At 40.4% G+C, this 121,375-nt stretch overlaps 5 protein-coding genes across 11 annotated transcripts; 1 reads left to right on the top strand and 4 right to left on the bottom strand.

Annotated features, from left to right (window-relative positions):
• The first annotated feature begins 14,838 nt into the window (after positions 1 to 14,838).
• On the top strand, positions 14,839 to 52,240 carry CDC20B (cell division cycle 20B). The gene is made up of 12 exons (XM_026498960.3): positions 14,839 to 14,901; positions 15,176 to 15,238; positions 30,455 to 30,683; positions 31,646 to 31,776; positions 36,582 to 36,675; positions 38,391 to 38,507; positions 40,701 to 40,897; positions 42,026 to 42,120; positions 44,594 to 44,819; positions 46,691 to 46,816; positions 47,274 to 47,391; positions 52,056 to 52,240. Exons 1-12 carry the CDS (start codon positions 14,839 to 14,841, stop codon positions 52,238 to 52,240), a joined length of 1,644 nt encoding a protein of 547 aa, XP_026354745.1.
• On the bottom strand, positions 16,795 to 25,899 carry GPX8 (glutathione peroxidase 8 (putative)). 5 transcript variants are annotated; one of them, XR_008957530.1, is made up of 6 exons: positions 25,656 to 25,886; positions 24,839 to 25,100; positions 21,469 to 21,640; positions 20,548 to 20,698; positions 17,764 to 18,002; positions 16,795 to 17,048 (listed from the first exon to the last, which is right to left on the bottom strand). XR_008957530.1 is itself a non-coding variant. In XM_057307223.1 (3 exons), the coding sequence occupies exons 1-3, from the start codon at positions 25,857 to 25,859 to the stop codon at positions 21,477 to 21,479; spliced, it is 630 nt and encodes a 209-aa protein (XP_057163206.1). In that variant the 5' UTR covers positions 25,860 to 25,886; the 3' UTR covers positions 21,010 to 21,476. The 5 variants fall into 5 exon arrangements, 2 of the variants coding, with proteins under 2 accessions (XP_057163206.1, XP_026354750.1); XR_008957529.1 differs by having other exon boundaries at positions 16,795 to 18,002; XR_008957531.1 differs by lacking the exon at positions 17,764 to 18,002.
• A 3,190-nt stretch (positions 52,241 to 55,430) lies between the features above and the next one.
• Positions 55,431 to 72,224, bottom strand: GZMA (granzyme A). 3 transcript variants are annotated; one of them, XM_057307187.1, is made up of 10 exons: positions 71,971 to 72,224; positions 70,056 to 70,192; positions 67,654 to 67,929; positions 65,414 to 65,567; positions 64,738 to 64,914; positions 62,375 to 62,525; positions 59,916 to 60,054; positions 58,233 to 58,374; positions 57,768 to 58,037; positions 55,431 to 55,774 (listed from the first exon to the last, which is right to left on the bottom strand). In XM_057307187.1, the coding sequence occupies exons 6-10, from the start codon at positions 62,523 to 62,525 to the stop codon at positions 55,613 to 55,615; spliced, it is 864 nt and encodes a 287-aa protein (XP_057163170.1). In that variant the 5' UTR covers positions 64,738 to 64,914; positions 65,414 to 65,567; positions 67,654 to 67,929; positions 70,056 to 70,192; positions 71,971 to 72,224; the 3' UTR covers positions 55,431 to 55,612. The 3 variants fall into 3 exon arrangements, with proteins under 3 accessions (XP_057163170.1, XP_048076972.1, XP_057163171.1); XM_048221015.2 differs by having other exon boundaries at positions 67,654 to 67,804; XM_057307188.1 differs by lacking the exon at positions 65,414 to 65,567.
• Positions 72,225 to 87,201: 14,977 nt separating this feature from the next.
• On the bottom strand, positions 87,202 to 91,933 carry LOC123001070 (caltrin-like protein 1). Its single transcript, XM_044384216.3, has 5 exons — positions 91,853 to 91,933; positions 91,342 to 91,418; positions 89,802 to 89,839; positions 88,756 to 88,874; positions 87,202 to 87,369 (listed from the first exon to the last, which is right to left on the bottom strand). The coding sequence occupies exons 2-5, from the start codon at positions 91,406 to 91,408 to the stop codon at positions 87,333 to 87,335; spliced, it is 261 nt and encodes an 86-aa protein (XP_044240151.2). The 5' UTR covers positions 91,409 to 91,418; positions 91,853 to 91,933; the 3' UTR covers positions 87,202 to 87,332.
• A 5,064-nt stretch (positions 91,934 to 96,997) lies between these two features.
• MARCOL (MARCO like) lies at positions 96,998 to 103,481 on the bottom strand. The gene is made up of 4 exons (XM_048220728.2): positions 103,382 to 103,481; positions 99,237 to 99,931; positions 98,171 to 98,292; positions 96,998 to 97,195 (listed from the first exon to the last, which is right to left on the bottom strand). The coding sequence occupies exons 1-4, from the start codon at positions 103,428 to 103,430 to the stop codon at positions 97,150 to 97,152; spliced, it is 912 nt and encodes a 303-aa protein (XP_048076685.1). The 5' UTR covers positions 103,431 to 103,481; the 3' UTR covers positions 96,998 to 97,149.
• Between the last annotated feature and the right edge of the window lie 17,894 nt (positions 103,482 to 121,375).

Genomic DNA, 121,375 nt, shown 5'->3' with positions numbered 1-121,375 from the left:
CCCTGCTCGTGCTCTTTCAAATAAATAAAATCTTAAAAAAAGAAAAGTCTTAAAAATGTAAGAGTTCTCTCATTTGTACAATTTCTACTCCTTTTCTTTAGATTTGTTAGGCTTCATGCTAATAAACCAAGATTCTAAAATTTCCCTTAATTTGAGAACTTTACTATAAAATGAAGCATCTTATTTTTTTCTTTTTACAAAAGCAATGACCATAAGCAAAAAGAGTAACAAAACATCCATGTTCCTCCAGCTTTGAAGGTGACTTCCATTTTGGTGTGAATACACACACACACACACACACACACACACACACACTTTAAAGAACAGGAATCATACCTCATTGTGTACTCATTTTTTCCCTACCTGACCATATGATTCTTTTATGATTTTTATTTCTGAAATATTTTTTAAAAAAGTAAACTCTACACCCAGTGTGGGGCTCAAACTCACAACCCGGATGTTAAGAATCACATGTTCTAAGAATCATATGATTCTCTCAATAGATGCAGAAAAAATCATTTGACAAAGTACAACATGTATTCATGATAAAAACTCTGAAGAAAATAGGGACAGAAGGAATATACCTCAACACCATAAAGGCCATATATGAAAAACCCACAGTTAACATCATCCTCAACAGGGAAAAACTGAGAGCTTTTCCTCTATGGTCAGGAACAAGACAAGGATGTCTGCTCTCACCGCTGTTGGAAGGTCTAGCCTCAGGAATCAGACAACAAGAAGAAATAAAAGCACCTAAATCAGCAAGGAAGAAGTCAAACTTTCACTATTTGCAGACGACATGGTACTCTATACATAGAAAATGCAAAAGACTCCACCAAAAAATTGCTGGAACTGATCCATGAATTCAGTAAAGTTGCAGGATATAAAATCAAAACACTGAAATCTGTTGCATTTCTATATACCAATAATGAGGCAGCAGAAAGAGAATCAAGGAATCAGTCCCATTTACAACTGTACCAAAAGCAATAAGATACCTAGGCATAAACCTAACCAAAGAGGAAAAAGATCCATGTTCTGAAAACTATAAAACACTTAAGAAAGGAATTGCAGAGGACACAAAGAAATGGACAAACATTCCACGCTCACGGATTGGAAGAATAAATGTTGTTAAAATGTCTATACTACCCAAAGCCATCTACACATTTCATGCAATCCCTATCAAAATACCAACAGTACTTTTCACAGAGCTAGAACAAACAATCCTAAAATTTGTACGGAACACAAAAGACCCCAAATAGCCAAAGCAATCTTGAAAAAGAAAAGCAAAACTGGAGACATCACAATTCCAGACTTCAAGTTATATTACAAAGCTGTAGTGATCAGGACAGTATGGTACGGGTACAAAAACAGATCCATAGGTCAGTGGAACAGAATAGAAAACCCAGAAATGAACACACAACTCTACGGCCAACTAATCTTCAACAAAGCAGGAAAGAATATCCACCGGAAAAAAGACAGTCTCTTCAACAAATGGTTTTGGGAAAACTGGACAGCAACATGCAAAAGAATGAAACTGGACCATTTTCTTACACCACACACGGAAGTAAATTCAAAATGGATGAAAAACCTAAATGAGAGACAAGAAACCATCAAAATCCTAGAGGATAATACATGTAGTAGACTCTTGGACATTGGTGATAGCAGCTTCTTACTAGATATGTCTTCCGAGGAAAGGAAAATAAAAGCAAACAGACTATTGGGACTTCCAGATAAAAAGCTTCTTCACAGCAAAGGAAACAACAAAACTAAAAGGCAGCTTTTGGAATGGGAGGAGATATTTGCAAATGACATAACTGATAAAGGGTTAGTATCCAAAATATATAAAGCACTTATAAAACTGAGCCACCAAAAACCAAATAATTCACTTAAAAAATGGACAGAAGACATTCTTTCAAAGAAGACATCCAGATGGCTAACAGACACATGGAAAGATGCCCAATATCACTCATCATCAAGGAAATGCAAATCAAAACCACAATTAAATATCACCTCATACCAGTCAGAATGGCTAAAATTAACAACACAGGGAACAACAGATGTTGGCCAAGATGCAGAGAAAGGGGAACCCTCCTAAGCTGTTGGTGGGAATGCAACTGGTGCAGCTATTCTGGAGAACAGTATGGAGGTTCCTCAGAAAGTTAAAAATAGTCCTACCCTATGATCCAAGAATTGTACTACCAGGTATTTACCCAAAGGATAAAACAAACAAACTGATTTTAAGGGATACATGCACCTGGATGTTTATAGCAGTATTATCAACAATAACCACACTATGGAAAGAGCCCAAATGTCCATTGACTGATGATGGATATATACATACAATGGAATATTACTCAGCCATCAAAAAGAATGAAATCTTGCCATCTGCAATGATGTGGATGGAGCTAGAGAGTATAATGATAAGTGAAATAAGGCAGTCAGAGAAAGACAAATACCATATTCTCTCACTCATGTGTGGAATTTAAGAAACAAAATAGATGAAAATGGGGGGAGAAAAAGAGAGGCAAACCAGGAAATAGACTCTTAACCACAGAGAACAAACTGAGGTGGCTGGAGGGGAAGTGGGTGTGGGGGATGGGCTAACGGGGTATTAAGAAGGGCACTTGTTGGGACGAGCACTGGGTATTGTATGTAAGTGATGAATCACTAAATTCTACACCTGACACTAATATTATACCATACGTTAAATAACTGGAATTTAAATAAAAACTTGAAAAAAAAATCATTATGGTGAAATACAACAACAAAAATCACATGTTCTACTGACTGAGCCAGCCAGGCCCCCTGTATTTCTGAAATAGTTTAAGACTCCATTTCATTATGTGGATGTGGAAGCATTTATGTAACCAATACCCTGTGGCTGGATATTTAACAAGTCTGCATGGAATCATGAACATTCTACAGTTATTTAAAAAATAAACAAAATGCTAGGAAATTAAGGGAAGTAGGTATTTTTTTCAATCTTCAGCCTCTGGGGCCTTTATAATGGTTCTATAATCAAAGATAAATATTGAAACCTGAGGATTCAGAGAAGGACAGTAAACAAAGCATTGAGAAATAAGAATTGAAACTATTTAACCCTAGGAAGAAAACGCTTACAGAGGACTATCTACTTATTTATATAGAAAGAATATGGCACCTTGCATTTTCATTATGTTACATTCACAGTCCATCAGTATTGGAATGATTGTTGCATATGTCTCCACTTCTAGCCTGAGAGTACCAGAGGCATGGTTTCATTTCACTCTCTATTTACCCTGTAGTGTGTGCTTTTTGAAGAGCAAATGTCTGTTGAACAGGAGTTGAACATAATTACGACATTTCAAAGGAAGAGAGAACATTGATACATTAGTCCTGCCTACAGTTACTTTGCTAATTTCCATAAACTTCTAAAGAAATTACCAGCCATAGGACTCTGTAAATATCACTAGTATGCTACTGTGTGCTTCTTATTCCCATGAAGAAGACTTTAAGAGCTTTGCCCCACTGCCTTAGTCTAGTAAATCAGGCCCTTGCATATAATATTACAGAAATGTAAATACAATTGGGTTGAAATTTGACCACTTGCTAATCTGAACTGCATGAAATGTTAACTATACGCTTCTGTATTTACACAGGTATGTTTGCCTACTGGATAAGCATCGGCTGGAAGTGTTTCATTTAAGTGTGATGATCTGACAGTCTTGTGGCGCGGCAGAAGGGCACATTTTCCAGAATAGTTACACAGGTCAGGTTTTGGGGGCACTATTTGACTAAATATCTGAGCATACGCCGGGGAATCTCTACAGAAGAATTCAGAGTGGTAGCAGCCCTGGCAGACAGCTAATCCATATACATATTCAAATCATGTGGGAGCCAAGCTATATACATATTCAAATCATGTGGGAGCCAATCCATATACATATTCAAATCTCAGACTGGGAGCTGTAAGATTTTGCTAGCCTCTGGAGCAGCAGGATAACTGTAAACTTTCAGGTTGTTTGAATCACAATTTATCACATTCGATGATAAAATAATTTAGGTGGCTCGTGCCATACTAAACTAGGTCTGATTCTTGTCAGGGTTGGTTAACAGGAAACCGAAAATGTTTTTTATTTTTTTAATTTTTTAAAAAATATTTTATTTATTTATTTGAGAGACCGAGACAGAGAGAGCGACAGAGAGCACGAGCAGGCAGGAGAGGGAGGAGAGGGAGGAGAGGGAAGAGAGGGAGAAGCAGTCTTCCTGCTGAGCAGGGAGCCTGAGGTGGGGCTCCATCCCAGGACCCTGGGATCATGACGTGAGCCAAAGGCAGACACTTAACCGTCTGAGTCACCAGGCGCCTCCCCCCCCCAAATGTTCCTAATGAGATCTTCCTTCTTTCTTCTTTTGGTAGCAGGTAACAAAACAAAGTCTCTTATTTAGTCAAGTCTCTAGTTAATAAAGACGAACATCGTATCTTATCTCCTTACATATTATCTTCCCCCCATAAGGAGAAAAGCAAGTTCATAAACTCTTAATTTCCCAGCAAAATCAAGTATGCCAGAATTGTGGGCATTAAACATTCTTTTAAAATAGCTTCTTTCTTTCTTCCCCTGCCGAAGTGTGTATAAAAGTGCTTATAATGAATTTAAAGTGCTTAGGAGAGTGGCTAAACACAGCTATCATTCAAGAAGTTCTAGCTCTTAGTTTTTTTGTAAAGAAACAGCATCTTAATATAAAAACTCACAAAGTTAACGGGCCCAGTTACAATAGACAATAATTTTGATCTCAGAAAGTGAGAATAATCAAAATGAAAGAAAAACAGCAATTAGGATTATGAAAGGCATCAGAGTAGCCAAGATGCATGTTATATTGTATTTTTTAATCTAATAACATAGTCCTGTAGTTCCTGAAAAAATTCTATAGGGAACCACGCTAAGTACTCTTCCTTGTTCACAGTGCCACCTGGAGGAGAAAGAAGTTTCCCTAATTTAGTGCAAATGCATTCTTACTGGACTGAGCTAGGTCAAGCACCCAAAGATCAGGCATACTCCAGAAAATGTATGCTTTAGTTTAATTGATTATCATAAGAATGTCTACTCTGATTCTTTGTACCTGGCTGTGTTCAACACAGAAGACCAATCTATGAGCTTTTAAATTTTGAGGTGGGAAATTTAAAAATGGATTAGAAATGAATGCATATGATTTCTAATGTATTTTCTTTTGGAACACCTGCTTGATCATAATATATAAGTCGTGCAATGGTTACATTATCTCCAAGAGATTTAACAGTTTCTCTTGATGTTTTATTCTTTTAACCAGTTTCAGGAGGAAATACTCCCTATTGCATAAAAACTAGAACTAAGCAATTACTTCTAATACTGAAAAGGGTACTCAGTCCATGAATACTTGGTTGAAGAGCTGAAGCGGGTCAGCTTAAGCACCTGAGAGAGGAAAAGGCGGAGAGCTACTAGACTATTGCAAGTGTCTAGGGCTACGCGAATGTGGTGGCCGCCAGCCACTGAGGACTTGAAATGCAGACAATATGAATTGAGACGTGCTGTAAGTGTAGAATCTACACAGCATTTTGAAGACAATATCAAAAAATCATAAAGTGTCTCATTTTTATATGGATTACATGTGGAAATGATGTTTTGTATATATTAGGTTAAATAAAATATATTATTTAATCTCACCTACTCATTTTTACTTTTTAAAATATGTCTAACAGAAAGTTTGAAACGATACATATGGCTTGCATTATATTTCCATTGGGCAGTGCTTTCTAGGGCATACAAATCAGTGGGCCAGCAACACCCACGACAGATTCACTGAGCACATACCTTGTGCCTGGCACATACTAAGGGTTGATAAACCTGTCAGGTAAAGTTCCATGATCACTCGTGTTTTTACCTGGAAATTAAAGCCAAGAGATCAAGTAATTGCCCCAGATATCAGAGCTAATAAATGGGAGAGGAGATATTCAAACCAGGTTTGTACAGACTCCATGCAAAAAAAGAGCCCATGTTCCTAATATGTATACTATACTACCTCCTGGAATAATCTTTACTTGAAATACTAGAAATCAGAGCAATGCAGAGAAAGTAGAGATCTTATTTTTTTTTTTTTAAAGATTTTATTTATTTATTTGACAGAGAGATAGAGAGAGACAGCAAGAGAGGGAATACAAGCAGGGGGAGCGGGAGAGGGAGAAGCAGGCTTCCCGCTGAGCAGGGAGCCTGATGTGGGCCCAATGCAGGGCTCGATCCCAGGATCCTGGGATCGTGACCTGAGCTGAAGGCAGACGCCCAACGACTGAGCCACCCAGGCGCCCCGAAAGTAGAGATTTTAATTCAAATTTTCAGTTCTGTAGCAGGAGGAAAATGAGGATAAGAGAAGTTAAGTCACTCTAAGATCTCGTGTAGTAGAATCCCATCTAGTTTACCACCTGATTTGGGGTGAGGTGAATCATGGTAAATCCTAATTGTTAAAAGAACAGGTTGCTAGGAGAGCAAATAATTAGGAGGTGGGATATGGCCTGAAAAGTTAAAAAAGGTAGTAATGTCTGAATTAAGGTCTGGAATAAGAACAGAAATTAACTAGATCAAGGAGGAGGAGCAATAGGAAGACGAAAATACAGTTGACCCCTGGACAACACGGGTTTAAACTACATGGATTCACTTACACACAGATTTTTTTCTATAAATACAGTATAGTACTGTAAGTATATTTTCCTTATGATTTTCTTAACATTTTCTCTTGAGCTTACTTTATTGTAAGAATATAGTGTATCATACATATAGCATACAAAATATGCATTAATCAACTGTTTGTTATTGGTAAGGCTTCTGGTCAACAGTAGTCTATTAGTAGTTGAGTTTTGGGGGCATCAAAGTTAATAAGCAGATTTTCGACCATGTTGGGGGCTGGTGCCCCTTAAGCCCTGCATTATTCAAGGGTCAACTATATACACAGATCTCAAGGTGAAGGCTATGGCTTCTTTAAAGAAAAGGCCTTATAAAAAGAACGCAAAGAGGTGGGAGGTTCAGGTAAGGCTGGAGAGAAAGGCCGAGGCCAGATCATTTGGGAAATTTTAGGCCTTATGAAGGTTCTGGTTAATGACGTGGCCAAGTTCATACAACTAGTAAATGGAAAAACTAAGATTCCAAAACCAAGTCTTCTGGCTCCAAAGCCTGTGATTTTTCACAACTCTATGCTACGAAGGAGTAAGAAGACAAGAGGAATACATTTTGGGTCATTCTGACTTTAAAGAAGATAATAAAATTCAATAAAAATAAAATTGCCTAGGAGCAGAAACCCTAACATTTGTCTTGGAAGACACTTCTCCATGGGTCTTTCATATTCCTGCATGTTTGCTAGATACACTAAAGATCCAAAGTCTGGAGGGCTCTTTTTTTTTTTTTTTTAAGATTATTTATTTATTTATTTATTTGACAGAGAGAGAGGCAGCGAGAGAGGGAACACAAGCAGGGGGAGTGGGAGAGGGAGAAGCAGGCTTCCCGCCGAGCAGGGAGCCCGATATGGGCCCAATGCGGGGCTCGATCCCAGAACACTGGGATCATGACCTGAGTCGAAGGCAGACGCTTAACTGAGCCACCCAGGCGCCCCGCAACAAGCAAATTTGAGGGATGAGCTAACCTCTCCATCTGGGGAAAAAAAGGCAGGCTTGCTTCTGCTTACTATGAAAGCAGTGGATTCCCCAAGCTAAGCATTCATCTCATCTCATGCAACCCCTGGTGGGGGCAGCCATCTATACGGCCCTCTGCATTGCCCCCCTGGGATTTGGAAGCATGGTGAATTGATGTAAATATGTTGCTCATGCTGTTTGTCGTGTTGTGAGTAATAAAGTCCTTTGTCTCGGACCCAGCAGTCTTGTGTCTTCTACCAGCATCTATGAACCAGCAAGAGGCTAACTAACTTCCTAGACTGTAAATAGGATAAAATAAAACTCCAGACCTAAAAGGTTGTATCTAAACTACCAGTGGCCCCTGGAAAACCTGGAAAAAAGAAGGTATAAGAACAAGCAATCTTAAGATAGGTAAGAAGGGACAAATACTGATTTTAAAAAAATATTTTTAAAAATTTATTTGAGAGTATGTGAGAGAAAGAGAGAGAGAGAGAGCAGGAGCAGGGGAAAGAGAGAGGGAGAAACAGGCTCCTCACTGAGCAAAGAGCCCCATGAGGGGCTTGATCCCAGGACCCTGGGATCATGACCTGAGCTGAAGGCAGACCCTTAACGGACTGAGCCACCCAGGCGCCCCCAGATTTTTAAATTAGTCAGCTTTTTGCATGGGTTTATCTAAATTGCCCCTCCAACTCTTCACCCTCTGGCTTTATAAAAAGAAGCTCTGGTTTTAGGGCTTAAGGCTCCAAACTGCCCTTTGGTAGTATTCTGCTTCTTTTTATGTTAAGCTCTAGAAAGCTAACTTCTATACTGGTGGGAATTGTCCCACGGGCTTCAGGATGGCTGTGATCAGACATGGTGAAAGGATGAATGGTTCTGATTTCAAGCAGTTTCCCAGTTGGGGGGTACCAAATGGAGGTCATTTTGGTGGGTAATTTGTGAACTGTAAGATGCAGAGTTGAGAAATATGTTAGCATTCCCTCAGGCTCTCTCTCCTCCTTTTTGTGGGAAAGAGTAACTTGGCCAAAGTCGCAGGGCAAGTGAATGGCAGAGTGGAATTCCACCGCTCTTTTCACCACTCCAGTTCTATTCCACTTCTCCAGAACTATCCTCAAGTCATAGCAATTATGTGGTACTGACTTACCAAGCTTACATGTGGGGGATAAACAAGAATTCAATTCATTTACAATTGTAGATATATAACTGTCTAGAGTAGGATCACTTCCATTTCAGGGGTAAGACTTTCCGGACTTAAGTCATAAATCAAGAAGTTGCTTGGTGAGCACAGAATTGGAACACATTTAAATGTATATTCTCTAGTGACATAACCATCAAACTAGAGCGGTCATATGGTTTCCCCTTGATTTAGTGTATTATTATTTAGAGGACTGGATTGGAGTTCAGAATTTGTTCCCTTATATAATATTTCTTGACCACCTACTATGTGTCAGACACCTACTGTGTGTAGGCTCTGGACCCAAGGATACTAGCCTCTGGACAAGAGCTTTATAGAGACATATTTATTATTCAAATACTCGTTAAATTAGCCATCTAAATGCTATTACTTCATCTCAAAGGAAAGAATTTATACTTTTAGGGGTTTTATATTATCTCTCTTGATCCTCATCATAAATCGGTATAGAAGATACTAATTATCATATTTTATAAATGAGGAGACTGAGACTTAAAGGGATGAAATGACACGTTTCAAGTTATACAATTAGCAAGTGGCAGGCCTAGGAAGACCTGGATCTACTTGACTCCAAGCACCTTCAGTTTCCACTCCACCCTTTAACTCATAATTTTCTTACAATTCGGTGTATCACCTCCTAAGCACAGCCATATTAAGGTCTTTCTTTTGTGACTCTATAATCCTAGTTCCACGATTTGGGAAAGGTCCTAATCTCACCTACAAATCAATTCAGCAAACCGAGAGTGAATATGAGCTATGTATATGTGCAAAACACTGAGCCATTCTCTGGAGGACATAGAGATGAAAAAGACAAGATCCTTGTGTTCTTGGAGCTTCCAATATACTTAACACGAATATAAAAGCTGGAATTAAGCTGACTATACATACAAACAAAATGCTATGGGAACATAAGGAAGAGAAACAATTAGAATTCGGGAGATTTGAGAAGGGTTTTGGAACAGGGAACTGGAATTTCAAAGGTAAGATTGCTAGAAGACAGGAAAAAAAATCCTGAAAAGTGAGGTAGCCTGGGGGGATGGGGGAGGATGCCTTGAGGGCTGGGTGGTTTAAGCCTGAACCCCACACTGCCTGTAGAGATTCCTTAAAAACTAACAAACAACAATAAGTGAGGTAGCCTGAAGGCAGGAGAGTGCTGGGTATCATCTCCATTGTGGGGAACAGAAGATACTGGTGGTATTGTGGCTGATGATGCAAGAAAGGTAGAAGTTAAATTGTAGAGGGCTTGTATGTGAGCTAGAAAGTTTGGAACTTAATTCTGTGTAAGGAAGGTCCTTGCAGGGATTTGAGCAGGGCAGAAATACAGTCAACTAAAGATAATGCATACAGCCTTTTACAGCTTTGTCACTGGATCTTCACTGCTTTACACGGTGCATGGAACTTGCTCTGTGCAAATAAACATGTTAAATGAATGGACTCAAGGGGAAGAGACTACATATTGGATTATCAATTAGGTTACTGTAATAGTTCAAGAAGAGGGCAGATGCATTCAACTCTGCAGAGGTGAAAATGACTGTCCTTGATATCTGGGTTTGGGCTTATGGGAAGAGAAAGTATTAAAGAAGGCTGACCTTGACTCTGTTCCACCAGGAAGATGGGATATTGGGAATAGGGTGCATGCAGGGGAAAAACATGGTTTGGGGAGAATAGGAAAAAGGAAACATTCTCAATTCTGTTTTGGATTATGTTGTGTTTGAAGTGCTGGTAAGATATCTAGTAAAAGGATTTCCAAGCATTCATGAGCCTTTATCTCTTTGAGGGGGCACCATGTTCGTAGGACTGACTTCATCCAGGTTTTATACAGATTTGTAATGATTTCAGTTTGATATTTTCCTTACATTCTTTAAAATCATAGGGAAGTATCTTAGCATCCTATGCAAGACCTACCCTCTTACCTTGCAAGAGCAGGAAAAAGAAGGGGAAAATGCATTAAAGCAGTTAAATAGCTTAAAGCTGGGCAAAATTTACCCTTCACCTTGGGTAAAATGGATGGAGAAATATATTTTAAAGAAATATATTTTAAAAGACAGACCCTGTATTTAGAAAGCAGGTAGTAATGGGAAAATATGCATGTACATAAATTACTTATAACTGAAAGAGTAACAAGGTAACCATAGGCGAAGTAGTATTTGACTACTCTTCTGATTGAAGCTTTTACTTGCTAGAACCTTTTCAAGTTGTCTTCCGAGTCCTGCTGATAGTCTGAACTTTAAGGGATTCATTCCTTCCTTCCCATGCACTATTTTGAGCTACATATTCTGGGGGGCAGACAAGCTCAGACAGTTTATCAGTCCAGAACACCATGGTCTCCTTCCCTTTCTTTCCCCAAACTTCACGGCTAACCTCCCAACACAGTGCCGATATCCCGAGCTCTCCCCTGCACCCAGTCTTCCCCTTCCCACGTGGGCTGGAGCTGTATAGATCCCGCCTGGAGTGGCGCTTTGCCCCAACTCCTGCCTGGCAGGCACGTGCCCCAGGGGCTGCTGCAGCGCACAGCAACCGTCCCTTTTGTCCAGTAGGCGGGCGCCGGAGCGGGTCGGCTGGCGCGGGAGGTGGGGCGCGAGCCGGGGGCGGGCTGGTGCGCGCCAGGTGGGGGCGCAAGCCCAGTGCGAGACGCTACGGTCCGAGTCGTGTGACAACCGACAGTTGGAGTTGGGGATGGGGAAGCTCTCCGGTTTGCAACTGAATACGGTGAAGTAGAAAAAGCAAGTTGCAAAACGATAAGTACAGTGAGATCCCATTTACGTAGGAGGATTCACAGCGCCCAACTCTGAGTACACACTTATGTATGTAAATGCACTGGATGTGGTCTGACAAAGTTCTGGGGAAAGGAGTAAGCCGGGAGGGCGGATGAAGGGAGCTGACTTTGGGCATTGTGTAGTTTTGAGATACGTAACGTTACTATTTAGAACATATGATCATGTAATTGAAAAAAAAAAACTGCATTTGGGACGCTTGGACATCCTCTTGCTTCTCATCGGTAGGGAGCTGCTCAGACTCTCAGCGCACCGGCAAGATAGGAGTCAAGAAAACGGTTTTCACGTTCAGCTGTTCTCCCTTCTCCGTGCTTCACCTCTCACCCCCCTCACCTTCTTATTACAAATCCTTCGAATTGGCCTTGGCCTTTGCGGAGGACTCTTCCTTGCAGCCCTTGTCTTTATCACAGATCTGCCTGCAAAACCCACTCACAAAGAGGAAACATTTTGAAGATAGTCAATAACTCACAGGCACATAAACCTGAGAATTAAACATTATTCCTAAACCTTATTTGATAAAAAGTAAGATAAAATGTTTACAGGATATTTCTATTTTCTCCTAAACACTTGTGCCATAATGTTTCTAGTCATATGACCACATATTAAATTAATATGTTTTTCATTCTTAAGTTTTGTTTTGACATAATTTGACTTAGAAAAATGGTACAAATAATTTCATTATGTCCTTCACACAGCTTCCCGAGACATTAACATTTAACACAACTATAGCACAATGATTATAAGTACGAAATAAGCATTACTATTACTCTGTTAACTAATCTACAGATATTATTCAAATTTCTACAATTATCCAACAAATGTCCTTTTTCCCTCTCTGGTTCAGGATTCAATTCAGGATCTCACAATGCATTTATCATGTTTAGATAGGTACTTCTGATCTGTGATAATTTCTCTTTCTTTTTCATGATGACACTTTTGAAGAGTACTGCTGGCCATTTATTTTGTGAATGTTCTTTAATTTGGTTTGTTTAGTATTTTCTCATTATTCAGGTTATGCTTTTTTTGGTTGTTGTTTTCGGGTTTTTTTTTTTTTTTTTTTGGCAAAGATGTCACAGAAGTTATGTTGTGCCCTCCACAGTGCATCCTTTCAGGAGGCACAGGATGTCAGTGTGTCCTTAATGGTGAGGTTAATTTATTACTTGGCTGCCAGCTTTATCCAATGAAAAGTTGTGATTTTCCTTTTTGCCTTGGATCATAGGAGGCAAACACCCTCATCATATGTACACCAGTTTTACTATTCATGATCCTTGACTGCAACAGTTAGTCCTGTGGTGTTTGCCAATGGTAATTTTTCTATTCCCATCATTCCTGTTAAATTTCAATATGAATATTTAAATGCACAATAACTTTTTAAAGGAAAATACTTGGCATTTACTTTTTTTGTTTTAACCTAGGGGAAAAAAGGCATTTGGAGGCTGTGTGATATGTTGTGGAACTAGCAGCTAAAATGGAATTTATGAGTGTATTCCAGATAATTGAAATTCTAAAAGAGTATTTCGCTATTCTTAGTATTTCTAAGGAGATGGATTCTAAAATCACAGCTTATATGGGTTTACAAGTTCATTAACTGAATTGGTTTTTATTACTCCTGTGTTTGTGCCTATTCTAATAAATGGTACATGTAAAATGATACTTAGAAGTAGAACAAAAAGTCTTCCATATTATTTCCAATATGCTGCTAATTTTAGCTTGCATTTGCAAAACTGATCTTTAAATTAACAATACATTTGACTCTCAGCCAATATTTCACTTTATTTAGCCTCAATGTTTGCTGAAAGGATTTACTGGAAGTTGAATGCACTACAAGGAAGGTAAAATTCTTGTGGGTGAAACTTAGAGATCTTTCAATCCATGGGTTATTTGGCTATCAAGCATTTTGATAAATCTCATTTGATTGTTACCCTGTGCAGCATTTTCCCTAACCTTTATCATTGGAGATGGAAAACTGGTTCAAGATTGGGTCTCAGCCTTGATGCTTTCAGTAAGAAGGAAATGGGAAAGTGGTTTAGGTTTTTGTTGTTGTTGTTTTTGTTTTTAAGTCATCAGCCCTTTTGAGTATCTGATGTCTATGAATCCTTCCACCAGGAAAATGCACAAACCCACACGTTACATTAAAGCAAAAGCAATCCAGTGGCAAATGGGGGAAGGTCGGGAGGAGGTTACTGGGAGGGCAAAGCTGGTTGCCAGTCTGTCAGAGGTTCCTCAGACAGTTTCCCCTCCTGCCATATGGCACAGCCAGCCTCCCTTGGCAGCTCAGGTGGGGCTGCGAAGGCTGCACAGCCCATCTGGCTCCTCGTCATGTCCCTCTAAACCCCTCCCTTAACCCGCAACATCGTTCTCTCCTTTATTACTTAGCCCCCAGTCCGCTCAGCTTTCCTCATGAGGCGCTTCCTCTCACCAGCGTTCACCAGCTCTTTGATCTCGCTCACCAGCCTCTTGTTTGGGAAGTTAGCTCAAAAGCTCAAGTGAGAGAACCTGACCACTTCCAAATGGCTACCGCAGAGAAGAACTTACTGAATTAAATGTGACCGCTCCCCCTTCTCATTAGCAGAGAAATCTTGCCACGTTTTCCTGCCTATCTGAAAAATGGAGCAAGAGCTGATAAACACGTTGGGAGAACACGTCTAAGACCAGTGTTTACACAAACGGTGAATATTACCAATGGAGAGAAGGCCCCGTGATAACGAAACTCCCCCCCCCCCCCTTGAAAATGGAAAGAACGTGAACTCACAGAACCCGCTTCTTCGCCCGCCAACCCTCTCATCTGCTGGTGTGACAGCCCCCGGCGCCTGGCCCAGTTCAGGCCCGCCACGGCTCGCGGCAAAGCTTGGCGCTTCAGCGCGCGCCTCCGCGGACAAAGAGCAGGCGCCGGCGGGGCGGGGCGGGGCGGGGCGGCCAGCGGGCAGGTGGAGGCGCGCGGCGAAGCGCGCTGGGGGAATCCCTCCCGCACTCTGACGTCACCATAGCGCTGGCCAATGAGAGACGGGGTAGGGGGATTCCCGCTCCTGCTGCCGCCCCGCCGGCTTTTTAAACAGTACCCTGGGGAATGCTGTCTAGGAGCAGTGGGAGGAATGGGGGAAATGAAAGTTATGGGTGAAAAATGATGGTCCTGGGGGTGAGACCTCTAGAAGTTTGACGATTAGGCGCCAAGACCTAGGCTTGAGGGGAAAACCAGAGCGGATCGAGGGGAGGCCAAACTCCAGGTAGGGGGAAGTCCTCCCGAGATGGAGTGGAAACTGGAGCGCACCGCCCCTCGGAGGGTCCGGACAGAAGAAGAGATGCTATGGGTGAGTAACGTCCTTTGTTTCCCAGGAGCTTCTCGTCGAAGGCACTGTTCTTAGTACCTGTTCAGGACCAAGAGGTAGCACAAAACTCTAAATCCTGCTCCTGCATTTTGAGATGTGTAATTTAGTTGTGTTTTGGAATTCTGGAGGTGCCTGCTTGCTAAAGAAAAAGAGGAAATGCCGTTGGACAAGCTGAGGATCTAGAAACATTCCACGCCTAACATTATGATTTTTTAAAAATAGTTTTTCTCTCCATATGTTTTCTATATTTTCGAAGGAGAACGTCATGAGGGTGCTCGCCAAAGACCTGAAGCAGAAGAGAAGTCCAGGTTCTCCCAAGGTGAGTGTCTAGTGCTTGCTCTAGTTCTCTTAATTCTGATCTTGAACAAAATAATTCTTCCTAAAGAAGGTATTTGTTGGAAGTATGGCTTGGTCTGAGGATATGAAAATTAAAAAAAAAATCTAAGAGAACACTAACTACAGAGTCTAATTAATACACTGCCCGCCCCCCATTTCTGTAAGAAATTGAGGATCCCTGACAATGGTAATCATTTGTACATCACTGGTGCTTTCTAGTTTTTGCCTCAACAGAAAAGGATGAAGAGTGGATGTGTCAGGTAGGCAGCGCATTGCTAGCAGGCTGTTAGATTTTAACAGCAAGTTGCACTTGCCACTGTGGATTTGAAAGCTTGCCCCCCGAAGAAATGGAAATGGTGCCATCTTGTGGACAATCGGGGAAGTGGCATAATCCATGGTGTGTCCTTTGGGTGGCAATTTAAAATTGACCCTATGTAGTATTTTTTCCCTTGAAAGTCCGAAGCCAAAGGGCTGTAGCTTCTCTTGTAATCAGCGTAAAAATAAAACAAATCTAGATGAGTTTTTTTCCTTTTTCCCCACATAAACAGCCCTCATATGCTTTAAATCTCTCATAATCATCATTCACCTTGTCTTCTCTCTACACAAAACTGTTCTTATTCCTTTAAACTTTACTCATAGATTCTAGTTTCAAACCCATCAACATTTTTTACAGATTTTTCTTAATCTCCTTTAAGTTTTCAATATTTCAGTGGTGACACAAGAAATCAAACATAACGGCCCTTTCAGAATGCAATAACTAATGTTACTTATAGTGGGAGACAATGAATGACAGTTTTAAGTCCTTAAATTCCCTAAATACTTCAATATTGATTTTTCCCCTCCAGAATAGCTGCGGTTTTGTTTGTTGCTCAGCTTGTGTATTGCCATGACTCCTACTAAATGTTTTGCTGCCTAGTACAGACAACTGGTCTTTTTGTCAGTAAATAGAAATAATTGGAAAAGCTCCAGTTAAGTATAACTTTGTTAATTTGCTTGTACTGCAATACCATATTTTGATGTCCAAGCATTTACTTTAGAATAGCTAAGGGCAAGTATTCTGAAAGTTTACCTTTTTAAGCTTTCGAGATTTAAAAATAATGTTTTCATATTTTCTGACAGTTTTGGAGGAACAAGTTTTGTTTGTAAGTTTTCTTTTATGTGACTATTAAGATGACAGATCTGCCACGGTCTCACATTGTGAACGTAGCTTCGGTGACTTCATGGGCCATGACAAGCAGCAGTGACCTGAGTCAGGTAGGCAGTGTATTGTTAGCTGGCTGCTTTGGGTCAATCTGGCAGCCACAACTACCCTGCCACTTGCTTCTGGATAAATTCTTCTTGTTAACAAGCTGCACTAGTGACCCGTGTGTGATGGGTTGGCAGTGTATTGTTAGCTGGTTGAATATATGAGTTGTATCAGCTAACGTGCAACTGCTATCTTATTGCATATACAATGAACATCAGCGTAGAATTCATTCTGTAATTAGTGAGTGTGTATGTGTGCTTGTGTATACTTTTTGTTATAAACCAGGGCACTAGTTACCATAGTACTTGTAATTGCTATTTCGTTACTCAATAACAATACAATAGACAGCTTTATAAGTGGTGAAGAAACCAATACAATTAATCCTTAAAAAATTTCCCAGGTAGGGGCGCCTGGGTGGCTCAGTTGGTTAAGTATCTGCCTTTGGCTCAGGTCATGATCCCAGGGTCCTGGGGTCGAACCCCTCATCGGGCTCCCTGCTCAGCAGGCTCCCTCTCCATCTCCTGCTTCCCCCGCTTGTTCTCTCTCTCTGTAAAATAAATAAATAAAATCTTAAAAAAAAATTTCCCAGGTAATATTTTTGGAGGCCTGGGTACATAGGTATTTGTGAAATGATGTATTTATTTTTAATATAAAATTTAGAATACAATGACAATTTGAAATGGAAAGTTTAAAATGTTTCTCCAAGTTTTCAACTAAATCTTTAGTATTCTCTCTAGATAATCAGTTTCTTAATATGACATTAGAACAGGTCTCTATAACCATGTGTATGTACCAGCTGAAGGGAGAATCGAGGTAACTTTCAAGATGAGTCAGTCAACTCAAACATTTTCACTTGAAATAGCAAGAAAATTGGAAATTTTGGGGTTTGAATGGGGTTGAATCTTTTGCAGGATTTGCCTTGATTATTCACTTCATTTTCTGTGAAGTCACAGACTCATAAAATATCTGGAGTAGAGCATGAGTTTTAGCTTGTGAAGTGGGAAGAATTGACTGTACAATATGCTTTTAAATATTTTCTGATTTCTTTGAAGGCCATTTTGGCCCATGCAACAGTGTCAAGTACGTGCTGGGTCCCAGACATACAGTGACCTACATGTCCTCATGTGGACATTTGCAGCAAGTTCATGGAACTGACTTTGGCAGTCTGACCAATTAGTTATATTCTAAGTGAGATGTGAGAAACATATTACAGTCTACTGTACTGAATTATAAATTACAGATACAACAATTTTTATTCTTACCTTATTTAAGTTTAAACATTTAAACCATGGAAGAATGATGCCTATAATTAGGTTCTTTATGCATTTTGCTACCTTCATGTCTCATTGTCTTTTCACTGTTGCCCGTTATCATTCTATTTTCAGCATTTTGTTTTTGTTGTTGTTGTTGTTTAAGGATCCCTTCCACATAAATATTTTCATCTTGTTTTTTCTTAAAAGGTTAAATTTCAACATGTTATTTTTTATGGAAAGCCTCTGACCTGTTGATAAAAATAAAACCTACTAAATTTAGAAGGCTTGGCCTTTGTGTTTTAATTTTTTTTAAACTAAAGGACAAGACATAAAATGCCAACATTTATACTCAATAAACAAGATATATTTAAAGCTGTTCTTCTGTTCCATATTACTGAGATGATGAGAAAGGAGGGAAAGGATGGAATGCAATAAAGAGAATTTAAGGAGATCAGGGTTTCCATAGGAGTAGGAGGGAAAGAGAGGGATCCACACTTAGGACATCAAAGCTACTCTTCATTCATCCCCCCCAAGTGTAAACGGTTCAGCAGGAGGAAGGAAGAGAAGAGTGGAGAACAGTGTAGTGTTAGTTTCTAGGCATGACAGTTATTAGAATTTTATTATTCCACGGGAAAGATGAAATCCAGGTAAGGAATAAACATGGACAATGTGTCCCTATATTGTCTCCACCCAAACGTACCATTTTTCTCTCAAAGAAACACCATGAATGAATATAATATTTTGTACAGGGACCACTAAAGACTTTTTAGTTTGTTCAAGGTAGTCTTCTGAAACAGTTAATGTTTTGGGACACACAAAAAACAGTTTTTATTTTTTTTCTGAGGCTCTGCCTACATTATTATTATTATTTTTTACTGTAGTGTTTTCCTACTTGAGGTTACCTACAGACAATCCAGTTAAGTCATTAGATTTTACTGTGATTAATAGCATATTGTTAGCAGCTTTTCGTATTTCAGTAACTGTAATTCCACATTTTCATAGAGCCTAGCTAAATAGTAAATTTATAATAAAAATAGATAATATATAATAAGTTTTCACTCTAGATTTATCTCTTGGGAGATCCTTATGATAACCTAAGCAAGTCTGATTTTTAAGAATTTTGGTGTTCCAGAGCCCACTTATAGTGGTTTGTGAGAACCGATTGTTAAACTTTCAAAAACTTGGCATGCCAGTTATTAAACCATTGGTAGATGGAAGTTGGTCATGTGGGAGCATTTACACCGTGGACACTGGCAAGTGCTGCCACCTGGGACCCTTCCTCCGAGAGGGGATGGTTATTTATCAGCCACCTCTGGGCATATGCTATATATACCATAATTACCAGGAATTATATATGGGTACCTACCTACATAACTATGGATACACTATAATTATTAAGCATTTTAGGAAATGAAGTATGACTTTCAGGGTATATTTCAGACAAATTCACATTTATTCCAATTTCCAACACTATGGCTATAATGTGCCATGAGATGAAGATTAGGAGTTAGAATGAAGTACTCCTTGGGGCGCCTGGGTGGCACAGCGGTTAATCGTCTGCCTTTGGCTCAGGGCGTGATCCCGGCATTACGGGATTGAGTCCCACATCAGGCTCTTCCGCTATGAGCCTGCTTCTTCCTCTCCCACTCCCCCTGCTTGTGTTCCCTCTCTCGCTGGCTGTCTCTCTCTGTCGAATAAATAAATAAAATCTTAAAAAAAAAAAAAAGAATGAAGTACTCCTTCCTACCTTCTGAATAAACCAAACTTCAAGCCAATGAATTACCATAATTAAATGCATTTGATTTTGTCCCTTTGTCATAGAGGCAACTAAATACCCTTTTATGTGATGACAGCTGTTTTCTGATATATTCCTCAATTTAGACAGCACTCTATGTCTCAGGCTTTTTGACGCTGAGACAGGGAAGATATGCTCAATTCAAGAAAGCTACAATTTTTTCTCTGTATGTGCGTACCTGGTGGAATTCACATAAGACATTGGAGTTATGGGTAGCAGGACATCAGCAAATGGCTCCACACCCTCTTTTAGCACAGAGAGCCTAATTGTTACAGAACCCGAATGGACACCTACTTGGCACACTTTCAAATCCCCACCTGCCTTCCCTGCATCCCCAAAGGCCAAGGGGAGAGAATCAAACACTGACTATAGTAGAGGCTGTAGGTTGAATAAAGCAACCAGGATTGGAGATCTATAACTGAAAACCCCCTTTATATGGCTTTGGAGAACTCGTGACTTTGGGCAGGATGGACATCTCAACTGCATTCACCAGGGCAGTCCTGGTCAGTCCCCAGTGTAGCTCCATCACCGACTGTCTGACAGTGGGGAGTCTACATAGGCTGTGCAGGGCTGGCATGTACACTTCTGCTCATACCCCTAATGTGGGCACATGAAACACTGCAGCAGTCCCGTGGCACTTGTCCTAAGTGGTGGTATATGGCAAGAATGCTCTGGGAACAACACCTGGGAGAGTTTGCCCTGAACAAAATTTTGCTTAGAGGCTCAGAATTCAAACTGCTTCTATGCTCTTGGGACAAAATTGCAAAGAACAGATAGGCTTGTCCGGGGCCTTCTATTTCTTCAGAAACAATTCAGATTAGTACTGATTCCATTCCTGATCACTTAAGACCCCTTGTTAAGCATGGTCATTGACTCGTAGAGCTAGAAGGGGCTCTTTGTTTAGTCTGACCTCAGTTTATGGGTGAGCAAACCTAAAAGCAGTCAAGTGACTTGCCCGAAGTCATACAGGGTACAAGCAGGTTTGCTGACACACTAACCTGGCATTCTTGAAGCTATCCTTGGAAATCTTCTCGACCTCTAACAGAAACTGTATCCCCAGCTGTGGGTGGTTGGACATACACTTTGAAGCAGAAGGTCCTCCAGGAAATATGATGTGGCATGGAATTCTTTCCAAGTAACTGATCCAGTCTGAATATATGAGCAACCAACATTAACATATAAAGACGAGCTAAATCATCAAACACTCCTAGCCTTTTTCTTACACTTAGGATTTTCATTCAGAAATAAAGACTGTGATTCAATTATGAATATTCTATTTATAAAATTTGAGTTGCTTCTGGAAAATAGTTGAGAAATACTGAAAGTGATGAAGGCTGTTTCAAATGTTAGGAGACTGCCATTTATCAGTGACTGGGCAGAGATAATAAAATATACTATGAACCTGTACTCAAACAACTAAAGAAACAAAATCCTGTATATGAAACAGAAGTATACAAGGATTTGAATCTATTTCACATTTTTCAATGTTTATTTTGTATTTTATTACATAAAAATAGCCATTTACAATTAGTTACTCCTGAAATTTCAGTCACATACAGTGTCTTGAATTCAAACAGTGGTCTAGTGTGTTGGCATTTCCATCAAGTGCTATCCTGGAAAATGTCAAGGCAAACAACAGGATATTGAAGCACACTGGTGACTCTGTATTCTGAAGTGTTTAGTATGGTCAGATGAAATATTTAATATATTGCATTTTGATTCTTTAGCTATTCTTTATTTTGCTTTAGGTAACATCTCTGACCTGGGGACATTCGTTACCACTCACTGGCAAGGTATCCTAAAAACAAACAAAACACCCCATTCTTCAGGGCCACATTTAATTGTCAGAGTCTTTAAGATGACACCCCACCCCCCAAGGGACATGTCTATATTCCGACTACTGCAGCTGAATGACTCACTGCCATGTTCACAGGTCCTCTTTCTTTCTTATGATCATTTGTCTAATCAGAGCTGCTATCTCAGGCCTGATGACTTCAATGGGTTCCTCTGGCCTCCAGGACTTCACAACTTGGCCCTCAGGGTTGACCAGATACTTCCAAAAATTCCACCTTGGTTCCTTCTTTGAAGAATCTAAAATACCAGAATATATTTTCATGAGCATAATTTTATTCTTTTGCTAAGATTGTCATTTCTATTAGTAACCTATAAGTGACAACTTTAGAATCAAGTTCTAGGAATATCAAAAACAAAACAAAAAGCAAAACACCCAAACAAGGCAAAACTCAAGCTCTGAGTAACCATATTTCTATATATTTGCTGACTTCACTGATGATTCTACTGATCTATTTTTTTTTTTAAAGATTTTATTTATTTACTTGACAGAGATAGAGACAGCCAGCGAGAGAGGGAACACAAGCAGGGGGAGTGGGAGAGGAAGAAGCAGGCTCATAGCGGAGGAGCCTGATGTGGGGCTGGATCCCATAACGCCGGGATCACGCCCTGAGCCGAAGGCAGACGCTTAACCGCTGTGCCACCCAGGCGCCCCTCTACTGATCTAGAATCATGAAACAAAGTGGTTTATTTTGGATCTGTTGATCTAAACAACAAAAAATTTACCTCGTCATTCAAAACTTCCAGTTTTCTAACATTTTTAAAGATAAAATGATGTTCTAATGGTCCTTGGTAATGGCATGTATGGAATTCTTTTCATCTTAAATGTTATCTATGGTTTTAATATCGTTACATGTTATATAGACAAAAATGGAAAGGAATTCTTTATATTTAAGTGTTTATTTAATTCCAGTTAACATACAGTGTTAAATCATTTTGAGAAATTATGCTGTCCTTTTGATACATCTTAATTTATGTAAGAAATGCAGATTTTTTTCCACTTACTCTATCCAGAATTGATGTGCATTATTGACTAACATGAGGAAAAAATATAAATAACTTGTCTACTATGTACCTAGTAATGTGTGCTCATTGCTCTAAATGGATCCTTTCATTTAATCTTTACGGCAACCCTGTGAGGTGGGTATTTTGCAGATGAGAAAAATGGAGTCCTAGACTCAAGGTCTCAAGACTACTGAGCGGTAGAACCAGGACTGATACACAGGCCTTCCTACTCCTATAGAAAAGCAAGCAGATTTTAGGAGGAGGATGACAAATTCGTTTTTGTACAGGAGGGGATTCAGGTGTACATGGGACATCCACTCAGAGGAGGGAGCTGAATATAGGGCATTGGAGCTTAGGAGAGAGAGAGCATGCAGGGAACGGGGACAGAATAAGGGCCCCAGGGGATTGTGGCAGAATCCTGAGGTCAGCAGAGTTAAGGGCTGGTGGAAAGGAGGAACCTGAAAAGGAGAGAGAAGGGGCCAGAGTGGCAGTCACCGTGAGGTTCAGGAGCTCCTGACAAGAAGCCCGACACAGTGATCTCAGAAGGGAACTGAGACAGGCAAGCAGAGATAACCAGCGTTAACTCTTCCTTCAGGAACCGTGATGAAGTAGGTAGAAGGAACACACTGCCTCGAGGTTTAAGGGGTGCAACACTTTGCTTTGTGCTGGGAAAAAGAACCCATGAGGGAGCACAAGTTAAACATAAGAAATAAAAAGCATCCTGATTACTTAAGTGTGTTTTACTTTGGGTACTGTGCCAAGCAGTTAGTTATTTCATTACTAGAGATAAATATTTCTGATTAGAGCAAGCATCAGTGACGCGGTGTGAGCATCATATTATTACATTAAAGCCATCTTAAAATCATTTTGAAAAATTGCCCTTTTCTATAACGGAAAATGCATCTCTAAAGATAATGCCTATCAGGGCAGAGCTCTCTCTAGCTGACCTGACATCCCGGTGTATTTAGGAAAAGATACCCTTCCAGGCGGGTACGGCCCCCTCAGCACATGCCTGGCTGGGGCTGCGCTTCAGTCCCCAGGTGCCTCCGTGTCCAGATGCCCTGTGTAGTGACACCTGCCCACACGTGCAGAGTGGCCCTGTTTGTGACCGTGTGATCCGTTACTGGCCATTTTGGCTAGTTTTAAAAGGTGTCATTTTCATGTGGCTATGATCTCAGAGTCTCTGTCTCTGGAGCTTCATCTAACTCCAGTGAAACCTGAAATCACTTCTTTTTTTTGGTTACAGGGGGTAGGTGGAGTTTCAGAAGCTTTTTTTAGTGATGAAGGGGAAGCAATTATGCCCACGTATTTGGCTGCTGTAATTGCAAAGGATTACAAGGATATGTGCTCTGGTTTTTCTTTCCTCAGTGTATCCTGCAAATAAAAGGAATGAAAGGAAATAAAAGATATCACTCTGGTTGCTATGCAGGGTATTAAGCATTATATTAATTTTTCCTAGAAATTAAATATAATGTTTTTAAAAGATTCTGATTTCACACTTAAATTTCATAGAACATCATTAGCCAACTTACTGGACTAGATGCTTGATTGTCTGACTGAGGTCACAGTTTTATCAAAGCTCTGTGAAAACAGGACTGAGGATATCATTTGAATAAGTCAGATGAGAGGATGTTAGCTGAATATCCTTTAGAATAGTGTTTGGCACGATATAAGCAGCGTATAAATATTTTACTTTTACTATTAATACACTTAATCCTCCAAACAATCTTAGGAAGTAGGTACTGTTGATAGTCTCATTTTACAAATGAGGAAGAAGGCACAGAGGAGTTAAGTCACGTACTTGAAGCCACACAGCAAAAGCAACAGAGCAGGGGTTTGAAGCCAGAGAATGGAGCTAAAACCTATGCCCTTAGTCACTATAGCTCACTACCTTTATGCTAACTGACCCTGGAAAAATCTTTGAACAGATTTCTGCAGCTAGACTACTTTTAGAAATAGCCTAATACATCCTCCTCCAAAAAAAATTCCTTATATTCTGTTACGAATTTTAGCAAAAACCTGGAAAACTGATATATTATTCATCCTTGAAGATAATATCTCAGACAAGATAGGCAATATAAAATTAACTACAAAGATATGTCTAGCTAATAACGCCCATTTCCCCACAAGCTATTTTGTGAAGGTATTTGCCATGCCCACACTTCAAGTAAATTCTTCAGGAAAATGATCATGAGGAATAAAATATATCGGAGTAGACTTATTTTGCCATTTGAGAAGTTAAAAACATTGATTTCAGGGAAGCATAACTTGTAGAAATTTCCAAAAGATGAGATTCTGGCTCTTTGATATTTTTATCAAAATGTCCCACTACTATTTCAAATGAAATAGAAAACTATGGCCCCAGTCTCTCTTTGTTTTAAAAATGAAAAGCAATGAAAAACATTAAATTGGCAAGGCAAGATAGGTATTTACCAACAAGAAATCTAAATGCAGGGTCTGCTTCAGATCCTAGAATCTTAATCTTGTGGAAGATGGGGAACGTCACTCCGTAGTTATTTCTTGCAAAAGATACTACTTCCTTGCTTGGGCGGGGCTCCGATTCTCCGAACTGATTGCATGGAAAGGCCAAGACGCTGAAGTGGAATGGTCCAAACTCTTTGTGCAGTTCCTGCAGTGCTAAGTAATTTCTGTCTGTGAGTTGGCAGTCACTAGCCACGTTTACAACTAGTGCAACCTCCCGGAAAAAGAAAAAAATCCAACCGGAAAGTGAAGCAAATAAAAGATTAAAAAAAATTCTGCAAGTAGTTAAAATCCTAAACCATTTTGCAGCAGACAGTTATTTCAATATTTTCAGACATACCCAATTTTACTGAAAATCGTAACCTGGATGCATGAATTAAGACTCTGAAAGATCACCATCATTAAAAAAGCATCAGATACAAGTTTATTTTTAAATAAAAGATAATAAGAACATCAAAAAGAGTGCTTTTTAATGTTTCTAGATTATGGAATTGGTATTTTTTAATGCCTCCATATTCTCATTACTAACTATAAGAATTTCCTAAACAACTTCAAGTATTAATTCAGCACACCTCCAAAGACAGGATTGTCAGAGTTTATCAATTAGAAGTAAGATACACTAGGAGAACTGTGATGGCTAAAGTGATACACTGATAACATTACTTTGAAGACTACATTTTAACTTAGGACCCTTTAATAATGAAAAATTGATTCCATTAAAACAGAGAACATGAACAAACAGAAAAAAAAATCAGAAGATGCAACTTACTTTGCCTTTAAACTTTTCCAGAGAAACCGTTCTTCCTTTCGCATCTTTCACTTCGAAGGTATAAAAGCTGTTGATTTTAGGTTTTAGGAATTTTAGTTGTAGAAGAAATAGCATTACTGTGCATAGAACCATAGATAGTAAAACTGCAAATACCTTTGCTTTTGACCCTGAACATCTTAAAGGGTACGCTGTAAGAGGCTCCATTTTGGATGATTCTAGAGGGAAGTCTCAGCAGCCTGGAATTCGAGGAGGAGCTGAAACTTGACACCAGCTCACTTGAACGGAAAACCAAGAAGGACAGACTAGCTCCTTTCACTGCTGAGGAGTAGAAGGACCTTTCTCAGATGGGGAAAGGAATGGAACTCCTGGATAAAATTAAGAGTGCTAAAGAATTCCAACGTATTTATGATGCCCATTACAATCTTTGCTAGAAAAATCAGGACTTTTTTGATAGCTCTTTCACATTCTCCTGACAAAATATTTCACCAGAAGATGGTGCCCTTGTGGGGCTCAAGCTGTGGATTGAACACTCCCAGGAACTGGTTAAATGTAGGGGCGTGGGTAAATGCCACCCAGGACTAGTTCAGAGGGTAGATTAAATGTGGTCTATTAATATGATGTATAGCCTGAAGAAATTTAATATTATACGTACTCATTACACTTGCTACATGAGTTCTAGAAAAGTGGAAAGGGCAGAGAAATAGGTGAAGGGGCTGCTGAGTCTTAGCTCATCTAATTAAGGCAATGCCCGGTGAATATAGTAAAAATAAACAGATCAAACACAATGAAGTCTTTAAAAAAACCCTCCTCTATCATAAAGCAAATTATAGTCCAGTGTTTTTCAAATTTTTGATCATGACCCCCAGTAAGAAATGCACTTTACAATTTAACTCAGGACGCAGACCTATATAACTGAGAAGTTTCATTAAACAACACTTCCCCTTTGAATGTTGATACACCTTTGGCAGTTTTAAAACAGCCTGGTTCTGACCCATGACAATGATTTCATGGCTCACCAGTGGGCTGCAACCTGGAGATGGAAAAAATAGTGAACTGTATAATAAATCAGGAATTTAACAATGAAGTTAGACAATTCTACCAAGAAGGCAAAAACAAACAAGGAAACCCCCCAAACACACCTCTCCTCGGGTGCATCATCTAGTTGCTTCTTCTTTTTTTTTTTTTTAAATCTTTATTTTCCCATGGCCATTGCCTCTTACAGGAGGCCTAACTTTACTGTTGAAAATTTCAGGGGTAGGAATGGAGGGAAAATTGAGGACTGCAGTCCTTGGGTCACCTTAGCCTCTTCCCTAAGACGCACAGCAAGTTTCCAATTAAGGGCCTGACTCTTGGGGTCATGTTGTGTTTACAGAAAAGGCTAGGAAAAAGCGCTCGGAAAGGTCTGAAAAACTGTGGGAGTGCCCTTTCCCATCACGAGATCTTTGGGCTCTAGAGGGTGTGCTCAGGCTGATGCCAGCTCTGCCTCTGCGCCCTGCGTCTGTGGTGTGTGCTCTTGGGGTAGTCGAGGCGAAACCATTGCTTCAAATATCTAAAGGAAGGCAATGTACGAAACAAAGAAACATTTACTTTGTATTGCTATGACAAGACCGGGACCAATGAAAGAGAGGAGGCAAATTTTTACTCAGCACAAAGAACTTCCTTTAAATATTTGAAGATAGGTCCTTATGGGTCTTCTTTCCTCTAGATTAAATACCCCCGGTGCCTTCACTCCATTCACGTGTTGCTCCACTGCTGTGTTCCCTGACCTCGAGTCACTGCAGTCCCTTTCCTCTAAATGAGCTCAGGTTTAGAATCCTGGCTTGTTCATCTTACAGAACAGGTCCAAGGCTGGACACAGTTCTCCAGATGGGTCCTGACCAGCACAGAGAAAATTGGGGTTCCCTCGCTCTTGTTTTGGACACTGTTTTTCCGTTAATGAGACCTAAATTTGTAATGCTTAAAAAAAAAAGGTCATCTCATTATGTTATTGATTCATATTCTGGTGGTGGGTGTCTAATACTGTCAGTCCTTTTCACTGCTATCAGCTCTCCCTCACGTGCAATGAAAAATAATCATTATTGCATTAGGATTCTCTAGAGGAACACCACCAAAGGAATATACGTAAATACATACGTGTGAGGCTCACGAGGTTATGGAGGCTGAAAAGTCCCACACTCTGCCACTGATAAGCTGGAGAACCAGGGAAGCTGGTGGTGTAATTCATTCTGGGTCCAAAGCCCAGAGACCTGGGGAGCAGCTGGTGTAAATCAAGGAATACGAAGGTCTGAGAATCCAGGCGCTCCTATGTCTGAGGGCAGGAAAAAATGGACGTCCTAGATCAAGATGAGAGAAAATTTGCCCTTCCTTTGCCTTTTTGTGCCATTGGGGCCCCCAGTGGATTGGATGACGCCCACCCACAATGGTGAGGGTGGATCTCTTTACTCAGCCTCCTGACTCCAATGCTAATCTCCACTAGAAAAACCCTCTCAGCCACATACAGAAAAAATGTCTCACCAGCTTTCTGGGCAGCCCTTAGCCAAGTTGACGCACAGAATTAACCATTGCAATTATTCGGCTATCACAGACTGCCTAACCCAGTCTGGAATGGGGAGGAAGGGAAGGTCAGAGACACCTTCCTCACGCAATGGCTGATCCTAGCTGTGAAGGCGGCCTAGAAGTTACCCTGGTAGAGATTTGTGGAAAAGCACCCAGGTGAGGAGATGGCATGGGGGATGTGACAGGAGATGAGCCAGAGAAACACGCACCTGCCAATACCGTGTAAGATTGTCGGTGTGAAAGTTCTTGATCATTTTTCTTAGCTGATATATCATTTATGAATAAATAATTATATATATGTATACATACATAAACATATATCATCTTCAATTGGCTTGTCCATTTCTTTGCTGATGAACATTTGGGTTATTTCTACTTTCTGGCTGTTGGGAATAGTGCTACCACGAACATGCACGTACCTGCGTTTGAGTTTGAGTACCTGCGTTCATTTCCCTTGGGTCTATACCTAGCAGTGACATTGTTCAATCATACAGTAATTCTAGGTTTAATTTGCTGAGGAATTGCTGTTTTCCACCGTAGTACCACTTTACATCCCCATAAGCAATGTACATTCTAGCTAATGTTTGTTTGCTATCTGTCTGTCTATCTGTCTGATTAAAGACGGCCCAGTGGGTGTAAAGTGGTACTTCATTGTGGTTTAGATTTGCATTTCCCTAATGTATGTCCTAATTTCTAATGGCTGCAGAGTATTCCTTTTTAAGGATGCCTATCTGGTCAGTTCTCCATTGGTAAACATTGAGTCCTTCCCATCGTTTTGCCCCTATGAGCGTATATACTGCAGTAATAACCCCATGTTCTCTGCCGGAAGTGTGGACTGTGGAGTCAGACAGATGAGATTAGGGTATAACATCTCCACTGACTCACCGTGTGGTCTGAAGCAATTCACTTAACCTCTAAACCTCAGTTTCTTCACTGGTAAAGTGGGAATAAATAACAGACCTGCTTCACAGGTGTTTCTGAAGATTAAATATGAACGTGTGTAAACCTGTAACATATGGGTTCATATCGTGTAAGCACTCAATAGATTTTGGTGGTGTTCATCTTTGCTCATATTTTTTATTTCTTCCTTACATTCTTAGAGGTGATGTCGTTGGGTCAGTAGAGGTTATACACATATTTGAAGGCTTTTGACACATGTTGCCAAATTGTCCTTTCCAAATACTCATTTGTGCTCCACCAACAATGAATGCCAGTGTTTGTTTCTACAGCCTTCAAACTTGGGGCTTGTCATTAAAAAAAAAAAATCATTGCTAGCATCTTGTTATTATTTTAAATTAGCCTTTCTTTGATTACTAGTGAGGTTGAATATTTTGGGGGCATTTATATATCTCTTTTGTGAATTGTCTTTTTAGGCCGTATGCCCTATTTTTTTTCTATTTGGCTTGTAAATTTGTCTCAATTTCTCAAGAGTCCTTTACATAAATATATTAATCTAATATGCCTGACATTTTATTAAAATTATAATATATTTCTAGGATGCCTGGGTGGCTCAGTTGGTTAAGCGTCTGCCTTCAGCTCAGGTCATGATCCCAGGGTCCTGGGATAGAGTCCTGCATTGTGCTCCTTGCTCAGCTGGGAGCCTGCTTCTCCCTCTGCTTGTGCTCTTGATCTCTCTTTCTGTCAAATAAATAAATTATTTTGAAAGATAAATAAAAAATGAAAATATAATATATTTCCAATTTGTCATTTGCATTTTAATTTCACGTAGATTCATGGCCTGGTTCACCATTTTAGGATCTGTAAATACCAAACTCCTGGGGTTTCTCAGAGGGAATGAGATGAATGTTGAGCAACTTAGGCCTCAGTTATCTCATCTGTGAAATGAAAAGTTTGGACTAAAAACTTGCTGTTTATTTCCGGATTTGCAATTTTGTGATTTTATATAAACCTTTTGTCTGTTTAATATATAGGGTTATTTCAACCTATTTTATATTGATATATAATAGTAATGACTGTAAACACAATTATGCCCTAAGCTGCTTTTATATGTCTTGAGACCCTTGAACAGAGGCTCTAAGTATACACACACACACACACACACACACACACACACATTTATATGTATAAAATTACGTTCTCTCGGGTCACAAAAGCTAAAAACCTGATATATAATTTGTTTTGTACTAGATGAGTTGTTTATAATTCTCCTTTAAGGAATACCTACTTTTGCATCATTGAGGCTACCATAAATTACAGCTTTTTCCCCTTAATATCTTAAATAGGTATTTCATGAAGTTAAGACTACATATTCCAGCTTCAAGAGCAACTTTGTGAAGAGGCTGTCGGAGGGGGCTCCCATTGCCAGTAGCCCAATTACCACAAGATGGCGCCAAAGCCAAACCAGGGATCTGGAAACCTGCTCCTTTGGGGAAGAGCTTTCCACCACCTACCTCCCAGAAGCTTCTGCATCCGTGCTGAAGATAACGCCTGAGAAAGAGACTTTGATTCTAGGTGAGATAATAGGCATTGCAGAGGCTATTTAAAAAACGTTAATGAAATAGATATTCCTGAGAGAATCTTTGTCTCCTAGAAACTATCTAGTATCACATTAATCAAGTGCTGCTTCTTCCTTTGAATAAGAAATTTCCAAGGTGGTGCTGTGGGGGCGGGAGGGGGCGTGGGATTTGTATTTTAGATGCATTTCTGAGATTTGCATTGGTACATGATTCCTTTTGTAAAGATTACAATTCTCTGTATAAGATTTTTCAGTGGTCCCTTGGCCCCTCTGATGAACAAGAGATATGAACATAGAAGATACCCAGTTTTAGCGGATGACATGACAGGGTTTTCTGTGCAGTTAAAAAGTCTGGTATGGGGCTTTCTCAATCTTGAGAAGAGAACATATATGAATAATAATGATGCAAATGACATTGACTCTGTTATTACTTTAACTTAGAAAGTATTTCACTGTTGTTATCTCAAACTACCCTTACAGCATCTTTCTATAAAAAAGAGAGGGAGGGGCAAAGTGATTTGCTCATGATACCAATGATTAGGAAACAAGCATCCCACAGTGATTTCCTGGCAGGATGATCATACATAGCCTGGGCAAACCAGATACCTTTGCTCCATCATCTTAAACTATGGAACACTTTGTATCCTTTCTTCAGATGTGCAAATACATTCTTTCCCTGCAGAGAGAGAGCATTTCTGCCACTGCTGCAGTGGGAGTCAGGTCTTTAATCTTGGCATTTCCTACAGAGGCCACTGACGCAGTGCTCACTTATGACCCTGGCATTCTGGATAAGGCGCTTGCTGGCCCTTCCTCTTTTACCCACCTCTGCCAGGATTTTTGGAGAGAGGAGGGCCTGTGTCTTCACATTCTATTGTGACAGACACAATGGATTGACCACCAACCAAAGTGATCATCTTGTTTTGAAAAACAAATTAAAAGCTAAATGTCTTTCTTGCAGGATCCTACCAAGAACCACTGAAGACCCCCATCAAAGGGAGTTTAGAAACAAATAACTCTGCTCTCCATTTTTGCAAGGCAGCTCACGCCCTGGACAGAGGCTGGGATGAAAATGTTGCCTCGAAAGGCCAGGTAGGTAAAGAGAAAACTGATGATCTCATGTCCTGAGAAGCTCAGACAATCGAGTCCCAAATATGAGGAAGGAACTGGCTTAGCTGCTCTTATAAACCAGTAAGAAAATGATGGGTTCCTGACAGAAAAAATGAGTGAGTGAAGGACATGAATAGGGGCACTTTGTAAAAGAAATATAATACCCAACAAATATACAAGTTTAGTTAGTATCAATCAAAAGAATGAAAATGAAACATAAGAAAGGTAAAGATTAAGATGACATGATACTATATAGAGAAAACCCTAAAGACTCCATCAAAAGACTATCAGAACTGATAATAAATGAATTAAGTAAATTAGCAGGTTACAAATTAAGTATACAGAAATCTGTTGCGTTTCTATATACTAATAATGAAGCATCAGAAAGAGAAATTAAAAACACAATTCCATTTACAATTGCACCAAAAACAATAAGATATCTAGGAATAAACTTAACCCAGGAGTTAAAGGGGCTGTGCTTTGAAAACTGTGAAACACTGATGAAAGAAATTAAAGATGACACAAACAAATAAAAAGATATTCTCTGCTCATGGATTGGAAGAACAAATCTTGTCAAAATGTCTATACTACCAAAGGCAATTTCCAGATTTAACGCAACCCCTATCAAAAGATCAATAGCATTTTTCACAGAACTAGAACAATCTTAAAATTTGTATGGAACTTACAAAGCGTTAGGAATATGCAGTGGGAAAAAGACAGCATTTTCAACAAATGCTGTTGGGAAAACTGGACAGCTAACATGCAAAAGAATGAAACTGGACCACTTTCTTACACCATACACAAAATAACCACAAAATGGGTTAAAGACCTAATGTGATTTTTGAAACCATAAAATTCCTAGAAGAAAACAGGCAGTAATCTCTTTGACATCAGCTGTTGAAACATTTTTTAAGATATGTCTCCTTCGGTAAGGGAAACAAAAGCAAAATCAAATTATTGGGACTATCCCAAAATAAAAAGCTTTTGCACGGTGAAGGAAACCATCAACGAAATCAAAAGACAACCTATCAAAGGGAAAAGATATTTGCAAAAGATGTATTTGATAAGGGATTGGTATCCAAAATACATAAAGAACTTATATGACTCAACACCAAAAAACCAAATAATCCAATTAAATGGGCAGAAGACATGAACAGATATTTTTCCAAAGAAGCCCTATGGCTGGCCAATAGACACATGAAAACATGCTCAACACCACTCATCATCAGGAAATGCAAATTAAAACCACAATGAAATACCACTTTACACCTGTCAGAATGGCTAAAATCAAGACAAGAAATAACAAGTCTTGGCAAGGATGTGAAGAAAAAGGAGCCCTCACGCCCTGTTGGTGGGAATGCAAGCTGGTGCAGCCATTGTGGAAAAAGTAAATGGACATTCTTCAGAAAATTAAACATAGAATTAACATATGATCTGGTCATTCTACTACTGGATATTTACCCAAAGAAAACAAAGACACTAATTCAAAAAGATATATGCACCTGTATGTTTACAGCAGCATTATTTATAATAACCAAGATATGGAAACAACCCAAGCATCCACTGATAGATGAATGGATAAAGAAGACGTGCTACGCATATACACATATAAATAAATACATATGTATACAAATATATATCTACATAGACATACAGTGGAATATTACTCATCCATAAAAAGAATGACGTCTTGCCATTTGCAACAGCACAAATGCAGCTACAGAGTATAATGCCAAGTGAAGTAAGTTCGAGAAAGGCAAATACCGTATGATTTCACTCATGTGGAATTTAAGAAACAAAACAAATGAACAAAGAAAAAAAGACATGAACCAAAAAACAGACTCTTAAGTATAGACAGCCAACTGATGGTTCCCAGGGGGGAGGTGGGTAAGGGGGAACAGGTGAAATAGGTGAGGGGGATGAAGAGTACATTTATGTTGAGCATTGTGGAATGTATAGAATTGTTGAATTATTATAGTGTACATCTGAAACTCTTATAAAACTATGTGAACTATACTTGAATTAAAAAATAAAGATTTTTTTAAAGAGGTAAAGATTAAAAATATAGTGAAATTATACATATTATGGTATGCTTTCCCTCAGCCAAAAAATTTCTTGTATAATCCTTTCCAACTATTTGATGACTTGGTCTACCCTCTGGGGTCTCTCAGGATAAGTTAAATTCTTCCTCTATAAAATGGTCTTTTTTTTTTTAAAGATGATTTTAGAGAGGCAGAGTGCGAGTGGGGGGAGGGGCAGAGGGAGGAGGAGAGAGAATCCCAAACAGATCCCCGCTGAGCGCAGAGCCCTGTAGAGCTCGAGGCGGGGCTCTAGGCGGGGCTCCATCCCCAGGACCCTGAGATCATGATCTGAGCCGAAACCAAGCCTCGGACGCTCAACCAACTGAGCCACCCAGGCGCCCCTATAAAATGGTCTTTTAAACATTTCCCTTAAGTTTTTGTTATTGTTGTTTTTTTTTTTTTCCTGACTAAGTTAATTTAGTTCTTTTAAGTATCATACTTATTATGGTTTTAAGATCTTAGAGGAATCTGATCTAAATCCTTGGGCACAATAATATCACTAGCATGTTTTTGGGTTTATCAAATCCAGTGAAGAGCTTCTGAAGGAATCAGGGTTTCATTTAGAAAGCTTTAAACTAGGAAAGTCATACATCCTCAGTTTAGGCAAAGTTACTCATTTAGTTTGTGCTTCCAGTGTTTGGCATATATACCTTCCTAGAGGAACAATCATGTGAATGTAAAATTTAATTATTTGAAATCATATGCAAATTGAAAACAAACATCTTAGATTAGGTCTTTTGCCAAGTGCTATACTGCTGGTTAAGGGTTTGGAGGTGCAGATGGCCAGGGAGTTCTATGTCGTTAGGGGCACGGTGACCCTACGTCCAGGCCAGGTTATTAGCACCACTGCCTTTCCACACTCTACGTCTTGCAGACTGGAGTTTTTACTGCCTCGACCTCATGACTTCCCTTGTCCCTAGGCGCTATGGAACTGGTGGCATCAAAGTAGGTGGCTCTGACCGTGTGGTCACCATGGTGTCAGCAAGTTACCATTGTCACAGCAATGCTATCCGGCCAGAGCTTTGTCCCAGCATCACTGAAGAACTTGGGAAGGGGATAATGGAAACTATTTCACTACTTTATATCAGGCATTTGTTGTCCTGACCAGTTAGAAGTCAAAGAGCATCAGGAGTGGTGCAGATACGCTGTGAGATGTTTCACAATGACAGGAACTGTGTGTCTTCGAGCGGTCCTCAGAGGTCACGCGGAGGGTGTTTCTACGACGAGGGCCTGCAAAGCTGCGGAGATGTTCAAAATTATTATGTATAGTCAGCTCTGAGCCAAGCTGTTCATTAGAGTAATAAGTAAATCTAACTGAGGGAAGAGCACCCTTGGGTACATGGAACAGAAGTGCCTCGTGCTGGGCAATGCTTGGGTCAGCTTTGCGCAAATTACGGGGTTCTGAAGAAGTGACTCTCTGAAGAGTTACACTGATTTTAGGACTGTTATTTTATATCAGTAGTTCTCCAATGGGTGTGATTTTTCTCCCTAGGGGACATCTGACAATGTCTGAAGACATTTCTGATCATTAAACCTAGGGGGAAGGCAGCTGGTAGACAGTCTGAGAAGCTGCTAAGCCTCCTGTAATGCACAGCAATGAATCATCTCCTGTCAAACGCCAGGGATGCTAAAAATGGGAAACCCTGCTTATCATTGATTGTTCTAATTTGAATACCTAAAAATCCATGATTCACCAGACGGCAAAGACAAAATATCTGGGAAGAAAACCAAAATCTCACAGTGATGCCTGCGAGAGACACATCTGGATGACTTAATGGTGATCGCATGATTGTTTTACATGTAACAATTAGATATATTATCATGAAGGGGAAAAAAGGGAATTGTCTCTGCTTTAACTATTCACTAAAATGTTTTTACAAAATTCCAGTAAGTTCTTTTCTTTACACTTACTACTAACTTTCTTATCTGTTTTTGATTGAAGTTGGGTGTAAGAAGGTCAGAAATGCTTTTTATATACTGGCCCAAAGAGACAGCAATCAGGCTTTTGTGTTCATGGAAACTGAGGCAGGTTACTTAAAGTCTCTGTGATTTGATGTTTCCATTTTTTAAAAAAAATTTAATTAATTATTTTTATTTATTTTTTGATGTTCCCATTGTTAACAGGTAAAGGTGTTAATGGAAAAGGACATTTAAGGTGATTAATTCAGTCCTGACATATTACAGATGAAGAAAATTAAGTCCCAGAGAAAATCTCAGTAACAGACTGAAAGAATACTTCGAGGTTGAATGCTGAGAGGACCCCTCCCCTTGAAAGAAATCTTCCTTAAAAAAGTAGCCTTACCGACATTCGACTTTGTTATCTTGGGAAGGTCTTTCAATTTCACAATATACTAGAACTATCATGACATTTTAGTTCTTGCAGGCTTTGATGATATCACTGGGCTTTGGTTGGTTTGTGGGCTAAAAGGATTTTTAGGCTAGAAGAATAAAAGAAGATTTTATTCTACTTGAGGAATAGCTGGCTTATGGAGTTGTTGGGGAGATTAGAAATAATACATGTCAAATGCTCAGCATCGTGTTCACTACACATTGGTTAGGAAGTAAATAATAGCAATTGTAGCTTGGGTTTGATAATGTGGAAACTTGGAACTTCCTAGTGAGTTATCAGTTTTAACACTATATCTTGCACAACATCTGAGATGTACATGTATGTTTCTAGAGAAGTATTTATTTGCTTGTTTTCAGAAATGCCTAAACCAGCTATTTTCGACCCAAAAGATGGCTCAGTGGGTTAGTGGGCAAATGCAGCTCTGTGAGCAATCCCAATGTGTCTGGAAAGGTATGGGCCAAAGATTTTCTGTTTGTCCTTCTTTCCTACCCTTCTCTCTCCTTGCCTCCTTAATTTCTTCCTTATCTTAGAATATATTATTGGGATATATTATTTTTATATTTGTTAGACTAATAAAAATAATTACAAAATTTCAATCATTCTCCTAATTCTCCGCCTTACCTGTCCCATCCCCAAGTCTCATTTCCTACAGGCAACCACCTTTACACTTCCAGCTCTTCCCCCTCGTATTTACATCTATTTTCTAAGTAATATTTGTAAACTGCTCTTGAGATTTTAGACGTTATCATAACTTTCTAGCATAGTAGGTAAGAACTTAGTTCTCCTGCTTCATTCACCTCCTTCAGTCTACTTAGATCACACTTCTAAAAAGTAACTTCTCATATGGGGGAAAATCTGTGTCTAACTTTGACTCCCGCAAAACTTAACTGCTCATAGCCTACTGTTGACTGGAGGTCTTAACAATAATATAAGCAGTTGATAACACATATATTGTATATCTTGTGTATTATGTACTATATTCTTTCAATAAAGTAAGCTAGAAAAAAAGGAAATATTATTAGGAAAATTATAAGGAAGAGAAAATACATTTACAGTACTGTGTGGTATTTATAAAAAAAAATCCACATGTAAGTGAACCCATGTAGTTCAAACCCATATTGTTCAAGGGTCATCTTTATTAGCTTCAGGTGTAAAACGATGATTCAGTATTTGTATATATTGCAAAATGATCACCACAGTAAGTCCAGTTAACATTCATCACCATTCATAGTTATAGAATTTCTTTTCCTGTGATGTGAACTTTTAAGATCTACTCTCTTGGTAGTTTTCAAATATGCAATCTGGTATTATTAACTGTAATTGCCGTGCTGTACGTTACATCCCCATGACTTATTTTGTAACTGGAAGTTTGTACTAGTTTTTTCAAAAAACCTTTATTGGAGATGCTTGAGTGTTTCTAGTAACCTTTAAGTTTTGCCCACAACTGCAGGTCTTTGTGGCTAACACCGAGGCAGTGAGTAACGATCTACTTCTTGTGAAGCTCTTAGGCTTTTTATCAGAAGGCATGTGGTCGTAGAGACCACAGATTCACCTGGGTGGGCTCAGTGCCTATTAATTTATGTCATTCTCTGTGTGATCACAAATGAAACGATGGTGGCTTGTGGTTTAGACATAGGTGAGTCTTTTGATGAGAATTAAAACTGAACCCAAGATAGGATCCTGACCTCAGATAGTCATGGGTAAAGCTAGCCAGAAGTAACTCTGTGTGCTCTGCTACAGAAACAGTGAGACAAGAGCCAAAGTAAATGAATCAACAGATATTTATTGCTGAAGACTCAGAGTAGGGCTTACTTGTGTCAGGTAATGGTCAATGTGCTAGACAAATATGTGAAAATTACTGTGATTTAAAAATCTCAAGTGACAGAATAGATATTCAAAGTATGATATAGTGTTTCTGTGTGCTTCCCACAAGATCTGTTACATTTAGGTCTGGTGCTCACGTGCTTTTTATTAAAAATTGCCATGAAATATTTGTTACATTTTTGTTTAAATTAATACCGAAGTCCTTTTTTCCTTTCCTTCTCCTGCAACTTGTAATTCAGTTTTATCACTACTTTCTTTTTCACTTTGCTATGTCTTAATACCTGCATAAATGTTATGCTTCTGGGATCATAAAGATACGTGGAACTGTTTGTTCTTTATAGGCTGTGGAGATGGAGTCAGAGATGAATCCTTCCATCTTAAAAGAGTCCGTGATATAGACTATTCCATACTCCAACCAGAAGTGAAGATTCATCATACTGGTCTTCGAAATGACTATTGTAAGTTACTGTTTAGATCATGAATTGAAAAGTTGGAGTGACAAAATGTATCCTGTGCTGTGGCATAAACTTGAGATTTGCTTCTGGAAGAACCCAATGGTCCTTGTGCCTTATGTCCCAAAGCTGTACTATCCAAATATGGTTAATGTAGTTTGGCTTTTCCCTGGGCAAATTTCATGTTTGGAATGGGTATTGTTGGTGTTGGTGGGGTATAAGAAATGTACATTTTTTAAAATGGTGTTAGAATGAACTGTGAGAATGAGGGCCTATTCTTAGGCATATATTTTAAACATAGATATATCTAATCAGTCCAACAGCCACATGGGTCTTCTTGTTGTGTGCCTAGTTTATAATCTAGTTGGGAAGACAGGACTAACTCACATGGAACTTCTACCAACATGCTAGTGTAGAACAGAAATAATGAATTAAGGGGTAAAAGGGGCTATAATGAGTATAAGTAGTTCAGTGATCTTTGGATCTTTGTCTAAAAAGACTTTGTGGAGATGTTCAGACTTGAGCTGGGTTTTGAAAAATGGGTAGGATTTGGAGGAGTGGGGGAGAGAAGATAGAGCATTTTCAGCAATGTTAACAATGTCAGCAAAGGCAGGATGTCGGTAATTAATGATAATGGCAATGAAGAGGACACACTGGGGACTGGTGAATAGGAGGTAGATGCAAATTTTGCAATCACATAGGGTCCCCTCAATCCCCCAACTTTTTTTAGGTTACTGCAGTTGTCATATATTTTGCATCTACATACATTGAAAACTCTACCATTGTTATAAATTTTACTCTAAAAAGCTGGTGTGCTTCATAGTTTTGTATTGATGTCTATCAGTGAGGATAAGAGTTTTTGTCTTATAAGAAATAAGATAGGGTTATATGTCAACTGTATCTCAATTTAAAAAAAAAGAAGATAGGATACATTTTAATATGTGATCATACAAATACAGTTTCTTTTGGCAGTCAGAGAGTTCTAATAGAAGATAGAGAATACTGCTAGGAACTTCCAGGTATCACTTATAAGCCAGTGACCACTTCTTCCAGATATACTGTAGTTGGGTGGTATTTTTGGTTTAAAATGATGGTGGCATTTTTCATATGGATATTGTAGGTTCAGGGGTGTTTCTGTAAGGGTTACATGCTTTCCCCCTATGTTTATTGCAGTATTATTTATAATAACCAAATTATGAAAGCAGCCCAAGTGTCCATTGATAGATGAATGGATAAAAAAGATGTGGTATGGAAGTGTCTGGGAGGCTTAGTCATTAAGCCCATCCATGTCACAACAACATGGGTAGACCTAAGTGAAATACATCAGTCAGAGAAAGGCAAACACCGTATGATGAAGAGACAAACCAAAGAACAGACTCTTAACTGTGGAGAACTAACTGATCCTTGCCTACGGGGAGGTCGGGGGGGCGGGGATGGGTAAAACAGGTGAAGGGGATTAAGAGTACATTTATCATTATTAGCACTGAGTAATATGTATAAAATTATTGAATCAATATATTGTACACCTGAAACTAATAGAACACTGTATGTTACCTATACTGGAATTAAAAGAAAAAAAAGAAAAAAAGAAAAAGAAAGGCCAGATAATTTCAATGAAAAATATAGATGCTAAATTTTAATTTTTAGTGATCTGTTAGATAAAATCCATGGTTCTAATAATGGTAGATAAAACTTCCAAATTCTCTAAATGACCCTAAATAAATATATTTGAGTATAATGCTTACTATTTTTTTGAGTATAAATAGTAAGCATTATTGCTCATTAGACTGTGAATCTCTCTCTTTTTTTTTTAAAGATTTTATTTATTTATTTGACACAGAGAGAGGCAGCGAGAGAGGGAACACAAGCACGGGGAGTGGGAGAGGGAGAAGCAGGCTTCCCGCCGAGCAGGGAACCCAATGAGGGGCTTGATCCCAGAACGCTGGGATCATGACCTGAGCTGAAGCCAGACACCTAATGAGTGAGCCACCCAGGTGCCCCTAGACTGTGAATCTTGACAGAGAATTCTAGTGTTTATTTTTGAACTTCGAACAATCTACTTGCGTATGTGATTCTATTTTCCAACTGACCATGAGAAAGGTATTACTTTTGTTCATCTACCTGCAAAAAATTTGGTTACTTGAAAATATTTTTTATTTGGCTAAATCATTACGCTATTATGAACTGCTTTTCTTATAGATCTGAATATTCTGGATTGGAATTTTCAAAATCTTGTTGCTATAGCCCTTGGATCCTCTGTATTCGTCTGGAATGGGGAAAACTACAATGTGATTGAAAATATAGACCTAAGTCACAATTGTAACTATATATCTTCTGTGTCCTGGATAAAAGACGGAACCTGCCTGGCAGTTGGCACCAGCGACGGAGAAGTACAAGTAACAATTTCCACCCCCCGCTTAAAATGTGCTCTGTATAATTGCCACATAACTAAAATTGACTTCTAATAATGAGTTAATATACAGTAGAGAATCTGTATTAGTTGTGGCACTTGAAACTATGGGGAGTGAGAAGATATAGCATTCTGGTTCTTTTCTGAATGACATTTAATGAGGACTTAAGGATACTCTACCTAGTTTTTTTTCCCACACAATCTTTCTGTCATATTTACCTTTTTAATGTCTATTTAAAAAAATTTTTTTAAAGTAATCTTTCCACCCAATGTGGGGCTTGAACTCACAACTCTGAGATCAAGAGTCACCTGCTCCTCTGATTGAACCTGCCAGGTGCCCCTAAAAGTCTTTTCTCTTGTATTAAAGTTGGGCTTGTAGAATCCCCAGGGTTAAGACTTTGGAGAGAGGAAGATAACCTTCAGCTCTTTCTCTGCACAATCATGATCAGGAGTAGAATTACTTAAAATGAGTAGATTTTTTTTTCTTTCTGATAAGCTCTCTGAAATGAGAATGTACCCAGTTTCCTTCAATCTGTTTAAATTTCTCATGTATTACTGTTACTAGCCATACTGTGAACAATATTGCTCATGTGTTCAATGACTTTGGAGGGCCACAGATGGCTCTCATGGCTTTCTCATCTCTACAATGATACTGGATGCTATGAAGGTTATGTCATGATTTCTTCTTACACCAAAGTTCTCATTTCTCATATAGGTCAGAGTATCATTTATAGGTGGCAGACAAGGAGTCTCTTAGCCTGTCAGTGGATTTCCAGAATGAAATTCCACAATTTAGAGGAAACTAGAAGTGTGAGAGCCATTTTCAACCTGTGGCTGCCCATTGAATTCACCTGGAGACCTTTAAAATAAATGTCATAAAATAAATGCCGTATCTACCTCCATTATGAAATCAGAATGGCTAGCATCCATAGCAAGCTCCGTAGGTGATGTCATATCAGACAGGGTTGAGAAATGCTGCCCAGGGTTAAAGGAGCTGAGCTTCCCCTTAGTACAAAGACTGGTGGTAGCACCATTAATTGCTATGAGGCCTTTAAGAAGACGGTGGACTGTGAAAAAGACAATGCTATGTAACTCTGCTTGTTCATTCTTTCAGTTATGGGATGTGGTAACTAAAAAGCGGCTGAGAAATATGCTTGGTCATTTGTCAGTGGTTGGGGCTCTGAGCTGGAATCACTGTATTCTCAGCAGGTAAGAAGCATCTTGGTGGAACAAATTATATTTGTTTCACAGAGTGCTTATGGGGGCTGAGTGAACAGAACTATAATAATATTTAAAACCAAATGCAAAACCAAAACCGACCCAAACCAGACAAGATATTAGTGAGCAGCAGTTATGATCCTACCCTCTCGGATATCCTGGTCTGCAGGCGATGTAAGTGGTCCAGTGGCCACAGGTACCATGGTGGCTAGGGGCCCGCACCATATGCTGGTTCTGGAAAGTGAGGTTCAGGATCCACTAAACTGTTCAGATAAAAGGTAAAACTCTGTTTAAGCAAAAAGTTTCTCTGTACCAAGTAATACCTACCAGAGGGACAGTTTGTTGAAATCAAGTATGTATTGCTATCAGGATCAATAATTTGGAATATGATAAGCTTTCTGGGGCACATGTCCAATTCATAGATCCATAGACGTTAGAACTGGAAGGAACGTCCTAGATCAGCTAGGTTCCATGGTTCTCAAACTTGAGAGCCCAACATCACCTGAAGGGCTCCTTACAACACAGATTGCTAGTCTGTCTCCGGGAATTCCTGATTCAGTAGGTCTGAAGGGGCGCTGATAATTTGTATTTTTAATTTCCAAAGTGATGCTGACACTTCATCACTTTTGAGAACTACTGTTTTAGTCTAACTACTTCAGTCACTTAACCAGATAAGTTAAGTGACTTGTTCCTACAATCCTACATAATTGATCTAAATATATACTGCTTTTAATAATTACCATTTACTTTTTTAAAAGCTTTTACTTATTTATTAGAGAGAGAGAGCACAAGCAGGAGGAGCAGCAGAGGGAGAGGGAGAAGCAGACTCCCCGCTGAGCAGGGAGCCTGCCGTGGGGCTCCATCCCAGGACCCTGGGATCATGACCTGAGCCGGAGGCAGACGTTTAACTGACTGAGCCACCCAGGTGCCCCATTGCCATTCATTTTTATACCGTAGTTCTTAAGGTAGGTTTAAATTAAATAAATTCCAGGGTCTTTTACAATTTCTTTAAGTAGCTAAGATATAAATTTGAGATTTCAATACTTTGTGAATACAGGTCAAACTTAAAGCCACTTAAACAAAATACCACATGGGCTAATTATTTACCGTGAAAAGTTGTGGTAGTGAGGTCAGCTCTCTATTTGAATTCCTTTTACAGTCTGCATTGTTTAAATTTAGTTTTATTACTCATGAGGAAAATGAGCAGATCCTTTCCTCTACAGCAGCTAATATTTCTGGAGTAATGTGTGCTGGGCATTGTGATGTACTCTCCATGCACAGAGCTGTGTTTTCACCCCTGCAGTAGTGCGACTGAGCAGTTTCTAATCTCCCCCCAACCTGTTCTTAATGAATAAACTGAGACACTAGCCTGAGGTCACAGGCTTAGTAAAAGGGACAGAGTCGGGCTTTGGACCCAGGTGGTCTGGCTGCAGACTTCTGTTCATCAGAAGGCTGCTCAGTGTGGTGCCTGAATAGGTTTTAAAAATACGAGACCAGATTTTGAGAAATTTCATAAATAATTGTAGGTAGTTGTTTACTTGCTCCTTGGAGAAAATTAAATTAGTCCAGAAAGAGGTCATTGTCTTTGGTGAAGTGATAGGATCTTTATCATTATTTGCATCCAAATCACTACTAGAGATAGACATTATCCACTGAATCAGAATCACACAGAAGTTTGCTGTGACATTCGGATAGCTTTATACTCTTTGTAGATATTAGTAACATTAACAATAACAGTGGGTTTGTAGCTTAATAGAAAAGGGAAATAATCGGACATTTCTATCTCTGACATTTCACTATAAATAGATAGATACTAAAACCATTGCATTGAGATAATATGAAATATTCTGAATTCCAGAAAAGTACTATTTCTTATGTTCAGTACATAAACTACTCCCTGGGGAAATATGGCAAGCTTCAAAATTTATCTTTCCCATGGGGGTCTGCATCGTATTAAAGTCATTAGAAATATCTATCAAAATGAGGCGCTTGGGTGGCTCAGTCGGTTAAACATCTGCCTTCGGCTCAGGTCACGACCCCAGTGTCCTGGAATCCAGCCGGCATGGTGCTCCTTGCATAGCGGGGGGCCTGCTTCTCCCTCTGCCTCTGCCCCTGCCCCCTCCCCCTCCACCCGTGCTCTCACTCACTTGCATTCTCTCTCAAATAAATAAATAAATAAATAAATAAATAAAATCTTAAAAAAAAGAAATATCTGTCAAAGGATATCATGTCAATATCCACATTTAAAACTTAGCCACAAACATCTTTTTCACTTGTGAAAACAATCACCCAGGCAGAATACTCTATCCTTCTTAACCCAACGAATGTTCAAAACCTGTGTCTTGAATCTGTCCTGAGGGGTCTTTTGATAGTGTGAACTATGCTTTCCTTCATGTTTTCAAATGCTTATTAGCAATAGGGCTGGAGCTTTCTGTCAGAAACCTGCCCCTTTACCTCTGTGCAGCGGGTCGAGGCTGGGCCGTGTTTATCATCACGACGTTCGGGTCGCCCAGCATCACGTTGGAACACTTCACCACAAGCAAGCTGTCTGTGCTCTCAAGTGGTCCCCTGACGGCAGGCTGCTTTCCAGTGGCTGTAGTGACGGACTGCTGACAATATGGCCGCATGACCCGGGGGCGAAAGCCCAGGTTCAGCCACTGAAAGTTATACCCCAATCTACAGCAGTCAAGGTAAGACGTCCAATAGCTTTCCAAGTTGCTCTTCACTCAGAGATCACTGAGGATCCTTCACATGTGAGAACAAAGCCATTAAGCCAATGCTTTGAGATTTTCTTCCCCCAGAATTTGTTTTGGATTTTGCCATCATTCTCTTGAAAGACAACCCTATGTATAGCCCCCATGTGTCAGATTTTGTGGTTGTAAGTAACTGAAAGCAGAGGTAAGCTTGAACTTCTGCAAAAAAGTAAATGTATTTTCTCTTATGACTGAGGAGTCCTGGGTACATACAGCTGTTTCCAATACCATCCAGATCTAGGGCTTTAAATAATGTCATTAGAACCTGCTCTCTTTGGCTCCTGGCTCTGCCTGTCCCTGTTGAGTTCCATTCTTTATTCAGACAACATTTTGTGGGCAAAATGGCTCTTAGCAGCTTTAAATTCACATTCTCCCAGATGAGAACGGATTAAGAAACTACCGTTCCTTGTAACTCCGGTAGAAAAGTCCCGGGCAGGACTCTGGTGTGACTTTGGGCACCTTCTCATTTCTCAGCAGACAACTGTGGCCAAAGAGATGGGTACACTGGCTATCCAGGCCTAGGTCATGAACTCACACCCATGAAAGAAAACCCACTGTCAGAAGGAGGAGGAAGGGTGCTGCACAGTTAAACCAATACTCTACTATGCTCTGCGGAGTGTTTTTTTATTTCTATTTTAAATTCTATTTCTAGTAAAAAAAAATCCATACTTTCATTCCTTTGGTGCCATAGATCTATGTCTTGGCCTCAACATAGTCCCAGAATATTTATCACTCACAGAACAAAGAAACGGTTCTACTTTATTAACTATGAGCAAATGTGTTAGAACGAGAATTTACAAAGTTACCACGGAGTTTCCTGGTAGAGGGTGTAACATGTCGCACCTGCTGTTAAGGAGTGATGGCTCAGTACTCTGGCTTGTGGTTTTTTAATGTCCACAGGACATGAAGAGTGATTTTAGATCCAAATTCCCATTATTAATGATCTGAAAAAAATCTAGGGAAAATGTATGTAAAATATTCTGTCTGCAAACAAAATACAAAAACAAAATAAAGCAAAACAAAAACCCAACTCATGAAAAACCCAAGCCAGGCAAAGCAAGTTACTTTCTTATGTGCCTTGCTGTCAGAAATACAGTGAATTGAACCAAGAGTTTCTGGAGCCTGAGCAAACCAAGCCTCGTGGCAGTTAATGGCAGGATGGACGGCAGATAAGGATACATGGATAAATATAACTGAAATATTTGTTAGAGTGTCCTTTAAACTTATTGTTACTCAACATTTAAATTACCAATATAAATATGCAATACTAAATCTTACTTTTCAGAATTACCTTTAATTATTTACAAGTAAGTAAATCAAAGGCAATTTTCCTTTTTGAAATGTATTAGGAGTTGAATGCACGAGAGTTTTGGGGTGCGAGCAGTCATGCGTGGCTCTGTTTTGTGTTTTCTTCTCTGACCTAGAACCTAAAGACACAGGTAGACAAATGAGAGAAAGGCTTCATTTCATAATCAGAGTCTAGAGGCACCTTTTACCTACTCCAGCAGGAGAATTTTGCCCCATAGGACATGTTGAGAGTAGTTTTTAAAATACATTATTGGGTAATTTTTCTTTGATTAAAATATTGGTAATTATTCTAGAAATTTGAGGAAGGCACCTAACAGGTGATTTCTAGTCCCTTAGACGTAATCTCTAGAGAGTGCCATTAGCTCCTGCCTTTAGATCAGAGCTCCAGGAGAGCTGCGGTGCGAGCAGACCTCTGGACTCCTGCTCACCTGAGTGTGTCACCTTCACAAGTTCACTTGCTCCAAGGCTGACCTGCCTGTGTGGTTATTTGAACTTTCAAGGCCATGGATTGGTGTCCCTGGCAGCCTGCAGTCCTTGCTGTTGGAGGCGGAATGGAAGACGGACACTTACGTGTCTTAGACGTAAATACTGGGCAAAACATGCAGACCCCAACCACAGACTCACAGGTAAACACCTCTGCTGGAGTTTGCCTTCACTTTGGTCTTCTAGAACCTCGTGAAAACGATAGCTGATAGAGCACAGGACCGAAACACGCCTCTCTGTACTCGCGGAGTCTATAAGGATTTCAGTTCTTGACTGTTTTTGTAAAACCTTTCTCTGGGAGTCGCAAGCTGATCTGTGTATCCTTTCCTTCCCCCTTCATTTCCCACATTTCCCTTCTTGCTCAGCACTGCTTTGTGTTCAGATTTGCAGGGTCATCGCGCCTAAACCTATTTGTATACTTAGTCTTCTGTTGCCTTGGGATCAACTTGCCTAGAGCTAACGTAGTTCCTCGCACACCCTAACCCCAGCTGTGGACTGGAGGACAGATGTGGACAGAGCATACTGCCTAGAATCTGTTTGAAATACATTCATAATGAATCAGACATTGCCATAACTGTATTTTTTTGGCCATTATTACAGATTTGTTCCCTAATCTGGCTACCTAAGACAAAGGAGATTGCAAGTGGCCAAGGTAGTCCCAAGAACGATGTGACTCTGTGGGCCTGTCCTGGTCTGGCCAGGTCACGTGGATTTTTGGGTAAGTACGTAGGTGAATAAAATGCTGTGTACCCATAGCTAAGTGAGCTGTCATTGGCAGGAAAAGCCCCAAATCTTCTCCTCTGGCTCTTTGAAGTATTTATTTGATCAGAGGAAAAAGGCTTACACCCACAACCTCAGGGCGAGTATAGATGAGTGTTTCTGAATTTGACTGAAACTGTTCATCACTTACAACGGTCCTGCCCTCTCCTTCTTGCACACGTGCACGGATGAAGCAGTGATGATCAGAGATAGTTTGTAAACTCTTCTTCAACTCTGGTTAGTATCATAATTCATCTTTCCTTATTTTGCAGGAGAACCAGCAGGGCTGCAACCTGTGGGTAAATTTAATATGCGTCTACTGTGTGTGGGGCACTTTCGGGGGTGTTGGGGGTATACATGTAAACAAGACAGACATTATCTTTGCCCTCACAGAGCCTTTACTTCAGGGGGAAGAAACAGACCGAAAACCCCAAATATATACAGCGTTAGATGGTGATAATACCGTGACTCTCTTTGTAGACTGTAAGAATGTTATTTGGCAACAACAAAACACCCTTAACAGAAAGACTTCCTGCTCCTGCTGGTCAGTCTGACCTCAGAATGACTTTGATATCCTTAAGCTGTTTTACTGTGTGATTTGGTAAATAAAAATGTAGGCAGCTCGTGACAGAGCTACCTGGGTGGCCAAGCATGAGTGTAGGAGGGACATGAGTTGATCCTTTGCATATTTTAAATCATAAGATATGCAATTCATGGGATATTTTTTCTGATTAGAGAAATATTTTTTTATATTTTATTTATTTTTAAAATATTTTATTTATTTATTTGAGAGAGAGAGAGAGTGACCATGAGTGGTGGGGATGGGCAGAGGGAGAGGGAGAAACAGACTCCCCACTGGGCAAGGAGGCTGATGTAGGGCTCCATCCCAGGACCCCGAGATCATGACCTGAGCTGAAGGCAGGTGCTCAATGGACTGAGCCACCCAGGTGCCCTAGAGAACTATTTTTAATCAAGCCTTAAACCTGGTTCTTCACAAAACTATGATTCCAGGAGCTAATTAGGTCTTTCAGCGAGATGGGATCCTCTGATAGATTCTGGAGTCAGTTCATTGATACTGGCAATAAAGAATGAACTTAACCGGTACATTTTCTTTTTTTCTCTAACCTTGACAAGCTATAAGTTCTTTAGTTGTAATGCCTTGTGCTTTTCTTCACTGATATTAGAATTCCAAAGAGTACATTTAACCTTTTCTCCTCGTAACATGTTTATGATTGGAGAAGATGTAGCTACTTTTTTTTTTTTTAAAGATTTTACTAATTTATTTATCAGAGAGAGAGAGGCAGCACAAGCGGGGGAGCGGCAGAGAGAGAGGGAGAAGCAGGCCTCCCGCTGAGCAGGGAAGCTCGATATGGGGCTCGATCCCCGGACCCTGAGATCATGACCCAAGCCGAAGGCAGACGCTTCACCGACCCAGCCACCCCGGCGCCCTGATGCAGTTACTTTTGAGCTCTCGGACACCAATGCTCATCTCTGACCCAGTAGTCTCTTCCACATGCAGTATTTCCCCAAAATGTGTGGCAGGGTGGTTAGCATTTAAAAAATGAAATGGAATAGTAGAGAATGGAAACAATGTAAAAGTAGGCATTATTTTGTGAAACTTTTGTTGCAGTTGTGCGGTACCTTATACGTGTCTATATATGGGGTCTCTACATAAAGTGTAGTTTTGAACCGTGGATTGTGGTCATAAAGCTTGGAAAAAGGCTGTTCTAGATTATGGCCACGCCTTTCCTTCGTCTCACCCTGTTAACCACACTCATGATTCTCTGGGGGGAAAATTCAGTTGAAGAGGCCTCCCGCATCCAACTGCAGAAGAAAGATAACTCCCCATCATCCTTCCCCTCACCCTATAAAAGTTGAAATTTATAAGCATTGAAACAAGGAGTAGGTAACTTTCTAGCCTATAGGTGAGATCTGGCCTTTGATTTGGTTTCATCAGTCCTTCGCACATGCATCGATGGGTGGTCTCCTTTATAATGACTGCTGCATAGAGAAAAAAAAAAAAACCTTTCAATCCTTTCAGTGATAATACTCTTGGAATTTAGGGATGTAAATCCTAAAGAATGACCTTTGTCTGAGGTAAAGATGGCATTTCCCACTTAATCTAGTAAATTAAGATTTTCACTAATGTGAGAGTAGTGTTTCAGGAATGCCTTTGCTTCTAATCCAAACTCCATTTTCCTAACAAATTCTGGAAGTAGTTGTCCATTTTTTAAGTCAAGACATTTTTCAAAGCCTGCTTTGGAGAAGATTTGGAATTTTTTTCTCTGTTACTCCTTTTCTACTTTTATTCCTTCCCTTCTCTTCATCTCAACACATCATAATAAAGAATGAAAGCTTATTTATCACCTACTGTGTTTATTGAATTGACTTTAAGGTTTAATTTAAAAGCATTCATGTAATGTTTTATATTTATCCTGACTAAATTAAGTGGTTTTCATTTATATTGCTTTAATTTACAAATGTTCAATTTAAAAAAAAAGGGACAGGGGTCTTCCATAGGAAAAGAGATTCTTCTTTGCTCTGGGTTTGGAGAATGGGCTAAACGGTTAGAGCATGGAATTTGATTCAGTTCTGGCTCTGCCATTAATTAGCTCTGTGACCTGGAACAAGGCAGTTGATATTCCTGAATTTTTTTTCATCTGTAAAATAAGGGAGCTACTTTGTATCTATGAATCTAAATTTTTTAATGTACTGACACCCAGGGCCAATCCCATGTCTCTTTGGGGGCGTGTGCATGTATATATACGTGAACATGCAGGAGAGCATTAGGAGTGAAGTGTGTGGATGGAAAAATTCTCAAGTATCTAAGATATTTGTCTCCTTCAGGAGTGGAATACGTGTATGCACTCCTTGCTGCTGAGAATCTGCTGTCAGAGCACGAGATTACTTCTGAAGTTGCAGATCTCACTTGAGTTATAAACTGTACTGGTTCTATGAGATGACCACCCACCTAGCTAGATTTTACCTGTGTCCCCAAATACCTCCTCAAACAAAAACTTACCCAACCTCTTTCCTTCCCTCCATCCTCCAGGCCCCAGCCTCCTTTCACGGAGTCAGTTTTTTCTGCTTTGGTCTGAAGGTTTGACTATTAACAGTCACTATTGGGTTAGGATAGATTTTGCCAAGTATTTTTCAAGGAACATGAGCCACCTGAGATGTTCACGTTAAAAGGACTCTGGTCAAATAAGTTTCAGAAATTCTGATTATAGTCTCTTCTCCCAAATAAAGCAGTCTTGAAATAAGGAATCCTGTTTAATTTTTTTTTTAACCTGGAGATCCCAAACTATTGTGAACATTAAACAGTTTTTTCATTTTTAATACCTATTAATCTCATATAGAATTATTGTTCCACATAAGAACTAGGATGATTGGTAGGGGAAGAAAGGGATAAAGAAAGGGGGGGTAATCAGAAGGGGGAATGAAACATGAGAGACTATGGACTATGAGAAACAAACTGAGGGCCTCAGAGGGGAGGGGGGTCAGGGAATGGGATAGGCTGGTGATGGGTAGTAAGGAGGGCACGTATTGCATGGTGCACTGGGTGTTAGACGCAACTAATGAATCATCGAGCCTTACATCGGAAACCGGGGAGGTACTGTATGGTGACTAACATAATATAATAAAAAATCATTAAAAAAAAAGAATTATTGTTCCACAAAATATTCTTTGGGAGATGATCAGTTAGATAACAGAAGAAGGGGGATTGTCTCCACATACATTACTAAGACTCACGTGTGCTTTGAGGGAGAGCTTTTTGGGTCCTTTCCTATTAAACTGTCTCAATTTATTTGATTAGCTCCTTGAAACCTAGGTCCCAAAGGGATGACGTTTTGGAGAGGGTAAGAAGAAGGATGGGATGGGTGGCAAGAGCATAGCAGGAGCAATTCCTGGGTGTTGGTGGATTAGAGAAGATAGAACTGATAATGGTTTGGGGCATGAGGGGTGTGGTGGGCTAGAAATACCCCACCACAGTATCCTCGTCAAATCTCTGGAAGCGGTGATTGTGACCTTATTTGGCAAAAGGGTCTTTGCTGGTGTAATTTAGTCGAGGACTGTGAGATGAGATCATCCTGGATTATCCAGATAGGCCCTAAATCCAATGACAAGTGTCCTTCGAAGAGACACACAGAAGAGAACAGGCACACCGAAGAAAGGGCCATGTGACCACAGAGGCAGAGAATAGGGTGATGTGGCCACAAATCAAAGGTAGGAGGCAAGGGTTGGAATCTTCCCCAGAACCTCCAGAGGGAGCCAGCCCTGCCGACTCCTGATTCTGGACTTCCGGTCACTGGAGCTATGAGAAAACAAATTTCTCTTGTCTCAAGCAGTGTGTGGTAATTTGTTATGGCAGCCCTAGGAAACTAATAAAGGGGGGAAGAGCTGTGAAACGGAAACCCAGTGAAGCCAAACCTCAGCCACTTTAGGTTGCTGCCCACAGCCAGCTCTGACGGGTGTTTACCACAGCAAAGGCACAGTGGCAGCGCCAGCTCCAAACGCGGCAGGTTTCAGAGAAGCCTTCATCCTGGGACGGGATACGTGGCCCCCACCTCAGCAACAGCCCTTGTAATGTCGGACCTGAACTGTCTTCCCCTCTTCCCGCAGGCCACAGAGGCAGAGTGCTGCACCTGGCTTTGAGTCCAGACCAGACCCGAGTGTTTTCTGCTGCAGCTGATGGCACAGCCTGTGTATGGAACTGCTGTCACTCAGCCCCTCTACGAGCTCCGGTTTCCTCACTTCGAAGTGAGAATAATGACAGGGGCCTTGTCTTCTCCATGGGGTTGTTGTGATGGTCCAACAGGATGAAGTGCTTTTCCTGAGGTGAATGTTCTCGTGACCTCCTTTCTCAGGTTACTTATTTTGCTCTGCTTCCTCCTGTTGCGTTTCCCACATGTTGTCTTTGCCTCTTCTCTATTTTCCCCTCTCTCCCTCCTCCTCTTCTTCTTCCTCCTTTTTCTTCTTGTCTGTCTCTTCCTTGTTAGGGATGCATTTCCACTGCGATAGAATACCTATAGCAGAGATTTCCAGACATATTTTTCCCTCTTGACTTTTCTCCCAATCTCTGGCTTCATATTTCTTTCTGCCTCTGGCTATTTCCTTTCTGAGATCCTTTCCTGACTTTAGCTTAAACCAAATGCATTAAAACATCATTTATTCACTTGAAAAATATTGGTCAAAATCCTACTATATGCTAGGCACTATGTTAAGCATGCTCATTATTTCCTCTCAAAACGAGATCTCCTGTAGGACTCCCTTGTCCCTCTTCGTGGTCTCATCCCTATCTTGGTCATCCCATCATTCAGGGAACCTCCTGATTATTCCACTCCATGCTTCATCCGTTCATGCCTTGTTCTCTTCTGTTTCATCTTAGTCATGCCCTGAATGCCTGATGACCACCTGGTTTAATTCCTTCTACCTTGTTTTCCTGTCTTTATTCTTCATGGGTCTCCACCACAGTTAGGTTACATTTCTAAAAGCATGGTGGTAATCTTCTCAGCCCCCTGCTCAAAAACTCTCAATGACTCCCTCTTACATAAACCCCTCACCTCAATCTTAGGGTCCTGAAACCAGAATTTGAAGTTAGGGAACGTGGGCTTACCTTGGCTCTGCCATAGCCCGCCTGAGTGACCTTGTGTGTGGTCATAACATTTACAAGAACCAGAATCTGGATTTGATAATTGCTAAGCTTTTTTTAGGCTCTATCAGGTCACTGTTCTCTCTCTCTTTTTTTAAAATAGGCTCCATGCCCAGTGTAGAGCCCAGTGTGGGGCTTGAACTCACAACTCTGAGATCAAGACCAGAGCTGAGATCAAGAGTCAGACTCTTAACTGACTGGGCCACCCAGATGCCCCTCTTCTATCTTTTAAATGTTAATTCTTGCCCATCTCCTGTGTTCACCCTGAGCTAAGTCTTGTGATTTCCTTCCTTGATGCCTTTGTCGGAGCTTTTGTTCTAGTCTGGAATTCCTACACCCTCTTCCATTTTCTTTGCTCATCTAAGTCTTAACCTCTCCAGGAAGTGTTTTGAGATGATGTTACTTGGGTTTGAACTCTTGGCATCAGTCTATACCACCCACTTGATATTAACATACTATTCGGATCAAGATATGAACATTTCTTGTACCCTAAAGACTTCCTTGTACCCACTCAACACCTTTCCATTATTCTGACCTCTATCAGTATAGTTTTGTCTTATACCAACCTGCAGATAAATGGAATCACACCCTGTATATTCTTTTGTCTGACTTCTTTCCCTATTAAGTTTGTAATATTAATTCATGTTGTTATGTGTAACTGTAGGTTTTTCTTTTTCATTGCTATGTAATATTCCATTGTGTAAATGAATGACAATTGTTGATCCATCTTATTGTGAATGAATATTTGAGCTATTTTTAGTTTTGACTTTTAAGAATAAAGTTGTGGGGCACCTGGGTGGCTCAGTTGGTTAAGCATCCAACTCTTGATTTTGGCTCAGGTCATGATCTCAAGGTCATGAAATCAAACCCCATGTCAGGTCTGTGCTCAGTAGGGAGTCTGCTTGGGATTCTCCCTCTGCCCCTCCCCCTGCTCACATGCTCTCTAAAAATAAATAAGTCTTAAAAAAAAAAAAAGAATAAAGTTGCTATGCACATTCTTAAACATTCTTTGGTGGACAAAAGCACTCATTTCTGTTGGATATATGCCCAGGTATGGAATTGCTAGGTCATAGAAAATTTCTGTTGAGTTTTAAGTAGTCACTGCCAACTTTCCTAAGAAGTATCAGTTTACACTTCCATCAGCAATGAATGAGGGTTCCATGCAATTACTTTTTAAGTGGATTTCAAAATCTGTAATGTTGCCAGTAGGGAATAGTCTATCCTCTTATTGCTGTTAAAATCCTAACTATGAATTAGGGATTATCACAGGTATCTACAATATCATCCTGGTGACTCTCTTAGAGCCCTGTTTTAGATGTTGGCACCAGACCTTACGTTTTAGTATAGGGACTCCCATACCCAGCTGTATATTGGAATCACTGGGGAGATTATATAAAGAATATTATGTCCTGGGTCTCATTGAATACAATTAAATGAAAATTTTTAGAGGTGGGGCCTGAGCATTTGTAATTGAGCTATGCTCCCTTCTTTGTTTTAAGAGGCTGTTGGTGTTGATATATGTTCTTGGTTTGGGTATACATTGTGTGTGTGCGTGCACGTGCGTGTGTATACTCATAAAGGAACTGATGGAAATTGAAGGAATCCATTCACATAATCACGTTTTGAAGCGGCTGCTGGACTGAAGACTACCCAATGAGTTCAATGTGCTGAACAACAACATAAGGGTTTTTCAAGGAAAACTTTGAGCACTTACTTCCTAGTATGTCAAGGCAGCCCTTGTAACCATTGTGTTGGCTGGACCCACCCAGGCTCAGGGATGAGGAGAACCAAGAAATCACCTTGATAATCAATGGCTGATATGCAAACTAATGAGAGAGGAGGCTGACTTTCCGCTGTATACTTTTCTTGTCTGGCCAAGTGCATCATTTCTGTCCCCTAGGATTTTAATTTCTATTTCTCACCTGCCTTTGGAAAACACTGTAAGACATTTCCTCTTCTATTTCTTCCTTAGACGCAGGTTCTTGCAGATAGATGGATAGATAGATAGCACGTGTTGATGTAGAGCAATGGTCTTCGAAGGGCAAATGCATTTCCTTTCAACCCAAATGCTCCAGACTGGCTGTTCCTGTTTCCTGCAGAATTGCTGAGCCCGTCACTGTATTTATTACTAGATAGACCTGATCTTATCGTCACTCCTGCTGGGCCCCATTGGGACAGCGAATAATTCAAGGAAAGTATGTATGCCACTCGACACATGGATGACACTGGTGACACTGGTTCCCTCATCTCTGCCTTGCAATATCCGTGAGGTTGTCATAGAACTCTGCTGCCCTTTGCCAGTGCAGATCTGCCCACTGAAGGTATAGGAGAAATGGGTACAGTTACACAAATTGCTTTTATTTATGGTAAGATTAAGAAGTCACAGCAAGTGCCCAGCCCGTAAATGACGAGTCACAAAATTCTACTCCTGAAACCAATACTACACTATATGTTAACTATCTGGAATTTAAATAAGAATTTGAAACACAATGAAAAAAAGAAGTGACAGCAAATGAAATGAAATTATCTAAACTAACCCCTTCATAGTCTTAATTATCCAGCTGAGATACTTCCATGAGAGAAGAGTATAGATGCCAGGTCCTCGAGGGTCTCCGCATTTCCCTGGAAGGCCAAAGGCAGTAATGCCTCTAACAATACCCTCACATATCAAAGGGCTTCCAGAATCCCCCTGGAGGAAAACAAGAGAGGTAGTGGGGATGAGCGTGGAACATGATCACTAGGGGAATGGAAAAAATTCCATTGAATGTGGAACATTCAATGTGGAGTTAAACCCAACCTTGACTTAAATGAAAATTAGTGCTTAAAAGCCCAAAATGTTTGGAAATGTTTTAATATTTTAAAATTGGCTTACTCTCTTAATAGACCGTGAACATGAAATAAAACTTGTGTTTACTTGCTCATGTTATCCACTAATTTTGGGACTGATTCTGCTTTAGAAGGGAAACCCTCCTGTTTGTCATTTTCTTAAAATGCTTAATAACTCCAGAGTTAAAACAGTCAAATGCAGATGGGATGTTGAGGCAAAGAGTAAGCATCATGCTTTCTAGTTTCTCTAGCACGTAACTGTTTTCCTAAAGGAACAAAACCAAAGCAACTTTCCCCTTCGTCCTGTCAAATCGACAGAAATTGCTCCCCCGGGTCTCTTTGGAGCATGTGACACTAGATGGGAGCTCCCAAAACCAGTGATTACGCTTCAGAGCAAACAGACTCTGCCAACAGAGAGGCTTCAGTTCGCTGAAAGTCACTCCTTATGCCTCCTGACTGTGCCACCCACTGCGTGACCCTGTATTCTCTCATGGAACTCTAGAATCCGCATATTTAAATGTATTTGAGGTCTCGAGTCTGAAGTGGTCATTTCACTGCTCTGGCTTCAGGAAGGATAGGTGGTGCTAGACAGAGGGCTGCTGAGGCACGTACATAGAGCTCTGCCAACACCTGGCTCTGAGTGCCCAACTCCTTCCCAGCCATGTGAAAGCATCGACAACCCCTCCTTTTCAGGCAAAAATGGGCCTTATGAGTGTATGAACTTAGGAGGTATGTGAGAGCCTGGGACCCCTCCTGGACAGGTGCATTTCACACAGGGCCTGAAATTTTCATAATGAGGCCTTCAGGTTTAATTCATCCATGGCCAATTCTAAGAGGGGTCTTGGGCCCTGAGAGAATGGCAGGAGGACTGCTAAGCTTTGACCCTAGAGGGTGGTTGTGGAGAGGGGGACAGGCACATTGGGACACTGCTGTGGCCTCAGGATGTTGCGTGTGGTTCCAAGGGCGTGAAGGTTCTGGGTTCCTGGATTGCCAGTGTGGTAGACCAGGGGAGAGGAGGAGGAGGAGGGAGGGCAAAGGAGAGAAAGCGGAAAGGTGCAGAGGACTAATGTCGTCTCTTCCTGGGATTTGCCTAGCCTTGGTCCTGAAATCTAGCCATTCAGATTCTGCAGAGGGTAAGACAAGCTTCTGGGTAGAACAGAGACCCCTGGATCTCTCAGTCTCTGATTCAAATGCCCAGACCCCCTACCCTGCAACCCCTTCTCTTCAGGGGAGGCAGTAGAGGGTCTTTGGGAAAGGTGAGAAATGACACACTCAGAGCTGCAAACTTCGTAAGGTGTCTCTGCTACTCATATCTTTGAGCAGGGCCCTGTCGCACTGCCTCTCAGGGGACTCTGGGATGGAGGCTTGCACAGTCTCTGTATGCGTCACATTTGGAAGTTGCTTCCTGGGGATTGAGCTTGGCTCTAGGAAGCTATGGAGTCTGGCCAGAGAGCCTTAGTCAGGCTTGGAAAGGACAGGCATTTCAGACTTGTTTGTTAAATGGCAGTGAATTTGGGGGGGAGTACTGAGGTGCAGCAAATTCTGGGGGGAGTATTGAGGTGGGGAAAAGGGCATCGAAGGCCCTAGAAGAGTGCTGACTTCAGCTCTCCTGGATATCACATATTTTCAAGTTGAGATCTGTATATGTTTGTATGAAAGATGAGAACAGGTTTCTGATGAACGTCTTACGTGAGCTGAGAACATTAATTTATTTGGGATTCTATCAAACTTCTGTAAGAAAAAGCACTAGGGCCCTGCAGAAGCCAGCGCCAGGATAAGACAAAGCCTGATGTTACATGTTCTCTATCTGTGTGACTTACTCCAACAGCTAAAACGTGGGATCTTATTTTACTTACATTGCACGAGTCTTTTCCACCTTTGGGGCTGCCGGCACAGATCATATTCAGTCCAATCACAGGATTATAATTATAGTGCTTTTCATCATTGCAGATTCTTCGGTTTATAACGGTGATATTGACTTCTCTCAGGGTATCAGACTGAGGCGAGTTATTGTGAATTCTGCCCCAGCCTGCAACTCGACACACGGTTCCCGGTTTGACATCAACCCCCGTCTTAGGGAGAGGGAGGATACTCACATTTTTATTAATTTTTGCTTTTTTGTTCAGCTGTTAGAAGACAAGCATGAAGACTTCAATAAGATCATTTAAATGGTCCTATTTTTACTTAATTCTAGCCCAACCTTCAAGGACACCCATGATGTAGCTATTGTCTGTAGCCACGAGCGCCAAGGAGGAAGTTCCCATGCAGGCGGCCAGATTGTAGGAGGTTCTGTGACTCCGAAGTGAATCAAAGGTACATACCTGTAAAAGCTTCAGGTCCCCCTCATGTGTGTACTGATCAAAGCACGGATAAGGAAACTCTTTCTTTACATACATTATCTGTTTCTCAGACTCTGTTTTGGATATTGAGTGAGCTCCAAGAATGACCTGGGACTTCCTGGTCCTGAAAACAGACACAACACTATTAACTGGGTTTACTCTTTACATCAGGAGCTAAGCATATTCTAGAATCAGCTTGACTGTCTCATTTGTAAATCTACTTTCTGTGGCAATACTTGTTTGTGGCTCAGAAAGAAAAAGAGGGTATTTTAAAGAATAAAAAATTGTGTATGAATCTATCATCATCACCACCAGCTTCTCTGTAACACGCTAAACTAGGTTCCCTGAAAAACATGTAACAAGAGAATTCCATGGCAGCTAAGCCAAGTCTTGGGATCTTAGGGGTTGGGGCTTTAGTGCCCCCTCACCTTCCCTGAGCTGTGATAGAGAATCAGGTTGTAGAATACAAAGGCCTCAGGGGTCTAGAGATGGAAGCAAAAGGCACTCAGTAGTTGTAGCGGAATGCACTGAAGGGATCTTTGTAAGACAACAACAAACTTACAACAGAAAACTCTCAGAAATAAGAATGCCCAATGAAAGACCCTATTTGCATAGCACTGAGTGTGTGTATATTGGAGGGATGGTGATCTGAAGCAGGGATCTAGATGCTTTCTTTTTTTTACTCCCTGCTAAAGGTTCATTTTGGTTAATAAAATCAAAATACTCAGGAGGTGCTGGCTGGTTCAGTTAGGTAGCGCCTGTGCCTCTTGATATCTGGGGTGTAAATGAAAGCCCCACGTGGGGCATGGAGCCTACTTAAAAAGATACTCTCTGGCGTATTAATAATTAAAATTACTCGTTCACAACCTAGTATAAATGAAACCAATCAGATCGTCACACTGTCATTTTTCCATTACAACAGCTGATGTGAGTTTCACTTAAGAAACTAGAACAGTGGTCCAGTAGAGTACCTTGATGAAGAAATGTTCTGTCCGAAATGGCAGCCACTAGCCATATGTGGCTACTGAGGACCTGAAATGTGGCTAGTGCTACCAAGGAACTAAATTTGTAATTTTATTTAATTTTAATTTAAAATCAGAGAGCCACAAATAAACTCATATAACCAATATGACAGGGGCTACCATATTGGAGAGCCCAGGTTGAGAGGCTTGATTATGGGAATGGAGGAAAGACCAGGTCTGGAAGAGCTCTGAAGGTCGTAGTCAGCAGGGGTTAAGAGATGGCTGAGGTGTGAGAGACATTCAGAAAAGGAAACAGGAAGGTATCAGAAACAAGCTTTCTCTACTTGACTGTTGTGCTCCGGCTCCCGAGGGGACACTTGAATTTGATCCTTCCATACTGTGGTTCGTTCTCTCTAGTCACGAAGTCAAGACCAGAAGCAAAGCCTTGCAGCACCCAGACCCGGTGGCTCTAGGGGAGTCCGACACAAAGTGGTACTCACTGTGGATCCCCCGATGGTCTGATACTTGGGGGCTGAGTCTGGGCTTAAGGCCCTGCTGGGGGAAAGCAATTTCCCAGAGACTTAAGTGATGTGAAGATACACACGTGAGCTTCCTGTGGTTTTAGTGAAGATTTATTCTCTTTACTGATATTCCCCCAAATAAGAATATCTGCAGAAACGATTTTTAGAACGCAAGCACTTACAGGACACAGTGAGCTGCAGTCAATACCCAGTCTTTTGCGATCAGAGCCCCAGCACAGATTTTTTCTCCTTTAAGTAGCACCATGTAGGGTCTTGAATGAGGACTCACTTGATTTCCTCCAATAATTTCTACACAGAAATCTGTTGAAGGGAAAAAGACAAATCCTATCAGTGCTCACCCCAAAGAGCTCTCCCTAAAGCCACGGTCCTAAGACCAGACATGCTTTTCTTGCTTGGAGAGGAAACAAAGGTGACAGCATCCGCACCCCCTGTCCCCCACCCCTCCATGCAGATGTTCAGATATCGGAATGTAAATCCCATTCCTGTTGGATGTCCTGCTCTTTCACCCATGGAGGCTGGGCCATTGGCAGTTCCAAGGATTATGAGGCTGGAAATCTGCCACAACCACTGACATCAGGCCTCAGGGCTTGCAGAGGGCAGACAGCTGTGCATTGGTGGGTCGCAGTTGCTGCAGGAGATACTAGTGAGGATGACAACCTTGAGTGCTCTCCCCTCTCCTCCCTTCTGGCTGAGTATTGATCTGGGGAAGCAGAGCAGCTTTCAGAAGCCTGAGAACTGCCCTTTACCCAAACTCACGGCTTATAAACTGATATAGTACCTTCGAGCTGTGCCCCCACCTATGAGTTCTTTGGTCATTGTGAGACTTCTGTTTAATTAAAATTTGTACTCTCCTCATTCCTAAGTTGACAGAACAATATCTATTGCATCCGAGGCTCCCCTTCAACCTGCAGACTGAAACACACGGTTGAACTGAAGGCCTTTTCCAAAAAGGTAGGAGAAGGGAGGAGAGAAGATGCCATAAGGAGAGAACTGTGCCTTAGTCGAATGTCCTTGTTGACAGAGCAGGAGTAGAGCTTCGTTATGACAGAATACTAGACCTACACCCAAGAGACACCATCCATGCTGGTTTAGCCATCTTGTGCCTTTGTGATATCCTTTCAGTCCTCCACCTCCTGCACCAGATGTTCTTGGATTCTCCTAAAATACTTCTCCTGACCACAGGCTGAGACTCGGTGGTTTCTCAAATAGGGCACAGTGCCTGTTACTCCGTGAATAACTCACCGCCAAACTCACAATAAGATGCAAATGATGAGAGTGAAGGAAGGGGAAGAGTGTGGTCCTAAGGGCTCTCTTTCCAGAAGTGTGTTGGGAAGGGGAAATACTAGGCTCTAGAAGTCAAAGGATAAGGAATTTAGAGAAACCCAGGGACCCTCATCCACATCTCAAATTTTCCTTGGGTGAGTCATATATGGAAAGATCAAAGGTGCCTCTCTGGACCTTCTGAGCTGCAGAAATCATAAACTCAACAGAATAACTTCATTTTGCAGAATCACCTGTTTGGTGAGCACATATACCAGCTGCAAAAAAAAGCCAACATCTGCAACCAACCACTCCTAAAAGGGTCAGGGGTAGAATTTAGAGCAGGTGAGAAGCTTTTGGAACCTAGCAATTCTTGATCCCTACCCAGAATCAAAATAAATGAGAATCTCAGGAGCTGGGGCTGGAGGCAAGCCTTGTTTAAAAAGCCCTCCAGAGTATTCTGATGTGTAGGAGAGTTGAGACCGCTGGTCCAGAGCATCAAGCCTTGCTTTGCTATATCTGTTCCCTTTATGGGCCCACATTCCTCTCTCTGCACACAGGAAACAAAGAAGAGTGGAGCAAGCTGCTTCTGTTGCTTCCTTTGAAGGAAAGATATAATTGGATTTTTTAATCTGCCGTTTTCAATGTTGTGGAGGATTTAACATGTCTGAACACAGTCATTCTACACCAGGCTGATGCTCTGCCCACGCTTTTGACCCAAATGGGTAGTAACCTTGTTAATTTAAAAATTTCTGCTCATTTTTAGGTGCAAGATAAACCATGGAACTTTCCAGTGACACACTAGTCTAGAGAATTCATATAAATTCAGATCATTCCTGATTTGTTTTGGGTGATGAAATCAGGTTTCTTTCTTTCTCTTTCTTTCTTCTTTCTTTCTTTCTTTCTTTCTTTCTTTCTTTCTTTTTCTCTCTCTCTCCGTTTCTTTTCCTTCCTTCCTTCTTTTTCTTTTCTTTTTCTTTTCACTTTTGTTTAAAACCATCCATTTATTTTCTGCAGCAAGAAAGGCCGAACACCACTATTTCTTTCCTTAAAGGTACTATTTATTTTCTCAACTCAAGCATTTTTGTTTATTTTCTTGTGTTAACATTGTCTTTCTGCCAATTTTCAAGTTATAAACTGGCAGCGAAAAGCACTGGCGGTTCCATTGTTTTTTGTGAGGAAATTTTAAAGAGGAAAGGATGTTTTTCCTTCTAAAATAAAGACATAGAATCCAAAGGAGAGTATTAAAGCATGGGGAACAAATATCTCCTCTATACTCAGCTAATCCTGCCAAAAGTTTGCTGAAAGTCTGCTACATTTGCTTAATGGTTATACTAGAAATGATGAGAAGCAGTCTTACCTCCAGGAATCAGCAGGAGAAAAATGGCAATTGAGAGAGAAGGCGCCAGAAACGTACAGAAGTTCCTCATTGTGGCTGCTGTCCCCACATCAATCGGCATGAAAATCTGTGTTAGTTCTTGGCTGACTCCGTCTATATATTGAGACTCCATCTATATATTGAGAGTACAAAGGATGTGGTTTTCTCTCTTTCCAATTTCAAACTCGAGCATTCAGAAATGAAACACAAGTGAGAACAGTGAAGTATTGCTCATTATGAGTGGGCATGCTTTCCTTGGCTATGACTGCGGAGGGAGGGGAGGGCAGCTCTGTAGCGTGGTGGGGGCGAGAGGACCCTGTTGCCCTCAGAACGTAGTACACGAGGAGAGACTCTAAAACGTTTTGGCAGAAATTGGGAGGATTCTAGTTTTCGTCAGCAGCGATATTACCTTCTGCATCCACTAACGGAATCTATTAAGACTTAAATTAGAGCTTTGAAAAATAATTGGTCAGCAACTAAATTTTTTTCTAGTTATCTCCTTGGGTTATGCAAGGACGAATAGGCCAAGGGCAAGTGGAAATGCAGGGGGGAAGTCTTATTTATTCATAAGCTCCTGCCTAGATTTTCCTTCCCCATTTTGTGGAAGATAATTTATTGTGCTCTTACCTGAAGTCTGTGGCTGCTGTGAAGACAGAGTGAGGTGGGGATAGGGAGTGTTGGCTCTTTCCAGCCCTTTGTGTTTCCCTTGATTGTTTGATTATACATCTTGAGACACAAGAAAGATACTGAGCTTCCCCTTTCCCCTTCTTCCTCCCCCTTTCCTTTCCGCCTCCCCCCTTTCTTCTTTCTTTCTGGTTATAGCTAAAGAAGGAAAATGGTAGTCAGAAGTGGCTATTTTGTTCTAATATTGAGGAACATCTTTCTTTAAGACAGATGAACCTCAGTCCTTCAAGGAACAATATTTGGTACGCTTTCTATTAGAAATGTTTTATGATCTTTTCTGAGCTGAGGATGTGGTCTTTATTTTAATTCATACGGTCATATGTTCTTTCAGGATGTTTGGTGTTACACAAACCATCCCCAGAGTTAACATGTTGATGACTTCAGACCTAGTGGTTTGTTTCTCAGAAATCACATGATCTTATAAGGGAGCCCTACTGAGACCCCTATGTTTCCTTTTCCCCAGATATTACTAGTGCATCAAAGGGTAATCATTTTCAGTAATAGCAGTGGGACACCCAGCCTCCAGTTCTGGCAAGTAATTTTAGTGCAGTCAATCTTGACTGACTATAGCTACTAAAAATTTCCTAATGGAAACAGTGATAAATATGTTTTTTTTTTTTTAAATGTGAATATGGTTGCTATTTCCTCATTCGTGTTGGCTTTTAAGAGCTTTATGAAATATATTTTACATACCATTAATCTGACCCATTTGAAGTTTATAATTCAATGGTTTTTAGTATATTGACTGAGTTGTGCAACCATCACCGTAACTCATTTTAGATCGTGTTCATCATTCCCCAAAGAAGCTTTGTACATATTAGCAGTCACCATATAACCCATTAGAATTACCATTTAACCCAGATTACTGGGTTATGTTTAACATTTTGAGGAACTTCTAAACTGTTTTCCAAAGTGGCCACACCATTTTACATTCCCATCAACATTATAGGAAGGTTCCAATCTTCAACATTGTAGAAGGTTCCTGCATCACTGCCAATACTTGTTGTTGTTGTTGTCGTTGTCCTTTGGTAATTGCTATTCTAGTGGGTGTGAAGTACTATCCCATTGTGGTTTGGATTAGCATTTCCTGAATGAATAACTATGAGCTTCTTTTCATGCGCTTACTGGCCATTTATCTCTTTTTGTTGGAGAAATGTCTATTCAAATATTTTGCCTTCTAAAAAATGGGGTTATTTATCTTTTTATTATTGAGTTGTAAGTGCTCTTTATATATCCTGGATAGGATTCCCTTATAAGATACATGATTTGCAAATTTTGTCTCCTAGTCTAGGTGTTGTCTTTCATTTTTCTTGATGGTGTTTTTTAAAGCACATAAGTTTTAAATTTTGATGAAGACCAACTTACCAACCTCTTCTGCCTTGTGTCTTTGTTGTCCTATCTAAGAAATCACATCTCCTTTCATCTCAAACACATCAATTTATAGGTAGAAGATTACTGAATAGATAGGAATCTATAACTCCCTTTACTCTCACCCTGAATGTGAAGTCACAGTTCCTTATAGTGAGATTTTCCCTTTCTAATCTATGGGTGTCTCTATCAAAGGAACTGGGTCAGTCCCCAGAATCAGCAATCCTGGCAATAATGAACACTCAGAAATGAGTCAACATTATTCCTTTTCCAGAATCTGCTGTGTCACTTACGTATTTTTCAGTCTATCACAGTGACATTGACTTCTTTCAAGGTATTTGAAATTGTTCACGAGTCTTTTCTGGTGCTTTCCCATCCTGCTGAATGATACCTGGTGCGGGGTGTGACATTTCCTCCTATTTTTCGTAGCTTAAGTATTTCTACAGTTTTATAGCAGCTTTACCTTCCAGCTAGAAAACAGGAAATGCAGTTTCAGTCAAGGACAACAGTAACCCGACCCAGACAATAGCTCCGATTAAAATATATGTCTTGCTTATTTAGTATGTTCTAATGAAGGACATGGCTGAAGACATGATCTGATAACTGACAATCAGGAATTGCTTTTTTTTAATGTTTCGAATTTTTACTTGAACTTTAGTTAACATATAGTATAATATTAGTTTCAGGAGAATTCAGTGATTCATCACTTAGCTATAACACCCAGGGCTCATCTTAACAAGTGCCCTCCTTAATACCCATCACCCATTTATCCCATCCCCTGCCCACTTCCCTCCAGCAACCCTCAGTTTGTTCTCTACAGTTAAGAGTCTCTTATGGTATGCCTCCCTCTCATTTTTCCCCCTTTCCCCTATGTTCATCTATTTCCAGCAACTGATTTCTAAAAAGTCACAGCATACGTTTACAGGCGTATTTTGCTAGTCTAGTCTAGGTTAACTTCAGTTCCATTACCTGTAAGTGATAAAATCATATTGGTGGTGGATAACAGTTCTGTGTTTGAAAAGCTGCAGTGGAGAACTCAGTCATTATTCAGATGGTCTTAGGTTTGTGGACAGACAGGTATTGAGACCAAATGGAAGAAAACCAGGCTCCAGGTGCGGTGGGGCTAGGTGGAAAAGGGGCCAGAGTCTTCATTTGCCATCTCAGTGGAAATGTGGTTTCCCTACTTCTGAACATGCATAAACCAGCCTGAGGGTCTCACATATGTGCCTTTGAGGGCTTGCTCATGTTCTGCTCTTCTCTTCCATTCGCTAAGCCTCTTCTTGGCTCACCACTTTGCTCTCTTTTCAAAAAGTCAAGGCAAGGAAAGTAGTGAGTGTGCTCAAGGTTGAATACACAGTAGAGGGAGACAATTCTAGTTCTTTCTTTTCATCTTGCCTTAAGCTCAGCTTGAAACTGCAGAGGGTCTTGGTCTTATGGACCTTCTAAAAACAAAGGACACAACAGTAGTGGCCACTGTCACATGCCTAGCCCAGCATTGTTTTCAGCCCTCACTTCCTCACCTTTGACTGTCCCCACTTCCTCAGAGGCCCCTCTGAGTAGCTGGTGCTCCCAGCCCTCACCTTGCTGACATATAGAAGTTGAGACGGTCACAAGGGCAAGCCTTTCCATAGAACATGGAGTCACATGCCCATGCGAACCTTCCTTCCTTCTCTCCCACTCACGCTTCCTCACAGCCTTCATGCTTGTTATCTGGTTGGATGGACAAGGAGGAAGGAGAACCCTTAACGGGACTTTTGACCTTAACGAATGGATTACAACTGGAGTCTGGGGAGCCTGTATGTGTAAGGCACAGTCCTCTCAAGCTCTCAAGTGCACAAGCACACAGAACAGCACTGAGCACTCCATTAACCTTGAACCCTGACAGGATGGCCATGTTGAAGTCCTCACACCCTCTTTATGGTTTCTTGAGCAACACCACCCTGCTGGCCACAAAAGTGGCAGAGGTGAGAGGGAGTTTCCTGACTCTATTGTAAGAACACAAACCCACACCTCCCCTACTCCATTCCACTTCCTTATAAAGAGAAGAATTGAAGGTCCTGAAGGGGACCCGATGCCACTTCTACTATTTGCTTGAAACCTGAGTCCAAAAATCTCTAGATTCCTCTTGATTATCTTTACCACTCTCTGGATTACTTCCATCCCTTACACAAAACAATTAAGGAAATACTTATTGAGGGCCTATTATATACCAAGTATTACTCTAGGTGTTGGAGGATATAGAACTAAAAAGACAAAAATACTCATTCTGTGGAGTTTGCATTGCAGTGAGGGAAGCAGACAAAGACACGCCATCTAAAGCGTATCAGAGGTAACTGATCGGGAGAAAAATGCAGCAGGGGCGTAAGCCAGGGGAGGGAGCTGCCTTTTGCTGCTCAGGATGCTGGACAAGGATGAGAGTATGGGGAGTAGGGGTGACCTTGAGAGAAAGATCGCCCCTGATGTCCTAAGGAAGAAAGTATGGGGAGTCATGATGTGAGTATCAGTGGGCAGTGAGCGTTGGGGGAAAGCTCTGGGACTTTCTTTCCTCTTGATATTGGGTGTGTATGGATCCCCTGAACTTTCTCTTAGCTCCTGCTGGACAAGTTCCTTATCAGCCCCCTTTGGACTAGTGTGAACCTTCTATTCGCATTTTTTTTTTAAAGATTTTATTTATTTATTCGACAGAGATATTGACAGCCAGCGAGCGAGGGAACACAAGCATGGGGAGTGGGAGAGGAAGAAGCAGGCTCATAGCGGAGGAGCCTGATGTGGGGCTCGATCCCATAAGGCCGGGATCATGCCCTGAGCCGGAGGCAGACGCTTAACCGCTGTGCCACCCAGGCGCCCCTTCTATTCGCATTCTGCCTTCCCACCGTGCCTTCTCTATTCCACTCTGTGCACGGCAGCCAGATAATCATTCTAAAACTAAGTCTGATCACGTCACTGTCCACCTCAGAACACTTTCCCATTTCCTTCCCCATCAAGGCGAAACACCCCCTAACTGGCTAAAGTGAGTCACTGCTGCTTCTTAAACATGGTCTCTCTACTCTTTCTGCCTTCGAGGTAAGTGAGATCCAAAGATGCCCCGTCAGAGAATTAGCCCACCTCGTGATGACACTCAGTTCAGGGCAAACTCCTGCTTCTTCGAACCCTCCCCCAAACTGCTTGGCACAAGCTAAATCCCATGATAAGACCCACCCAACACGCACCTACGGAGCCGCTCCGTGGGTCCTCGGCGTACAGTCTCCCTTGCTGAGCAAGCTTCAGTTAGCCAAGTGCGGTCTGACTGCGGGGGGTTCGCCACTTGGGGGTGCCAGGTCCCATCACAGGAGGACTTTTCTCAGTATTTGCCGAGAACACCTGCAGCAACAGTGCTGGGTCACAGCTGAGCAACAGTGCTGGGTCACAGCTGAGCAACAGTGCTGGGTCACGGCTGTGCTGCTTACCGCCACGCTCCCATTGGCCAACCTTGGCTGTGAGGACCTCTGTGAAAAACTGGTTTCAGGTTAAACTGACCAAAGTCAAAATCGTTATCGAAAAACACATATTTACCTGAAGGAGTTGAAGCTCCCCTTTAAATGACTGTGGATCACAGTAAGGACAGGGAATTGCCATTCGTTCATTGACTCACTCTCTTATTTATTTATTTATTTATTTATTTAATTTATTTATTTTTTTATTTGAAATTGCCCTTTTAATGGAATATATTTGGTCACATTTCTCTTTATGGGACATGGGATGGGCCCCAAGAAAAACTCAATGTTTGCCCTTCTTGGAAGAAAAAAGACAACATATCATTTATGTCAGAGAATGGAGGAAATTAAGCCACGAACCTCATTTATTCAAATTTGATCAGTTCTTTCAGAGGGCTTCCTCTTTATAAACAAGCACAGAGAGACAGGAGAATTTATGGGGTTTTCTTTTGGTGTTTCTTTTACCTAAAACTCCCATAATGTGTGTTACCACAAATCAATTCCATTTCACATAGTTTCAACAAAGAAGCACCAGGAAGGGAATCCCAGGCCTCTGGCAGACGCAAGAGCACTGGGTGGCAAAGGCCAGGAGAGGTATGCTTGGGCACTGACCAGACAGGATCAGACAGAGAAGCGGAGGGTACCGCTTTGGATTTGTGGAATCAACGCCTACAGGAAGAAACTAAAGCCCCAAACCAAGAGTCTACACCCAAGAACTGGAGTGGAAGAAGCAGCTTTGCTTTTCTGTGCTTCAGGGAACTAGCATACCTCGCTTTAACATTCCAACATGGCAAAGGTTGAGAAGAGTCAAGCTTTCCACAGATAAGGAAATGCGTCTTTGCTTTTACAGTGAAATTTTAGTTTTTAAAATTTATTTTATTTTATTTTTTAAAGGTTTTATTTATTTGACAGAGAGAGGAAGCACAAGCCAGCAGAGCGGCAGGCAGAGGGAGAGAGCCCGCTAAGCAGAAAGCCTGCTGTGGGGCTGGGTCCCAGGACCCTGGGATCATGACCTGAGCCGAAGGCAGACGCTTAACTGACGGAGCCACCAAGGCGCCCCTACAGTGAAAATGTAAAGCTGAATCTAAACAAACACATGCACGCACCGACATCCGTGCGTGCTCACACAGACACAGACACAGCAGAAGTCAACAAGCAGAGAGGGCTGGCTGGAGTCAGTCTGTGAACCTAACACTAGCCTGGGAAAGGTGGGCACACACATTGCTTGGTTTGCTGGGCACGCTTTGCTGCAGGTGGGCCTCTTCATTCAGCACGCCAGTGGCTAGCTTCATTTACAGTGTACATTGTTCCTATTTGAGTAATTCTCATTCAGCACAACAGTATAATGCAAATCTGTTTGGCTCTTCCTTGTGAGAGCTGGTTTTTACGTCTCCTCTTTCATGCATGCAGTTTATGCTAAGGTGAACAGGGAACTAGCAGGTACTCGTGAGCAACAGCAGGTACCAGGGAAGAACAGAGCAGCATACCCGTATGATAATCATCCTGACTTTCAAATCACAATTCAAACGCTAGTACGAACCACAGGAAATGGCTATATTTTTAATGTCAAATAGTCAAACATCAGTAATTTCCTATGGTTCAACAGAACATATAGCAACATGGGGTAACTAATTATATGGAAAGCAAATCACTTGCAGTCAGAGGACACATCATTTGCTTGACTATGTTAAATGTGCTTACAAAAAAAAAGCTACTTGCAACAAAGGATAATAAAATATTAACAGTGCTTGTGTGGGAGTAGACAACATTACGAGTGCTCTTTTTACCTTCCCTGTTTTTCGAAAATTTAATAATGTTGCTATTTACCATAAAAAAATATTTTAAAATAATATGCGAAAATGGTCAGGCATTTCAATCTTATTCTGTAGGATCTGGTCTTTGCTTATAGAGATAAATATTATAATACTATAGAGATCATACATATTAAAAGATATATATTAGAGATATTAAAAGATATAGATATGGAAAAGATAAATATAATAGAACATAACACTGAATGTGCTCACCCACTTTTTCCTCTATCCCTATTTTTGGTTTTGGACTTCAGAGTCCTTTTCACAGACTCCCCCCTCCTTCCCCAATGTTCCTCGAGAATGAGAGGAGCTCAGAATACTTACAAGTCACAGTGAGCAGTGGCCAACAGCCAGGTTCCTTTGACTAAAGCTCCTACCCAGATTTCCAGCCCTTTGATTAGAGCCGTGTAGCGTCTTGTGTGAGAGGACATTCATCTCCTTGTATAATCCCTCATGGGATTCTGGAAAAACTGAAAGCAATCCAGAGTGAAGTCCCATCTTCCCCCACCACATGTGGCACTGAGCAAGCTGGCTGTCATGAACTGGTTTACCGTGTCCATAGACCGGCACTCGGCGTCAGGAAGAGAAGGTCAAAGCAGTGTGGATGTGTGAGGTTCCCACCTGTTTCTGCGGCGTTCTCAGCTGTTAATGACCATCCCCTGTGACGCTCACACACTTGTTAGTGTTTTCTCATGATGAATTTAGTACTCAGTGTCCAGGGGAGTTTTATTATAAGCAAATTTCCTATTATGTTAGGCTTTTAAATTATTTTTTTCTGCCACATGTCTCAATTGATTTATCTCTATTTTGAAATGGTTAGGGCAAAAATGAAAAAATATCTAGAAATACTCCCTTTTTTTCTTTTTTAGTAGTTTTTTAAAAAGATTTTATTTATTTGTCAGAAAGAGACCACAAGCAGGGGGAGCAGCAGGCTCTCCGCCAAGCAAGGCGCCTGATGTGGGACTCAACCTCAGGACCCTGGGATCATGACCAGAGCCAAAGGCAGACGCTTAACCAACTGCGCCACCCAGGAGTCCCTCTTATTTTTTAAAGGATGGTTCTCTAATGTCTTAGTAACCACTCAGAGAGCCTACTTAAAGGGCAGATTTCCTAGGCCCACTGCAGGGACTCAGGGTCAGGGTCCTGGAGGGCGAACCTGGCAACCTGCCTTTTAAATAAACACCTCAGGTGCTTCTGACGCAGCTGGTCCCCAGAGCAGGGCTGTGACCCAGTCTTGGAAAGCAGTGAGTTATCCTACTGTCACCTCTGTGCAGGCATTCTCAGCAGAGGGCATTTTACCAGCTCGCCGTGTGATCACAGCATGCATAGACAGCCAGGAGGACAGGGTGATCAGAGCTAAAGGGCTGGAGTGGGGAGGCCGAGGGCTGCGACGCTTTTGGCAGGACACCCACAACTTGGCTCTAGTCCCCAAACAAAGCTCCTGCTCCTCAGCTGGCATGAGGACGATTCTCCATCCTCGGATTCAGCAGCTAGGACAGTGAGAGCCTGCTTCCATTGTTACAGTTGAAAAAAATGCTTTCTTAGTTACACAGGTACCTGCGTAAGTAAAGCTGCCTTTGCATCTTAACCCCTGGAAGAAGAGAAAGTGGTCTTTGGGGCGACTGGTTACATCCTGGGCGTTCTGGTTGGGAGCAGAGGGCTTGTGAGAGGACTCAGTTTCCCTCCTTCTTCTTCCTCCCTCCACCTCCCTCCTGCCAGGTGGTTCCTGGGCATGGTTGCCAACATGGCTGCAGAGTTCACATTTTTCCCCAGGAGAGCCTGAGTGATCTGTAAAGAAATAAAACCCACTGCCTTGGTTTCCTGAGCGTCATGGGAGCCCAGCTCACTGAACCATCCGGCTCTGCATGAATAGGATGGTACATCTTGCATAGAATAAAGCTATAGGTTTTTAATGGCTTTTATTTATTTTTCTCTTTCCCCCTTATTTGTTATTATGTATATGGAAAATAAGGCAAGGCAGAGGAGCTAAAATAGGGGTGCGGCTATGAAATATATGTTGTAACCCAACAACGCACTTTGACTCATGTCCCCAGCAGGGAAGGACAAATAGCAAATGTGTTAAGTACACTTTTGCTTGTACTTCTAATTCCAGAGGCTGAAATCACGGCAGGGCCTTTTTCCTGAGCAATTCACACATTAATTCATTTTTTATCTGGGCCATTATTCCACAACTGTTTTTGGATGACTTCTGCAAAGATGAATAAAACATAGTTCTTACCTTTAAAGAGCTGAGTAGTAGGAAGATACAAAAGACAATGCTGTGGACAAATACACAGATGATCACAGTGTGGTGTGCAGAGTGGCTGGGGAATATAAACGAGGAATGGAAAGAATTCAGAGACACAGCAAATACCATCGGTAGGGAGCCTGGAAGGTCTTCACGAAAAATGCAGATTTATTTACTCATTTACTTCTGAAAGAGATAGAAAGAAGGATGAGACGTTAGCAGGCAGGGCCGGAGAAGACTTCAGGTTCAGGCAGATGTAAGTAAAAGGCAGACGGTTGGGGATTATGAGACTGACACAGGTGGCTCATAGAGAAATGGTAAACAGAGCTTAATGATTCACCATGTTTCAATGCCTTTGGAATCCAGACTTGACCCTTATCTAGTCCTTAACATGAAAATTGTTAGCAAAGTGATATTTTTAAAGCTCCAACTTGACTTGCTATTATTCTTTTAATTGTCCAGGTTCGCTTTTTTCTGGCTTTTACAATTTTCCATGATATCTCTGCATAACAGAATCTTGAATTTGAGCAACACTTCTCTGCTTCTCTTCTCCAAGAAGTCAAAACATCTTTAATGTAGGATCTATCTCCTTCCTACATGGGAGGTAGGAAGTGTCAAGCAATAGAATCTCTTTTTTTTTAAAGCTCAAAAAACAAGACGATTAAAAACTACATCACATAGAGCAGATTGGGAAGAAATCCCATTCTCCTGCTGCTGCCATTCCTAGCCTGTTCTTTTCCTACTATAGGACTGCATTGCCTCAGTCTCAGATTGGACACTACATTATTGATGTTAAAAATCTCACAGTATTTCATGGCGAGATTATAATTTGGATCAATAATTTAATAAGTTATAATTAAAGAAAAAATCAATTACAGTAACAATAGTAATAACACTGTCTATGATCTTCCAGACACTGATTAGTTCTAGACATTGGTTTTGATGTTAACTCTAATGCAAAGTAGGTGTTATTATTCCTGTTAGAGATAAGGACCATGGAATTTAGATAGGGCAATTAAAGTGCCCAAGTTCATACAACTAATAAATGGCAATGCAAGGTTCTAACCCATTTCCACATCATGTAAAAACCATCAATTTTCATTGTGAAGCACTGTTTTCCTAAAGTAGTGGCTCTTTACCATTTTTTGTTTGTTTTTGAAGTGTAGAGCCATCTGAGACTCTGATAAAGTATAGATACACATTTGTACCCAAATACTTGCATGCTGTTTTCGGCAAATTCACAGACTTCTTGATGTTCATCCATGGCCTCGAAGGAGCTCATGGATCCCACGTTGAGAATCCTAGCTCTGAAGATATCAAGGCCGCATCGATGGGCAAGCAACGAAGCACCCAGGAAGCCAGGGTCATGCTGGTGGCACGCATCACCACAGGATCGACTTTGACAAATATCACCTGGGTTACTTTGGAAAAGTGGGTCTGAGAAATGACCACTGAAAAAGGAACCAGAGCTTCTGCCCAACTGTCAACCTGGTTAAACTGTAGTCCTTGGTCAGCGAGCAGACACGGGGACATGCTGCCAAAAACAGGACAGGAGCTGCTCCTATCATTGATGTGGTGTCAAGGGAACCCTCCCCAAACAGCCTGGCATCATGAAGGCCAAATTCTTCTGTAGAAGAGCTGATGAGAAGATTAAGGGCATGTGGGGGGCCTGTGCCCTGGTAGCTTGAAGCCATGTGGAGGGAGGTTCATTGAATGCTAACAAGCAAAAGAAACCCAAAAAATAAAAAACAAAACCCCAAACTATTGGAAATGATTTTTTTCTTTTTACACAATGTTAAACATAAATGAAAACAATACAGAATTTTATTTTCTCATGAGTAAAACTAAAAAGCATATGAAAGTATGCCTTACTTCCAGGAATTAGGAAATCTATGGAGGTGGAAAGTGAAAGGAACAGAATTTTCATGACTCTGTTACCCACATACGGAGACCATGTTGTTTCTAGAATTGATATTAGTGATGCGTAATGAAACACAAAGGCTGTGGGTTTTTTTCTTTCTTTTTCTTTCTCTGTTATGCTGCTGAAGATCTTGGTGTCTTATTACTGGGAAACATAACCTAATTTTAGCGGTGGTGTGGTTACTTATTTGTCTCACAGATAAGGTCATTTCCTTTGGGTTTAGACCTCTCCTACCTTAAAGGGTAAATGTGAAGCCATGGAGACTGTGATAAATGAAGAGCGTCTGACAGAAAACTGCTCTTCTTTTGACAACGTTTTCACTTTCAAATACGAGTTTACGTTAAAAAGCCAAGCATTCAAGTATCTATCAGAAATTGTTTTGAAATATCATCTTTAAACCTAGTCTGGTGGAGAAAGGATAGATATGTGATACTTTCATTGTTGAGGCTGTTGGGTAATCATCAAGGAAAAACTGAAGGGAGATTCTAACTCCCACCATTCAACTATAAAAGCACTAAATAAAGATACAGATGAGTATTTATTCATGCTTTGAAATGGGGGACTTTGAAATAAGACATCAAAGAATTTAGAAATCATAAAAGATTGATAGATTCAATCATAAAAAGTTAAAGCTTCTTTACCTTAAAACATAAAACAAAATCGAATTGCAAACACTTTCCTTTCTTTTCCTTATCTTTTCTTTTCTTTTTTTTTTTTTAAAGATTTAATTTATCTATTTGAGAGAAAGAGAGAGAGAATGAGCAGCAGAAGGGGCACAGGGAGAGAGAACCTGAAGCAGACCTCCGTGTTGAGCACAGAGCCTGATACAGGGCTCAATCTCACAACTGTGAGATCATGACCTGAACGAAGACCAAAGAGTTGGGTGCTCAACTGACTGAACCACCCAGGCACCCCAAATTGCAAACATTATCAATAGATGTGACACAGATGGATATTTTTACAAAGTAGTAAGAAAAAAATGAATACCAGAAAGAAAAATGATTAGAGAATTTGAACAGGTAATTTCCAAAGAAGATAGAAGGATGGCTGCTATATTCCTAGATAATGGAGGAATGCATAAGCACTCAGCACAAGTTATTGCTAATAAAAGTGCAATTTAAAACATTTAGGTACTATTCCGATAAAAATTAAAAAAACTATATTCCCTGTTGTTGGAAATTCTCATCTGTTGACAGTTATTTCAAATTGTTACTATCTTTCTGGAAGGCAATACATGTAAGGGTATTAAATTATGCATGATCTTTGCCCCAACAAATCATTTCTATGAATTAAAAAAAATTGTGGAGATGAGGAAAAATGTTGCTATAAGGAGTTCCAACACCTTATCATTCTATAATGAGAACACATTGAAAGTAATCTAAATGCCCCCAAATAATTAAGTCAGCCTATGAGTTTCCCATTGCTACTATAACAAGTTACCAAAAATTAGTGGCTTAAAACAACACAAATTTATTATTTTGCAGTTCTGTAGGTCAGAAGTCTGATGTGGGGTCTCACTGGGCTAAACTTAAGGCACCGCAAGGCTCCATTCCTTTCTGGAAACTGTAGAGAAGAATCTATTTTCTTGTCATTTCTGGCTTCTAGAGGTCACCTGGGTTTCTTGGCTTGTGGCTCCCTTCGTGCTTCAAAGCCAGCAATGGCTGGTGGTCTTTCTCACAGTGCATCACTCTGACACTGACTCTTCAGCCAGCTGCTTCCACTTTTAAAGATGCCTGTGATTACATTGGCCCACCCATAATCCCCCTATTTTAGGGTGAGCTGCTTAGCAACCTTAATTTCATCTGCAACCTCCACCCCCCTTTTTGCCATAGGCATATTCACAGGCTCCAGGGATTGGGATGTGGGCATCTTTGGGTGGGTGGGGAGCATTATTCTGGATGCCGTAATTTGTAAGTTATAATTCATCTATATAACCGTTCTAGGCAACTATTAAATAACATGGAAAGTGATCACCAAATGTTGCTCTATCAAGCAACACGTTGGTGTCACCACAGGTCCTCTTGGCCTCCTGTAAGTCCATGGATGTTGGCCACTTGTTGTTCTTCAGTATTCTGTGCAGCCCCATTCTGTATGGTGTGCGATTGTCTTCACCGGGCACCACCTGACAGCACCGTGCCTCATGCCTGCGCGACACAGCTTTGGTTTCCCATCCCTGGACTCTGCGTCTGCTGCTGAGACCTAGGATGTGCATGATCCAGAAATCCAGGGAGATCAAACTTTTTTTGGAAATCTATTGATTAGTAGGTGTTCTCCTCTGCCTTCGTCACACAGGGTATTCTTTGAAGCAGTAATTCTTGGAGCCCTTGGAAGACTGTCTGAGCAATCAGTTGCTCTTGTTGCCAAGAGGTTTTCCTGCCCAGCTATGCACCCTTGGATGGGTACTTCTCCTCGACACTCCTCTTCTCCCTCCACACCAGCCTCACCCCCTTCCCAAGTATTACGATGCTGAAGAAAGTGGTAGCACATAATCTCTCCTCTCAGCGAGCTCAGGCCAAAACAATTGGGAGTGGTACGTGGAGTGGGGACTGGCCTTGTAAATTAGACCAACGCAAAAACAGGATTGGGTTTTCACGTATTTATCCCAACTGTGTAAGCCAAGGTTTACAATGGAAATACTGTTTGTATAATACTATTTATATAATTTACATAATTCATGTAATTGCACATTCATTAATTCTTCATGTATTTGTTGAAAACTTTCCATTTCTGCCTTACAAGTGCGGGAGTAGGATTTCCCCGAAGTGGGGCAGCTGGGAGAGGGGTAATTGTAACTTTTTTGATTTTCTGAATTTGGGGCTTAGAGTGAACTTTGTCATGAACTTTGTCATGAGAACTTTGTTATGAGGTATTTATCACATCTTTCTGGTCATAATTCAGTCAGTTAGATATGGTGTAGGGCCAGAGGTTTCTATGTGGTGGGTTTTCTAGGCAATGAAGCTACCAGACCATTGTCATTCCCCACTTCCCTAGCCCCTGGCTCTGTGTCACCCTGCTAGATCCCTAACCACCCCACTGCCATTACATCTACTGCTACCACTGGGACAGTCCTGCTTGTTTTCTTTCTGTCTTCTTTACAACCATTTTATTGAGGTATATAATTTACACAACATGCAATTCACCCGTTTAAAACGTACAATTCATGTTGTCACAAATGGCAAGATTGCATTCTTTTTGATGGCTGAGTAATATTCCACTGTGTATGTGTGTGTGTGTGTGTGTGTGTGTGTGTGTGCACGTGTGTGTGTATGGTATATCTCACACATCTTCTTTATCCCAAACAAACAAAAAACAAAAAAAGAATCATAAACAGAGAACAAACTGATGGTTGTCAGAGGGGAGGGAACTGGGAGGATGGGTGAAATAGGTGGAGGTGATTAGGAGGTACAAACAAGATTGGGTTTTATACATCCAGTTACAAAATAAGTAATTCACGGGGATGAAAAGTACAGCACGGAGAATACAGTCACTAATATTGTAAGGATGTTGTGTGGTGACAGGTGACTACATTTAACCTGGTGAGCACAGCTTAATGCATATTATTGTCAGACCATCGTGTTGTACACCCGAAACAATATAACATTGTATGTCAACTATACTTCAATAAAAAATGTACAATTCGATGGTTTTTGATATATAACTATTAATTTTTAGAATTGTGGTAAAATATATGTCACATAAAATTTGCCTTTTTAACCGTTTGAGGCAGCATCAGTCACATTCACAATGTTGTGCCAGTATCTATTTCCAAAATTTTTTAGTTGCTTTAAACAGAAACTCCGTAATTATTAAGCAATAATTACGCAATCCCCTCTCCTTTCAGCCCCCCCCCTCCCCATTCATCTTTAATTTATGTTCTCTCCCTACGAATTTGTCTATTCTAGATGTTCCCTAGAAGTGGGATCCTACCATATTTGCCTTTGGTTTGGCTTATGCCACTTAGCATGGTGTCTCCAAGGTTCATTCAGTTGTAGCATGTATCAGAGCATCACTCCTTCTTGTGGATGAATAGTATTTCCTTGTATGCGTATGCCGCATGTTGTTTATCCGCTCAGCTGTGGACCTTTGGGTTGTCTCCACCTTTGGGCTATTGTGAATAATGCTGCAGTGAATACTGGGGTACAAGTATCTGAGTCCCTGTTTTTTGGCTATATACCTAGGAGTGAGATGGCGGGTCATATTACCATATGTAATATGGTACCAATTTTGTATTTAGCTTTTTGAGAAAACCCTCTCATTTGACAATTTTCGATCCTAGCTTCTCGTGACCATCTTTACACCTACTTCTGTCTTCATTCTCAGAAGTTTCAATATACGTGGAGTTGATCCTTGTAGCACTCTGGCTGCAGACTTCCGGCTTCTGCGTAGGATGCAGAACGTGGGAAAGAGGGCTCATTTCACCCTTGCAACAAAGAAACATCTGGATAATCTACAAAATCATAGTTTTTCTTGAATTTCTCAGACTTGAGCCTGCAAGGTCAACCAGGTAGGCTGAAATCTAAGGGAAGATAGGTACTTCCAGGGAGAGTTGGGGCTTGCTTGCCTGGAGCAAAGCACAATAGGAAGAGATGCTGGACATTATAGGAGGTGATCAGAAGAATTCAGTTAAATTTTAAAATCAGTTGCTAAGGGCTGTGTGTGGGTTAGCAGGTGGTATTGGGCCCTTGGGAGCTATAGAGACAGGAGAGTTGATACTGGCTAGCAGGCTTTTCTCCATGGGCCGCACCATGAGAGAGCTAAGAGGTAAGGCAGGAGACTGGGGAGAGGCCTCCTTTGGTGCCGGGGAGCACAGCAGCCACCCCTGCAGGAAGGGCATGAGGCATTGCCAGGATGCTTTGCTCCTATCTTCCTCACAGAGCAAAAACCCTAAGCTGTTGAGGAAAAGGTAGCAAACACTCACCCTCAGGACATAGATGAAGACATATTGTAGCTGTGAGAAGGGAAGAGAAAAAAACCAACAGTATTTCTTGGGAAGAGACAGGAAAAGGTCTTCTGCCACTAGGGCAAAGACAGGATCACTGCCATAGCCCCACACCTGAGACCAAAGGCTATAACGCCTGCGTAAGATGGGGGCTGACTATGGACAATAGAAAGTGTCTCCCCACTTCCCACCCCCAGGATAGCAGGAACGGAGTAATAAATAACAGCCGTCTACTGCTGGAGGGGAGGACACAGAAGTGAGGATAGAGAATCTCACTGAGGTTCAGGCTCACAGGCAAAGCCAAAGGCTGAAGTGCAACAGAACAACGAGAAACCCTTTGTGCTAACCCAAGCCCAGCCCTAAGTACAAGGTAATGCCACGGGACTTTAAAGCCTCAGGTACATTGATAGTAACTAGCAACAATAAATAAAACCCAGGTTAACTCCTGACTAGATTGACTCAATTCCTTCCAGTAGAAGCTTACATAAGGAAGAGTTATTCACGCAGCCAGACACGAAACTTTTTACCTCAGTGTCTACTCGCCTAAAAATTCCAACACTCACAAAGAAGCAAAGAAACACATCACACAGTCAAGAGACAAAGCACTCAATATACCTGAACTCAGATATGCCTCATGTTAGAATCCTCAGAAAAACAACTTAAATAATTATGACAGCTATGTTAAAATCGCTAGCAGACAAGACAGACAACAGGCATGACCATAGGAAGGATATCAGCAGACACATAGAAAGTACTAGAAGGGACCAAATAGAAATGCTAGAGATGAAAACCATGGTGAAAGACTAATAACTTGAATGGCTCATTAGGAGACTTACTCAACAGGAAACTTAGAGAATGGTCAGTAGTAATTGTCCAGACGGAAGCACAAAGACAAAGAAGAAAAGATGGAAGGAAGGAAGGAAGGAAGGAAGGAAGGAAGGAAGGAAGGAAGGAAGGGGAAGCCAGAATAGATCATCCAAGAGCTGTGGGACAATACCGAACTAACCATCATGTAATGGAATCCCAATAAGAAGAGAGGGACAAGGTGGCCGAAGAAACATTTGAAAAGATAATAGGGTGAGCCTTTTATCCCTCCTGAAAGAATGTAAGATTGCACTTTTCTTCATTAGACTGAATGACATTTGCAGTCGGATGATTTCATTAATCTGAGCTACTTGGATATATTTACCTCTCTAATTCAAATTTTTTTTTAAGATTTTATTTATTCATTTGACAGAGAGAGAGACAGCCAGTGAGAGGGAACACAGCAGGAGGAGTGGGAGAGAAAGTAGCAGGCTCCCAGCGGAAGAGCCTGGGGCTTGATCCCAGAACTCCAGGATCATGCCCTGAGCCGAAGGCAGACACTTGATGACTGAGCCACCCAGGCGCCCCTCTAATTCAATTTCTAGAAGCTGCTATATTCCTTCATTCTTTCAACTTAAGATACTTAGAAATTACCCACTATGGGCTCGATCTGGGAGGCAGGGCCAGAAGGGAACTAGCGGCCTAAATCGAGCCAGGAGACACTAGCGTCTGAGGCTGTGGCCAGTGGGAAGCGAGACAGCCCTGCCTCTAAATCCCGTGCGTGCCACTGACCGCGCACATCATATCCGAGCACAGCGGTGCCTGGCGTAGGGGGCTGTCGAAAGGACCGCTATAAAGGGATGCTTCTATGAACTGTTTGGTCTGGGGTGATCACAGGCATTTCTCCCCAGGCTTCCAGGGTGGTTATAAAACCCTAGTGAGGACAGAGAAGCGCAGCCGTAAAGTGGGACACCCCCCCTACCCCCCATAGCGGGCACTCAGCAAATGTTAGTGCACCCCCTGTACCTACCTGGAATCGTCACCAGATCACAGTCTTGGCTGATGCAGCCCTGACGGGAAAGCTGATTTCCTCTTTATCAGGGCGGGGAGGGGGAGAGGAGAGTGGGGGGCGATGGGAGAAAAAAGATCCCCTGCGAGTGAGTCGGAGGTAGCTAGCATGGGCTGCAGCTGCCCCAGGCTGGTTTCCCAGGAGTGTAGTGGGGGGAGGGTACAACTTGAGAAGACATTCTCCCCAGCTGCGCTCAGCACCTGGACACTAGTGACTTCAGCTCAAGGCAACACACTTTGCAGTTTACACCTGGCCAGAACAGAGAGTGCGGTCCTCCCAGACCTCTGAGACTCAATCCGGTCCTTCCTCTGCCTCATGACTGCCTAGTGCCATGTTGTCGTTGCCGTTGTTGTGAAAACACACACTGCAGGTGATGGTGTAAGACATAAATCTATTTTGCAAAAGTCCTTGAATTGGCAAAATTTGATAACTAACTGGTGAAGGGGGCTGGGTGATGGGCACATTCCCACAGTATGCGTTCACCTGTTATTCTCCACACTTTTAGACATTCAAAACTAGAGTCCTCGATGGCTCCCCTGTGCTGTGTTGCTTGTACCTTGGCAGAAGAGTGACCTGGTGGTATATTCTTAGCATTTGCAGGGAGACCTATCGTTGAACCTGGTCAGTGAACAACTAGCACATATGAGCACTGCAAAAGGGTTTGGCTAATCACAATGAGTTATAATGTAAAAAACAAATCTTTAAGCTTCATTTGAGTATATTTTAAATGCTTATTGTTTTTATTTGGGCTTTCTTGAGTTATTTTATTGATAGTCTGTGAGATAGCTGATTTTTTTTTTTGGTCTCAGTGAATTTGAAGAAATATGTATGTATAGTCGACTTTTTATAGCGTTCATAGGGAGCAAGACAGACAGTTTTGTGGTTGTGCGCTGGACCATTTGAAAGCACAGCTGCTGGTTTTGAGTTAGACACATCTCACCTTACTAGAGCAGATGTTCAGAGGCTGAAAACCACATCTTATGTTGTGGGAGAACAGAGCTAATTCCTGGGGGTGGGGCTCCTTCCTGTGGGCATAAACAGTTTGGGTTATAGTTTTTGTTTGTCTACCAGACCACTTTATTAGATTAAATTTAATTACCCCTCCCAAGGTATTGGAGGGTAAATGGAGGATGAGACTTCTTTCTCTCCTTAATTGACATCTGGAAAGGATGCCCTGGGCATTAGGGTGGAGGGGCATTGGTAGGAGGAAAAGAGTGTGAGCATGTGCATGTGTGTGCACTAATCTGACCAAGTATGAAGGCAAAGGCTTCATTAAGATGTCCTTAGTTGAAATGAAAAATGTCAGCTAGGCTGAGAAAATAATGAACGAGGTAGTTTTACTAAGATGTGAAATAGACACATCTCCAGTGTTACGCAATTTGTTAAGAGTAAGGTGGAACAGCAGTTATCAGATAGCTGAGTTGTAGGAAAGAACTTACCTTCTTTAACAAGAGCTACTATATGGAGGCGCCTGGATGGCTCAGTCCGTTAAGCGTCAGACTCTTGGTTTCTGCTCAGGTCGTGATCTCAGGGTCATGAGCTCAGGGTCATGATCTCAGGGTTGTGAGATCGAGCCTCACGTTGGGCTTAGGGAGGAGTCTGGTTGAGATTCTCTTTCCCTCTCCCTGCCCCTCTTGCTGGTGCTCTCTCTCTTTCTCAAATCAATCTTAAAAAAAAAATTAAGCTACTATATGTATAGAAGCCTGCCACTGTGATGATCTCTTGCACTTTTCTCAACTACCCACTTTACACATGGGCAAACTGATGATTAGGGAGGTTAAGGAAATTGACAAAGCTAGTTAATTAAGCACCTGGAATGCAAATCCGGACGACTCCAGAGCCCATTCTCTTACCCACTGTGCAGCAGTGATGTCGGTGCCGTAGAGAGGTATGTGCAAAGCTGAAGTACACATGACAGTGGAGTCCGTGCCAGGGTGATGTCTGTGCAAGGGTGCCTGTCCATGCAACAGTGATGTCTGAAACTCCCTGAAATGAGAGAGCTGGTTAATCCACTGAGTTTGGTGGGAGGAGAGCTGCAGAGTCTGGATTCCGGCCCTGACTTTCCCTGTCCCTGGGGATTGCAGCTACTATTTCTGTCTCTTAGGTAGGGGGATAGTTAGACTTGAAGTACTTGTACTGCCTCAGAGGCTAGGAGAATGCCTTGCAAGACTAACTTGCAAAATGTACTTTTGGGCAAATAGACACGGACTACCATTTTCTTGGTGACTTTGCCCTAGTCAAAGTGAGGGAATCTCTGAGGAAGTGTGGAGGGGATCTTGGGGTCAGGACAGGGAGGAATCGCTCGAGTTGGCTGGCTGAGCAGCTGCCTGGGGTTGGAGAGCTGTTGAGTAGCCTGACTTTCTGCATTTTGGGGAAACTGGCCAGTAGCCTGGCCTGTAGAGGAGTTTCCTGCAGAGCGATGGGGCTCCTGGGCTAATTAGGCTGAGGGCCAGCAGCCCGACAGAGCTTTGGAAGCAGGGGCAACGCTGATGGCTCCAGGTGATGGAAACATCTAGTGTTTGTTCTGAGGAAGACACAGAACTTTAGTCCTTTGATTTCAAGCGGCTCTGTCAAGTGTGTGTGTGTGTGTGGGGGGGGGGTGCATTCCAAGGCCTTGCCATCCCAGTTTCCTCTTCATATTCCCTTCAGCTTCTGGAACCATAGGGCTCCAGGAAACACCTGGAAAAGTTGTGATCCATATTCAGGCTCCTTCACTGGTGGAATCTGGACTTTCCTGTTTGAAGTGATTGAAAGGCACGGGGATGGATGTGTTCAGAGAGGGGCCATGGGCCTTCTTATTGCTTCAGAGGCTCAAGAGGGTCAGGGGTTTGAAGATGATGGCATATCCTCCCAGGGATGGCAGGGGCGGGGCCAGAAGCAGGAGCATTTGAAAGCGAATGGTTGCTGGCACAGCTTTTTTCCAGGCTTGCTGGGCTTCTCTTGTAGGATTTCGCACATTCATTCATTGTTTCTTTCATGTATATTCATTCATTTGTGAGTTATTTATTGACTTCCCATGATGAGAAAGACCTGAACTAACATTCTGTGGGGCTGGAGTGGGTGCCAAAGGAAATCAGACAGAGACCTTGTTTGGAAGGAGTTTATAACGGGAGGTAAGATGGAAATGTCAGTACCTAATATACAAGGTAGAAAATGCTAAATGCAAAAAACTGGGCATTGCTATGGGGTTCTGGAAGAGGAAGACATTACCTGCAACTGTGAGTGTTAGGTAAAGAATCATGGAGGAAAGGGCTGAATTTGGACTTGTGGGGATTGGAGAGAGAGTGCAAAAGGGCGCTCCTGCTGAAGGAAGGCTCCTGCACAAATGCGGGAGGTGGGAAAGTGCTTGGGGAATAGCACACTGCTCAGTTTGGCTGGAGCACGAGGTTACTGGGTGCAAATAGAAGAGTTTCCTCTCACCCCCAGGTCCACACCTTCAAGAATAAGGCATATGAAAGACAGCATCAGGCCTAAATCTTGCCTCACTTAGTACTACTGAAAAAAAGAGTTAGGGATCCAAGCCACCTTTGGTTCTGGAGTCTTTGGGACCCTGCTGAGGAGAGAAGTCCGTCAAAAGACCAACTTGAAGACTGTCTTCCTTGATGGTCCTCCCCCCCCCCCCCTCAAAAAAAAAAGGATTCCGACAACCATTCTGAAAAGGGCTGGCGAACCAACTGTCAGCACAGACACCCCTGGCAAACCGAAGCTGCCGACTCTTTCCGGACATTGGAAGGCCTGGGTTCTTAGTGGACTCCTTTCACAAACACAAGAAACACGTTACAGTAAGTGAACTGTATCTTAGAGGAAGGACGGAAGCAAAAGCATTCCATTCTTTGGATCTAACACTGCCTTTCTTCTGGCATGAGGAAGACCTCGGGTGTGTAGCAGCTTAGAGTAAGGATGGGGAGCACATTAGGGTCCCCAGGATGGCTATCGCTAAAACCTTCTCACAGGCTCTAGGTGCTAATTTCCAGAAACTAAGTATGCACAGCAGGGCAGGTGTTGAGCAACGTAATGGACATTTTTCAGAAAAAATTCATCCCATGTTGTTGCATGTGACAGTATTTCTTTCCTTTGTTTTTAAAAATCGAAAAAATGTTGCAGGATATTTCATGCAGTAAAGAAAAATACATACAACATAAAGTTAGCTGTTACAACCATTTTTAAGCGTACAGTTCAGTGGTGACAAATACATTCACATTGTTGTGCAACCCTAGAACTTTTTCTGTCTTTCCAAACTGAAACTCCATACTCATGAAACAATAAGTCCCCGTTCCTCCCTCTCCCAGCCTCTGGAAACCGGCATTCTACCTTCTGTCTTTATGAATCTGACTACTCTAGGTACTTCATATAAGTGGAATAGCACAGTATTTGTTCTGTCATGACTGGCTTATTTCACTTAGAATACTGTTTCCAGTGATTATCCATTTTGTAGCTGCTGACAGACTTTCCGTCCTCAAGAATATCTCTTGATACGTTTATACATTTTCCTTCCCATTTCACTCATTTATGGTCCCTTGAGTTGCTTCTACCTTTCGGCTACTGTGAATGATGCTGCTGTGAACATGGGTAAGCAAGTATCTGTTTGAGTCCTTTCTTTCCATTCTTCTTTCTTTTTTTTTTTTAAAGATTTTATTTATTTGACAGAGAGAGAGAGAGCCAGGGAGAGAGGGAACACAAGCAGGGGCAGTGGAAGAGGAAGAAGCAGGCTCCCAGCAGAGCAGGGAGCCTGATGCGGGGCTCGATCCCAGGACTCTGGGATCACGCCCTGAGCCGAAGGCAGATGCTTAACGACTGAGCCACCCAGGCGCCCCCTTCTTTCCATTCTTTTATGTGTATACCTAGAAGTGGAATTGCTGGATCATATGATAATTCTATTCTTAACTTTTTGAGGAATCGCTAAAGTGTTTTCTACACTGGCTGTACCATTTTAAAGTCCACCAACAGAGCACAACTTTGCCAAGACTTGTTACCTTCTGCTTCTTTGATAGTAGCCGTCTGAATGGGTGTGAGGTGATATCTTATTTTGATTTTTATCTGCTTTTTGAAAACATTTTTTTCATATAAAATTTCTGTAAGGAAAAAGGTCATGACACTGGCTGAATGTTTTTTTACAGCATGACTCAAAAAAATGTATACTCCAATGGATATTTTCATTAAGAATTAGTACTGGAGATTTTACACAAAGAAATAGCCCCTACGTAGATCCCACAATTTCATAAAGATGGGAAAAAATTTTTTTTAACCCAAAATGAGCATGCTTGATGTACTATATGTGGCAGGTTGATACTTACCTTCCAGTAGTCAATCTACATTCCTGTCGTTAAAATTGAGCTTTAAATGAGCATTTGGCCACTCAGCTAAAAGCTGCTTCTTGTTAGTTGGGAGACGGAAAGAAATGGAAAAGCATCAGACTTTCACCACCCTAGTGTCACCCGGCATTACATCATTTACCTCTTGACTTATTTGTAAGAAAGTAAATAATATAATAAATATTTCCCAAGCCTTTGAAATCTTACAGTATCTTTGAATACATTCTTTAGTTCATTCCATTATAAAATTTAAGCTTTTACTAATAAACTACTTCATTAAGTTCTTACTGCCTAGCTTTCATGATCATCACATTAGCCTTGGGTGCTTCTAGAATTCAATTTTCCACACCCCCTTTCTTGGAAAATTTGTTTAGGATGGAACAGACCCAACTGTACTTTTGTTAAACACCCCAGTAACATATTACTTGTTCACCTCTGACTATAACACTTTGAATTTAGTTTGTCTTTCTTTTTTTTAAATCTTTTTTTTTTAAAGATTTTATTTATTTATTTGAGAGAGAGACAGAGAGAACGAGAGAGAGAACACAAGCAGGGTAAGGGGCAGAGGGAGAAGCAGACTCCCTGCTGAGCAGGGAGCCCGATGTGGGGCTCAATCCTGGGACTCCAGGATCATGACCTGAGCCAAAGGCAGACGCTTAACCAACTGAGCCACCCAGGTGCCCCTGAATATATCGCTTTGATTATACTTGCCCAAAGTATGCATATCTCGTTACTCACTACCCAGTTAAAGAAAGGGCATTTTAGAGGCACCTGGGTGGCTCAGTTGTTAAGTGTCTGCCTTTGGCTCAGGGCGTGATCCCAGAGTCCTGGGATCAAGCCCCACATCAGGCTCCTCCACTGGGAGCCTGCTTCTTCCTCTCCCACTCCCCCTGCTTGTGTTCCCTCTCTCGCTGGCTGTCTCTTGCTCTGTCAAATAAATAAATAAATAAAATCTTTAAAAAAAAAAGAATAAAGGGTATTTTAATAAAGATGACAACAATTTAACATTTTAATGAATGAAATATTTATTATTTTAAATCACATTACTTTTCATGTTATCAAACATGTAATCGAGACATTAGTGTTTCAAATTATCATTGAATAATTGAACATAAAGAATTAAAAGTCCTGAAATCATAGAATCTCAGAGTTGGAAAAAATTTTAAATGCTCTGTATTTTATCTTCTGTTCATAGGATGCACCTGGTCATCTATAAATTTCAGGCTCTGATTGAGAATATTCTAATCATCTGTGGACTGTACCACAAAATGTGATGACACATTCATTGAAGGGCAGTTTAATCAATATTCAACAAGTACCAAAACGTGAAAAATATACGTTATTCCTGTAGAGAAAGCAGGAGAAAGAGAGAGAAAAAAAAGGAAATTAAAGAGTTGTCGGGAAGCAATAAAGTGTTCTATACTAAAAAAAAGTTAAGGAAGATGTTAATGGAAAAACTGGTGAAATCAAATGAATTCTATAGGTTAGTTAATAGTGATATACCAATGTTAATTTCTTAGATTTGAGACATGTGCCAGGGTTCTATAAGGTGGTAACCTTAGCAGAAGCTGGATAAAAGACATGGAAAATCAGTACTATGTCTTTACTTTTTCTGGAAGTCAAAATTTATTCTAAAATAAAAATTTTATTTAAAAAAGTGATCTTTTAAACTCCCTGCGTCATCTCACTGTAGACAGTAAATTCACTGCTATAAATTTGACTATTGGCGCAACAAATTGGATCCATTTCTATGGTGCAGTAATATACATAATCAGCATGGAGAATGTAGTTTGGATGTGAAACATGACGATATCAAAGTACTTCTCAACAGGGAGGATCTGAACGTGGCACATCGTGGGGAGGCTGTCCTCCACTTTGGAAGCATTTGGGCTCAGCTTGCTCTTAGGGTGTGGCTCATGTCCTCGTGCCCGTACTTGTCCCCTATCAGGCTACTTGACTCTTCCTACATGCTGAGTTCTGACTCAGTCTTGGGATGCACCCCAATCTGAGAGAAGAGATACTGGAGATGGTCTTAATGGTTCTCTGGAAACAGACGCCAATTGGGGGGATTGAATGTGCAAAGATTTGTGAAAGGAAACACCTGTGAGAGAAAATGAGGAGGGAGGTGGGAAGGCTGGCCAGAGTGCTAGACGGCAAACTCCTCAGAATGAAGGGGACAGGAGGAGAGATTTGGTCAGAATGCTTGAGAATGCCCTGCTGTCCATGGAGGCTATCTGGAGACTGTCACGGAGGCTATGAGACAAGGACCATTAGAGGAATTCCTTTCTAGCACGAATGGGCCCATTATGATGGATTTCAAATTGCAAACATCAGTTCAGGTTCATGCATGAGTATGCCCTCTGTAAGGAGAGGTCTGCAGGGGTCAGGATCATGGCCACCACAGAGATCTATCATTCTGCACCAGGGCTCAGGCATTACATCATACTGGTTGCTAGTCTGCCCTTAGTAATTCACAATACAGTTCAATGAATTGATTTCTGCCTTTGCTCAGTATCAAGCAAAATTATAGTGAGAGCTCAAATACAAAATGACTTTCAGAAACAGGAACTTTGGGAAAAGGTACAAGTGTGGCCCCTAATTTTTTACAGACATCTTACAGTTACCGTCTATAGATGTTGTGCCCAGGTTATCAGCAACACGGATTTTGCCATCACTTTGTGATGGTTTCTTCATACTTTTGAAGAGCAAAAATTGACTATTGTGTGCTTACCCCTTTTCCCTGCAGAAAATACATGTGTTGCCATACGTTACACCATCACTTGCACAGACTGGATCCCATTCTCTGGTGCAATCACCTCGCCCAGGTGAAAATCGTGCACAGTTCGGCATCTCAACAGAGAGATACAACAAAATTCATCAGGAAATGAAACTCTAGAATTTTCTCTAATCTTCATATGAAATGCTATGCGTCAAAACTGGAAAAATATAGTCTATATGTAGTTTTAAACGGTAACATCTGTAACACTCACATCTAGAAAACAGAACACATATGCCCCTTAGAAAATAAGATATTATTAAAATGTCTTTACAAACCTGCTATTACTTTCTCAGAAGATCACAGAACTGGCTGACTGTGTTCTTCTAATTTAGTGACCACCATCCTCACTTACCTTCACATCTTTCTCTTCCAAACTCTGGAAGCTGAAGTTTTTCTATTTATCATTCCCTTACCTTTCTTGATAATTTCACTATGTATGTGTGTGTGTCTGTGTAAAACATACAGATAAAAATGCAATTTGTTTAGTGTTGACAGTGTTGGTAATTTCCATAAACAATATGTGTGCATGCTTTTATCATCTGCTTCTGAAATTCCTCTGTGACTCTGTTTATTCAGATACTTAAATATGTACTTTAATTTTCACCTCTCTGTGTATATATGGAAATTATCATATTTGATCCACCCTTAAAGTGTATATTTTGGTTGGTTCATTTTTCCTTTTGTTTTGCTAAAATGAACACTTCTACTGTAAACACCATTTGACCTCTCTCAGATGCTCGAATGACATATTTGTGCCCTTTAACTGCATTTTTGTGTAATGGGATATGTATATTTTTATATTATCTAGATAATAGCAAACGGTTTTATGTGGCTGCTATGTTTCTATTTCTTGACTTTAGTGTAAAAATAACACTGTTTTGTTTTAATTTTTGAAAGATATCTCTGTTGGACATTTGTTTGACGGATTTTGTTGCTAAAATTTACAATAAAATAAACCAAGTATTTTATTTTTTACAACTTCACCATTATTGACTTACCACAGGTCCGACTTCAGTCAGAGGTGCGAAAGATGTTTCTGCAACCAACAAACAGATGAAATCATTAAAAGTGAAGAAGAAGAGGAAGAGGAGGAGAAGAAGGAGGAGAGAAAAGAAGGAAGAAGGAGAAGAAGGAGGAGGTGGGGGGATGAGGGAGAAGAAGAGAGACAAAGAGGAGCGGGTTGGGGAGGAGTAGGAAGAATGGTCTTTCTGGTGAACAGAACCCATCTCTTAATAGCAGAACCCTATGGGAATTGCTCCTCAACACCCTGCAAGTAATGAGGTGAGCCTTTGTGTCATTAGCAAAATGAAAAATTCACTGAGTGCTATCAAATTTGGAAATATTTTTAATAATTAGGATTTTCAAAATCCCAATTACTCTCACTCCGTGAAAAATAATTTGATGTATAATTTTTAATAATCCCTAACATCCTACTTTGGATATAGCATTTTTTTCTCCTTTTTTTGTAGCTGAGACATCCAAAACTGAGAAGACCATGCTGTAGAGCATGTCACTTACATATGAAGAAATCAGTTAGTACTTAAAGAATCAGTACCCTGGTCTAAATGTGTGCACCTACCCAGTACAACACAGATGCCTTATTCTGAAATTCATGGTCGGCCTTCAGCTCTAAGAAAGATAACCTTCACCAGAGGAGTCAATGTGTCTCTCCTTAAACAAAGGCCTGTCTTCGGGACCTCAGTGGGTGATCAAGAAGCCAGAATATTAACCAACAGCAGAACCAGAAGAGATCGTTCCTCCCCACGGTTTGTATTTAACAACAATGGACTTGACCTCCAAAAAGGAAAAACAAAAAAAAGGATTTAGGTCATGTTTTTAGTCACAGATGGACAAAGAGCCAAGTTCTGCTGCCCATTCTAACCCACTATTCTGTCTCCACTCGTCGAAAAAGGAAGTGAGAAAAAGCAATCCACTGATGCAATTTTAAAAAGACAACTGTGGGGCGCCTGGGTGGCTCAGTCAGTTAAGCAGCTGACTCTTGATTTCGGCTCAGGCCATGATCTTAGGGTCCTGGGATTGAGCCCCGTGTCGGTCTCCCCGTTCAGCTGGGAGTCTGCTTAAGAGTCTCTCTCCTTTCCCCTCTGCCCCTCCCCCCCAGCTCAGGCATGCTCTGTCTCTCTCTCAAAATAAATAAATAAATCTTAAAAAAAGAAAGCTGAGGGGCGCCTGGGTGGCACAGCGGTTAAGCGTCTGCCTTCGGCTCAGGGCGTGATCCCGGCGTTATGGGATCGAGCCCCACATCAGGCTCCTCCACTATGAGCCTGCTTCTTCCTCTCCCACTCCCCCTGCTGTGTTGCCTCTCTCGCTGGCTGTCTCTATCTCTGTCAAATAAATAAATAAAAGCTTAAAAAAAAAAAAAGGCTGAAAAGACACTTGTACTATGCCTCTTATCACTTTATCAGTTTAGAGGCTGCAAAGGAGCTCCTCCCTCCTGGATTACCCCAGTGGCTTCCTGCATGTTCTAAGATATATTTCTCTTTGGACTGGAAATATTTCACCTCGAACTGGAAAACTTACCAGAATAAAGAGGAAACACCAAGACAATGATGAAAATAGCTTTGATCCGTGATGAGAGGAGAGACATTTTTTCAAGTCTGTGGAAAGAAATTTCGGCATGTTTCTAACACATGGCACATGGACAAATTTCCTATTTCCAGACGAGGGTTTTAGACTGGCAAAGTCCAAGCCCCTAGAGTCCGAATTAGTTAATTAATTAATTCCTAGATGGCTAATTAAGGTAGACCATGTATTCTCATTTTTCCCCCCCGGCTCTCAGATTCAACAGGACACAGATGTGAACAAAAGGCGTCCCAGAGATGTGAGAGCAATCCCAGGATTAAATCCTCTCAGCACACTGAAGAAGGAGCGGCGCGTGCGGCCAGGTTTGCCACAGCCCTCAAGGAGCCTCGAGGCCTTGAAGGAAAGAGGCACCTTGGAGTCCCGGTTTTTCCACAGAGCATAGAAACGGTTATTTCCGGAAGGAGTGACCCGGGGCAGGCCTAAGAGCGATGCTCCGCGCCAGGGCTACCTTTGTGGTGTCGTCCTCACTGAGCTGAGACAGAGAAGGCTGCGGAGAGAGCGCGGCGTTCAGCTCCGCCTTGACTGCGTCTGTGCGGCTCCTCGGTCTTTCTCAGCCACGCCCACCGGAAGAACCGCCTCCTTTCCCGGCCTCGCGGTGAGGAGCCGGATGGTGCCAAACACATGATCCGCCACTGGTAAGACGCGGGGGTATCGTGTGCCCAGTGTGGTAAAGACATCCCGGTTGTTCTCTCAGCAGGAGGCTTGGGACGATTTGATCTGATGAGTACAGAATCCCGTCTGATGAGATGGGAAAGGGTAATCCGAGTAACTATAGATCCTAAGATAGGGAAAATATATGTAAGCTTTCCAAGCTATTGAGTTGGAAAGGACAAGAGAATCAAAGCCAGCCAAGAAGATCATTTTGTGAAGTGTACTTAGATACAGGCCTAGACCCTTAGCAATTTGCCACACTAGAGCACAGAGACTCATTCAAAGATTGTTTTAGATTGAAACTCTCCTTAAAGTTCAAATTTCAACTTTTTATTTTGAGATAATTATAGGTTCGATACAGTTGTAAGAAATGACACAGAGTTCTCCTGCGTCCTCGAGCCAGTTTCTCCCACTGGGAGCATCTTGTAAAACTATGGTGCAAATTCCCAGCCAGGAATTGGTATGAGCTGGAGAATTTTGGTCCGTGTCTGCTCTCACCACCAAGACTGTGAATCAGCTGTTTGTACACGAAGCCTGGGTAATGGTATGTTTGAAAAACTCCCAGATGGGTATCTGCGTAGCCAGCTTTGGAACCTAGCCTAAAGGATAGTAGGTACGGGAGAGACCAACTCACTGTGTTAATTCTTCCTCAATATATATGTGCATCCAAGCATCACATTGTACAGCCGTAATTTGCAGAATGTTGTATGTCAATTTCATCTCAATAAACCTGGAAAAAAAAAGAAGACTCACAGAAATGAGATTGAGACTATGGGGCAATGTCTTAAGTAAGTGGGTGACGCTGCAGGCTTTGAAGAAGGGTAAGATTTAATCACTCATTGTCTCCCTAATTAACTAACCTCCTTCACCATCTGATTTCTGGAGTTTGACAGTTGAAAGATTTGCTTTCAATTCTCATATACCACTGAGTGATCTTGACACAATGTTTCGATATTCTAACATACAACTTCTTTATTTTAAAGGAGGGAGTAACAGTTCCTATGTCTTAGATGTAAGGGGTAAAATATGAAGGCAGTTTGCATTCACAGTTGAGGGTTAGGCTTACCTTTGCCACCCTAATGTAATTTGCCTTTTACCAGCAGTGGGAAAAGCTAGCACTCAGACAGGAAACTTTGAGAGTAACACCATTCAACTCCAGTTTAATGTAAGAACACAAAATCTGGTGAGTGAAGAAAGCCCTCCATTATTCTAGTTAAGTGAATATTATTCTTAGAGCAACTTTTTGAATTATTGACATAGGCACCATCAGAGTCTTCTGTGGCAGGTCCGTTCTTCTGATGCAGGACATTTGAGGAAAAAGGAGACTACAGTTGAAATTACTGTGAAACCCTGCATGCCTCCCCCCCCCCCGCCCCCCGCCAACAGTCTTCTCCTCTTGTATGTTCTCATCAGCAGAGATTAAGAGCAGGAGAGGTGGCCTGCGAATCCCAGCTGGCCACATGCCTTTTTGTTTTCTTTTTTTAAAAAATTCTCCAGCACAAGGGACGTTACATGTGTGAGTTGAAAATTTCAGGAAGAAAAAAATGAATATATTATTCAACTTGCTTCAGAGGGAAGATAAGAAGACTGTATCTTTAAAATAATAGAGATATTAAGGGAAAAGGAAGGGAAAAAATGAGAACAGTTTGCAGTCTGCCCAGTGCCACTGCCCCATAAATTGTGGGCAAAGAAACCCACCATTTTGGGCAATAACAGCAAGTTGCCTGAATTTTGCTAAACATGTAAAACACCAACTGAGACTGATACCTGAACTTCCCCTGGGTCACTGAATAATGTGTGTGTTTGTGTTTTAAACCTCATACTGTTGAAAAGAGAATAAGAGAAGTTCACATTTACCAGTATTTCATGAAAGACTGAATTCCTCCAGTTCACCACCCATCTCAGAAGAAACCAAAGGGATTTGGTGCTACATACCAGGCTTTGAAAGCTCTCTCAGGGGGCACCTAGGAGGCTCACTTGGTTAAGCATCTGGCTCTTGATTTCGGCTCAGGTCATAATATCAGGGTTGTGAGATCAAGCCCCATATTGGGCTCTGCTCTGAGTTTGGAGCTTGCTTGGGATTCTCTCTCCTTCTCCCTCTGCCCCTCCGTGCAAGCACTTGCTCTTTCTCTCTCTCTCTTTCCTAAGGCGGGGGAAAGATGTCTTGGGCAAAGATCAAGGAGTAGAATTTGCTGATTCATCACTTACATACAACACCCAGTGCTCATCACAAGTGCCCTCCTTAACCCCATCACCCATTTAGCCCATCCCCTACCCACCTCCCTTCAAGCAACACTCAGTTTGTTCACTATAGTTGAGTCTCCCTTTCTTTTTTTCCTCCCTACGTTCATGTATTTCTTTCTTTCTTTCTTTCTTTCTTTCTTTCTTTCTTTCTTTCTTTCTTTCTTTCTTTCTTTCTTTCTTTCTCCTTCCTTCCTTCCTTCCTTCCTTCCTTCCTTCCTTCCTTCCTTCCTTCCTTCCTTCCTTCCTTCCAGATTTTATTTATTTATTTGACAGAGAGAGAGACAGCCAGAGAGAAAGGGAACACAGGCAGGGGGAGTGGGAGAGGAAGAAGCAGGCTTCTAGCAGAGGAGTCTGATGTGGGGCTCGATCCCAGAACGCCGGGATCACGCCCTGAGCCGAAGGCAGATGCTTAACGACTGAGCCACCCAGGTGCCCCCATGTGTTTTATTTCTTAAATTCCACATATGAATGAAATAATAATGTATTTGTCTTTTTCTGACTGACTGATTTCGTTTAGCTTAATACACTGTAGATCCATCCACGTTGTTGCAAATGGCAAGATTTCATTCTTTTTGATGGCTGAGTAATATTCTGTTGTGTACATAGACCACAACTTCTTTCTCCGTTCATCTGTTGATGGACATTTGGGCTCTTTCCATAGTTTGGCTATTGTTGATTAGGAAAGCCATCTTATATAAAAAGCCACCAAAACCTACCACAGATTGCCTCGCTAGTAAGAAGAAAGGGTAAAGGACGACTGTGCTTGTCTTGTCGCTCTTGCCACCTCAGCTAGCTGCACTATGTTGAGAAATCTCCTCTAAAGATCTCTGTGTAAGAAACTAGACATAAGAGAAATACTAAAGGTAAGGCACTGGAGTACCTTTCATTCTACCCAGATTCTGAGAACTTGCCTTCTACACATGGCGTCAAAGCTATTCATGTGGCACAGAGTAGGGGACCATTTGATCCGATAGGCACAAGTGAATGGGGGGGGAATAATGTGTAGTTAGTTATAGATCCTATGATAGATAAGCTATGTACAATCTGTCCAAGCAAGGGAGTTGGATAGGCTCCGAAAAACTAGGGCAAGAAAACAAGAATTCTAGAATCTGTAATCACTAAATATGGCCAGAATCTCAGTACTTTAAAACATTGCTAGATATGAGAATCACCTGAGGAGCTTTATAATAATATCTGGGTTCCTTCCCTGAGATGGTGATTCAATTGTTCTACATTAGACCCTGGGCATTGGTATTTGGGGGGGGGGGGAGCATTTTTAGAAGTAACCAAGATAAATCTGCAGCTCCAGTTGGGGGTAACAGAACTAGGGACATAGAATTGCCTCTGGGACTTCATTCCAACCATTTCCCACTGTTCCAAACCAGAGCTTTGTATTTAATAGAAACATTTTATAAACTGCTCTGCAACGAGCTTTATTTACTTTATATCTGCTGAGCTTATTTTAATGTCATTTTATGTAAATCAGTTTGTTCTTTTGAAACACTGTATGGTGCTTCTAGTGTTACGTAAGAATTAATTTAAACATATTTATTAGTGGGAATTTACTCATTTCACTCCTGCTCAGAATGCTCTCGTTTTTTCCAGGGCCTCTAGAAGGAAATAAAAATTATTTAAATATCATTAAAATTGGTCACACAACTGGCCCTGGCCTGAATTTTCTGGTGCTTCTATAAGCACTGTCAGATCCCAGAAAAGATGTACCATATCACATAACCCATGGCCCTTATGGGTCAAGGCCTTTGTTCATATTATTTACTTGCCTGAAAATTTTTGTCCCCTTTCTTCTGCATATGGTACGGAAGGACTTTTCCTATTCTCCTTCCCTTCCCTACCCCTGTGTCTTTCTGACCTTATCTTCCTATGTCCTCTTACTGGGAAGGAAATTTTCTGGAGCTGGTTCATTCACCTCTCATCAGCTGTACCAAGCCTTTAGGCCTTGTACAACAGCTTGCCTCTCTACCCTACCCAGCCTGGACTGTCATTCCCTCCCAGGTAGCTCTCACTAAGCAGCCCTGAGAAATACAAAGCTTTAGCTGGTTCCAAGAGGTAGAGTTGATACTGTACAAGGTAATCTTCAGGTGGCAGTCTAGGGACTGTGACTCTTCAGGACAATGGTGATAGGAATAATGTAGAACAATGGATCGCATTGAAGTCTCTTCCAGTCTTTGGGATTTTTCTAGTATATCTGTAATTTCGACTATCCTCAAGAGACTTAATCAGGGAGTAGTGATGTCATAGGGAAGACAGTACCATTCATAAATAAGTCAAGGGGGATATAATCTAGGCAGCTAAATATATTTACTTAATCCTGGACCATTTCTTACCTAAGGGGACTCTGGTTAAAATTTCTATCTCTATCCCTTGAAAATCAGTGCCATTAATTTTTTGAAGTGTTCATAAACACTGAACTAGAAGTAAAACTTGTGGTTGTTTTATTTATTTATTTATTTATTATTTTTCCATAATAATATTTTTATTATATTATGTTATTCACCATACAGTACATCCCTGGTTTTTGATGTAAAGTTCAAAACTTGTGATTATTTAAAAAAATTTTTCACCTATTTTTCTCACCCTAATCCCTGTGTTAGGCATAAACCAATCCATGTTCTGTATGCACGAGTTGGGGAAAGTTTAGAAAATAAATGATCCCAGAAATCAAAAGCAACTCTGGCGCTGACTTTATTTATAGTGAAACAAACTTGAAAATAATGTAGGATCCATCCTACCAGTAAGACTCTTGCTGACCTCAGTGGAATGCCCGAGGACGTCCACTGCTTAAAAGAAAGTAGATTTTGAGGTTCCAGGTAATTTGGTTGCTGTCAGTGCTTAGCATTTCCCTTCATGGTTCAGATTTAGTTTTCCATTACTCTTCCTGAAAACAAGTTAATGAAAGAAATTAAGGATCAAGAAATTGCGGCACCAACACAGAGAGAAAATGAGATTATTTAAAAATCACACGGGAAAGAGCAGGTCTAAGCTTTGGCTCGCCTGTTTCACACTGAGTGCTTTGAGAAATTGTGACTTCGTGCTGGTCCTTCATAGACCCTGGGCTAGGTGTCTGATGCAGAAAATGAGATAACAGGTGTCTTGTGTTTCTTCCCACTCAAACTTTTATGGCTATAGGGCACACTTACCTTTAACATTTATTTATTTCTGCAGGAACGATTTATTGAGCCTTTAATACGTACTTCAATATCAAAAACAAGAGAGGTATAATTTTTACCTCATTACTACCTTTATAGCTGAACATTCATTAATTTTGAAAGCTGAGGCATGTAACTCTTTCTTAGCCAGGTGTTCTCATTTTAAGCTGCCTTATAATTATCGTTTTTCTTGTGGACGGACAAGCGTGCAACTCTTAAATGTTTGCCTAGCTCACCAAATCCAATCTCTAATACTGTTATTTAAATTTAAAATACATTTTAATAGTCAAGATTAAGTAATCTATGGGATTCGCAGTCCTATTTATCTTCTGATACATTTTGCTTCCTGACTTCAACTGCAAAAAGAAAAGCTCCATGGAAGCAGGAAGAAATTTTGTGTGTTTTGCTCACGCCTCTACCTCCACACGAGCAATGCTTGGTATATAGTGAAAGTTTAATACATATTTGGTAAACGAATGATTCAATAATAAATTTATTCCTACTTAAAAAGCTGAATGTATCACATTCTCTCAGAAAATGCCTGAATTTACTGTTTAAGGGTTAAGTACCGTTCACGTTTCCTTTGGACAAACACCCAAAGCACTATTGAGAGAAAACTACAGAGACACAGAGGAAAATGTTCTTTTATTCCCTTTGGATCAGAATAATACTTCCTGATACAAAGACACAAAGGGTCATCTTACCTTTTGGCTTCATTGAATACACAGTGGTTCCCGTAGGTTTTTCCATCAGAACCACAGACTGGCTTATAGATAGATGGACATTTTGTATTTCCAGCTGGGGTCTTGCTGCTGATTTTGCCAGTCTGCAGTAATATGAAAGAGCAATAGGCAAATAAAGGGAACTCAGTTGAATTCTGAGATTGTAATTAAGGAGTTATTTCTAATTATTGATTAAGCATTGCACCAAACCAATCATTGTTAATCCTTTTATTTTAAACTACATAACAATACTGAAAAAAGAGTCAGTTTTGCTCTATTGCATAATCTCAGGCATACGGTATATTTAAGTGACAAGCCCCAGACAAGATATGGATTAAATACCCAAGCTGGGTTGCAAACCCTGAATTATGTGACTCCAGAGCCCTGCTCTTATTACATATCAGACCGCCCCCACTTTAATTCTTTGTAAGCAAGTCTTCCCCTGCCTGAGAAAACAATAATTATGGAAAAGTCATTCTGGCAAATAACGTATGTGGTCATATTTTTTTTTAAAGATTTATTTATTTATTTGAGAGAGAGAAAGAGCATGCACGAGAGTGAGGCGGGGGGCAGAGAGAGAGAATGTCAAGCAGAGATTGTGAGGATCTTCAATAGGAGTCTGTGTCCCCAGATTCTAGAACAAGACGTGCATATAGTAAGTTCTCTTGAACTGCTTGTCAAATGAGTGAATAGATGATGTTTGGGAGACATCAGTGCAAACAGCTGCACGTCCATGACTCCTGTGTTCCCTGAGTCCTGCTGTGCTTTGCCTTCACTTGCCAGTCTCTCTCTCTCCCAACTGCCAGCCTCCTATTTCCATTTAACAATGATCCTGGGCACTCAACTTACTACATCCAAAACAGTTTTGTAGAACAACTCCTCAAATCTCACGATCTTAATGGGAACTTCATTGTTTACCTCACATTTATCATTCCTCACTCATATCTGTAATTAGTACAGTATATTCTTTTAACTATTTCAAGTCTTGGAAAATAGAATGGCTGAGGTAAGTTAGGAAAGGGAAAAAAACAAAGAGATGAACACTAACCTGAAGCTCCATTATATTGGCATTCAAAGGGTTGCCTACATTTTTTCTTTCTTCTTGATCGTAAAAAGACCATGATTTCCCTTGTTGGCTAGACCATCCTGGTCTTCTCTGCTGGCTAGATGACCCTGAACTCCCTTGCTGGCCAGATGACCCTGAACCTCCGTGCTGGCCAGATGACCCTGGCTTCCCTTGCTGGCCAGATGACCCTGAACCCCCGTGCTGGCTAGATGACCCTGAACTCCCTTGCTGGCCAGATGACCCTGACCCCCCTTGCTGGCCAGATGATCCTGGCTTCCCTTGCTGGCCAGATGACCCTGGACACCCTTGCTGGCTGGAGGACCCTGGACGCCCTTGCTGGCTAGAAGATCCTGGTTTTCCTTGTTCATTAGAAGCTTCTGCATTCCCTTTTGGATCAGAGTCTCCTGAATTCCCTTGCAGACTCCCAGGCTGATTAAGAACTCCTGGCCTTTCTTGCTGATTAAAATTCCCTGGTTTCCCTGGCTGGTTATAATACCCTGGTCGTCCTTGCAGGCTAAATATTGTTTGTTTTTCTTGTGTGTTGCTACCTCCTTGCCGATTAGATTCCCGTTGTTCTCCTTGATGGTTAGCTTCATTTTTTCTCTCTAGAATAAATGCAGGTTCTGGACCCTCTTGTGGCTTAAAAACACTTGTTTTCAAAATCTGAGTTGAAGATTCTGGAATGATACCATAAGCACAAAAATAAAATAAAGTTATTTAACTTTGAGAATTTAAAATTAACAGCATTCATCCCCAGATGTAGTATGTATTGCACGCTTCTTTGATTTGTTTTTCATCAAACCTCAAGACAGAAGCTTTGCATAACTTCTCATAACCTTAATGTTTTGGTTCCTCCATTTTTTTCTTGACTGTACTACATAGTTTCTAAAAGTCATGGGGCGAAACCAGCCTGCCCCATTTCTAAATCAGAGTCTGAATTACTTGAGCTGAATTATTCACGCTTCATACTACAAATTTCTTTTAATGATTTCCAGACTAATCAAACAGACTAGAGTTATGACTATTATAGACTTTCTCTACATCACAGAACACTTTCCTGTATTCTCAACCTCATGCTACAGAAGATGTTGTCATCAATTTTCCAGACATAAAACCTGCCAGGCATGAGCCTTCCTTCCTTATTCTCTTCTCCATCTCCACATATGCTTTCTGTAGGTGTTTTCTTCCTCCCCACCCCCCGACCCTGCCCTGTTCCAAAGGCAGTGGTTTTCGTTCCTCTTCAGAACATCAACTTTATGTCCACCATTTTCCATAAGGGCCATAGCATTAATCAATCAGTCCTACTCGCTGGTGGTTATTTGTTTCCTTCTTTTGTGCTCAAACTACTGAAGGAGATGGTAGATATTAGGTGACTATTTCTTTTTTATTTTTTGTGACTATTTCTTAATACCTAAGTTTCATAACTCATCTACTCTGTTTCTCAAACTGGTTTTGGAAGTTTATCCATTACTATATACGTATATATATCATGTATATACACGCATATACATGTATATAAGATTTATTCAAATTCTATTCCAAAATAAGCAGGGTTTAGATAACTATCCCTAAGCAAATGGAACAACTTTCTAGCTGTTGAGTGCAATGGAATTCTTTTGGGTCTTATGTTTCTTGTTCTTGGTTTGGGACAAGTGTTCCTTTTTGGCTTCCTCACCTTTTCTGTTTAATGACTATCCTTTTCTGCTCACTTTCTCAATTTGGGGTTTCCTCAAAAGTTGTCTTCAGGCTTGCATTGTTTTTCTTCACAGACTTCCTTGGTAATTTTTTCAATTTCTATAACCTGAAATCACTTCAGTGTGGATGGTTCTAGTCTTTACCTGGAGTTTCACTTGCGTTTGCAACTGGCTTGCTTTGTATTTCCACAAGTATACACACTTGTGCCTTCAGGTAAATTTAACTAAAATCAAATGCCTCATTAATTTTTATCCATTGAGCATGCTATGGTATACTACATTGCTGGTGGTTAAGGTCTTACCCGGGCTCAGGAGCTTGGCACTCGGTAACCTGGCTACTAACTGTGGTGTCGTGTGGGTGGGGTCTGTGGGTAGGATCTAGCCATCCTTTCGATTTACAAAAAGTATATTTGAAGAGTCCATTACTATGCCAGAAGTATAGTAAGATCTAGACACACAGCCATGAATAAACATTGTTATTCTGCCCCCAAGAAGCTGAAAAGTCTAATAGTAGGTGCAAACAAGCAAACAGATATTCATAGTTGTATGATCAATGCTGTAATAAGAGAAGTAAATTAGACAATAGACCCAGAGTCAAGTTGGCAGATAGTACGGCATCATCTCTCCTTCCTGGAGGAGGTGACACATAAGAAGGATAGGCGATAGCCAGAAAAATGATAAGAAATTAATTATTTTCAGCAGAGAGTTGAGTATATGCATGAGTTATAGGAACCAAACAGTGTTCCTTAAGAGGCACTAACTTTGAGAACAAATCAATTAGAATAAAGATGTGGATGAAATGGTAAAAACTAGATCAGCTAATCTATTTTCTTTGTTAATTATATTTGGGTTTTTTTTAATAGGTCATACAAGCAAATTACATTTAATTTCAAAGATACAAAAGGGTAAATACTTTAAAATAACTTTCTCTTCCTTTCCTGTCCAAACCCCCTTGGACACAATTACATTTACTAGGTTTTTCTGAATTATTCCAGAGATGTTCTATGTATCTACAGATATAAGGGGATATACTTTCCACACAATTACTAGCACATCATACACCGCTCTCCTCATTGTCTCCCTCGGCAGTGCAGTGAGCTTTCTCTATATCAGTATCTATAGAGCACCTTGATTATTTTCCCGAAGGGCCACATACTATTTCATTTGTTAAATTTACCATAATTTATTTAAATGGTCTTGTAGCAATGAGTAGCTATTGTATTTCACCTCTTTTACCAGTACAAACAATGATTTAATGAAAATGCGGTGAATATAGCTTGCTCACATAGCCAAGTTTATAAAAATAAAAACAGGGCTGAAATTTTTGAGTAAAAAAGAGAATTAAAATATCAGAATGTGGTTTAACCATTGGTTTTTTAAAGTTAAACTTTTGCAAAATAATTATCTTCAGTTTTCGTTTTGTATTTTTCTCTTCTGATTTTACAAACTAAATACCCTCTTGGCATTGCTTTCTACTGTAACAGGCATTCCTGATTCCTCTTTTCTCTTCACACTCCAAATCCATAGACCCACTGCATCGGGCATTCCTGTACTTTCTTCCATCAACAAATGCCTGCTCAGTACCTACGAAATGTCATCCAGCAAGGCACTCAAGTTCAAAAGAGATCCAGTACGTGCCATTATGGAACATCTGTGTTCTAGGAAGAGATTTTATCTGTATGCATTTTTTTCTCTGAAACATATAATCATAATAAATATATGTATCATAAATCTATTTTCTCCAACATATATATTATAAAAATATAGAATGTCTGTGTCATTTATTATCTAGAGAAACTTATAGCCCTAGCTGGAAATTTCATCGTTGAAAACAACCCACCTGACAGGATTGGGGTAAGGAACGGAGAGAGGCAAGATGAGTGACAGGCACTGGAGAACTCAGGTAATGGTAGCTAATGTGGGTGCATCCATGACTCTTACGACAGCCTCTCGGAATGCATAGTTATGTTCATTTTACAAATGAGAAAACTGGGGCTAAAAAATTAAGTGAGTTGCCTCCAATGACAGAAATAGAAAATTGAAAAGCCACGGTTTGAACCTATTTCTCTGTGACCACATAGCCCTAGATCATCACGCAAAACTATATTTTTTATGGAACATGAGCTTGAAAATATTCACAAACTCTCATAATCCTTTTAGATTTCATTTTCTTTCCAGTGTAATGTGTTGCTTTTCCCATTCCCCTGCCTCTGCTTCTCTTCAGCTGCTCCAGACTATTCACTGTTATCTCACCTTGTCCTTACTTTTATGCCTTCGGTCTGTATTTATGCTGCCTGAAACGACCCCCTTCCTTTTCTCTGTCTGATGGACATTTGTCATTTTAACACTTTCTGTCAAAGTATTACTAAGTCACTCAACATTTCTCATTCCTTGAGAGTTGGAAGGAAAGTCATCGAACGTAACTTTTCTTACCTGAAAACATGGCCACACACATGAAGGGAAGGAAAATGGAAGCCTTCATGTTACAGTCAGTTGTTTCAGACCCGGTTGTTGGATGTAGGTAAGGGGAACTCTTCAGTAGATGCTTTCTGAATAAACCATCCTGATCACCACCAAGTTATATATTTGAAAAATCCTCCACCCTAATTGCTAAACACCGTCACTTTGTTTAAAAAAATTATAGAGTGACTTTCACAAACTGGAAGGTGTTGTTTCTTGAGTGGATTTGCCATTTTTAAAATTAGCTTTACACCCCAACTCCCATAAATATCCAAAATGTAATATGCTTCTGTCAGATACCTATCTTATAGAAAGGAATAAAAATGATGAAATCCATCTGGGAAAGTGGTAAATTCAGTGTTCAATTTTTTTTTAATTGTTAAAAGATGACTGATCCTCAGTCAGTACTGTTACTGACCTTGTGAGTTTGTATGTCCACAACAGACGTTCCCATGACATTTTCCCACAAATAAATTATGTGCCAATTATTTACCTCAAATTACATTTGAAAAGCCAGTAAAAATGCATCAGGCATTGGTCATTAATAAGTGATGAATGCGCCCAGTGGGGAATGATGATGTATAATGTATTTTTATGAGGTAACAAAAAACAAGAGACCTTATGTTTGAGAATAACATTACACCATTGACCTTCTTGCCTCAAGCTATTATGCCAAACAGAAGCTCGTGCGAAAATCACCTTGGGATTTTTAGTCAGCTCTAAAGTCAATATTATAAAACAGTGGAATATTGTGTTCAAGGTTGGCTGCCCTATATAAGAGAAATTTGAATTAATTGAGGCCTGTCTAAAGAAGACTGACCTTGATAAAGTGGGGTCTAGAAAACACATAGCAGAAGGTTGGTTGATCGTAGTAGAAAATATAAGCTTGAGTAAAGATAGACTTAGGAGTGATGTTGCCATTGGATTCATCATGTGAAGGGCATTAGCCTGGAAGCGGAAGATACTATGTGATCTGTGTAGTTCCAGATGGCAGAACTCATTCCAATATGAGGAAGTGCAGATTAAGCATTTTTGAATTCTAAAGAAAATTTCAGCTTTGATCAGGGAGGTAAAGTAGGTGATTCTTACAATTCCTTCTAATTCTAAAAAGTCCTCACATTTAGTGGTTCTGGATTGTGTTTGGTTTTCATTTCAGCTTCTTTAGAAGGGCAATTTTGAAAATGATGAGTGATTTCTTTTAACCAAGCCAGCAATTTTAGGGCATCAAAAGGGACAAGTTTAAAATTTTTCTCTAGTAAAAAGGCGATTTGTTTTGCCCTCTCCACAATTATTCTCTGTACTGGGTTCCATATAAATGTCAGAACAGGCTCAGTGAACCAGAAGGCCTGATTATGTGTATATATATATATATATATATATATATATATATATATATATATCTCCCATATAATATACCCTGTATTATTAATATATACGTATTTAAAGACCAGATAATTTTAACCAAAATTTCATTATGAAAAGTTCTAAAATACAGACAAGTTGAAAGAATTATGTGGTGAAAACCCATACTTCAATCAATATTTTGCTATAGTTGCTCTACCATATATTGATCAAAACGAGTAACTCTGATGCAAGTTATTTTCAAATCCAGATACTCACATAGAGACCTCAATCCAGTGAATTCCCAAAGAGCTGCATTTGCATTTTGCCTAAACAATTGCTTTGCACATACTTTGTGCCATCGGCTGGCCTACCCATGCTTTTCTCCTAGCTGCAGTGTTATCACATTTAGGAAGAGCATATAGAAATAGCAAACATCATGGAGTGCTTTGCATGTGAGAATACTGCAGTGAGAAGATGAAGTCTCACGAAGCCTCTGCTCCAACGTCTTGGAGACTGTCTCATGAATCAGTAGAGGGTATTGCTGGTCGCACTGAGTAAGGGAGTGCTTTCTCTATATAGCTGTTTTCCAAGCCATGCCTAAGGGTGTTTTGAATAATTGCTTTTAATCCTCTAATTTTCTTAAATGGAACATTTAATTTCTTCCTTAATGATGGGAATCCTCCCACCTTTAGAATTGTCTCCCATTGTCATCTTCCTTTACAGCTGGGAGTCAGACTGAATTTTGATCTTGGAGTAGCTCACAAAATGTTGGGCATGACCACGTACTAGTGAAGGGGAAGGGGTGTCCTACATATCTTGGAGTGGGATTCTATGTCAAGGCTACTTTTGTAGTGCTCTTTGTATTGGGGTGGCAATAACAAGGGCATTAGAGTCAGATGACCTGAGGTGTCTGTCACACCTCATTTTAGCTGTGTAATCTTATGCAAGTTAATATCTTTTTGTCTCTCCATCTGCCTCTTTTCCTATCTCCCTTTCCTCTTATTTCAAAAATCATGATAATAACACCCTACTGAAAGAGTCAAATTTTGTTAAGTATTTTGTTGTGTTTTGGAAGGAGGAAGTTCACACCTGCAGTTGAGCGATCTTGGTTTCCGATTGTGAGCTGTCTTCTAGCATCCCGCGTCCAGTTACCCGATTTAGACTTACCAAGCCATTTGTCATGCAGCTGAAGGGAAGGAAGCTTTAAGCTCCTTATTAGCTCTCTTCCATGGAATACTTTAGCCACTGTGTTTCCTTTCAGTTCTTCCTTGGGGCGAGGGGCGGGGGGAATAGCACATGGCAGGTTTTGTTCTTTGAACCCCTGTGTGTAAAGATTGAGCACAGTACAAGACAGAAGGTATCAGCTACATAGTGTTCATTAGGATAGTCAGACATAGACTCAAATAGGTTGAACTGAATCCAGCAGAAAAATTGAATATTTGGTCTGGTTTTTGAAATACAATTCATATGGCATGAAAGACATAATGTCTCTCAAATTCAGAGTCATGTTGCCAAAACTGTCGGAGGCTTGCCAGTCCATTACCAAGTCTCATTAAATACTTCACAATATTAAGAAAGAGTCCAAAGGTCAAGCACTAGGTAATCACTGTTTAACTGAAGGCCCTTTTGCCATTTCTCAGTTGACTTATTAATTGATCGTTTCACCCAATCTTCACCCACGTAGAAGCATTAGTTTCAGAGCACAGAGTCCTGCAGGGTAGCAGATGCTTGAGATAGAATCTCGGGTAACTTCTCTGCTTTGGGTGTCAATTTTTTCACTCAGCACAAATGGTTTTGATACAAACTGAAATTCAGATATATTTAATTTCATCATTATTTATTGAGATGATGCATATATCTGACACACACGCTAAAATGTTCCATTAGCGTCAGCTTTTGTTATTATACCCATGGGAGTATTTGAGATTAGAACCATGACTCTTTCATGTATTTGTTTATTAAATAATAACCATAGATATAACTGGCCATGTTTAGATGTATATGTATTATGAGCATATGTGGCCCTTTATTGTCTGTGGCCATATCAGATACAGACAGCCTGCGACATCTGATGCCATAACTTACTTGAGGCTGCTTTCTAGACCCTTTTATTAAAAGGCTCAGAGATCTTGAAATCGTAAGCCCAGGCTGTGTGGGACCTCATCATTTCCCACAGGAGAGAAAACAGATTGCCCAGGGGCGTCAAGTTTGTTTGTTCACGTATCATCTCTGTCACACTAGTATACTGATTCACTGGTCTTTTCAAAATATTTGACTTCCAACTTGTATACCTTATATTAAAAATAACAAATATTTATTAAACATCCAGGACTGGACTTCGTGCCAAGAACTTCACATGAATTATCTCATTCAAACTCTTAAAACAACCTATTTTATAGATGTTGTCTTCATTTCTCCAGTGAAAAAACAGAGATTGTCATGGACTTTTGTGAGAGTCCATATTCTCAATTTTATCTCTTAATTGCTATAAAATATCTTCTTTTTTTTTTTTAAGATTTTATTTATTTATTCGACAGAGATAGAGACAGCCAGCGAGAGAGGGAACACAAGCAGGGGGAGTGGGAGAGGAAGAAGCAGGCTCATAGCGGAGGAGCCTGATGTGGGGCTCGATCCCATAACGCCGGGATCACGCCCTGAGCCGAAGGCAGACGCTTAACCGCTGTGCCACCCAGGAGCCCCTATAAAATATCTTCTGCCTGTATTTAAACACAAACAATACAACCGGCCCTTCCTCTTGGTGAGGTGCCACCCGCCATGGTGTAGAGTGACACTGCGAGTATCTTGGGGAGTCCTTGAATATTTTGTAATTAACATTGCAGGCTTAGTAATCACAGTTAAAAGTCAGGTCTATTTATTGCCTTTGCTTTTTACTGGTACCTCAGAACACTTTAGACACTAACTTGTTAATAAGTCCATGGAAAGAATATTTATACAATTCCTACATTAAGGGACAGTTTGCCTGAGTTTGAGTTCTGTCTCTGTCTCTTATTAACTTGGTGACTGGTCACATGTTTCTGTGCTTCAGATCCCTTTTATGTAAGATAAATGTTATAACGCCTATCTCATTGGGTGGTTGTGAATATTTAATGAGATAATACATATAAAGCCCTTAGACAATGTCTGACACATAGAAAACACTCTAACACTCCATGAAAGCTAGCCATAATCTTTTTAAAAAATTTAGATTTGCACTTTGATCACTAGTGTGTGCTGACACTCTTGCAGCAAGGGATTTTAAATAAAGCTTGCCGAGGCAGCTGATGATATTTTGTTGAAAAAAGGTAAGACTGGGAGTTATTTGAAGGAAGAGAATGTGAAAAGGGAAGTACAAGTTGTGTGTGCGCATTGTGTGTGCCTGTGTGTGTGCCTGTACATGTGCGTGCTTGTGTATGTGTGCGTGTGTGTGCCCATGTGAGTGGGTTGTAAAAAGCTGGTCAGGAAGCCATTTTTTTGTGTGTGGTTTCAAAGCAGAAATAAGTATTACCACTTGGTGGAAGAAATAAAGAGGCAAAAACTAACTTGCTATAAAGAAATTGTTCTGAGGGGCTGGGGTAGTGCAGTCGGTTAAGCACCTGACTCCTGATTTTGGCTCAGGTCATGATCTCAGGTTCGTGAGATGGAGCCCCATGTTGGGCTCTGTGGTCAACAGGGAGTCTGCTTGTCCCTCTATCTCTGCTCCTCCTCGTGCGCGCGCTCTCTCTCTAACATAATAATAAAATCTAAAAAAAAAAAAAAAAAAACAAAACAAAAAAAGCAAAAGAAATTGTTCTCTATTAATGGAATGGGCTCCTTCTTTAGGTTGGGAATTTTCCAAAACCAAGAGTATTTGATGAGGTGCTCGAAACTGTTGTGCCTTCACGTGAGATACGGAGCTCATAGGCCATCAGGAGCCAGGAGCTGATGAGAATGACTCATCCGAAGGAATCGGGAGTTAACCATTGTTGTTACTAAGGAGCATGGGCACCGCGTCGGCAGATCCTCTCACTTTCCCAGAGTTTCTAGAAGTCCAGTTTTTTATGTGCACTTCCTCAATTTTCAAATATTGGCATCTATGAAAAGAGTGACTGTGTGGGGGCTAAGAAAATCCCGAAGCCACATGCAGTTTGTCTGCCGTTTGTCGGAGACCCCCGCTTTAGCAGCAGTATGCTGAAGAGTAGGTGACACTGGCATTCTCCGTCTGAGTGCTGATCTTAGTTTTTCCACATACTCCATTTGAGATTTTGGAAACAACCTCAAAGATACCATTTCTCACAATGTTTCTGCATTTTTTCTTCTGCTTTCCCCCATTTCCTTCCTTTGTTCCTTCCTTCTTTCCTTCCTTCCTCCTCCTTCTCTCTTTCTTTGCTTTCTTTCTTTCACGTTCAATGTAAATAGCAGCAACATCTTTATTTGAATGTCAATGTTTGTCAACCATTCAATTGTTTGATTTCTCATTATACAATTCAATACAAGAGGCAATCTTCAGTTTGTATGCAACATGACTCTGAGAAGAAGACTCATTGTTGGAAAATCCTTCCTGCTTGTACTTCAAAAATATTTCTATCACAAGAAACTCATGTTTTTTTAAAGCTATCTTTGTACATGAATTGCCCCATTAATATGCCTGGTACAGGTATAGCGTGATGATTCACCTTAATGCTGATAAAGAGGGTTTTTCCCTCCAAGTTTTTATGTAAATTGAAAATATATTTTTAAAATATTTTTTGTGCACCCACTTAAATCTTAAAGCATGAGGCTTTAAAGTAGAGACCCCATTCTTGGAATGTAGCTGGCAACTCACAGACATTGAAAAATTATTTGTGCAATAAATAAATGGAATAATTCATTCATTGGGATTTTCTAAAAAAACAGGAGCATATCAAACTACATTTTAGTTAGTTGGGATACATTTGCCTCTCCAAGTGGTCTATGAACACTCTGAAGATGCCAAGCTTGTCTGTCCATCTTTAGATTTCTAAGCACCTACAACATGCCAATAAACCTATACTTTCAAGGTTTTTCACAATTCACCACATGTAGAAGCTTATGCTATTTTATGTAGTACTGGAGTAGACTGATAAAGCCAGAGACAACAATCCTACAGGCTTCAGCTGTTCGAACCTAATCAGCTGCTTTGATGACTGAAGGGACACACAGTCTGTCTCATGTGTCTCCACATACAAGCTGAGAAGCTCAAAACACACTCACTGCGTCTCTTAGGGCAAAATACTTCCCCCACTATACTATCTACAAAAGAATGCTAATTTGGGTCAGATAATATATATCTTCCTGGACTGAGCTCTGTTAACCTTGAGTTCATCTGCATAAATCTAAAGAACTGAGACTCAAAACTCTGATGGGTGAATTCTGGGTTTGAAAAGTGTAGTAATACTTTAGCCCTGTATTTGTTTTCAACTGAGATCATTTCAGACTCAGGTGGTCTAACTAAATCGAACAGGTGGCCCTGCTATGACCTAAAAAGAACACCGATGTCCCAAGTCTGCCAAGATAACTTTATTGAAGCTGTGGTCTTTTATGCATGATGACAGGTGGGAAATACCCTGCAAAAGATATTGAGTAACAGGGACCAAATCTTCTGATGCAAACGATAAACAGAGCGCACCTCTAGCCTTGCAGTGTCAGAGGAATCAACATTTCCCATTGTGTTTGAAACCAAGCTTTCCATTTTTTTTCCTGAAAGAAAAAAGATGGTGCTTAGAATGAAACATAGTGGAAATGGGTTAAGCCCAGGCTGGATGAACTGAGAAAGGGTACTTAGGCTTTCTAGGTCTCTTTGGGGATAATTACAATTGTCTTATTCTAATTAAGAGCTGTCTGTACAATACTTAGAACAGTAAAGGCTTAATCAGTACTTTCCCAGCCCATACTCCACTGGCCCAAACTAAGTGTGCATTTCTCGTAGCTGCTTCCACATGCTTACGTAGCTGCTTTGCAGAATTCACAGCCATTGCGGTAAGTTTGCCCGTCAGAACCACACACCGGTTTGTGACTCTTGGGACAGGGTTTTCCACCTGTAGCTGGTTTCTCATAGTTGCTGCAAAAAGCCTGTAATTTAAATGAAGTGTTTTTTTTACTTCATGAATAATGCCACTGACGTCATTAGTTCTCTCAAGCAATGAAAAGATATGCTAAATTTATGCTTAAATTCTTTCAAAAAGCATGTATTTTATTATTCCAATGAAGATATATGTTGAAAATAAAAAGTAATAAAAGTTACACATAGTCCTAGCACCCAGAGATGTCCTTTGTGAGCGTTTTTCTTTCCATTTCTTTTCTATGCATTGCATTTCCAGTTTTCTATTAAAAACAGAATCACACTGTATATATGTCCCATTCACTCTTTATCACTTACCTTTTCTGTACCTTTATGAACATCCCGGAAAGTAGGATTTTCGTGGTGTAATACTCCATCATAAATATGTGAAATGATTTATTTTACTAATACCCCATTGTTGTATATTTCTTCTTCTGTACACTAACTGAGTCAAAATCACCATTTTATATGTAAAATACTTGTACATATTCTGATTACTTTCTTCGGGTATGCTCTTATGAGAAGAATTGCTATCTCAAAGGTTATAACTTTCAATGCTCCCAATACTGATCGCTAAACTGCCTTATCATAAGTGTGTATCCAAGTATATATTCTTTGTCTCTTTCTTGGAATTTTGGGAGAAAGTTGCCTATACCCGTCTTTTATAAGTCACTCCTCAACACAGCTAGAAGCGCCTCAAGATAATAAGCCGTATTAGATTCATCTTTTTATCCATTTCCTAGGAAAGGATCTGGTAAAAGTCAAATATTGAAAAATATTTGTGGAATGAATGGGAAAAGAGAACAGAATTTAGAAGGTATATTGTAGGCCCTAGTGTTACAGCCAACTTGCTCAATTGCCAGTGATTCTTAGCAAGTTTGCACCATGTCCTTCAAAATCAGAGCCCCTCTACACTTTTCCAAATATGGCTCTACTCTGCCCACAGTAAATGCCTAACATGTAGTGAGGGCTTGCAGTGTTTTAGCCACTGTACTGAGTGCTTTAAATGGAACTATTCATTTAACCCTCTGGAGCAGTCCTATGGAATTGGTATTATTATCAAGACTTTACAGATAAGGAGAATGAGACCTACAGAAGTTAAATAATTTGCTCAAGCTCACGTAGTTATTAAGTCATAAAAACCGGAGTCAGATGAGGACAGTTTAACTCCAGAGCTGACATTCTTAGCCATTTCACATCACAATCATACAGGAAGCCAGTAATAGAGCCAAACAGGTCCATTACTAACCTTTGAAAACACTTTGCTTTTCCCCAACACTACACGACTCCTTCCTCCTGGAACAAACTTTCCCTTTTATATCATTCTTTAATGTGTATCTCAAGTACCATCTGATACTCAAAATTTTCATAATAACTCTCAGGCAAAAATGGATTGCTCCTGTTTCCAAATGCCTTCAAACATTATTTGATACCAACCTTCAATAATGCAAACATGTTTGTTTTTCAAAAAAAAAAAAATTTTTTTTTTCTGGATGCAAACTCCCTGAAGAAAGGGAATATAAAATATGTTATATAATCATCTTCTATCATTGATCTCTTCATTAGCTATTTGTCTCTCTACCTGCCAATAATACAAACAATACATGTTTATAATAGAACTTTTAAAAACACAGAGCAGTACAAGGGGGATTTACTTAAAAACACAGAATCAGTTATCCCCAAATTTGACATTTTCTATGTTTATATATTTTTAAAATATGGTCACTCAGTTGATAGCATTTTACAAAATCCTTTTTAAATTTGAAATATATTTCAGTACCTGTGTCAAGTAACATATATTTTATATGGCTATTTTGAATAGTTATATAGCCATTTTGAACAATTACCATATGTTATACGTATTATTATGCAAATCCCCATTTAGAAACATTTAGTTTGTTTCCATGTTTTTTTGCTAATGCAGACAATATTGTCAGGAATATCTGTATAAATACTGTTTTGATACAACCCCAATTCTTTTCTTAGGCTGCATTTCTAGAGGTAAAATCTGTGTTTGAATTTGTCTTTTTAAAGACTTTTGATGCAGGTATCTGGTAAAAAGTCAGGAATCATTTTTTTATATGTGCATTTCCTGTATGTCTTGAACATAATAGATGCTCAGTAAGCGTCGTTAAATAGTAGGGAGGATAGGACAAATACATACAGAATTTAATAGAGAGCCTGGCATAAAGTGTGTTTACAAATCTTCCTCTTAAGAATAGAGAACAAACTTTCAGCGCCCACTTTTGTATCCTTCTTTCTTTACCAGTGCTTCAACCAGAGAAAATCTGCATTTATCTGCATTTATCACTTTCCCCTGCTGAGATTTTGCTTTTGCATTTATTTAATCAAAGGATGTGTCTTTGAAAAGTAATAAATCCAATGTTCTAATTTTGCAGGTGGGGACTCTGAGGGCTCACTTAGTTTTGGAAGAAATGCTTCCAACATTTCCATAAAGTGGTAAAGGAGATAGAACTAATGCTTTGAAATCTCATTACATTGTGATTTTTCTGGGTTGCTTCTCGTCCTTATTTATCTGTCATGGTGATGATTGGAAAGCATTTTTCCAAGCACCTAGTTTTGAATATTAAGTCCCTCCTCTCAAGAAGTTCCTGGTCATGCTTATATATCTGCTTGCAAATTAGTTGGTATTAAAAGCATCATAACAATAATGCAGTTTGTAAAGGTGATGACATGATTTCATTGCCATAATCTTCAAAATGTATTTCTAGACTTGAAAGTTCAGCAGGAAAATATATTCCTCTACCTGCCACACAGAATGTCATTTTTCCCATGTGGTAAAGAGGGGAACAAGGCAGAATATTAGAAATATCAGCCTAAGGATTAGAAATATCAGAGTTAAGCAGGTTGTCATCAACCCGTGTAGCATAAACTCGTCATTGTCTTTGAACAAGAATCTGATTTGTTGGGGGCGCCTGGGTGGCACAGCGGTTAAGCATCTGCCTTTGGCTCAGGGCGTGATCCTGGCGTTATGGGATCGAGCCCCACGTCAGGCTCCTCCTCTGGGAGCCTGCTTCTTCCTCTCCCACTCCCCCTGCTTGTGTTCCCTCTCTCGCTGGCTGTCTCTATCTCTGTCAAATAAATAAAATCTTAAAAAAAAAAAAAAAGAATCTGACTTGTTATCTTTATTCTTTCTGAAGTCACCATGTGAGATAAAAGATATCTCAGTGGTATCAAAACACAAGAATGGAGATTTAAATGAAATATTTAGTCTTGTCAGTTGGCAAAATAATTTTTAAAGAATCTAAGTATTTGATATGATGTAGTTTAAGCAATGACTGAATTTGGCTAGTTTTTTTCTAAACATTTTCTGTTGTAAAAACAATGTCTGATACAGAGAGTTTACATTTGATGGGACAGAAGGGACTTACTTTACCAGAAGTTAATTGTTGAAAATAATTGAATTCTCCTTTTATTTTCCTTCTTATTTATCATGATTTTTTTCAAAGATTTATTTTCTGTATTTTTGCTATTTAGCATCCTTTTTAATTCCCTTTCATATGATTCCATAAAGAAATCAATTTAATTTCTTTACTGTGTGCTCAATAAACATTGACTGAGTGTTAACATTGTGCCAGTGAGTTGAATTTTCAAGGTCCTCTAATTAAATTTCTTTCTTTCTTTTTTTTTTTTTTTAAAGATTTTATTTATTTATTTGACAGTGAGAGAGACAGCGAGTCAGAGAGGGAACACAAGCAGGGGGAGTGGGAGAGGAAGAAGCAGGCTCCTAGCAGAGAAGCCTGATGTGGGGCTCGATCCCAGAACACTGGGATCACGCCCTGAGCTGAAGGCAGACGCTTAATGACTGTGCCACCCAGGCGCCCCGTCTAATTAAATTTCTGATGAAAATTTTACAATCAAATTTTTCCTGGAGAAAATAACCATTGTTTAAAAAGACTTGAGGAGATTGAGGAGATAAAACAAGTACATGTGATTTTAGATTAGATCTTATACTAGGAAGATGGTATTTTTGGGACAATTGGTGAAATTTGGATAAGATGATAGATTAGTTAATAGTTACGTGTCATTGTTAAGATCCTTATTTTGATGACTGTACTAAAGTTATGCAAAATGTTAAGATGGTATTTCTTCGAACTATTTTTACTTTTTTTTAAATTAAATTATTTCAAAATGAAAAGGTTAAAAAAACTTTAAAAACTAAAGTACAAAAAAGTCCATTTAGACCTCTCCATCAACATATTTTAAATTAAGTTTTCAGGTAAGATATGGAGATAAAAAAGGCACATCTCAAAATTTTTGTAGTGAGCTAATTTTTGGAAAGTAGAAATGATACCACATTTCACATTGGATAGTCTTCTTAAATATTCTCTATTATTTGCTGAATCTTCCATTCATTTTAATGTAGGTCCTATTATTATTGTTACTATTGTTTTTATTGTGGGTCTTCTCAAGAATGTAGATCCTGTAGTTACTAACTGCCAACCCAAACCGCCAGAGGATTCGCCATGTATGAGTCTGGCGTATACTCACTCTGTACTCAAGTATGTTTACTGAAATTTTAAAGTTGTGATTCTCCAATTTGAATGTGTGCCAAAATGTCGGGGGGCTTCTTAAAACGAAGATTCCTTGGCCTCAAAATCCCTAGATGTCCTAATTTAATTGATAATGTAACATGTATGTGTAAGAAGCGAGAATGTGCGTTTTATGAAGCATTTGTAGTGATTTTATGAACAAGGTACACAGATCCAGAGTTACTGTATGTTCTGAGTTGTCTGGGATGCTCTAGTTTTTTATTATGTTTTTGTTATAACTATTATACACACTACTTTCACTTTTAAAATTATCCTGATTTGGAAAATAAATGATATTCACCCCATACTTTATAAACACTGCCTATAAACTCCTTATATAGAAATGCGACATCTAAGGAAAATGGGAGGTGATTTTCAAGTCCTTTGATGCATCGGCAACAGTGATGACACTTGGTCTACGTCAGTGTGTCAGGCCACCGTTCTGAAGCCAAATGAACTCTGAAGATCTTAACAGAACAGCCACTGTACCCCTCAGCTCAAGATCTGCTATTTTTTGTGAGACAACCTCGTATGTTTGAAGAGGACCCATGAAAGAGTACATACCTGAGAACCTCCTTGGCTTACAGCCTCTGCAATGAGAGAACAGACACTGATAAATCACAACAGCTCCGAAGAATTCCGGAATTTAACAGCTAAAATTATCCTTAGTGATTGTCCATTACAACTGTTTTACTTTATGGATGAAAAACTGAGGCCCAGAGAAGGGAAGAAAATTGCTCAGCACACACAGCCTCTTAGCCATACAACTGAGCTAGGGCCAGGTTACAAATGCCCAGTACAAAGCTCTTTTCCCTACATTTGCTATTTATGATTTAAGTGGCTTTTATCCAAGCGTGTATCTTTAAGGTTTATCTTAAAACTGAGCTATTCCTGAAGAGAGGAAGGCACAGTTTAGATCTAAGAGGCATATATTTAACCAGAAAAAAAGTTGAAAATTCCAAAGTCCAGAAGCCATTTGATTAAAGGATAATCAAGACAGCTGGCAAACAAGTGCCAATATAATAATATAATACAAAAGAATTTCAAGAATACTTTAAAAAAGTCATATGATTCACCAGCATTCCCACTAACACTAACAATATCTACCATCTTGGAAGATTTCTATGTTTTAAGCACTATATTAAATCATATACATTAAGTCATTCCTATAATCCCAGAGAGAAGGAAGTTGAGTTCTGGGGCAAATAACTTGTCTAAGGACACACACTGCGTAAATGGCAGAGCCAGGATTCAAACCCAGGTCTTCCAGACTTTAGAGCCAAGGTACTTAAGCATAATCTTTTATTGAAAGAAGTCTTAGAATAGGTAAGATTCACGCTCTCTATTTTCATGTGATGAAATAGAAGCCAGGGAAAGGGAGTGAGTTGCTCAATATTAAAGAAAAAGATAGTAGCATACTGAGGATTAGAAGTCAAATCTTTGCATCCCAGTCATGGGCACTTTCTACTTCTCTCTGAGTCTCTCTTTCAAATTATCTCTTTACTTCGCTTACCTACTGGGTAAGTAAGAATGACTCAGCTTTCTGTAAAACAAAATCTTCTCAGGAAAATTCTGGCAGTTGAACTCTTTAGATAAGAATTTCTTGAAAGTGACTTCAAGTGAGAATTTCTAATTTCACTATAAATCGTTTCCTTGAGGAATGAAGCTTCTGCTGTTAGTTGTGGTCTGCCGAAGGGAACACAATTAATTGGCCTGGAACTCCCAGATAAGCCACTTGGGGCCCATGGGACCTAGGACAGGCCACGTCATCCTATGAGATGTGACACTGTTTTTACAATAGGATAAAACCATCTCTTGTGTGGCATTGTACTGACAATTAAAGTACCTAATTTGTAAATAAAAGTTCCTTCTCAATTAAAAATGTGATGGACAGTCACCATCATTAACCATCCTTATCATCATCATTATCATTGTCATCGTTAACAACATCACATCAGGACTGCTGACACTAACCGGTCTGGTCCAGAATGTCATTTCTCATATATATAGTACTCACCTGCGAAGAGGAACAGATAGGCCAAGCTGACCAAGAGCAGAAAGCCGCCTGATGGCTTCATGGTCGGTGAGGGCTGCAAGGCCTGCAGGGAATGTGTTAATCCAGTCCACCTCTGTGGATGTTCTACAGGCTGTTTTTATAAGTGGATTCGTATGCACGCATCGAAGTATTTGTCAACCAGCCAGATTCTCCACCCTGGTTGTGTTATCTATATCCCCAGCGATTAGAGACACCAGAAACTCAAGAAGCTTATTTCATGCCTTTCCCAAATAATCAGGGATAAGGGCCAAAAGTGATGTTTAGGCAGAATGAGATGAATTACATGTCACACACACAGAGTTTGCTCCCATCAGCAGCACACGGTGATAATTGCAATCAAGTCATTTTATCCTAATTTGCTTATTTTGATCTGTCTGCCCCCAGCAGAACCTTGGGCCAGAAAGCTTCCACCTGGCAGTAACCTATAGGATTGTTTGTATAATATGTGACAACGGTAATAATGATTCGTGTCACAGCTACCAGGACAATGAAAATGCTGATGTGAGGATTTTGAGGTCAAGGAATTCATCAGGCAGACTAAGAACAAACCCTAATAGTCATTACATTAAAAATCTAGACATTGAAGGTGAATGTGAACTGGAGGCTGTGTCTTTCAACCCCTTGCTTTTAGGTGGCACGTGTGTGTTGGTTCCTATTCAGTATTTTTATTTTAGCAAGTTTTTCACAGGTGAGTTTTAGTCATTGGGCATAAATGCCATCTACACTTACCTTCTTTCTCTTTCTCAAACACATGATGTACTCTTCACCTTAGGGCTCTTGTACTCATTCTTTTCTCTGTCTGGAAAAATCTTGGCTGAGAAACTTGAATAGTTCCTTTTTTTCTAGACATATCGGTTCACATATTATTTGCTCAGTGAAGATTTCCCTGACAATTCAAAGTACACCCACCCCAATCAGATTAATTGTGCTTACTGCCTTCTTAGTTCTTTTCAATATCTAAAATTATCTTTCTCACTTAATTATTTACTTGTATATTTTCCCACCAAGTAAATACATATCTACACACAGTCATACACACAAATGTGTGCACCTACATGCTAGGATATGAGCTCATGGATCTTTTGCACTACTATGTCTCCATGTCTCCATGCACAGAACAACGTCTCTCATAAAAGCATGTAGAATGATTCTGGTTTTACAGAATCATTACGTTAACCAATAAAAATTCCTTCCTTCCTTCAAAAATAATAATTGAGCACCAATTATTCCAAGTATTACCAGACGCTGAAAACGCAGTGAAAACAAAGACAGATTCATAGAGTGTACATTCTTCACTCTTTTCTCAGACACTTGCTGGGCGGAACCTACTGATTCCAGGAAATTTATTAGATTCTGGAAATTTAAAGATGAGTAAGAGAAGCTCACAGGTAGGAGGAGAAGAAAGCAATTTGATTAATGTTATACACAAATAAGTAGGGGAGTCCTGAGGACAGCCCATTCAGGGGGTGGGGAGTAGGGGTGGGGTGGGGGGGAGGCTGAGAAGGGTGGTCAGGACCAGGCATCACAGAGGATCTGACCTTCAGACTTAGGAAAGCTGGAGGCACATTAAGTGATAACCAGCATTTTAAGAATAAAGATTAATATGGAAAAAAATACAAAATAAAAAATTAATACAAAAAAGAACTAAGGTATATTTTGAGAAATAGTTAGACTCAAATGCAGAGACAGGCCTGAAGTTGAAAGGTTTATAGGCAATGCTGAGTTTTGTCATCACTCTTGTGTTTGAGGTTCATTAAGATTCCAGGATCTATGGCTTTACAGTTTCCATCAAATTTAGAAATTTTATTAACTATTATTTTTAAAAATATTTTTCATTCCCTCATCATCCTTCTCCCACACTGCATGAAGTTGTCCTGTAACCTACTGATATTCTTTTCAATATATGTTTTTTCCTGTGCTTTATTTTTGCTAATTTCTAATGCTTGTCTTCAAGTTTGCTAGTCTTTTCTTCTGTATTAGTTAATCTGCAGTTAATACTATATGGTTTATTTCCTCATCTTGATTTTTTCATCTTTATAAATACACTTTGATTCTTCTCTTTTATTTCTTTCTTTCGTTCTTTCTTTCATCATTCATCTACCTTACTGAACATGCTCTTTCTTCCACCTTCTTGAAGAGATAACTGATTTGATAGCCTCGTCTATCAATTATTCCTGGATCTGTTTAAATGGTCGATATTTTTTTCAGATTCAGGGTCATGTTTTCCTGTTTCTGCTTTCTATTTTCAGTTCTCTGCATCCTGTTTTCATTCTCATCTGGTCCCTCTTTAGATGTTATTTATCCGAGAGAATCATTAACTTGTTCCTTGCAAGGAGGACATACACTATTTACAAAGCATGTTTAAAGTGAGGTGGGGGTGCAGGTCCTAGCAAGAATAGAAGCAGGAAAAGGAGCAAAAAGCAGATTTTTTATGGAGATCTTCGGTTTCCTTGTCTCAAGATGTCATTAAAATCCAAAATTTCTTCCCTGCAAAAGAGAACAGTCAAGAGAATGAGAAGGTAAGCCAATGACCAGCAGAAAATATTTGCCAAAGATGTATATAACAAAGGACTGTTATTCAAAATATACAAAAAAATCTCTTAAAACTCAACCATAAGAAAATGAACAATTCAATTTAAAAATGGGCAAAAGATCTGAACTTTTACCTTATCAAGGGAGATATTCAGACAGTAAAAAATTTATGAAAAGATGCTCAACATCATATGTCTTTAGGGAATTGCAAATTAAAACAATTGAGACGTCACCATACACCTATTAGAATGGCTAAAATCCAAAGCACTGACAACATCAAATGGTAATAAGGGCATAGAGCAGTCACAGAAAGACATGGAAGAAATATAAATGTATATTTTTAAGTAAAAGAAGTCAATCTGATAAGGCTACTGCTGTATTTGTATTTATTCGTATATATATTTGATTTTCTTCTGTGGTTCCTGGCTCACAGCTCCCCCAAATCTTGGGATTTTCTAAGTGTTGAGGGTGCTGAAGGTTATCTTTGGTTATGTTAATGAATGACTTTTGGAAAGAGTTTAGGGGTGGGAGATGGTTACCAGAGGACTCAACCACAGAGATTAGAGGTTTGGAACTTTCAGTCCCACCCCCCCTCCCCCCCAACCTCAGTGGAGGGGAGAGGAGCTAGAGGTGGAATCAATTCCCAGTGGTCAATGTTTTTATCAATCATGCTTTGCAGTTAAGCCTCCATAAAAACACTGAAAGGTGGGGTCTGGAGAGCTTCTGGGTTGGTCAGAAGTTCGAGTAACAACATGGTTGTGATTGGAACTTGTAATCTGTAGCCTGTCAGTCAGAAGCACAGGTGACAGCTTCTGAGATGGGTGAGGGGCCCCTTAACCTGTGGAATCTAATGCTATCTCTGGGTAGACAGTGTCAGCATTGAGTTGAATTATGAGACCACCAACTGGTGTCCAAGAATTGCTTGGTGGTGGAAATCCCCCCTCCCACGTTGAAATCAGAATGTAGAAACTACGGAGTTACATGACATGTGATTCCAAGCAAATGACATTCTGGAAAAGGCAAAACTATAGAGACAGAGAAGTGAGGTCATGGAGTGAAATGGTCAAGAGAATTCTTGAGTTATTTTACGGTGCCAAAAGATGTTTTTATTAGAGCACAGGAACAGGACCTGTGGGCAGAAAGAGCTGCACTGGATGGTGAAGAGTGACTGATATATACCTTTGGGGTGGGGGAGGGTAGAGATAACCTGAGCCTCTAAAGGGATTTCTGCATGTTAAGGAAGAGTTATAGGATCCTGGAGGTCTGGCTATTTTTAAGATAAGGTTGCCTTTAGTCTCTAGCAAAACATCAACATTAAGGCAGCCATGAATTCTTTGGGAAATGTCATGCTCTGCATGTCTCAGGTATTTATCAGTAGGCTCCAGGTTGTAAGGAAATTAAACTTTGGCTACATTTCTCTTGCCTTT

This window comes from Ursus arctos, unplaced genomic scaffold (genome assembly GCF_023065955.2).
Source record: "Ursus arctos isolate Adak ecotype North America unplaced genomic scaffold, UrsArc2.0 scaffold_5, whole genome shotgun sequence".
In the NCBI taxonomy this organism is placed as follows: Eukaryota; Metazoa; Chordata; class Mammalia; order Carnivora; family Ursidae; genus Ursus; species Ursus arctos.
Note: the sequence above shows the minus strand (reverse complement) of the source record. Positions and strands in the feature narration are given on the sequence as shown.

Excerpts from the sequence above, each read along its gene's own strand:
- CDC20B (XM_026498960.3), top strand. The coding sequence starts at position 14,839 with ATGGAGTGGAAACTGGAGCGCACCGCCCCTCGGAGGGTCCGGACAGAA. Across the intron at positions 42,121-44,593 it reads AATCACTGTATTCTCAGCAG|CGGGTCGAGGCTGGGCCGTG; the intron begins GTAAGAAGCATC and ends ACCTCTGTGCAG. Across the intron at positions 47,392-52,055 it reads CAGGTCACGTGGATTTTTGG|GCCACAGAGGCAGAGTGCTG; the intron begins GTAAGTACGTAG and ends CTCTTCCCGCAG.
- GPX8 (XM_057307223.1), bottom strand. The coding sequence starts at position 25,859 with ATGGAGCCTCTTACAGCGTACCCTTTAAGATGTTCAGGGTCAAAAGCA. Across the intron at positions 25,101-25,655 it reads TGGAAAAGTTTAAAGGCAAA|GTTGCACTAGTTGTAAACGT; the intron begins GTAAGTTGCATC and ends TTTTTCCGGGAG. Across the intron at positions 21,641-24,838 it reads TGCATTTAGATTTCTTGTTG|ATTCTTCAAAGAAGGAACCA; the intron begins GTAAATACCTAT and ends CTGGTATTTTAG.
- GZMA (XM_057307187.1), bottom strand. The coding sequence starts at position 62,525 with ATGGAGTCTCAATATATAGACGGAGTCAGCCAAGAACTAACACAGATT. Across the intron at positions 58,375-59,915 it reads ACTGCAGCTCACTGTGTCCT|GACCAGGAAGTCCCAGGTCA; the intron begins GTAAGTGCTTGC and ends GTCTGTTTTCAG. Across the intron at positions 58,038-58,232 it reads GGGACCTGAAGCTTTTACAG|CTGAACAAAAAAGCAAAAAT; the intron begins GTATGTACCTTT and ends GTCTTCTAACAG.
- LOC123001070 (XM_044384216.3), bottom strand. The coding sequence starts at position 91,408 with ATGTCTCTCCTCTCATCACGGATCAAAGCTATTTTCATCATTGTCTTG. Across the intron at positions 89,840-91,341 it reads GGTGTTTCCTCTTTATTCTG|AAACATCTTTCGCACCTCTG; the intron begins GTAAGTTTTCCA and ends TGTTGGTTGCAG. Across the intron at positions 87,370-88,755 it reads ATTTTCTGCAGGGAAAAGGG|GAATAACGTATATTTTTCAC; the intron begins GTAAGCACACAA and ends CTTTCTCTACAG.
- MARCOL (XM_048220728.2), bottom strand. The coding sequence starts at position 103,430 with ATGAAGGCTTCCATTTTCCTTCCCTTCATGTGTGTGGCCATGTTTTCA. Across the intron at positions 98,293-99,236 it reads CCAATATAATGGAGCTTCAG|ACTGGCAAAATCAGCAGCAA; the intron begins GTTAGTGTTCAT and ends ATATTACTGCAG. Across the intron at positions 97,196-98,170 it reads GTATTCAATGAAGCCAAAAG|GAAGAGTAATGGAAAACTAA; the intron begins GTAAGATGACCC and ends ACTTGTTTTCAG.